Genomic DNA, 142,440 nt, shown 5'->3' on the forward strand with positions numbered 1-142,440 from the left:
ATTTAATGTGGAAATCCCCTCCATGCCCCTAGTGCTTTGAGTGAGTGGAAAGTAAGAAATCTTCAACAAAATTCTCAAAAAAAATCCAAAAAAAAATAACAATGAGATTTGAACTTGAGACCTCCTGGTGAGCAAGGGAATTTTGCACACCATAGCTCACCAACTACACTAGATAGTTTTTGTTAGAGAGATATGACATCCGATAATGCTTAAAGCCTTTAAAATACAAAACTTGCAAAAATAGAGTAAAACCCAAGGTAGCTCAATTCTAAATATATAAAATGCATGTTTTATTACCCCATATTTCACACATAAATGTGCTTATCACCCAGCATCAAGGAATTATGATAGTAGGGCTCAAGTTGCAGACCTAGAGGTCGTACAAGTGGCCAAGTCTATTAAAGATCTACATCGGGATAACTTCACGGAACAACAGGGCATGGGAAAGAGGCCTATGGTGCCCCAGGAGTTTAGAGAATCTGGTAAGGTTTCCAGAGGACCTTAACTTTGTCTAACACCAATTTAGTTCAGGAGGCCAGATGCAAGCTAGGATTCCCAGTCTTCCTGATCTACAGGTGCATCTCAACCAGTTAGGCCAATCCTCGATGTTTCCATCTGGAAGTTGGTCCTTACTATCGGAATTAAACTCCTCTATATGGATTGGGTAATTCTAAAACACCTTAGGTAATATGTACACCATGTTGTTGGGTACCTAGGCCTCCACTGATCCGAACATCATGTTGACGAATTCTCCCAAGTCTTTGCTAATTTCTGTTCTTAAGTCGGACACTTTGGGATCAACTTTTGAATTGACCACTTGCTTCACAGTAGGGTTAAGTTCTTCACCCTACCCCTAAGTGTCTGGGCAGTCCTTCATGACCGTTGGTGGTTCTGATATCTCATGTTGGGGTTCCAACTCTTCTTTGTCGATCTGCTGTATCGTAATGACCGACATTGGTGTACCTTCCTTCTTTTCCCTTTGTTTTTTGTGTGCATGGGAAGGTGATGATTATGACCCTTCTCTTCTGCATAGTGAATCATCTTTTTCTTCGTCTGAGAACGTAGCATACCACCCTGGTGTGTGAACCTCGTTAAATCTTTGTGTCGTACGGATCTATTGTCTCTTTATTATTCGTGTTTCTTGGTGTTTGATCTTACAAACTGGTAACAGAGCTCTAGGTTACTTTGATCCATGGCTTTAACAAAATACGATATTGATAGGTTTGATGGAAACATCAGTTTTAGTTTATGATAGGTTCGAATGATGGTTGTTCTCACGCAGCAGGGTTTGAAGAAAACCCTATTTGGGAAGGCGAAGAAATCTGTAACTATGTCCGATGATGATTGAAACGATTTGGATGATAAATCCCTTTCAGCTATTCAGTTGTGTCTTTCGAATGATGTTCTACAGGAAGTTCTCTCAGAGAAAATGACTGCAGAGTTATGGGTGAAGTTAGAGAACCTCTACCTCACCAAATCCCTCACCAGTAGGTTGAGATTGAAGTAACAACTGTACATCCTTCATATGGGTGAAAGTATTTCTATTAAATCCTACATATCTGAGTTCAATTCTATTGTTACTGATTTGAAAATGATAGATGTTAAAATAGACGATGAAGATTTGGCCCTATTATTGTTATGTTCTCTGCCTCCATCTTATAAGCATTTTAGGGATACCATGATTTATGGTAGAGAGACAATCTCTATTGAGGATGTCAAAACAAATTTGCAAAGTAAGCAGAAGATTGATTATGAGTTGACATCTACCAATAAATTTGATGGTGTTGGTTTGCTAGCTAGAGGGAGAACAAATGAAAGGGGTTCAGATGATGACAAAAAGAAGGCTAGATCAAAATCTAAGCACAAGAATTTAACTTGCAATTACTGTAAGAAAAATGGGCATATTAAATCTGAATGCTATAAACTTTTAAATAAGCAGAAGGCAGGTGGTGGTACTCAAAATCAACAGAAAAGAGATGATTCTGCAGAAGCTAGTATTGCTGAAGATGAGAGTGAGTCTGATATGCTTTTGGTGACTGATGGTAAAGTTAGATCACAAGATGAATGGATTCTTGACTCTGGTTGTTCCTACCATATGTGTCCCAATCGTGAATGGTTCTCCACATACGAATCAGTTCAAGGTGGAGTTGTGTTGATGAGAAATAATGCTTCTTGTAAGACTATTGGAATGGGAACGATCAATATCAAGATGTATGATGGTATTGTCAGAACCTTGTCTAATGTCAGGCGCGTCCCTGATTTGAAGAAGAATCTCATCAGTTTAGGCACTCTTGATTTAAATGGGTGGAAGTATACAACTGAAGGTGGAGTCATGAAGATTAGCAAGGGTGTTCTCTTATTGATGAAAGGAATCAAGGTTGGCAGTTTGTATGTGTTGCAGGGTACTACAGTCACTGGGTCTGTTATAGCAGCTTCATCATCTATGTATAAATCAGATGTCACAAATTTATGACATATGAGGTTAGGCCATATGAGTGAAAGAGGGATGGCATCATTAAGTAAAAGGGGCCTGTTGTGTGGTCAGAGTACAGGAGCAATGGAGTTCTATGAGCATTGTGTGTTTGGGAAGCGGAAAAGAGTTAGTTTCAGTACTGCTATTCATAGGACCAAGGGAACTTTAGACTACATTCATTCAGACCTATGGGGGCCCTCTAAGGTTGCTTCAAAGGGGGCTGGTGCAAGATACTTGCTTACTTTCATTGATGATTTATCTAGGAAGGTTTGGGTCTATTTCTTGAAGCACAAAAATGAAGTATTTGTCACTTTCAAACAGTGGAAGAATTTTCTTGAGAAGCAGACCGGGAAAAAAATTAAAAGGTTGAGAATGGGTAATGGCCTAGAGTTTTGTAAAGGTGACTTTAATGAGTTCTGCAAAAATGAAGGTATTGCAAGACACCATACAATTGTTAAAACACCCCAGCAGAATGGAGTGGCAGAGCGTATGAAAAGAGCCTTGTTAGAAAAGGTGAGGTGTATGTTATCAAATGCAGGATTGGGCAAGGAGTTCTGTGCAGAAGCAGTAAACACAACAACCTTGTTGGTGAATCGATCTCCTTGCACAGCTATTGAGTGCAAGAGTCCAGAAGAAGTTTGGTCAGGTAAACCTGCAGACTACTCAAATTTAAAAGTATTTAGATGTCCTACTTATACACATGTAAATGAAGGGAAGTTGGAATCTAGGGCTAAGAAATGCATTTTTCTTGGGTATGGATATGGAGTGAAAGGATACAGGTTGTGGTGTCCTGATCCAAAGTCTCTAAAATGTCTTATTAGCAGAGATGTTACTTTTGATGAATCTGCTATGTTGCATCCTAGGAAAGAAGCTCCTATTCATTGTGATGAAGGTCAAGAAAAATCTAGAGAGAAGGTGGAGTTTGAAATTGGTGGTTCATCTTCAAACAAAACACAATCTACTTTAGTCCAGCTGCCTACTTTTACTAAAGGAGATGATGCTCAAGAGAATCAAGAAAAAGAGCAGTACAACATTGCCAAGGATAGACCAAGGAGGAATATTAGACAACCACAAAAGTATAGGCATGCTGAATTTGTTGCTTATGCATTGTCTGTTGCAGATACAATTGAAAATAGTGAGCCTGCAACATATTCTGAAGCTGTTGCTTCAATTGATTCTACAAAATGGTTGATTACCATGAATGAGGAGATGGAATCTCTTCATAAAAATCAGACTTGGGAGCTTGTGAAGTCGAGAACAGGGAAAAATATTTTTGGTTGCAAATGGGTCTTCAAGAAGAAGGAATCTACCTCAGGTGTTGAAGACGCTAGGTACAAGGCACGTTTGGTTGCAAAGGGCTACAGTCAGGTACATGGAATTGATTTTAATGATGTTTTCTCACCTGTTGTTAAGCATAGTTCTATTCGTGTCCTACTTCCTTTAGTTGCTATGCATGATTTGGAGTTGGAGCAACTTGATGTGAAAACAACATTCTTGCATGGTGAACTAGAAGAACAGATTTGTATTCATCAACCTGAAGGTTTGTTATTGAAGGTAAGGAGGACCATGTATACTTGTTGAAGAAGTCCCTATATGGTTTGAAACAGTCTCCTAGACAGTGGTATAAAAGATTTGATTCAGTTATGGCAATTTGAGATGAAAGATTTGGGGGCAGCAAGGAAGATCCTTGGTATGGAGATCAAGAGGGATAGAAAAGCAGGGAAGCTGTGGCTATCTCAACAAAAGTACATTGAGAAGGTATTGAATCGTTTTGGCATGATAGATGCCAAACCTGTAACTACTCCTTTTGCATCTCATTTTAGACTTTCAACTGCTCTATCACCTAAGACAATTGAAGAGCTGGAGCACATGTCACATGTTCCAAACTCTAGTGCAGTTGGCTCCGTTATATATGCTATGGTTTGCACTCGTCCTGACATTTCACAAGCTGTCAGTGTGGTGAGCAGATATCTGTCATGTTCAGGTAAAACTCATTGGGAAGCAGTGAAGTGGATACTTAGGTACTTGAAAGGGACCTCTGGTGTCTGTTTGGAGTTTGGGAGGAATGGTGATAGTTTATCTGGTTATGTTGATTCAGATTATGCAGGTGATCTTGACAAGAGGAGGTCACTCACAGGCTATGTATTTACTCTTGGAAGAAGTACGGTTAGTTGGAAAGCCACTTTACAGGCTACAGTTGCATTATCTACTATTGAAGTAGAGTATATGGCAGTGACTGAGGCAATTAAAGAAGCTATTTGGCTTAGAGGTTTGTTGGGAGAACTCAGCATAGATCATGGGGTGAATGTTATCCATTGTGATAGCCAGAGTGCTATTCACTTGACTAAAGATCCAATGTATCATGAGAGGACAAAGCACATTGATGTTTGGTATCATTTCATAAAAGAGATAATTGCTCAAGGTAATATTCAAGTGTTGAAGATTGGTACTAAAGACAATCTAGCTGATATGTTGACTAACCCTTTATGTGTTGGTAAGTTCGAGCATTGCTTGAACTTGCTTGGTGTTTGTCCTATTTGAGTTCAGCCCTTTGGAGGGCTATTGGAGAAGATAAAGATATTAGCCATTTGTTTATCTGTTGGAGGAGAATTCAAGCCAAGGTGGAGATTTGTTAAGTTTGTCTCGAATTCTTGACCCGTTTTGAAGATTGACCCGATCCGATATATTTTGGTAGTGGCTTGAATGAGAAATTTTTTACGATCTGTGATGGAAGCAGAGGGATTGAGCCCATCACTGATCTCGTATAGGAGTGTGGGGGCTATGCCCCCGCGGTATGGTTCTATCGGATCGACCGCGACCCGATGGGTCGATCCGCGATTTAGAGTATATATAATGTATTGTTGCTTGTTGAGAAAGTCATTGTATTTTGGGGTTTTTCGAGCTAGGGTTTCAGGGCGAGTTTTTTCTCGCTGCTGCTAGGGTGTAATTTCTCTTATGCATAGTGAATCATCTTCTTCTTTGCCCGAGGACGTAGCACACCACCCTGGTGTGTGAACCTCATTAAATCTCTGTGTTGTACAGAACTATTGTCTCTTTATTATTCGTGTTTCTTGGTGTTTGATCTTACACCACCTTTTTCTTTGAGTTCTAGTCATGCCTTGTCCTTCATCGAAAGGGAATTTAGGATGCTTGGCCATACGCCATTGATGATTATGATCTACCTTTAGCTGTACCATTCATAATTATGGGCTTCTTGGTCATCCTCCATTTCTGATCTTGTGGGTTTGGAGATGGTCTCGAAGGGACCCTTTACCTAGAGAAAGCCTTAGGCGTTCCCTGACTGGGATCCGCTTCTTTTCTGGTTTTCTAAATTGGAAATGTCTCATTCTATCCTTTATTGATCTACATGCCTCTTCAACTTATCTCTGATAAGGCCAATGTTCAAGTTCCGAGTCACGCCCAAAGTCTAATCTCCTTTTCGTGTCTGGCCTTGGTTGGTTTCTTTTAGGGCTATGATGGGTTTCCTAGGCCAACGGAATGGGCCGTGGGGCCAACGTCCGACCATTTGCCCTTGGGGGTTGTCTTAGGACTTTGAAGGTCGACAGTCTACCCTTGGGTTGAATGAGAGGCCTCATCAATCAATCGTTTGCAATGGCTACAAACACTCCATTGGAACCTTTCTCTTGATTGTGAGCCTGAGCTTCCTGATCTTTCTTCTTGTTTTTGCATTTGCAGGTCTTTTAGATCTTTCAGTAGGACCAACGGCCCATTTGGTGGCCTCCTTTGTTTTTATACAACCCTTTTCCCTTGGTCATCTCTCAGATCGATCTTTGGCTTTGGACTTACCCTTGGAAGCCGTAACTCAACAACATCGCTCGATTTGGCTAAAGCTAGGTGAGAAGTGAGTGACCTCAAACTCGATCTTTCCCTTCTAGGGACCGCTTGTGGTCGTGACAGTAGGCCTGAGAGATCCGCATTCACCATATTGACCATAGGGAATGGGTTTTCATCAACCATCATCATGCCCTTATCATTTTCTGGGAACTTCAACCGACCATCATTTATAGCCTTTTGTATGGCATTACGTAAAGTGAGAGTCTGCATTATGCCATTTACAGTATCTCCTATCCTTGAGGTCAGCGGCTGGAGGTATTTGGTGTCCCTTAGCCAACTTAATATGTTTATCCCTTAACAGCTGATCAAAGATAACCTCAGCCTTGGATGTGTCAAACGAATATCTCACGTTTGATTCATAACTTCGTGGTTGAAAGGCTCTTTGCATGGTCATTCTGTCTTCGGGTTTGGTCAAGAATTTGCAAACATATGGTTTACCTTCTGCAATTTCGGCCAAGTCTATTTCACAGTCAATAGTATTATTTGGTTTTTGTTGGCCGGAACTCATGAGGCCAAATTATACGTTGCCCCTCTATACCTATTTGCAATGGAAGAATGCTTCTATTCTTCCTCTTTCAAAATTTGCTTCTAACAGTTAGCATGTGCCACTTGTTGACTAAGATCTGTGAACTCTTGGCCAACAAACCTCTTCCTTAACTCCAAAGATAGGTCGTTATCTTTGCAAACTCAGCCTCTTGAAGGTTGACAACATAATGGTGCTTTGCTACTTTAAATATGTTGACGAATTGATCAACAGATTCAGCATTTTCCTGGTACATCCTTGCTAAATCGGACATTGATATTGTGGGCTCGGTCCTGTAGAACTGAAGATGAAACTTATCTTCCATTTCCACCCAATTCTGTATGGAATTGACGAGTAAATTGCAATACCATAAAAAGGTTGCCTCGGTCAATGAGTTAGGGAATAAACTTAGCTTAATAAAATCACCTTCCCCTATAGTTTCACACTGGACAGTGAAACAAGCAATGTGTTCCACTATTGACATATTATCTTCTCCAGAGAACTTGGAGAATTCAGGTATCTTTAGGTTTCTCCCTATGTCGATCATACCCAGATACTCTGGCTATGGTTTACGATACACAGGTCTCATGACTGGCCAAAAAGTAGGGTTGATTTGGTCTTGAATTACTTTGACCAATTCTTCTTAGTCAACCATCATGTGGTTACCCTGGGCCATTAACTGTTTTGGAATAGCAAAAGCTGCGTTCCTTTGACCGTATTGCACTCAGTCATATGTGTTATTTTCTTGCCAACCTACCCCTTGAGGGCCTGGTATGTTTTGGCGAGAGATGGTTGGCCTATCCCCACTCCTGCTGCCTTGATGACCTTGGTAACTAGTCTGGCAGGGATAACCACCCATGGGCAGAGCATTTTCCCCTATTGCAACTGAGGTAGCAAGCACATACAAGGAACCACTCACTGGAATACTACTTGTTCCAAGGGTGGTCGTACTGGCTTGTGCATACCACGAGCTTTGCTAGTACATAGGGTTATTGTACGTTATCTGTGGTCATTGGCTAGTTCGTTCCCTTCCTAGATCACGGTTCCTGGTGCCCGAATCTGCTCACCAAACCCTGGAGGATTGCTAAAAGAAGCTATGTTGGCATTGGCTTGACTATTTAACCGGGTGTTTGGCACCAAAAGTGCCATCATCTGATCAAACTTGCAATCAAATGTGTTATTCACTTCCTGAGATACCCTTTGGTATATATCTTAGGCCATCGGCCATGATGCTGCTTGCATAGCGGTCTCTACCTGCCTAGTTACATCTTCAACCACCATTAATGGTTGGCCTGTAGAAGATTGTTTGACTTCTAGGTTTGGGCTAGACACTTCTGGGGTACTTGGTGTTTGTTGTCCCTCAGAGCTCTTGGAGTTGCCCCTAGTTTGCACCACCATGCTAATGAGGGTCCCACCGGGTGTGCCAAAAAGATGTTGGCACAAAATCCTTCCCTATGCAACGGTTAATTGACCATATCAGTGAGTGTGCGGGCATGCTAGAATCCTTCATGACTAGATTCAATTTTGAACCTGACTTTGCTCAAGCGACTTGGGCTCTCTTCTTGCCCTGATAGCTCCAGGGACTTTTAACGATCAAAACCTCTGAAGGATGAGAGAATAAACCGTGTTATATCCTTCGAAAAAGGGTTTTGAATACAAATCACTAGAGCCTAATGGATAAACTTTGTAGATTGAAAATTCAAAAGAAGTGAATGTAAGAGTACTATTCCATCTCGAATTCTAAATACTGGAAAGAAAAAACATAAAATGAAAAGACTTGCATTGTAGTTGAGTTGTGTTTGATTTGTTGTGTGTGTCCCCAACTTGGCCGGTTTTCTCTCCTTATGTACTTCAAGGGTTAACCGCTTCATTACTCATGTCACTTGCCCACTTCTCCCATGAAGTGGTACCTCCAATGTGTCATTGACACCTGTCCCATTAGTGTCCATTGTCATAGGCGCACTTTAACCGCCTTTGTGCGCTGACATTACATTATGTGGGTGATGGACCGATACAGTCAACCAACGTTCTCCTTTTATACCCAATATTGTCCCTACACACATCATTAGGTGCATGTTTTTGAATTTTGGTACCAACGCCAACCTAACCCCATGCTTGGGAGATGAAATTATACATTTAGATTGAGGGTTTAGGGTGATTTTAGATAGAGTGGGAGGACACTACATGAACCCCAACCGAAATTCCCCAATTTTGGTTAACCTAGTCTTGTAAAATTGGGGATTTGGTATATATTGTGACTCCATGTTAGTTAGTTCACTAATTACACTAAATTTAACCTAGGTGGAGCGTGTGAGAGTGATCTACTGATGAACCAACCCCATAAAAACTAAAACCCAACTTGTAAACCACCTAAGTAAGGAAAATGGGAGTTTTGAGCTAGGTTACACAATCCCCATAGAACTACACCCACCAATAGAGATTAAAAATGGTCCCACATGGCCTGAAGACCAAATTTGGGAAGATAAATAGCCGGTGAACCTAGTAGACATAAATTGGTTTTTCCACCCTTTCAATTTTATCAGCTGGTGAAGCATCCTAAACCTAATTTTATTCCCTTTTTATTTGACCATACCCTAGGGTCAACCCTCCCTATAATTAACTAATTTACTGAAAAACCATATATATCTTAGGAGTAGAACTAAGAGGTATCGGGACAACATGACATGAGGTCATTGGCTTTCCACTAACACTTGAGATTCAAGGTGAGGGGATTTTGTGTGACTTTTATGGAATGTTTATATCATGATGCACATGTGTATGATCATGCCATTTGCATATTATAAATCCATTCTTGAAGTGAATGTGCATGTTGCATAATGATATGAGTTGTGAAAGTGTGTGTGTGTATGTGTGTGTGACTGGGATGCAGGGTAGTCGAAGGTTGGGTTCTGGCACTGTTACACTCGTGCCCTGACCTGGTAAACTTTGGAATTTTTTGATAGATCTTAGACCGGAGATATAGAGTACCAATAGGTTTTGGCTTGTAGTAGCCCATTGCAAAAGGGGAAGGAATGATCACAATTGCTCGTGCATTTCATGCCTATCCAACTGGAGAGGATTCAGACCTTCTGACCCCAAGCGGTACGTGAATTCACACCTCCATGCATATAACTTAGGGAAACCCCCTATGAAGTGACCACAGCGGGACAACAAGTAGCCAAGGCACATCACTGCCTTGGCCATCAGAAGCACCTGGTCTGAATCCGATGACCCTGAATCTAGTGACCCTTTGTGCTACTTATTGGGTTCCGATGCCTATGGGCCCCTCCACACGCATCGCGGCCTGCTCCGACTACCTCCCTCACACCCTTCCCCATAACTTGTACACCCTATGAGTCTAATGAGGTTGACCCACGTGTCTCGAATGACGAATTAACTTACTTGAGTCGGACAAGTGCCCAGCCAAATAGACCTTAAGTCCTTCACTTACTACAAATAGGAGAAGTGAGAACTCACTTCTCACATGTCCAAAACGTGGGAGGGAGAGAAAAGAGAGGAGAAAAAAAGAAAGTGAAGAAGAAGAAGAAGAAGGAGAAGTGGGGGGGGGGAGCTTGATCTAGCTCCCGGCTTCGCATTTTGTTGTCTGATTATTGTCGAAGGTAGATACTAACCTCCCCTACCACCTCTTCTCTTCCATTTTTAGTTTTTCTTTTGAGTAAGGTTGGGAATCACCAGGTTGGACGGGTAAGCCTCGATCCCTATACTTCCCAAAAGTTGGGTGAGTGTGTATTGACTCCCCTATGTGTTTGCCGAGCTCAACCAAGCCAGGTGAGCTCCGACAACGCTTTTGACCAAATGTGAAGTTAGGGTTTCAACTGTTCGGTTGCCATATCTCCCAAACAGCTCGGTGGAATTGGGACTTCTTCGGCTTAGAAGAGAGGTAGGAAGACCCCCTACAAACTCCACAGATTAGATCCCGACAATTGGGGCCGAGCTAGAGAAGCCCCAAATGTGTTGGCACATTTCTGGGAATCCATCGAAAACAGCCACCGGAAACACCTGTGCAGGATCCGGTGGCATATTTTTGATAAAATCCAGGCCCTTAGGAACCCTCTGCCAAGACCATCGGAAACACGACTAATACTTTTGGTAGATTTTTTCTATTTCCGGTGACCTTCACTGTGCTATCAAATTTGATAGTGTTTGTACTACTTGGGGGCAACCCTTATGGGTTTCCTTCTGGTGTTTTAGACACCTGTTAACGTCCATCTACCTTTATACATATGACATAAATAAGCACGTACAACGAGACTGAACGTGAGTCGATATCCGATTGATATATACTTGAAACTTCACCTATCCAAGCTACAACTGAGGTGTGTGGTGGTTGACTTTAATTTTGGAGTGTTTAATATTGTTCACATGTGATAATTTTGGAGTGTTTAATATTTTAGAATTGTTCATATGTGATGGGAATTATGAATGCTTCTTTAATTGCTAAATGAATATGTGAATCTCATAACATGTTGCTATGTATTGAACTGTGTTATATTTGTGAAATTGTAAATTGGAAATATGTTGTGGATTGTGACAGGATCCTACATGGCCAAGGTGATTCCAATGCCGTGATCGCCGTGTGGATATTGCATTCATACATTGGGTGTGCATTAGATTTAGATGTATTATATTTTTTTATTTTTCACAAATGTATAATATGCATATTATTTGCGTTTAATACTCCAACTCTTAAAAAGCTATAAAATAAAACGGGCAAAGACAGTTAAATATAGGTTTTAAAAGTCGGGAACCCCTTGGATTAGACAAATTTACCTTTACTTTTCAATAAGACATTTTTATTACCGTCTTATCCTTATAATAAAGTGCATCAGTATCGGATCAGGGACCGATTTAGGATAATATCTCCAATCTGGTCAATACTGACCGATCCGAGTCTACCTGACCAGAAACTTAAAAACCTTAGAAATGACCTCTGAAAATGGTAATCGAAACTTCCTTGAGAGAAAAATAAACATTTAACATCAGACGATCTATTCAAAACACCAAAATGAACAACTGAATTCTATAACATTTCAAGAATCAATTACCCACTCACTCGAACAAGTAGAAAATAAATTTAAAATTGGATAAAAAAACAAAGAATAAGTCAAGTCACCCTCACCAGGGCTGCCAAAGCCTTTTGGCACCAGGCAAGGCTGGCTGCCCAGTTCAACATTAGGCCATATTAGGCCATGTTGTGTCTGTTGACATGGCCGGTATCTGGTTTATCTTGCATCAAGAAAGTTAAAATTAATCTTTGTTCGTCAACTTGCATTAGCTAGCCTAAGAGACATGATCAAACACCTTCAGCAGAATAAATACACCAGCAGAGAGAAGAATCATGGGGTGTATTTTCCAGTCATTACATATAAACTTTGATCACATACACTCTTGGCCATCAATGAGAACACCAGCGGAAATATTGAACCTGGGGATGGTGGAGCAATTAGAACCCTGCTTTCTGCTACAACTCTTTCACCCTAAAACAGCCAGCTCTCTTTAAATAATCAGATCGATTTGATTAGAGTCATGTGAAATATCTAATAGATAACCTCTGGATTGGCCACATGAAAATTTGACCATCGTAACTTATGCCCCCCCACCCCGGTTTACTTTGAGCATCCTCTTGTATTTACAATAGTTAATACTTCCCAAACTATTGACCTTTCTACCATCTTCAAAAACTTTATTCTGCCACATGGCTTAGACCTTTAGCCTACCCATGCAAATAAACATAGGCACTGCACTAGCTGCAATATGGCAGGAATGGTGCTGGTCAGTCAGCATATACTCAAAATGGCCATCTACCAACTTTTACCCTACCATAGACCAGGCATGCATATAACGTCAAACAGGTATGGTCCTCTTATCAGATAGTTTTCTGTCCATCGACCTCCCAGTGGATTGGCCGTTCTTTCGACCGATGTTTCTCACTTTCCTTGGGATAGCTCGCTGCATGATCCTGATGGGTATCCCACCAATATCAAAATCTTCCTTCAAGGACTTGGTTAAGAACCTAATATCTGTATCTGTAAGCTGTGTCTTTCCACTCAAGAAGGCAACAAAAGTAGGTGGCCGAGCCTTCACTTGTGTGAAGTACTTTATCTTGGGTTGTGCAGCTTCATCCTTCCATGAATGCCGTCTCATAACCTGCCCAACCGAAAAAAGTTACAGCAGAATCATTATATGTTGGAAAGAAAAAAATTGTGCAGGATTTACTTAAATGGATGGAGGAGGTATCACAAAATAAAAGAACAGAATTGCCTTTCAAACTTACCTTATGTAGCCAACGGTTAAGACATGCCGTTGACAATCTTAAGCACCATTTTTCATATGTACTGACAACCTGATTCATGACTGCTATACGACCCCTTCCCTCCAGAGCTGAAACAAAGACAACAGGTATACCCGTCACCTGCTAAAAAACTCATGTCAGTGCAAGCACGACTAGCTTATAATCAATAATAATACAGATTACAAAAAATCCCTTCTATCCTTAAAACTATTACATGTATGCATGACACTACAGAATGTTGGACTGATTAATGGAGTGAAAAAAAACAAGGGAAAACTGATAAATATAGAGAGGTGGATATAGTTTGATTCCCCTTGGACATTTGCAGAACTTGCATAGGAATTTTGTTTTGGTAAACACTTGCATAGGAAATTTAGATACAGCTTACAAGCAAACCAATGAGCAATATATTAAGCGAAATTGGATTGGAAACATTGAAGACTTAACATCAGTGTTGAATGGTAGAACTAGAAGCTCAACATTAGGACTTGCCAATCAATTTTGACAGAAAATAAACCAAACTAATAATTGAAGGTTAACACCCAAAAACCTAAGTAAATATAAAATTTCTAAATTACCTTTCAATCTGGAAATTACCATAATTATCCATGTCCAGGTAAGATATTGGTCAAGAAATTTGTTTCATTTAGTTGGAAAAAGCCGAAATACTTTGTTTCAGAGACTAGAATGAATTTGATCCAACAGATATTTTAGATTTAATTCTTTATTTTCGCACAATTGCTCTTTCCACTTGAAATGCAATTAGATGCTAAATAGGAATTCTTTGTACAAGTCCGCCTTAACAGTCCATCTTTAAGAGACTAAAATGGCTAAGATTTGCCCAAAACCCAATATTCCAGGGTTTATTTCATGGTTGCCTGTTGCTCGATTCTTGAGTATGTAAGACCTAAGAACTGATCAAACTCAAAGTTCTCTTCAACCAGACCTGAAGGAGAACCTGAAGCATGAATCTGTTTAAAGGTGGTACCTGGGCTGGGAATGATCAGAAGCAGAGAACAACAAAAATCCTCTTGTGAAGGTGAACCAGGAATCCACTCTCTCTCTCTCTCTCTCTCTCTCCCCTACAATGTTCTATGATTCATTCTTCTCCATCCTTGCTTGCTGAGAAAATCATTGTACGAACAATAAACCTGGAAGTATTAAGAATAAAGTGGAGGCAGAGAAGGAGATCTGCAAGCATCAAGATAAATATGAGGCATTATTTCCAAAGAGAAAGTACAGCTGAGGGCATGGTCAGAGGTCGATGCTCATCATACTTTTTTCTTTATAAGATCTATAATTTATACAATACGTGGGCCAGATTTGGATAGGTATTGAAATTAATTATACATATGTATCATATGCAAACAATAACAACAACAATCAGAACATTATCCCAATTAAATGGGGTCAGCTACATGGATCCAATATGGAAAAAAGAAAATAAAGAATCACAAAAGAGAGGTTAAAATGAAGAAAAAGCGAAATAAGAAAAGGTAAAGCAATAGTTTAAGACGCATCATGGAAACATTCCCTATAAGGGTCGACAACACGGGTCCTTGTCCTCCACAAAACTCTATCCATGGTCATACTAGAATCATGGTTTAAGAACTCGGCAAGATCTCGCTATTATCTCACTATTTGAAAATGGCGAGATGAGATGAGAGGCGATATATAAAATGTAAAATATCTCGGTCTTGACTCGACTCAAGACCAAATTGCATGGGGTATATACATAATTTCGACCGTCAACTCGACATAACTCAACATCTCTCGCTTATCTCGCCTGATGCGAAGAAAAAGTAAGCTTTTGGTGGTTTTTCTTGCCAAATTTCCTTTTCTTCCCAAGAACAGTTTTAAGTAAAAACAACTTCGCAAAACTATTTTTTATAGAAACATGGTCAATAGTTTGTGTTTATAGTGGAATAGCCTAGGGTGAAGGGTCCGAAGACTACTTACAAAGGGTACAAAGTCAAAGTACCATTTTGTATTTGATTTTTAAAACCGATGTTTCCACTGTGTTTCGAAGGCCTAAAATAGGGTCAATGGCAAGTTTCAGGGGCTACGAAGACCATATAGCCGCCGAGACCAATCATCGAGTCTACCGGGAAAAAATACAAGACCTCGATGAGATTTCTCTCTTTTGGTTTAGTGAGACAAAGGGCAAGATCAAGATCTTAAACCTTGACTAGAATCGAGCCCTAGCATATGCATATCTTTTCGTACCACTTAGTCAATAGTCATATGGTGACGGATCCCTTGAGGAGGAGATAAATTTGAACAAAGGTCACAAAGTGAGCCAAGACAGCTCTAACAAAATTACATGGATAAAATATTGACTCATCTCCCCACTAGCATAAATAACAGGGGGAAAAAAAAAAAAAAAAAACTGAACCTTCCTTTGGAGCCCACAGGTAACTTTCTCATGATTCACCTCCCAATCCATAGGCTTTATACTTAAGAGGGTGGGAGCTCCTCACCAGCATAAATAACAGGGAAAAAAAAAACTGAACCTTCCTTTGGAGGCCACAGGTAACTTTCTCATGATTCACCTCCCAATCCATAGGCTTTATACTTGAGAGGGTGGGAGGGGGAGAAATCACAACTCATTACGGTTGATTAGTTGAACCTAACAGCTAGACTGTTTAGATGCAGGCTGTTAAAGAATGGACCCTTTGTACCCTGGGGGTACAAAGGTCACATGTGGGGGTCGGTGGCATCACTTAGATGCCTCTCTTGACTCCAACGGTATTTGGCTTGCTATTAGAGTTAGGAGATTTGATTTTGACATGATTTTATTTCCTATTTTCCCTTGTTTACTAATTAGGATAGTTTCCTAGTTTCTAGTTTCCTTTTTATTGATTATAAATAAGAAAGCAACGGAGTCTTGATTCTTCTCCTCTTTTGGTGGTTGCTGGATGTTAAGGTTCGCATATATTTACATGGTATAGAGCCATAAATACCCAGTAATCTCCATCCATTTTTCTAGGTCTGTTTCTACAGCGAAGGATCAATCTCCCTATTGGTTGTAGCAACCTGTGCTGCCTAACTCCATTGTTTTGGCCGGGTTAGTGATGATATAAGGACAACCAGGCTTTTCTCTACTACTCCATGATTAGCATGCTGTTTCTCTGAGTTCGAGGCTCATTATCTGAGTTTATATGGTTGCTGCTCCTTCTGTTGGTTCTATCAGCTGCAAGGATTGAAGCTGCCACTACCTGCTACTCAACCTGCTGATGCTTCTAGCCATTTGAGGGCTGGTTCTTCTCACCCTAAGGAGGACTTGATCTCACTTGTATCTTACTCTGGAGGCCTTATCAAGTGCTACTAAGTTTCTCCTCGTAACCTGCGGCTGCTCTGTTTTTCTGGGTATTTTTCTGCCCCTAAATTTCATCCATAGTTTCTGCCTTGGTTCCTTGATCAGCCTAAGATTTTGGGGTTCCATTCCCCTCATCAGGTGCTTCATTTGAACCTGATATTACCTTTTTTTGTCTGAATTTTTGGACCCTAAAATCTCCTTTTATTGCTGCTGCAAGTGTGCCTCATTTGTGAATTTTCCCTGCTGCTACTATTGTGCTTACTACTGATCAGTGTCTCTTGCTTCTTTTTGGGGTTACTTATTGTCATTTTACTCTCACCTTATTTGGTTTGAGTCTCTTCTATACTTGCTGCTGTCATGGCTGAACAAAAGGCACCCATTGATCATGTTCAAAGTCCAGGTAACTACTATCATGCTTTCCGGAGTTACTAACTATCATGTGGGTCCAGGCAGTACAAGCCTATATTCATGCTAAGGGAATGGTTCAATACAATGATGATCCCCCAAAGTCGATACTAAGGATCTTTCTACTAAAAATGCTTATGATGACTGGATGCATGAGAACTCTGTTGTTAAAATATGGTTGTGGAACAGTACTGACCCTTCTATTGCTTCCAATGTCATGTTCCACACTCTTGCCAAAGGGGTTTGGGAAGATTTATGGGAGAGTTTCCCACAGGAGAAAATTCTCGTACCTATGATTTGTATGAAAAGATGTTCAACTTCAAGCAAGGTGAGACAAAACTCTTAATGAGTATTTTAGTGAGTATAAAGGCCATCTTCAAGAACTCCAGATACATCAGCCCCTTACAACTAACCTGGATCATTTAAAGCAACAACATGCTGAGTTCCACATCACAAAATTCTTGGCTGGACTTCACCCTAATTATCTCTGTTAAAGGTCAACTTCTTAATGGTGAGAAGGTGCCCTCTCTCAACGAGGTCTTCTCCCCTCTTCATCGCTTGGTTACTCCGTCTAAAGTTGACCTTTCTACTAAAAATAACTTTGCCTTTGTTGCTGGGAATGGTTCTAGAAAAGGCCATGGTACAGGGGGACAGCTAGTTGACAAGTCCTCTCATCAGTGCAGCTATTGTGGTAAGGCAAATCATACTGTGGAAACATGTTGGGAAAAACATGTTTAGCCGGAGTGGGCTAATGTGTTAGCCAATACTGTCACTACAAATTCTGAACGTGGTACTTCCGGAGACATCACCCTTGCATCTGCACCAGAAGCTTCTTCCACTAGTATTGTGTCTCGCGATGACTTTAATCAACTACTCAAGCTCTCCAACAGCTTGAGTTTGTCTCAGCCTCCACTGTCGCTGCTACTTTAGCCCACACACGTAATTCTGCCCTTCTTACCTTTACTTCTCTCACACCATGGATCATTGATTCCGGTGCTTCCTGCCATATGACGGGTATATCCTACTTGTTTTCTTCCATTTCTAAAGTTTATAATTCTTCTCCTATTATTCTTGCTGATGGTTCCTCTACTCAAGTGAGAGGTCATGGTGTGGTCTCTCCTGCCCCATCTGTGAATCTGTCCCCTGTTCTTTACATTCCTAAGTTACCCTCAAGTCTTCTACATGTCAGTCAACTTACTAAGTCTCTTAATAGTTCTCTGACATTTTTCCCATCTTATTGTGTCTTTTAGGACCTTCAGACCAGGAGGACGATCGGTGGAGGGCTTGAGCAGGCTGCCTTATATTATTTGGATGGCACCGATCCATCTACTGTTGCTGCTACAACTACTAGTGGATCTCCTCTTCACTGGCACCTTCGTCTTGGGTATCTCACTTTATTTAAACTTCAGTTGATGGTCCCCAGTTGTCGCTCTCTTTCTCGCATGGAGCGCGAGGCATGTGAACTTGCGAAGCATCATCGCTTCATGTTTCCTTCTCGTATTGTGACTCGTAGGTCTTCCTTATTCTCCTTAGTTTGTTCAGATATCTGGGGTCCCTGTCGGGCTAATAATAGATTAGGTTTTTCTTACTTTGTTAGTTTTGTTGATGACCATTCTCGCTTGACTTGGTTCTACTTGTTAAAGGATCGATCACAATTTCTTTCTGTGTTCAAAAAATTTATCATGAAATAAAAATCAGTTTGATGCTTCTATTAAGATTTTTCGGTCTGATAATGCACTTGAATATACTCAGCGAGAAATCTCTCAGTTCAATTTATCTAATGGCATGATTCATCGAACCAGTTGCTCAATGCTCATATACTAAATAAAAATGGAGTTTCTGGGTGGAAAAATACACTTGTTGGAAGTTGCTAGATCCATTATGATTCACATGGATGTTCCTAGGCAATTTTGGGGTGATCCAATTCTTACTGCCTGTTACCTTCAAAATCACATACCCTCGTCTGTATTGGATAATCATACCCCATTTTCCTTTTTATATCCCCATGCACATTTTGTTTAGTCTTCCTCCTAGCATTTTTGGTAGTGTTTTTTTGTTCATATTTTACAAACCCAGGTTGATAAATTATCTCCTCAGGATGTTAAATGTTTATTTCTTAGTTATTCTCAAACTCAAAAAGGGTATAAGTGTTATGACTCTATTACTCACCAACAACTCGTCAATGCTAATGTTACCTTCTTTGAAAGTACTGCTTATTATTCTATTTTTGTTTCATCCCTAACTTTGCCTACCACAACTAATGAACCACCTATTCTGGTTCCTGTATCTCTTGCCAATGAGAGACTACTCTTCCCCGATAAGTGTATCAACAGTGTCGAACAACTGTGCCGCCATCCTCCACTACCAGTCTTGCTCTGCCCACCAACCAGCCTGATCTTGGTACTGCAACTCCCTCTGACCAACCCATTGCCCTTCGGAAAGGTTTGTGATTTTGTACTTAGAAATCCTTGGCGGCCTATCCTATAGACAATTATGTGTCCATTTCTCATCTTCCATCTTTTTGTAATCTTGCTTTTTCCTTGTCTACTATGTTTCCTACGTCTCATCATAAGGCCTTGTCGCATCCTGGGTGAAAAGAAACTATGGAAATGGATGCACTGTTATCTCGTCAGTCATGGACTCATGTGAATTTACCTCCTGGTAAGAATCTTATGCATTGTTGATGGGTGTACACTATCAAGTTAATCTTAATGGTTCCATCGAGTGTCTTAAAGTGCAGTTGGTAGCCAAAGGATATACTCAAACCTATGGTGTGGGCTACTTTGAAACCTTCTCTTCGGTGCACGATTAAACTCCATTCATGTTCTTATATCTCTCGCTATCAATCTGGATTGGCCTCTCTATCGTATGGATATCAAAAAAGCTTTTCTTTATGGCAATCTTCAAAAAGAAGTTTATATGGAGCAACCTCCAGGGTATGTCACTCAGGGGGAGAATTATGGTAGAGTATGCAAACTTCACAAGGCCATCTATGGTTGAAGTAGTCACTACGTGCATGGTTTGGCAAATTTAGCTCTATTGTTCTTCGATATGGGTTCTCACATTCCTACTCAAATCACTCAGTGTTTGTTCGGCACCAAAAATCTAAAATTGTTGTTCTTGTTGTTTATGTGGACGATATCATTATATCCGGCAATGATGAAGTTGGTATTACTAAAGTTAAATCTTACCTTTATCAGTATTTCCAGACGAAGGACTTGGATCCCCTCTGGTATTTTCTTGGCATTGAAGTTTTTCGAAGTAAGAAAGTGATTAGCTTATCCCTAAGGAAATATATACTTGATTTTTTATTTGATACAGGGTTGTTGGCTTCTGAACCAGTAATACCCCTATGGATGCTCACCATAAGTTTGGGGCTACTGATGGTGAAGACTTCGAAGACAAACACCGGTATAGGAGATTAGTGGTATAACTCATTTACTTCACTATCACTAGACCAGACATATCATTTTGTTGGAGTGGTCAGTTAATACATGCAATCTCCAAAGAAGATACATTGGGAGACAGTTTTTTGTATCTTGAAGTTTTTGAAAAGAGCTCCAGGGAAGGGGCTCGTTTATCGTCCACATCAGAGTGTTAATTTGGGTGGCTTCTCTAATGCTGATTGGGTAGTGTTGATGGTGACAAGAGATCAACCACCGGATATTGCACAATTGTGGGTGGTAATCTTGTTACTTAGCGAAGTAAGAAACAACCTACTGTTGTGAGGTCCAGTGCAGAAGCTGAGTATCGAGCCATGGCTTATATTGCAACTGAATTGATGTGGTTAAAGTCATTATTTCATGAGTTGGGTTTTCCGATCACTCAACCTATGAAGATGTTTTGTGATAATTAGGGGGCTATCTATACTGCAAGTAATCCAGTGTCTCACGAGAAAACTAAGCATATTGAAGTGGATTGTCATTTTGTGCGATAAAGTTGATTATCATTCCGTTCATTGCTTCCGTTAACCAACTTAGTGTTGGTGTACGATGTCTTGTATTCCGTCACAGTTTAATCCAGGGAGTACTGATGCAGGCGCCTTGATAGGAAAGACGGTGGTCCCGCTATATATTTGAGGGCAGAGAAGTTCGAGTCCTATTTGGACTTAATTAATATTACTCATTATTGAAGATGAGGGATGCACCCAATAGGTGTGGGTTTGTACCTTTGATGAGGTACGGGGATGAAGACGTCGACAGGTTATCTTTACAAGAGGCTCGACAAAATTCAAGTCAAGGTGAAGATTGTTAGTGTACGATGTATTCCATCACAGTTTAATCCAGCAAGTACCGATGCAGGTGCCTCGACAGGCAAGACGGCGGTGGGGGTTGCAAGCGGGCAGGAGGCCCCCCTGCATAGCAAGAGTGTAGGGGGCGCAACCCCCGCAAATTTTTTTTATTTTAGGGTAGTTTTGTACTTCCCGGATTAGGGTTTTTCGCTATATATTTGTAGCGAGGGTTTCTTTCTCTGTAATGCAAGCAATACTGAGAGGTGTGAGGGATGAGCGCTATAACCCTATTCTCCATTGATAGTGAAGAAGGATCTCATCTCACTGAGGACGTAGGCAATCTTGCCGAACCTCGTAAATCTGTCCTTGCTTGTTCTTGTTTTTCCACTATCTTCTACATTGTTTTAGGGTTGCGTTTCTACAAATTGGTATCAGAGCCCTAGGTTTTCGTTTTCTGGGGTTTGCTATCATGATGACAGGGAAGGCATCGAATGTCAAGTATGATATCGAGCAGTTCAATGGGAAGAACAATTTTACCCTTTCGCGTCAAATGATGAAGGATCTTCTGATAAAACAGAGTTTGGCGAAAACGTTGTTGGGGAAGTTGAAGAAACCAGTAAAAACTTACTGATGAAGATTGGGAAGAGATGGAGAAAAAGGCGGTAAATGCTATTCGATTGAATCTTTCTAATGATGCCCTACAGTATGTAGTAGGTAATGAATCTACACCGCAGTAATGGGCGAAACTTGAAAGCATCTACATGACGAAGTCCTTAACAAACAAGTTGTTCGTGAAGAAGCAATTGTATTCTCTACAGATGGAGGAAGGTACGGATCTATTAGAATATCTTAACACGTTTTATCAGATCGTAAGTAAACTTACAAACCTGGAGGTTAAGATAAAAGACAAAGCGTTACCATTGCTATTGTCGCTCCCAGAATCGTATGATCACCTGGTAACGACTCTCTTGTATGGGAAAGAGACCCTTGAGATGGATGAAGTCACAGCTGCCCTCATGTCCAATTATACAAAGAAGAAGGCCAATAGTACGAAATCTCAAAGAGAAGGTCTATTCGGACGTGACAAGGAATAGGAAAGAGGGAGATCAAATCAGAAAGGATCTTGGAAGAGTAGATTGAAGTCAAAAGGGGCAAAGACAAAGGTCTCTTGTTACTATTGCAAGCAGGAAGGTAATCTGAAGAGAAAATGCTTGAAGAGGAAGATGGACTTGAAGAAGAAAGGTATAGATAAGGCATCTGAGGAAACTAGTGTGGTTGATTGTTCAGATAGAGATGGACTCTCTATATCATCAGGTAAGAATCAACCTTCTGATTCTTGGATTTTAGATTCTAGATGTTCATATCACATGTGTCCATATAAGGATTGGTTTAATACATATTAACCATATAATGGTGGGTCTGTCCTAATGGGGAATGATGCTGTGTGCAAAACCATTGGGTTAGGCACTATCAAATCGAGATGTTTGATGGGATAGTAAGAACTTTAGCAGATGTGAGATATGTACCAGAATTAAGGAAAACTTAGTATCTTTGGGGGCACTTGACTCAAATGGCTGCAAGTACATAGAAAAAGGTGGAGTTCTCAAAGTTATTAAGGGTGTCATAGTTGTTATAAGGGTACAAGTACAACTAACAAGAAACCTATACAGACTCATAAGGAGCACTGTTACAGGTGAAGCATCTGTGACTATAGATGCAGGATCTGATACAAACGATACTTATCTATGGCATATGTGGCTAGGGCATATGGGAGAAAGGGGATTGATGGAGCTTTATAAAAGGAAACTATTTAAGGGAGTGAAAACTTGCAAACTGAACTTCTGCAAGTATTGTGTTCGGGAAACAGTGCAAGGTTGGTTTCAAAACTGCAAAATATAAGAGTAAATGGTGCTTGATTATGTACACAATGATGTATGGGGTCCTTCAACAACAAAATCTAAAGGTGAGGTAGAATACTTCGTGACATTTGTTGATGATTACTCAAGGAAAGTCTAGATCCACTTCACGAAGCATAAAAGTGAGGTGTTCACTAAATTTAAGGAATGGAAGGCTAAGGTAGAAAGGAAGATAGAAAATAAAATTAAGTACTTGAGAACAAATAATGGAGGGGAGTACACGTACAAGTCGTTTCTAGAATTGTGCAAAGCTGAAGGGATTACACGTCACTTCATGGTTCTAAAGACACCCTGGAAAAATGGTGTAGTTGAAAGGATGAACATGACACTATTAGAAATAACTCAGAGTATGAGGCTCAATGCAGGGTTGAGCAAGAGATATTGGGTAGAAGTAGTGAATATGACATGTTTCCTCATCAACAGGTCTATCAAAAGCGATTGATTGTAAAATTCCTGAAGAGGTATGGACAGGAAAACATGTAGATTATTCTATTCTAAAAATATTTGGTTATCCAGCCTATGCTCATGTGGAGAGTCAGCAGAGTTCTAAGTTAGACTCAAAGTCTAAGCAGTGTATCTTTTTTGGTTTTGAGAAAGGAGTAAACGGATTCAAGTCGTGGGATCTAAGTTCACAGAAGGTTGTGGTTAGTAGGAACGTTGTGTTTGATGAGTCCCATATATTAAAGTCAAATTACAGTTCACAAGCAGTTGATGAAAATAAAGAAGGTTCTACTCTGCAGGTGGAGTTAGGTGAGTCAGGAACAAGCGAGAATGAGTCATCTAGAGACTTACCAGGACAATAGGAAATATTAGAAGTTCCATATACTGTGGCAAAGGGTAAAGGGAAGCGTACTCACAAAGCTCTTGTGAGATACGAGTTTAAAGACATGGTTGCCTATGCCCTCATTGTAGGTATAGATGATCCATCTTTCTACCATAATGCTTTGAGTAATGCATAACATGATAAATGGATGGCAGCTATGATAGAGGAAATGGAGTCTCTGCAAAAGAACAAAACTTGGGAGATTGTGGAAAAACCCAAGAGAATAAAAATCATTGGGGGTAAATGGGTCTTTCGTAAGAAAGAGGTAGTATCTGAGGAGCGTGAAAGGTATAAGGCCAGACTTGTAGCCAAGGGCTATGCACAGAAGGAGGGGATAGACTATAATGAAATATTCTCTCCAATGGTGAAACAAACTTCGATGGTACTACTTGCTTCGGTGGCCATGTATGATTTGGAGCTTGAACAGCTTGATGTGAAGATTGCATTTCTTCATGGTGACTTAGAGGAAAAGATATATATGGAGCAGCCTGAAGGTTTCAAAGTACAGGGAAAGGAAGATCATGTTTGTGTGCTTAAGAGATCGCTTTATGGTCTTAAACAATCTCTTAGGCAGTGGTACAAGCGATTTGATTCCCACATGATGAAGATTGGCAACGTAAGAAGTGAGTATGATAGTTATGTTTATTACAAAGTGTCAAGTGATAATTTCATTATTTTGTTGATGCTTTGTGTTGATGACATGTTCATTGCTGCAAAGAATAAACATGATAGTCTCTTTGAAGTCTTTGTTGAGTGTTGAATTTAAGATGAAGGATCTTGGTGCTGTTAAGAAGATCCTTGGCATAGAGATCCTTAGAGATAGAAATGCAGGTAAACTTTGGGTAACTCAAAAGAGGTATATTGAAAAAGTGCTAGAACGTTTCAACATGGAAAGGCTAAGCCGGTTAGCACTCCGTTAGCTAGCCATTTCAAGTTATCTGAAAGGAAATGCCCTACAACACATGAGGTGGAGCAGATGTCTCAGGTCCCCTATGCTAGTGCAGTTGGGAGTCTCATGTATGCTACAGTTTGTAGCAGGCCGGATTTGTCTCACGCAGTCAATGTTGGTAGCAGATACAAGAGTAATCCAGGAAAGGAGCATTGGAATGCAATTAAGTGGATCTTTAGATATTTGAGCAAGACTAAACATATAGGTGTTATGTTCAGTGGTAAAGGAAGTTCCACAGAATTGGCGGGTGATGTTGATTCTGACTATGCTGGTGATATAAACAGGAGGTCTACTAAAGGGTATGTATTTACATTGGCTGGTGGACCTATATCATGGAGGGCGATGCTTCAGTCTCTAGTTGCATTGTCCACTACAGAGGCAAAGTACATGGCGGCAGTTGAGGCTGTCAAGGAAAGAGTCTGGTTGGTTGGATTGGTTCGTGAGTTGGGGTTGGAGCAAGGAGGTACAGTGTTACATTGTGACACTCAGAGTGCTATACATCTTGCAAAAAATCAGGTGTTTCATGCAAGGACAAAGCATATTGATGTGAGATTTCACAAGACCAGGGAGCTCGTGTCAGAAGGCAGTATTCGCTTGAGAAAAATTTATACAGATCTCAATCCAATAGATATGCTTACCAAGCCAGTTACTACAGAGAAGTTCGAGTCCTGTTTGGAGTTGATTAATATTACTCATTATTGAAGATAAGGGACGCACCAAATAGGTGAGGGTTTGTAACTCTGACGAGGTACAGGGATGAAGACGTCGGTAGGTTATCTTTACAGGAAGCTCGACAGAATTCAAGTCAAGGTGGAGATTGTTGGTGTACGATGTCTTGTATTCCGTCACAGTTAAATCAAGGGAGTACTGGTACAAGCGCCTCGACAGGCAGGACGACGGTGGGGGTCGTAAGGGGGGCAACCCATGATATTTGGCTTGCTATTAGAGTTGGGAGATTTGATTTGATTTAATTTTATTTCCTATTTTCCCTTGTTTCCTAATTAGGATAGTTTCCTTTTGTCTTGTACTTTGTTGATTATAAACAAGAAAGCAAGGGTGATGCAGTTGGGTGAAGGAATTTTTGGTTACCTTTTTATGTTTGATTTACTTCTTATTTTATTTTATTTTAAAATAGCTTGGGAGTCAAGTTTTATGTGATTTGGATTCCATATTTGCTTCTGTTTTAGAATAGGGAAGTAGATAATTTCTAAGACTTTAACTAGAGTTTTGTACCCAATGATGGGAACAGATTTTTTAAGAATTGAATGAATGAATTTGATGGTTGAAACCATGGCTGCCGTGGGCTTCATGTTCATCCTTCTCCTTTCCTGATCTTCTTCCCTTCTCTCTCTTCTTTCTTCTTTCCTCTCTTTTTTCCTTGTTTCCCTGTTCTCTTTCTCTGTTTCTGTTCCAGGCAGCACTTGCAGCCAGTGAAGGTGGTTCGATCTCCTTCGATTCTGTAGCTTCCAGTCTGAAACTTGGGGCATAAGCATTCCTCCCTGGGGTGATTTAAACCCTAAGTTCCATCCCAAGCTCCTGCGAGTCAGTGGACAGCAAATCTGAAAACCAGAACTCAGATCTGAGTTCTCCACCAGGTTCAGGTCACAGGATTCTCCCCGAGGTTATTGCATCTTCTTCTGATCTGATATTGGTCGGTATCAAGTGCAATCTGACTATCGATCTCTCTCCTAAATTTTCGGTTCGATTGGATTCCTGTTGAATGAGTTCTATCCTTCGGAATCAGCCTAGTTCTCTCCTAGATCTGCACTCCATCGTGGGTTTCTAAGGTTGAAGAAGGCAAGTCTTATAAATTGCAAATAAGGATAGAATATTATAATTACATAACCACCCTTTATTTCTGAACTTTAGTTCCATTTATTCCCAAGCTTCTTTAATTCCATAACAGCTCATCCCATTTAAAGTTCTAACTCCAGTTGACCCACTACTTATGCCCTTCACTCTTAAGGGTAATTGTTCCTGCATTTACAAAATTGCCGTTCAAAAATTAATTTGAACTATCTATCACTCTTGTGGGCACACAAACATTCCGATTAGATCTGCATCAAAGGGAGACAGCTATTCACAACTCTCAGAACTAGCAGTCTCAATTCTTTTCTTCTTCTTTCTCTTTTGGTGGTTGCTGGGTGTTAGGTTTGCATACTGTTATGCAAGCCATTGTTATTATTTAAATAGAAAGATCATGCTTTGCATACTTCAGCTCATTCAATGCATACATTTCCCCCTCACAGACCGTACAATAGCAGGGGTCCCGTGCACTGGGTTGCTCTTTAATTTTTTTTGTCAAATAAATAGTTCATTACCAAAGAGAAGAAAAAAAACAATAGCCCCTAAGAAGGGGAGAGAGAAGCACAAAACTGAACACCCCCGACCCTCAAGAGGGGGGGAGGGGAGGCTAGAAGTAGAGGCAGGAAGCCCCCAGGATACAACAATATGCCTATTCCGTGGGGAGGCAATACAAGTAGAGCAAACAGCCAAAAGCATGACTTTAACTTCAAAGGAGATGGAATCTTATACCTGACGAAGAGGCCTCAAGTTGGAGGACAATTTCTTGAGATTACGGTCCATCCAAATATGGTTGAGAAGGTCAAAAGACATCAACCCAAAACTGTTCTCTTTGGAAGGGGAGAATTCTACGGTTCCAGGGTCAACATTTGCAAGAACCTTTAAAAAAGATAAAAATATAAAATTAAATAAGACCCTTAATCATCTATATAAATACCCCACTTTAGGCTCATTAAACAACAATTAATCTTATCTCTTGAGCATTATTATCGAAAGCCAAAAAGTGAGAAGGGTGATCATTACTTGAGTTTGGTCTTCGTGCATTCTCTTCAAAGAAGAACTCAAAAGTTTTAACGCAAGTCTTCCACATTGATTGGCATTCTATTGGAAGACATAAAGGTGCATTCTTATTTATTATTGCTTCATTGCATACTTGCATATCACGCATTGCACAAGATAATACTCAAACTTTCTATTCCTCTTGAATTCTTGTTTTTAGCCCAAGAGTTGGTTTAGCTTTAGGAGTGGGCTTGTTTACACAATTGTTCTAGACTGTACTCAGACAAGTGTGTAGGATCCTCTTATCCTTAAAAGATTGTCTAGGTCCCTCTCTACCTGTAAAGAGATTTGAAAGGTCACTCACTACCTATAAAGGAGATTTTGTAAAGGATCCTTTTATCCTCCAAAAATATTTGAAAAGTTCCCTCCCCACCTACTGTACTGAATGGGAAGAACTAGTAGAATACCTCTCAAGTGGAACTTGTGAGTGGACTAGACTCGAGCTGAATCGATCCACTATAAATCTTGATGTTGATTGTGATTGCTTTAAATTTTACATTCCTCACTTTTAATTACAATCACATCTAAGTTCTTCAAACGACTAGTGTAACCTATTCAAACCTCTAGGTTATTTCAATCATTAGTCATGGCGAGCCCCCCCCCCCCCCCCCCAACATCTTCCGCTCCCTTGCTATCAATTGTGTGGAATGCCTTGCAACCCATCGGTAGAAGGCCTCAAAGTAGGTCACAAGATTTGGGTTGTAGCTTCTTTGGGCCTTTTAAACTCCAAAGTGGCTTAGCACTTCATCCAATCTTGTGGCCCATTATCTCCTTGGAGCAAGCTCGTTTGGTTCAAAGGCCATATCCCTCGTCATAGTTTTACAGTTTTCTCATCCATCGTCAAATAATTGTCACCCTTTTTTGCTACCTATGTTGGAATGCTACGGAAGATATGGACCATCTCTTTTTTGCTTGCCCCCTTTCCTCTTCTGTTTGGAAAGGGATCCTAACAAAATGATGTCCAAAAAGTCTAAAGATCCTTCCTTTTCAAAAAGAATAAATTTGGGTGGGTATAACTTTTGTTAGTAAATCAATCTATAATGTAGTAGGTAAGCACGCTTTGGCGCTGCCATTACCCATATTTGGATGGAGCGTAATCTCAAGAAACGGTCCTCCAACTCTAAACTCTTCCAAGATTTGGGGCACCATCTCCTTTGACATAAAAAAACAAGTTATGTTTAGTCTCTTCTTGTTGTATCAATTCACCAAGGAATAAGCATATTGATGTGTCTTGGGGATTAGCTCCCTCCATTTTGCAACCTTCCTCCTGTATTCCTTGAGGATTGGGTTTTCTTTGTTAGCATTGTTGTTCTATATTGATTTTTTTTCCTTCTTCCACACTTTAGGGGCCCCTGTATCACCCTCCCCCCTTTTGGTAATGAATTTTTTATTCACAAATATTTGAATATGAACCCATGATAGATTTGAAATGTTAAAGAGTTCAGGCAGAAAAATTTAACACATCAATTTTTACAAATCTGATCCAATAATTAGTTCAGGTAATGAATTAGGTTAACAGTAAGACATGTATGCATGCAGGCATCATAGGAGATAGAAAGATGTCCATAAACAACTCCAAGATTAGGGATATACTCTTTCTAAATTCAATCCAAGATTATAGCAATAAAATATCTCAGCCATGGTACCGCAAAGATCTGAGTCATTAAGAAAAGTCTCAGTCAATAACTAACTACATCATTAATGAAGTTGAAAAGACAAAGTGGTGTTCATTGTCCAAAACGATGAATCTCAATAATTGATTTTATGCAGGAGACATAAATAAAAGTTGGTTTCATATTTAAAAGTATGAAAGGAGCTAACGTAGGCAGATAGACAGGCAATCAGTGTGCAAGGTCAAGAATTTTGGTACCAAACAAACCTGTGGTATAAGTGTTTGAATTTCTTCTGGAACAGCTTTTATGACCTTTTCATATAACTTGGAATTTTGTTTCCCCCTCAAAAGATCCATCTTATTCACAATCACAACCAAACCTCGACCTTCCTCGATTGCTTGCCTTGCTATAACTACTTCCGCATGCTTCATGCTACTCCTTGCTTTTGCAACCTAATGGGTTCACAACGTACCAAAAATTTCAGCCACAAAATATGTTGGAAATATGTTTGTGGAGCTGGATTTTCAAGCAAAACTTAATCAAGAAATGGGGAAATATGGATCAATTTAATAGGATTGTATCCTACTCGGTGTGCAACTGCAGAAAATGTGCAACTGTAGAAAATGAATAGAACAAAATCAAGAAAGATGAATAATCTTACATTTTGTAATAATGAAAATCTATGTTCAACTTAGCCTCCATTCACTTTGATGTAAAATGTGAGCAAGTAATAAAATATGAACATAAAATTTTATTACGACGTAAAGTTCTTGAGTGAGCTTAGTTCCAGGAAGTTTAGGTAAACGGAACCTTATAATCTAAATTTAGTTAAAATTATAATGTTTTGAGTGAACTTTAGTGGTTTTCAAACTGGAAAGGTCATTGAATTCTTCCATCTAGAATATGAAGTAAAAACTGTTTTGCTTGTTGCTATTGGTGTCAGTAGGACTGTAAAATAGAAGAGAAAAATAGAGAGAGAGAGAGAGAGAGAGAGAGAGAGAGTATTACGATTTATGCAAGGGAGTCCTAATTGTATGTTTGGGCCTGCCCACTTCTATTCTTTCTATAGAGCTCAAATCAGCTATTACAAGTCCTACTAGGAATAGGAATCCAAAATATAATAGAAAACTAGCACAGATTTACTAGCTTCTAACTTAGACACCAATCCTAGTTGAACTAGGACGATCCTAGTTGAACTAGGAAAACATCAAGGGAGAAGCCTCCGACTTGTGCAGGATTCCTCTTTTCACGACAGACTTCTAATAGTCCCCCTCAAGTTAGAGCCTATATGTTAATCATGCCCAGCTTGTTACAAATATAGTCCACTTTACCACTCCCCAAAGATTTAATGAAAACATCGGCAAGTTGTTCTCCTGTGCGAACATGACTTGTAGAAATAACTCCTTGTTGTAGCTCTCTCGAACAAAGTGATAGTCAACCTCAATATGTTTTGTCCTCTCATGGAACACTGGATTAGATGCAATATGGATTGCAACTTAGTCATCACAACATAACTGCATAGACGAAGTGCATTCAAACCCAAGTTTTGTCAACAACTGATTTATCCACATCAACTCATAGTTGACATGAGCTATGACATGATACTCAGACTCTACACTAGACCTAGCCAAGGTTCACGGTATCGGATTTCGACCCCTAGGTAGACCAAAATTTCGATCGAAACCTGGGAAATTTCGAGAATACCAGGGGATTTTTCCCAATATGGTGGAAACTTAGGTTTCGACCCCCAAACAGTGTTTTTTTTGTCTGATTTTTTGTGTACATCCTATTTTAAACATTTCTAACACATTCACATCATTAGTTTTATAAAAAATAAAATAAAAAAACACATAAAGTCTTACTTGTGTGGTGAACCAAAGGTTCGATAATCATTATGCTGACTTGTTGATTTAAATTCTAAAACTATACTACACAATGACTATATATAGTCTACAATCTACATCAAAGCATAAGACATGATCCAAATGATCCAAAATAAATAAAATTATTACATCATCAACAGTTATCTATCAACACTCAACAGTAGTGACTCAATAACTCAACATTCGAAAGTAGTGACTCAATTCCATGTAGAGCGTCTAGGCGGTTCCATCCCACGAGCTGCGTACCACTGTAGATGTCGTAGCCACTCCTTTGAATTAGAGACATATGCATCCCATGACATGTTCTGGGCCCAATTGCCTTGGTACTCTCTCACCGCTCTTCTATAAGATTCATCATCAACATTAGCTAGGTATATCAACTTAGGGAATGGGTTAATCACAATCATAGGTTGTGGATATGGCACAGAAGGTTGGGATGGATACCCAAAGATACTGTCAACAAAAAATGACCCACCACCTATAGAACCCTCCTGTTCGAATGAGGAAGAAGATTCACCATACTTAACCACTATCATATCCAACTGAACCGGTGCTCTCGTATGATGGTCCACCGGCATATACACCATACTATCCCGGATACCGATAATGTGATGCAGCTGATCCGGCACTCTCAAAGCCACTATCACCATGATGTACTGGACTAGAGCTCGAGTTAATGAATTTAGTGCATGCTAATGCCCAGATCCTCCACCCTGTCCCAAACTCATGGATTCCATTCTGGCAGACAAACTAGATATATCTGTATGTCGGTACTAATGTTAGCAACTTACTGTTTATATCCTAGGTTAATAATTGCATCAATTAATAACTTCAACACTCACCTTCGTGTTGATGATATTCTGTGCGGTTGGGTTTGACTCAATCCTCTCCATCTTCTCCACCACGATGTGAACTACATCTATGAGTTCAGTTCTCAAGCCAAGCCTATGCTTATATTGATACTTGGGGTTTAGGTAACAAGCTGAAAATACATAAGGTGAATATTGGGTAAGCAAAAGTATATGTCAGTATTAACAAGTTTAAGTAAGGTGAATAAAGTAAAAACTAACCAGCCTTATGTAGAGGATGCGTGAGCTGCCTCTCCCAGTGGTCCTTGATTATGGCAAGGAACTTCCTGTTACCCTTTCGGTACACTGCTTCCACCTCCATCTTCATCATTTCAATGGCTGCCCATATGATTGGTAAGGTGGGTTTCTATTATGAGTCAACCAACTTCAAGACGTTCACAATCGGATCTAATATCTTCACCACTTTCTTGAGATCCTCTCGAAATTTTTCACTAGAAATAGTGGCTTGGGCTGCTTTTCCTCCTTGAGAGTTAGATCCATCCCAATTAAACCACTCCTCAGAAGCAAACATGGATCTCAATCCAAACTTCTTCGTCTCAAAGCTCTTCAAGGTGACATAGTTCGTCGCAAACCTTGTCAATCCTGGCCTCACCAAGTCCCCACCACATTTTGTCCTTAACAACTTCAGAGCAAACCCATGGTTGTACAAATATGTGGTCACCTGCCNAAAAAAGGTCGAGTTCGAAGTCGGAGAAGCAGCAGAGAGAGAGATAGCAGCCAAAAAAAAAGAAAAAAGAAAAAAAGAACCGAGAAAAACAGAAGGAGAGAAGAAAGAAGAAGAAAAAGGATATGAGAGAGTCGACGAAGAAAAAGAACAGAAGAAGAAAAGAGAAAGCAAGAGAAAGAGGAGAACTCACGTACCTGGTTTGCAGGCTCCCATGAGTCGCAGTCGCAGTCATCTACTCCACCAGGCGAAGAAGAAAGGCTCAGTCGAAGTCTTCGTTGCAGTCACAGTCATCGTCTCCATCCCCCCTCTGTTGCGGCGGCGGTCGCTGGTTCTCCATCTCCGACGGGCAGAAACCTTCCCTCCTTTTGTTTTCCCCTCCTTTGTCGGTGAAACCCCAACCCTCTTATTTCTTGTTTCTTTTTAATCAAAATTCTTTGACTTGCCATAAATACCCCTCCTTTTCTCCTTTATTCCCCTTTTGTCCCATATATTTTTATTTCCAAATCAAACCCCTATCCCACACGTGATTGATATACCTTTTTGTGGTTTAGTTTGAACTTCAAAAAAAAAAAAAAAATTACCATTCTGCCCCTGCCCTTTAAGCATCCAGTTATTTACTATTTACCATTATTCTTTGAGTGCTATTTTGTTACTCATCACCATGGTAGCCAATAGTGAAGTTGTTCAACAGCTGAATTCCTATAAAGGAGAAACTGATACAAAATTTGATGCCCTCACTAACATGGTCACGTCCCTAAAAACAATGGTGGAATCTATGCAAGTTTCTATTGATCGTTTGGTGACAGCAGATAAAGGAAAGAGTCCCATTCAGTCTGGGGATTCTTCCAACACCACTCCACAGGATTTGCCAGTAACACCACCACCACCACCACATCATACACCACCACCACCACCACCTCCACCACCATATGGGACTGGTAGACATGATGATGGAGCAGAAAGAGCAGCCAAACTGGATGTCCTTGATTTTTATGGAGACAATAATCCAGAATTGTACCTTGACTGGATTCACAGTTTAGATACATTCTTCAGATGGTACGGGTTGACTGAGGCTCGAAAGATCCTATTTGCAGAGGCCAAACTGAAAGGCACGGCTCGAGTCTGGTGGATCAAGCAACAACAACAGAACCGAACCCGAGGCATTGGGTTGGTCACTACTTGGGCTGAAATGTATGAAGTCATGAATCGGCGATTCTTGCCTTCTGATTACAAGCAACGCATGCATCTCAGGTTTGCACAGTTGAAACAAGAGAATTTGACCTTTGAAGAGTATGTTGCTAGATTTTATTATTTGGCCACTCGTTCTGACTTTGAGTGGGATGAAGAAGTCTTAGTGGCCCAATTTCGCAATGGTCTGCACCCTCAACTTAGTGCTGCCCTTGCATCTAGTCGACTACCTACAATGGAAGATGCCGTACAAGTAGCATATCAGGTTGAGGAAAGTCTGAAACGCCCATACAACCGGAGAAATTTTGCAGATACTTTTTCTCGAGGTACTAGTTCCGTTTGGCAACAGTCTCCTACCCAAGAGAGGTCATCTAGCAAGCCACAGGCAAGTGCTACATCTATGGCTTCTTCACGACCTAGTCGGCCGTATTCTCCACCTCGACATGTTTCTGAAATGTCATCTTCACGGCCTACTCGCCCATATTCACCCCCTCGGCGTGGTTCAGATAAACCTTCTGATTCTTCAAAATTCACAGTTCGGTGCTACTCATGCAATGGATTTGGACATATCAGTGCCCAATGTCCCAGCCGTTTGGTTGCTTTTATTGATAAGGAATCTCCTCTGCCATATATTCCCGAAGAGCAACTTGGTTCTGACACAGTTGATTTAAGAGAAGAGCGTGCAACAGGTGAAGTCAATGACACTCTTAGTGACGATGACCAACATCCCTTTTATGTCATTCGTCATGTGTTGACCACTCAAAAGGCCACTGAAAATGAAGATTGGCGCCGCAGTAGTATTTTTCAGACTCGTGTGAAGTGCAATGATCAGTTGCTAACCTTGGTCATTGATGGAGGCAGTTGCACTAATGTTGTCTCTGAAGACGCTGTTCGTAAGCTGGGATTGAATACAGAACCACATCCTAATCCTTACAAGGTTGCTTGGGTGAACAACACTAATCTCAAAATCACAGATAAGTGCTTGGTCACATATTCTATTGGTGGATTTAAGGATACAGTCCAATGTGATGTCCTCCCTCTGAAGGTGTGCCATATCCTTCTTGGTCGACCTTGGTTGTTTGATAAGAAAGTACAGCATTGTGGCTATGCCAATACCTATGCCTTCAAGCATGCCAACAAGACTATGAAGTTTCATCCTGCCAAAGATCTCCCTGAAATTAAGCTCAAGAAGATGGTGGGATCATTCCTCATTCAGCGTATTCCTTCAGACGGTCTCCTCGGTCCTTTCCCTAACTCGACGGAGTCGAGTTCTTTTCAGAGGAGGAGAGTTGATGCAGATATGGCTGCCCTTTCTTGGTTGGACCAGCATGACCGGCTTTGGAAGCCAAGAGCCAAGAAGAACCGGTCCAGCCCAGGGTTTTGGTCCAACAATGGTTGGAAATAAAATTAGTAGTTTACCCAGTATTTTATTTCATGCTTTTAGTTTCCAAACTTAAACGTAGGAGTAGGATTTATTTCCTTGCTTTGGTTTCCTTTTATAATTGTTTCCTAGTTTAGGCTAGTTTCTATTCCAGTTAAGTTTCTAATTTCATGTTCCTATTTTCTATATATTGGTTGTAATCGACTGAAGATTTAGAGAGCAATTTGATTATTGAACGAATGTGTGAGTGTGATCTCCTTTTCCCCATCTCTACTCTGATTTCCCCTCCCTTCCCTAAGGGTTTTCCATCAAGAAGATTCACCATACTTAACCACTATCATATCCAACTGAACCGGTGCTCTCGTATGATGGTCCACCGGCATATACACCATACTATCCCGGATACCGATAATGTGATGCAGCTGATCCGGCACTCTCAAAGCCACTATCACCATGATGTACTGGACTAGAGCTCGAGTTAATGAATTTTAGTGCATGCTAATGCCCAGATCCTCCACCCTGTCCCAAACTCATGGATTCCATTCTGGCAGACAAACTAGATATATCTGTATGTCGGTACTAATGTTAGCAACTTACTGTTTATATCCTAGGTTAATAATTGCATCAATTAATAACTTCAACACTCACCTTCGTGTTGATGATATTCTGTGCGGTTGGGTTTGACTCAATCCTCTCCATCTTCTCCACCACGATGTGAACTACATCTGAGTTCAGTTCTCAAGCCAAGCCTATGCTTATATTGATACTTGGGGTTTAGGTAACAAGCTGAAAATACATAAGGTGAATATTGGGTAAGCAAAAGTATATGTCAGTATTAACAAGTTTAAGTAAGGTGAATAAAGTAAAAACTAACCAGCCTTATGTAGAGGATGCGTGAGCTGCCTCTCCCAGTGGTCCTTGATTATGGCAAGGAACTTCCTGTTACCCTTTCGGTACACTGCTTCCACCTCCATCTTCATCATTTCAATGGCTGCCCATATGATTGGTAAGGTGGGTTTCTATTATGAGTCAACCAACTTCAAGACGTTCACAATCGGATCTAATATCTTCACCACTTTCTTGAGATCCTCTCGAAATTTTTCACTAGAAATAGTGGCTTGGGCTGCTTTTCCTCCCTGAGAGTTAGATCCATCCCAATTAAACCACTCCTCAGAAGCAAACATGGATCTCAATCCAAACTTCTTCGTCTCAAAGCTCTTCAAGGTGACATAGTTCGTCGCAAACCTTGTCAATCCTGGCCTCACCAAGTCCCCACCACATTTTGTCCTTAACAACTTCAGAGCAAACCCATGGTTGTACAAATATGTGGTCACCTGCCTTGCTTTTTCTACCACACTTTTTGCAATCTTCAAACTTCCCATGTCTTTTAACATGAGATCTATACAATGGGTTGCAAAGGGAGTCCAAAATAGATGGTACCATTGATTGTTCATTAGCTTTTCCCAACTTTCTTGAAGTTTCTCCCATTATCAATGACAATCTGTACCACATTCTTGACCCCAACATCCTTTACCACCTCTTTCAAGAGGTTGTAGATGTATTTTGCATCTTTCTTCTCAGTGGATGCATCAATTGACTTTAGGAAGATTGTCCTTCCATCACAATTCACCATGAAATTGATGATGGACCGTCTAGTGGGTCCAATCCATCCATCACACATCACGATCACCCCATAATACTCCCCCATTGGTTTAAGATCCTCAATGTAATCTACCAACTCTTTCTTCTGCTTTGGCAAATATACATTGTACATCTCATAAGCTGTTGACCCCTTCAGACATGGACCAGCCCTACCAATCTCATTCAACATGTTTTGGCAATATGACCGTGTGGTCACATTGGCTGGAATGCTATTATAGAAAGTCCACTTGGAGAAAGCCATTCCCACTGCCTCCTTAACATTGGTCCACACCTGCTTCAATTTTAACTGTCTCGAGTCCTGCCTTCGATATAGTGCAGGATCAGATTGGAGAACCTCAACATTACGGTTACGAGGTGGTGGTGGGCATGGGGGTGGGGCTTGGTCCCTCACACTTTGGGACCTCCTCAATGGAACATATAGCTTTTTATGTCTCAACCTCCTCCACCTCCTCTGTGGCTCATGGTCTTCTTCAACCGCTCGAGATGAACCATCTCCCCTAGCCCTCTGTATCCGTCTTTCCTCATCAACATTAAGCTAGGCTCTGCTTGCTACAAAGGCCCTCCTCAATTGTTCAGCCTCTTATGCCGTTTGTACATCATCCAAGTCAGATTCCTCACTGTCATAATCTTGCTCCCCAACTCAAGCAATGACTCAAGACAAGCATCATGGTATTCAGCCCTAACTGTCCTCTTCTCCTTCCTCTTCTTCAACCCTCCTTTTAAATGCTCCAACATGCTCCTCTTGATCTCATTGGATACATTAGGGCACCCCAACACATTCCTGTCCCCACCAACAAGATGCCACTTTAATCTTGTGGCCCCACCAGACATGATTTTTTTTTCTGGCAATAATTACATTATGACTTCCTCTTATCAGCTGATAGAGGTGTCCCATGCAGCCATGCAATGTCCCCCCTCCATCAGTCTTTACGCAACACATAAATTCTTTCCATAAACAATGTTCCAACAAAAAAGACCAATTATAAACATATATCAATCCATTATGACTCATAAAAACAATTAAAGATAATTGTAAATTCCCAACAAAGCATTATATTTTTTTCTCTATTTAAAAATATTTTTAAAAATAATTATTTAATTAATAAATAATGAGTAATTAAGAAACATCACACTAGTTTATAAACATGATTGTAAATGCATGTCATACATTCAGTAAATTTCTTGAATTTTGAAACCATAATAGACAATTTTTCGTAATTATTTACATTTTTAAAATAATTTCATAATATATTTAATGAATTTTTTAAATTATATAAAAAAAAAAACCCTTAAACCATCAAGTTGTAGATCGGCTGATGGTGTTCAACATATATTAAGTTAAACACCAAAGACCCACTATTAACCCATTCTTTTTAAAAAATGTTGTAGGTAAATGCATTTTTAAAAGCAGAAAAGAAAAAAAAAAAGTTTGGCCACCGTGAATGCGTAGATCGGGTCCTCCTAAGCAACATATAAAAAAATTACATGATTCTACCCTATTTACTAACATATTATATAAAAAAAAAATGTTTTTTTGGGAAGCTTAGACTTACCTTTTTGGTCCAAGATGCCTTTCTTGTGTAAAGGAAGCACTAATCACCCTTAGATTCAAGTTTGGTAGTCAAAAAATAAAAATCTCCACTGTTTCTCCAAGTTTCCCACTCTTGGGAGAAAAAATTGCACAAGAGAAGGTTGAAATCTACTGAAACCAGTGAATGGATTCTGTTTGAAATAACTTAAATAAGACTTGGTTCAACCCAAATGGTTGAACCAGGTCGAAATTTCCCATGTTTCGGTCGAAACATGGGAAATATGGTTGAAACTTGTTGATATCTGGTCGAAACAGGGGATTTTTTAAAGTCACCAAAGGTTTCGTTTCGTTCTTGAACCATGGACCTAGCCACAACAGTCTGCTTCTTGCTCTTCCAAGACACAAGATTACCTTCTACAAGTGTACAGTACCCAGTAGTTGATCGCCTATCTTCAGCATCTTTAGATCTTTGCCGCGTCTTAAAACAAACTTTCTTGGTCTTAATTGCTGTTTCGACCTCCTCAACCCACCACCACATCTCTCTAGGGTCCTGGACACTACCCTTCGGTTCCCCCAGCACTTCTTTAGCAACCCTCTTAATACAGGTCATCATCTCGGTCCACATCACATTGGTGTCTCCCTCAATGTCCCACATTCCTTGTTTGATCACATTATCAGTAAATTTATTTAGGGTCACGCCTTTTAATTTCCACCACCTTATCTTACGGTACATAGGTTCCCTCCTCCCATGCTTTTGTGCACTGAGACATATATCCAATACTACCAGTCTATGTTGGGTGGTAAGACTCTCCCCAGGAATAACCTTACAATCCTTACACAATCTTCTATCAACCCTTCTTGTTAGGAAGAAACCAATATGACTGGTATGATTCCCGCTTTTGTAAGGAAGTGCTATTCCTGTACCATGCCATCTAAAATAAATTCAATTTAAAAAACCAGCACTAGTTTAATGTTTCCTCAAAGTTATACTAACCACCCCAAATTTTAATCTCCATATCTGAAAGTTGGGTCTCCAGAAAAAACTAAAGAAATCCTACGGAATATGATATTTGACCACACTTCAAAGTGATAATATTTATCATTCAGTGAAAGAAAATACAAAAAGATAAATCATATGATTTTGACAACATGTGAAATCCTCACTTCTTGCCTATTATTATTTATCATAAAGGCTGAAAATTCTAATTCGAAAAGGTGAGGGACAAAAGATACTCTGGTAGTTTTTAATTTGGGATTTTTGGCAGTATGGTTTAGTGGTCTAATCCCCCCCCCCTCTGCGGTTGGTCTCAGTTCTCAGGTTAAAACCTGGCCTGTTTTTATTGTTTCGCGTGATACTTCTCATGTTTTTCTGTTCATAACTAGTTTTTACTTCTTTTTATTGGTGTTAGTGACAAGGCAATCTGTTACTTATAAATGCCAGTCCTTAATGAATCAGCTTCCTTTATGACTTGGTTTCTATTTTTTTCAGAGTCTGAGTCTATCCAGCACAAGTCCATATAAGCATGTAAAGAGCGACAACCCTGGATGTGAATTTGATGAATAGAAATTGGCTTTGGCCATTTGGTTCCATGAGATTCGGAACATGTTCCTCTGTGAGATGCAGTAAGAGCCTGATGGGATTCCAAGCTAGGGTATGGTGCGATTCAAGACCTAAGGATCAGATGAGATTCCTGATTCATATCTTCTTTTCTTCCTCAACAATTGATCACAGTTATTTTCTGCTATTCCCTCGTTCCTGTGCATACCAGTTCCCGATGCTTCTTTGATCTACTGAGGTAATATCCTACTAGCTAATTAATGTTCAGATTTCACAATAGACTTCCTAGTTCTGCTGTCGTACTCAATGCCGTCCACCATTTCTAGTTCTGTTCTAATCTTCTCCTCTAGCTTCTGCAACCAGAATTCTAGAAACCACATTGATAGAAAAGTGGGATTCATCGTCTTCACCTTCAGATTCATTACTTCATTCATATTCCTCACCTTCTACCGCAAATTTACAGCCCACTCATCATCAAGTTGGGGTTCACAAAATAGCATCTCTGGGTTGGATTCGATGGCAGTAAGAATTGGCCCTGCCACACTTTGGACAGAACTTGGCGAAGTGCCCGACACAACCACAATGATAGCATGTTGTTCCCGGTGCCTCCTTTCCGACAATGGGAGCCTTACCCTTATCCGACATGACTTGTCGAGCTCGGGTAAAGTTATTGTTACGCCTAATAGGAGTGAACGGTTTCCTTCCTTCCATGGACTGGTTGTTGAAGCGACGCGGGGCTACCCTGATCAAGTCCCTTTGCATCTAAAGCCTTCGCAACACAATGGTCTAGGTTTTGAATGTCAACCACACCAATCCTGTCTCGAATATCAGGCCTCAAGCCCAATTTGAATCAGGATATAAGTTGATCATCACTCTCTTCAACACCGGTTCGCTGAACTAGTTGGTTAAATTTATTAATGTACTCCTCAACTGTCATGGTACCTTGCCGGATGGTGTTAAGTTGATCATGCACACGATGACGGTAACATGTAGGAAGAAATTTCTCCTTCAGAATGTCCCCCATATCATCCCAAGTCTGGGGATCCATACATCGTTGCATCAATCTATCTTTATGTGTACGCCACAAATCTTTAGCTCCTCCAGTGAGCTTTGTCGCAGCCAGTTGTGTCTTGCTTTCTTCTGATAAGCGATACCACTTGAAGTAGTCATCTAAGGTATGGAGCCAATCATAGAAAGCCATTGCATCGTGCCTTCAAAGGTGTATTCTTTCAGATACAGTTTCACCTTGAGTTTATCATCAGCTTGATGAGGGTTTATTTCGGTTTCTCCATATCCTTCATACAAATCATTATTGAACACACGTCTGGTTGGTTGTAGGGTAACTCTAGGCCTCTGAACACCAATGGCTGGAGTAACTTGCTATGGAGCTTGTTGAGCCTGATTTGCTTCTAGAGTATTCATCCTTACAGTGAGTTGTTGGATAGCAGCTAGGAGTGCTTCCAAGGATGTTAGGTCGGATCTTTCAGCTACAGCTCAGATGTTGGTGTACGATATCTTGTATTCCGTCACAGTTTAATCCAAGGAGTACTGGTGCAAGTGCCTCGAAAGGTAAGATGGCGGTCCCACTGTAACCCTATTCTCCACTGATAGAGAAGCAGGATCTCATCTCACTGACGACGTAGGCAATCTCGTTGAACCTCGTAAACCTGTGTGCATTGTTTGTTCTTGTTTTTCCATTATCTTCTGCACTGTTTTAGGGTTGCATTTCTACAAATTGGTATCAGAGCTCTAGGTTTCCGTTTTCAAGGGTTTACTATCATGATGGCAGGGAAGGGATCGAATGTCAAGTATGATATCAAGTAGTTCAATGGGAAGAACAATTTTACCCTTTGGCGTCAAACGATTAAGGATTTTCTGATACAACAGGGTTTGGCAAAAACGTTGTTGGGGAAGTGGAAGAAACCTACAAAACTTATTGATGAAGATTGGGAAGAGATTGAGGAAAAGGTGATAACTGCTATTCGATTAAATCTTGTGATGATGCCTTACAATATGTTGTGGGTATCGAATCTGTACTGCAGTTATGGGCGAAACTTGAAAGCATCTACATGACGAAGTCCTAAACGAACATATTTTTTATGAAAAAGCAATTGTATTCTCTACAGATGAAGGAAGGTACAGATTTATTAGAACATCTTAACACGTTCAATCAGATCGTAAATAAACTTGCAAACCTGGAGGTTAAGATCGAGGATGAAGACAAAGCACTATTGTTGCTATCGTCGCACCCAGAATCGTACAAGCATCTGGAAATGACTCTCTTATACGGGAAGGAGAACCTTGAGATGGATAAAGTCACGGCTACCCTCATATCAGTGATACAAGGAAAAAGGCCAGCAATACAAAATCTCAAGGTCTTTTCGGAGGTGACAAGGAACAAGAAAGAGAGATCAAATCCGAAGAGATCTGGGAAGAGTCGATCGAAATCAAAAGGGAAAAAGACAAAGGTCTCTTGTTAGTATTGCAAGAAGAAAGGTAATCTGAAGAGAGAGTGCTTGAAGAGGAAGGCAGACTTAAAGAAGAAAGGTGTAGATAAGGCATCTAAGGAAACTAGCGTGGCTGATAGTTTCAAAGATGATGGAGATGTGGCTGATAGTTCAGAGATGATGGAGATGTACTCTATATCATCAGGTAAGAATCAACCTTCTGATTCTTGGATTTTAGATTTTGGATGTTCATATCATATATGTCCACATAAGGATTGGTTTAATACAAATCAACCATATAATGGTGAGTCTATCCTAATGGGGAATGATGTTGTATGCAAGACCATTGGGATTGGCACTATCAAAATCAAGATGTTTGATGGGATAGTAAGAACTTTAGTAGATGTGAGACATGTACCAGAACTAAGGAAAAACTTAGTATCTTTGCGGGCGCTTGACTCAAATGGCTGCAAGTACATAAAAGAAGGTAGAGTTCTCAAAGTTATTAAGGGTGTTATGGCTGTAATGAAGGAACAACTAATATGAAACTTATACAGACTCATCATAGGGAGCACAGTTACAGGTGGAGCATCTGTAGGATCTGATACAGATGATACTTATCTGTGGCATATATGCCTAGGGCATATGGGAGAAAGAGGATTGATAAAGCTTCAAAAAATGAAACTATTGAAGGCAGTGAAAACTTGTAAACTGAACTTTTGCAAGTATTATGTTCAGGAAACAGCGCAAGGTTAGTTTCAAAACTGCAAAACATAAGAGTAAGGGGGGTGCTTGAAACTATTGAAGGCAGTGAAAACTTGTAAACTGAACTTTTGCAAGTATTATGTTCGGGAAACAGCGCAAGGTTAGTTTCAAAACTGCAAAACATAAGAGTAAGGGGGTGCTTGATTATATATATAATGATGTATGGGGTCCTTCAACAACCAAATCTGAAGGTGGGGCAGAATACTTCGTAACCTTTGTTGATGATTACTCAAGGAAAGTCTGGATCTACTTCATGAAGCATAAAAGTGAGGTGTTCACTAAATTTAAGGAATAGAAGGCTGAGGTAGAAAGAAAGACAGGAAAGAAAATTAAGTACTTGAGAACAGATAATGGAGGGGAGTACACGTACTAGCCGTTTCTAGAATTGTGCAAAGCTGAAGGGATTACACGTCACTTCACGGTTCCAAAGACACCATAGCAAAATGGTGTAACTGAAAGGATGAACAGGACACTTCTAGAAAGAACTCGGAGTATGAGGCTGAATGCCGGGTTGAGCAAGAGATTTTGAGCAGAAGTGAATATGGCATGTTTCCTCATCAACAGGTCTCCATCAAAGGCGATTGATTATGAAATCCAAAATAGGTATAGACAGGAAAACCTGTAGATTATTCTATTGTAAAAATATTTGGTTGTCCATCCTATGCTCATGTGGATAGTCAGCAACGTTCTAAGTTAGACTCAAAGTCTAAGCAGTGTATCTTTCTCGGTTTTGAGAAAGGCGTAAAGGGATTCAAGTTCAAAGAAGGTTGTGGTTAGGAGGAACGTTGTGTTTGATGAGTCCCATATGGTGAAGTCAAATTACAGTTCACAAGCAGTTGATGAAAATAAAAAAGGTTCTAATATGCAGGTGGAGTTGGGTGAGTCAGAAACAACAAGAGAGAATGAGTCATCCAGAGACTTAACCAGGATAACAGGAAACAATAGAAGTTCCCTATACTATAGCAAAGGGTAAAGGGAAGCGTACTCACAAAGCATCTATGAGATACGGGTTTGAGGACATGGTTGCCTATGCCCTCACTGTAGGTATAGGTGATCCATCTTCCTACCATGATGCTTTGAGTGATGAACAGCATGATAAATGGATGACAGTTATGATGGAGGAAATGGAGTCTCTACAGAAGAACAAGACTTGGGAGATTGTGGATTAATCCAAGGGAAGAAAAATCATTGGGTGTAAATGGGTCTTTCGTAAGAAAGAGGTAGCATCTGAGAAGGAGCGTGAAAGGTATTAGGCCAAACTTGTAGCCAAGGGCTATGCACAACAGGAGGGAATCGACTACAATGAAATATTCTCTAGTGGTGAAACACACTTCAATCCAGGTACTACTTGCTTTGGTGGCCATGTATGATTTAGAGCTTGAACAGCTTGATGTGAAGACTGCATCTCTTCATGGTGACTTGAAGGAACAAATTTACATTGAGCAGCCTGAAGGTTTTAAGGTGCAAAGAAAGGAAGATCATTCTTGTCTGCTTAAGAGATCGCTTTATGGTCTTAAGCAATCTCCTAGGCAGTGGTACAACAGCTTTGATTCCCACATGATGAAGATTGGTTGCACAAGAAGTGAGTATGATAGTTGTGTTCATTATAAAGTGTCAAGTGATAATTCCATTATTTTGTTGATACTTTATGTTGATGACATTCTCATTGCTGCAAAGAATAAAAATGATATAGTCTCCTTGAAGTCTTTGTTGAGTGTTTAATTTGAGATGAAGGATATTGGTAGTGCTAAGAAGATCATTGGCTTGGAAATCCTTAGAGATAGAAATGCAGGTAAACTTTGGGTTAACTCAGAAGAGGTATATTGAAAAGGTGCTAGAGCGTTTCAACATGAAAAAAGCTAAGCCAATTAGCACTCTGTTAGCTAGCCATTTCAAGTTATCTGAAAGGGAATGCCCTACAACACATGAGGAGGTGGAGCAGATGTCTCAAGTCCCCTATGCTAGCAGTTGGGAGTCTCGTGTATGCTCTAGTTTGTAGCAGGCCGGATTTGTCTCATGCACTCAGTGTTGTTAGCAGATACATGAGTAATCCAGAGAAGGAGCATTGGAATGCAATTAAGTGGATCTTCAGATATTTGAGTAAGACTAAAAATATATGTATTATGTTCAGTGGTAAAGGAAGCTACAAAGAATTGGCGGGTTATATTAATTCTGACTATGCTGGTGATTTAGACAGGAGGAGGTCTACTACAGGGTATGTATTTGCATTGGTTGGTGGACCTATATGATGGAGGGCGATGCTTCAGTCTACAGTTGCATTATCCACTACAGAGGCAGAGTACATGGCAGTTGAGGCTGCAAAGGAAGGAGTCTGGTTGGCTAGATTGGTTCGTGAGTTGGAGAATGTTTGACTTTTAAGTAACCAAATTAGGATGGGGTCTAACGATGGGAATTAAAACCCCAAAATATCAATGTAAGTGGATAGCTGGATTGAAAGATATGAGAATGCTTGACTTTTAAGTAACCAAATTAGGAAACTAGAAGAGGAGGCAGTAACAGAAGATCCAGCCAGTAGATGCGGACTAACTGCTGGTTGAGTGATGTAGATCCATACTTTGGTATAAGCTATCGCAGGAGTAAGCCCAGCCCAAAAGGCCCCAGTCGCCCCACTTAAATGTGGGTTTTAGTGATAATAAATAAGGGCCCATTGGGCCCATCAATTCTCACTTATTTAATTAAGTATTTAGTTAATTTAATAAGGCCCATCGATTGTACTCAGCCCAGTAGAGGCTCTTAATGCTAGTAGTTACTTACTCCATGTTGGACTTCTAGTCTAGTCCTAGTTGGAGTCCAACTCCTATGATGTAATGTCTAAACCTACTTGGAGTCTAACTCCTAGTTATGGTATAACTGCTATTTTGCCCTCTATATAGAGGAGCCTATATACTCTTACTTTTCAGATTTGAATAAAGAAAATTGCAGTCAATTGCTTAGAACAGCCGGGATAGTTGTGGGTGAAAAGTACGGGCCGAGATAGCCACTCCTCCCCACTTACTCTTTTATCTCTCTTCTTATTTTCTGAATTCGATTGTCTATTTCTGGTCACTGTTTGCTGCTATTATCAACTCCATAGAATTCAGACCTGTTCACCTTGGACTGTTAAGATCAACCAGCAAGAAGACTCCTCTTGATACGGATCCGGGTTCCAAAGCCTGAAGTTTGATCGCTTATGGGCCCACTCAGACACTCAATAAGTCATTAACAATAACCAGTGGCAGAATCCTAATTAAATTGAAGTTACAAAGGTGAATGACACTCTTGTAAATAACCAAATGTTCTATGGTGTTACTTGGTAGCTAAAGGAGAAGGACATAACAGGGGTTAGATTTATTAAGTATGGATAAATTAGGAAGGGACAAAAAAATAAGGGCAGCAAGTAAATAATAAAAGAAAAGAGGGCAATGATATGAGAATGAAAATAAAAGAAATGCTTTTATCACAAAAAGACAGACAAAAAAGACAACAGAATTTTAGCAAAGGGAGGAATAGACTAAACAATTTAAACCAATAAAGTAAGAAATCACGAACATGAACGAGGGTCATCTTCCTTCAGCCAAGGAACAGAGGTGGTAAAGCAGAAAATGTTTCGAACAGAAGATCTCGATCACTAGGGTAGCACTCGAGCTGAAAGTTCAGGTATGGAATCGCAATACCAGGCTGGTTATAAACCCAGCTTCAATAAGCCTCAACAGCCCAAATCAGAATAGAATCAAAACTGCAACTAGGTCTGGCAGTAGGGTTTAAATTTCATACCTGAAACTGCTTTCCGTTCTCACAGGGACAAGAGCTTTGAAAACCTTGATCGATTGGGAGGAACAGCAAGAGATGACGAAAATAGACTTTCAGAAGGGGAAGGTAGAACAAAGAAAAAGGAGGGAGAGAGCTACACAAGCCTCTCAGCAACCACGGTTCAAGCCCAAAAAACCTCAGTCAAATTTCAGTTCTTCACTAGTGTATTACATGGCTATAAAATGAAAATCAAAGCATAAAATTGGTAGTTTATTAAAATGGAAACTAACCTAATTGGCAATAAAAACTTCAATCTTACTCAAATAAAAATACTACCAAACTAATTTCTACCCAAAAAGGAAAACAAATAAGGAATCAAATCAAAAGATAATTTTCTAAATCCATCACCCTATTGCATCACCTCTCCCGGTCTTAAGAGAACTCAACTCCGTCGAGTTAGGTCATGCTCCCAAGATACCCTTGTAGCTCGCTCGCCGATGATGTGGCACATATCTCGAAGCAAATGACGGGAACGTAACTCCGTGAAGAGGGAGAGTAGGCTGACGTGTCATTGGAACAGGAGTCGGTCGACGACGTGACATGTCTGATAATGCGTGTGGCATCATTAAATACGTACGACCTCCTTGCTTTACCTTGATGGTTTTCCGTGCAACATCATAAAGAATACCTGCATGTCCTTGCCAAGGTCGCCCTAGAAGAATGTCACAGGCGCCATGGGGTGAACAAGCAATACATGGTATTGAAATGACCCAAACTGTAGATGTACTCAAACAACTGCAGTGACCTCTTCTCAAGCTGTGGGTCCAAAACCTTGCACGTGAATCTTCTTGAAAAGTTGTTTCTGTGGAAGGTTGTGTGCTCGAACAAATTCAGTAGAGATGAAGTTTTCTTCTACCCCGGTATCAACAACTGTATGAATATCAATAGGATCAGAACCATGCAGGAGAGTACCATTTTGTTTGAAGAGAGGAACCTTGTCAATTAGTCTGTTTGAAAAGGATGAAAGACTAGCGGAATAAGCTTCTATATCCTCATCATCATCGTTAATATCATCTTCATCGAGGGGATAAGGATATAAAGCAGGATCAACATCTCCACTCTTCTCTATCGGTTGCTTCTCTCCTGCATTCATAGAACGAGTCCTATTGGGACACTTGTTGGAGTAGTGACCCTTCTCGCCACAACTATGGCATCTGATGTTCTTCACCCCATCACTATCCTTGTTGAACTCTAACATTTTTTTTTCAACTCCGCGAGCTTCAAGTTTCTTTTCCTCCATACGTGGTGGAGGTCTATAAACTGAAGGAACCTTGTGCATACTCTTCCAATCATAGTTTTTAAGGCGCTGCTAAGGCGTCGCCTTACTAGCGCCTTGGCGCTGATGCGGTCTAGAAATGGTAAGACAGTGCTCCGCCTTGCATGAAGTGGCGCCTTATGGGTTTTTTTTTTTTTAACACATTTTAAATTTACTTGATGAAGATTCCAAATATAGATTTTTTATTGGTAGGTGTATGGTTTTGTTAACACTTGAGATGTATGGGACCAGCCTTACTCCACCAAAAATAACCAAAACAATCAAAACAAAAACACGATTCACAAATAGGGTTTGGATTTTGTCAAGGGTTTTAAGAAAGGGCTTTGTGAAGGAATCAAGAAACAAGGAAGAACCACTAATCCAGGTGACCATTTTGCTCCGGCAGCGGTGAGCTTCATTCTTCTTTAACAGGAGTAGAAATATAGTGGATGACCTTAGGGCTTAGGCACTCATTTTGGCATCATAGAGGTAAGTATAGTAAATACTTGTATTTTTTTATGTCTTCTTTTCTTTATATTTATAATTTTGTTTCATAATTATGTATTTATATTATATATTAATATGTTATGATGATTGATGATTGATGAAGATGAACTTAGTTTATTCACTTTATTGATTTGTTTTCTTGATGAATATCTTACATTGGGATGAATATGAACCTTTAATATTTATTTAACAAATGAGTAATAGGATTCAACTAGGATTTGAGCTAAATAGATTGGTTTTATAAAAATATTACACAGGAACGCTTTAGTCAATAAGGCAACGCTTTACGCCCGCCTTATCGCTAAGGCGCTCCGAAAGACCCTCAAACGCCTCTGTCGCCTTACCGCCTTAAAAACTATGCTTCCAATAAATAGACTTTTCTTCAGCTATCTTGGCATGAGTTGCGGCCACATCAACTAACCTAAAATCGGTGTTAGTCAATTCAAGTTGGATCTCAGTACTTAGTCCACTAATGTATCACATCATTCGTTGCTGATATGTTTCCTGAAGTCGACACCTTGAAGACAGTTTTGGAATTTGAGGGTGTAGGTATCCACATCCTTGTTGCCTTGTTACAAGTTAAGCAATTTATGGAACATTACCTTCTTATAATTAAGAGGAACAAATTTCTCAGTTAGGATCTGCTTCATGACCTCCCAATCAGGTCCAAGTCTTCTGACAAACCTTGCATGCAGTACATCATCCAACCATGAACATGCATACCCAATAAACTTGGTGAGGATGAGTTCACACTTCTTCTCATTCAGAAAAGATTTACAAGCAAAAATCCTCTCAACTTTGGTAAGCCAGTTTAGAAATTCTTCAGGTCCCTTTTCAACACTGAACTCTAGAACCTCAACTTTGATGCCATAATCCCTATCAGAAAATTTCCTTGTAATATCCAAGGGGATAATGGGATTAAGTTGCTACCTATGAGGTGTGTCCTCGATCCGTAAGATATTGAACTGAGGACGTAGTGTAGAGGATCCTTCTTCAGCTCGCTTGTCGGACCTCTTCTTAAAAGCAGTCATCTCTTCCATAAACTTGTCAAACTTAGCTTCAGTCCTCTCAAGCCTAGCATCAGTATTTTGTTGACCCTTAGCTAATTCACGATACAATTTTTGTAGCTCAGCATTGGTGACAAGACCTGACATGGTTAGGAAATTGCAGAAAAATTTGCTCTGATACCACTTGATGCGGATCCGGATTTCAAAGACTGAAGTCAGATCGCTTATGGGCCCAGTCAGACACTCAATAAGTTATTAACAATAACCAGTGGCAGAATTATAATTAAATTGAAGTTATAAAGGTGAATGGCACTCTTGTAAATAACCAAATGTTCTATGGTGTTACTTGGTAGCTAAAGGAGGACATAATAGGGATTAGATTTATTACGTATGGATAAATTAGGAAGAAACAAAAAAATAAGGTCAGCAAGTAAATAATAAAAGAAAGGAGGGCAATGATATGAGAATGAAAATAAAAGAAATACTTCAACACAAAAAGACAGACAAAAAAGACAAAACAGAATTTTAGCAAAAGGAGGAATAGACTAAACAATTTAAGCCAATAAAATAAGAAATCACGGAGGAAACATGAAGGAGGGTTATCTTCTTCCTTCAGCCAAGGAACAGAGATGGTGAAGCAAAAAATGTTTTGAACAGAAGATCTTGATCACCAGGGCAGCACTCGAGATGAAAGTTCAGGTATGGAATCGCAATAGCAAGCTGGTTATAAACCCAGCTTCAATAAGCCTCAACAGCCCAAATCAGAATAGATTCAACACCTGCAACTGGGTCTGGCAGTAGGGTTTAAATTTCATACCCGAAACTGGTTTCGGTTCACAGGGACAAGAGATTCCGAAAACCTTGATCAATTGGGAGGAACAGCAAGAGATGAGGAAAATAGACTTTCAGAAAGGGGAAGATAGAAGAAAGAAAGAGGGAGAGAGCTACTCACGCCTCTTGGCAGCCATGGTTCAAGCCCAAAAAACCTCGGTCAAATTTCAATTCTTCAAATCTGAGTTCTTCACTAGTGTATTACATGGCTATAAAAAGAAAATCAAAGCATAAAATTGGCAGTCTATTAAAATGGAAACTAACCTAATTGGTAATAAAAAATTCAATCATACTCAAATAAAAATACTACCAAACTAATTTCTACCCAAAAAGGAAAGCGAATAAGGAATCAAATCAAAATATAATTTTCTAAACCCATCGTCCAACTACATCACCTCTCTTGAAACCAATTGATTCCCTCTACTGCCCACACCTGAGGTCTGAACTGCAAGACCTTTTGAGGGTCTGTTCTACACCACAAGTGGACCACTCGATCCACCTTGGAAGCTCATCTGAGGCTGCCAGCTGCTGGACCTGCGATTCTTGGAGTTCTTCTCTCTCCTAGGTCTGAAATCAAGAACTAGAGTATCTCACAAACCAGCCGTCAGAAGTCTTTGATATATGGGGGTTTTTGTAGCCTTATTGGGACCTATCATCGATAAGAAGGACAGATCATTCTGAGCTCCCCAGCCCCAGCCGCAGGTCTCTCTCTATACCCTACGCAAGTAATTTTCTCTCTCCTCTTGTTTTGGTTGTTTTACTTTGTCTTTGTGGGGTTTATTTCTGGTTTTGTTCCTTTTGTCCTCCTTGTTCCAATTTTGATTGTTTCAAGTCAGTTTGAGTCTTGTTTGGGGTGTAAACTATTAGGGATAGTTCACTTGTAACCTACTTCTACATTAAGTGGTATCAGAGCTATGGCTAAAGAAAGCTCCAAACAAATTTCACTGAAGGATGTGATGAAATCCCTCCAAGCATTGACTGCAAGGATAGATGTTATTGACCAACAAATGGTAGAACTGAAAAGGACTAATGCTGCTCAGTCCAACACAGTCAACAACACTAATGCTATGCCAAAAGGGTTCACATTTCAAGCTCGAAGGAACATACTACCTCGGGGTGAAGAGTTTGATGAGTATGAAGGTAATCAATTTCACCATGATGACAGACACAAGGTGAAATTGGAACTGAAGGAGTATAATAGAAATCACGATCCCCTCTACTTCCATGATTGGCTGAACTCCTTTGTTGACTACTTCTGATGGTACCATATGTCTAACGGAAGAAAGGCCCAACTAGCTATCACTATGCTGACAGGTGGTGCTAAGGATTGTTGGAAAGCTGAAGAAGTTAAACTCATGCGCAGACATAGAGAGCCTCGCAATTAGGAAGAACTCAAACTCATACTCAGTGAGAGATATCTGCCTCCCACATACCGACACTGTCTCTATTATATGCTCAACACTCTCCGACAAGGTACCATGACTGTAGAAGAGTATATTAATAAATTCAACGTTTTACTTTCACAAACAGGTGCATATCATAAAGACGAAGAATTGCTTATATCTCGATTCAAGTTGGGATTACGACATGATATTCGTGATAAAATTGGTGTGATAGAATTGCCATCCTTGAATGCATGCATCAAAAAATCTCTAGAAGCTGAAGATCTGATCAAGTCAACCCCTAAAAAGTTCAATCAGTCTACTAATGTTAAAAGGCCATTTGCACCAAATAAACCTAACGGATTTCCAACCCGAGCGCCACACTCTACGTAGGATAAGGGTAAGAGTCTTACGGGTGGCAGAGAGTCAGGATCCTTGACATGTTATGGCTGTGGGGGAACTGGACATGTTGCAAAATTATGCCCTCAGTGTGAAAGATCCAACTCCATCATCAATGCCATTGAGTCCAACCCAGATATGCAAATATATGAACCACAGGATGATGATTGGGCTGTAAATGTTTCCGTTGAAGGAATGGAAGATGAATATGGAGATGACTATGCACCAAGTGATGATGACCCATATAATTCCATCAATGTAGTGGCAAAAATCCTAGAGGTTGAAGCAAAAGGAGAAGACTGGATAAGGCACAATATATTCTACACTTTGATGTCTAGTGGGCCTCACAAAGCTCAGGTAATTGTGGACAGTGGGAGTTGTGTGAACGTAGTATCTCAAACTTTCGTAGTTGAAGGGAAGCTTAAGATTTGAACCCCATCCACAACCATACAAAGTATCACTACTAGACAACAACATGTCAGTAACTCAACGTTGTTCTCTACCACTGAAGGTTTCAGATTATGAAGAAAATGTATGGTGTGATGTCATTCCCATGGTTCTCACTGATGTGCTACTTGGAAGAGCCAAGGCCTTGGCTCTATGATAACAATGTTCTAGTTGGAGGTACTAAGAACCAATGCTTCTTCGATCATAAAGGCAAGTCATTCACTCTAAATCCCCTCAACATATCACAAGTGAAAGAAAAGTTAAGGGCTGCCCAAATACGAAGACAACACGTCTTGAAGAACTTTGAAAAGGCCTCTTCCAATGGAACCACTGAGCAAAAGAAACAACTTTGCAAGGCCAACACTAGCAAGAAACATCAATTGCACACGAAGCTGTGTGTGCTGCCCCACAGAGAGTTCGTGGTTACTAGTGAAGAAACCGGACTGATATTGGCACTTGTTACTAAAGCAGCTGAACTGGTAAAAGAGGTAACACGTCCACCACAAATCAAAGAGTTACATACTGATTTTTCAGATTTGGTGCCTGATGAACTACCACCTATGAGGGATATACAACAAGCAATTGATCTAGTGCCTGGTTCAGTACTTCCAAATCTGCCCACTTATCTTCTCAGCCCCACAGAACATGCCGAGCTCAAGAGACAAGTGGATGATCTGTTACACAAAGGCTTTCTAGTAGAGAGCATGAGTCCATGGGTCGTACCAGCCCTACTGACACCAAAGAATGACGGATCATGGCATATGTGCATTGACAACCATGCCATCAATAAAATCACGGTAAAGTGTGGATTTCCTATTCCTCGTTTGGATGATATGTTAGCCATATTGACAGGAGCCACTATATTTTCAAAGATTGATCTACGTAGTGGGTATCATCAAATTCGAATCTGTCCTAGAGATGAATGGAAGACAGTCTTCAAAACAAAAGAAGGGTTGTATGAATGGAAGGTCATGCCCCTTGGCCTTACCAATGCACCTAGTACCTTTATGAGAGTGATGACTTATGTGTTGCACCCCTTTATTGGCAAGTTCCTTGCAGTATACTTTGATGATATATTAATTTACAGAAAGGCACAAAATGAGCACCTTGAACACTTAACGCGTGTTATGAGAATGCTACGAGAAAAGAAGCCCCATATCAACTTGAAGAAGTGTTTTTTCATGCCGTAAGTGTTCAAGGTGCTAACATGAAAAAACACTTAGCATTCTATGAGAATGCTATGAGCATGAAAAAACACTTAGCATTCTCATTCTTGCAAGTATGAGATTCACTAATGGCCTATCACTAAAATCAAGTTCTTTACGGCATTCCATCCTCAAACAGACAGTCAGACGGAGGTAATAAATAGAAGCCTTGGCAATTTGCTCCGTTGCCTGGTTCGTGACTATGAGAAGACAGGGCCATCTATTCTTGACATAGCAGAGTTTGCATATAATAGCTTTGTCAACCGCACCACCGGTCGTACTCCATTTGAAATCGTTCTGGGACTGCAGCCACAACAACCAGTTGTCATGGTACCATTGCCACCTCATGCCCGTGTTAGTGTTGAAGCCGATGAGTTCCTTTAAAATATCACAAAGGTACACGCTGATGTTCGTCGCCGCAAAGCTGTTAGCAATGATGGGTATCAAGCAAATGCTAACCATCACCGACGTTATGTGGAATTTCAACCGGGTGATATGGTAATGGTTTGAATTCCACCTAAGAGATTCCCTCCTGGTACCGTGCACAAGCTCCATCCTCGGAATATGGATCCATACAAGGTCTTGAAGCGTATTGGTCCCAATGCTTACATGCTGGAATTACCTCCTACTCTGAAGATCAACAATGTCTTCAATGTGGCTGATCTTACACTCTATGTGGAACATCAATCTGATGAAGGAGATACAGAGCATGCACTAAAGCTTCCTCAGTTTGTAACCCCCACAGATGATATAATTGAAGATGTTATTGGCAACAAATTCACTACTGTTCGTGGTGGTAAGGGCTACTATTCGTTCCTCGTCAAGTGGAAACAACGACCTCAACAAGATTGCACTTGGATCCACGCCGATGACTTCCAACGTCTTGATACAGATCTCTATGAACGTTACATATCCTTCATCCATTCATCGGAGACGAATGATTCTAAGAAGGGGGGAGCTGATGTAGATCCATACTTTGGGCTAGGCTATCACAGGAGTAAGCCCATCGCAAAAGGCCCCAATCACCCCACTTAAATGTGGATTTTAGTGATAATAAATAAGGGCCCAATGGCCCATCGATTCTCACTTATTTAATTAAGTTTTTAGTTCATTTAATAAGGCCCATTAGGCCCATCGATTGTACTCAGCCCAATAGAGGCTCTTAGTTAAAGCTATTAGTTAGAGGCTCTTAGTTAATGCTATTAGTCACTTACTCCATGTTGGAGTTCTAGTCTAGTCCTAGTTGGAGTCCAACTCTTATGATGTAATATCTAAACCTACTTGGAATCTAACTCCTAATTATGGTATGACTACTATTCTGCCCTCTATATATAGAGGAGCCTATGTACCCTTATTTCTCAAATTTGAATAAAGAAAATTACAGTCAATTGCTTAGAACAGTCGGGATAGCTGTTGGTGAGAAGCCCGGGCCGAGATAGCCACTCCTCCCCACTTGCCCTTTTATCTCTCTTCTTATTTTCTGAATTCGATTGTCTATTTCTGGTCACTGTTTGCTGCTATTATCAACTCCAGAGAATTCACACCTGTTCATCTTGGACCGTTAAGATCGACCAGCAAGAAGACTCCTCTCTTGAAGCCAATCGATTCCCTCTACTGCCCACACCTGAGGTCTGATCTGCAAGACCTTTTGAGGGTCTGTTCTACACAAGTGGACCACTCGATCCACCTTGGAAGCTCATCTGAGGCTGCTAGCTGCTGAACCTGCGATTCTTGGAGTTCTCTCTCCTAGGTCTGAAATCAAGAACTGGAGTATCTCACAAACCAGCCATCAGAAGTCTCTGATATTTGGGGGTTTTTGTACCCTTACTGGGACCTATCATCGATCAGAAGGACAGCTCCTTCTGAGCTCCCCAGCCCCAGCCGCAGGTCTCTCTCTGTACCCTGCACAGGTCATTTTCTCTCTCCTCTTGTTTGGGTTGTTTTGCTTTGTATTTGTGGGGTTTATTTCTGGTTTTGTTCCTTGTATCCTCCTTGTTCTAATGTTGATTGTTTCAAGTCAGTTTGTGTCTTGTTTGGGGTGTAAACTGTTAGTGGTAGTTTACTTGTAACCTACTTCTACATTATCGAGTCTCTCTCATAGGCTGGCCAGCAAACCCCCAAAAGGGTTGGCTGATCAGATCCTTGGATGGGAAGATTTAGCACTCGATCGGTTCTTCCAAACCCAATCTTCTTCTGCTGAATTTGATTCTGGCCAGGGATGTGTTGTCACTGTTTCTTCAATCAGATTAGAAGAGACGAGAAAGGAGATGGGATAGCTGTGGGGGATGGCTATCGCAGCCTTGGGTCTCAACAACAGCTATCTCAGCTGTTGAGGAATTCTTTCTCAGAACTTGGAGCAAATTTGCTGCAATTATTATTCATTCAGTTGTGTTAAGAACTTACAGCCGTGCCTCTTTTATAGAGGGTCTAACTCCCACTCAAAATAAGAAAAGACGTAGTAGACTCCAACTTAGCTCAGGACTTAAGAATGCTAATTAGCTAACAACTCAAACTTGGAGTGGGACCCAAGTAAAACTGTAAAATAAATACTCCAACATGGAGTGGGACTCAAGTAAGACAATAGAACAAACTCTAACTAGGAGGACCAGCCCATCAGTAGGCTGGTTCGACCCATCCAGACCAGATCTCGAGTGCAGCTGGGTGGTTGGTTTGATCCTTGGGCTGAGCCCTTCTTCCTCCTTCGATAGGTAAGGTCAAATCTGCTGTTGTTGCTGGACTGATCTACATCAAGAACGGAAGCCAAATACAACACAAATTGGGTTACCCCATCAAAAGGAGAAGAGGGGGGGGGGGGGGAGATAATACATAGGGGAGACCCCAAAACACAATAGTGAGCTTGTTCCTTAAGGTGTCACGGATAGTGCGATGGCGGAGGCAACCAAGTTTGGAGCTCACACCAAAGTAGATGGCTTTCCAAATCATATAAAAAGAACGAAAACTGGAAGTCCATCCACGAAGATTGCGCTCCATCTAGATATGGTTTATAGTAGAGCAGAAGGTGAGTTTCCCAATAGAATCACAAATGGAGGATCCACCATAAGTCATGTCAACCCAACCCCATTCTCTACTCAAGGGAAGACTCTTCTACGAGACGGCCAGCAGTTACTAATGACCCTCTTCCAAGCAGAGAAGGGGCATGAGAAGAAAAGATGATCGGTATCTTTAGTACCATTCCAGCAATAAGATAAGGAACTGGAATGTGCCAGTAGATGAGGAAAGACTGCGTAGGAGGCAATTAGATATAGCTCTCCAAGCAATGAAGCTATGACGAGGGATATGCCCTTTAAACTAGATGATGTTGTGCCAAGGGACAAGAGGGTCTTCTGAGTGAATGAAATCCCAAGCTGAGACCGAGCTAAACAAACCGTGGCAGAAGGGAGCCAAAGGATCTTGTCTTCTCTTCCCCGATGGCTAGGGGGAAGGGGAGAAAGGGAAGACGAGAAAACCGCAAGGGGGTGGGGTGGGGTGGGGTGGGGTGGGGTGGAGGGGGGAGACAAAACACAATGAGAGATGATAGAGGCAATAGAGGAAGATCTACTCAAACCGGAAGAGTATATAGATCGTGGAGTGATCAAGGAAAGGAGGATACCCAATGGATGCTAAGGATCCAACTAGAGGGAGGTTGACGAGCCATTACCAATGATATAGGAAATAGCACCAAGAGCAATCGATCTAATGCTAAGAATATTGCGCCAAATTCAAGTTGAATCCAAAGCGGGGGGAGGCAGTCCAAAGGGAATCATTTTTAGGGGTGAGAAGTAGACCCAAGAGACCCAGATACTGTTGTGCTTGGAAACAATCTTCCAGATGAGACTAAGAATGCCAAAAATATTAACTTCTTTGATTTTTCTCAATCCCAGGCCACCTTCTGATTTGGGAAGGCAAACTTTATCCCAACTCATAGGGTGGAGGAACTTAATGGAATCAACTTCTTTCCAGAGGAAGGAACAGAGGAGGATTTCAATAGATTTGGAGGTGGCAACAAGGAGGACAAAAATGCCAAACCAGTAAAGGTACATAGATTGAAGCACATATCTGATAAGAACTAGGCGACCAATGTAAGAGAGAAGCTTTCCTTTCCAAAGCTGAAGCCTTTTTACGCATAAGGTCAAGCATGGGAGTGTATTGACAACAAAAGTCAGGAGGAGATGAGGGGCAAACCTAGATATTTGACAGGAAGGGAGCCAAGGGTGAAACCAGAGAGCGCAAGGAGCTAAGCTTGACAGTTTCTCTATAAGTCCAAATTTTGATTGCTATCTTTTGGAATTATCTGATTTCTAAAACTAAGTTTTTAGCTCTGTTTATTGGTTTTTGTTAGCTCCTTAGGCTGTGTATGGCAATGTTTCTGTTTCAAATTTGTATTTCTATTAGAAATACTTGTTGTGTTTTTGTTAATTTGGAATACTTCTATACAAAAAATGTAGTACAGTAAAACTGGAAAAAATTTAGTATTTCCACCACTAAACAATAAAAAGAAACACGAATGGAATGCAAATTAATAAAAGTGGTGCTGGTGGCAGTGGAAGAGGTGGAGGTGGTTGTGGTGATAATGGTGGTGATGATGGGGATGAGGACGAGGAGGTGGTGGTGGTGGCAGTGGCGGTGGCGGTGGCTGTGGAAGGGCGCAGCGAAAGAGGTCGTGGTGATGATGATGGTGGGGGAGATGGGGGTCAGGCTGAGGTGGTGGTGATGATGTGGGTGAGGATGTGGTGGTGATGATGTGGGTGAGGAAGTGGTGGTGGTGGAGGTGGTGATGTCGCGGTGGTGGTGATGATGATGAGGGTGAGAAGGAAGAGGATGAGGTGGGGGTTATATGTTGGGTCTTTTTGTTGAGCAATTTTGTTTCTGTTTTTAAAAAACCAATTTCAATCTGTTTCTGAAAACACCAAGAAATGTGTTCTATTTCACCAGGTTCATTCCAAAAAAATAAAAATTAAAAACAGACTGGATGTCTCAAACATGTTTTGCTCCAAATGTGTTCCAAAAAAGAACAAAAAACACCAGAAATGTTATTTTATTTTATTTTTAAACGTGGCCATACAGACCCTTAATCTCTATCTGCTTCATACTCAGGTTTAATTTTTCAATTCCTGCTTTGAGTTTCTATTTTCTGACTGGGTTTTGGTAACATGTTATTTTTATAGACACATGTCTTAAAGAAAGCCATCAGAATTCTCTAAAAAATTTGCTGGTTTTTTTAAACCTATATATACCCATCATGGTTCGAGATTTCGGTCAAGATGGCCAAATTTCGGTTTCGTTAAGAATCAAAATGAAATGCATGTCGACTCAGTAGAAATGCAATGCTTTGGCCGAAATTTCGGTATCGTTTTGGCAGGTTGGTATTATTTTGGCGAACGTTACCTAACTTGTAATATAAATTTCGAACCATTTTCAGTGATTTATTCAGTTTCAACCTTAAAAGGTAAAAAGCCTAGAAAACCCTGGATTTCATATTATCGGTCGAATCACCTACATTTCTTGGTGGAACAAGGTGTTTGGGACTATTACAACGCATTGCATCAATGATTTACTAGATTTGAGAAAGATTCCAATTTAGAGGTATACCCTTCTCCATTACCCATTGAGTATGAGGGTCAACCACATAGTGGGTCATCCTTGTTGGATAACATCTTCTCATACCCGGCCCCCAAGCATACATGCTGTCTCCGTTATGGTGGCTCCCTGTATAGATCTCCACTGCACAGTGATCTATACCTTAGTTAGGTTACCTCTAGCATATTGATGGTACCACTTATACACATGCTGGAGGATTTCGAGCATTTTTTCCGACAGTATGATATGGCCATCATTGTGATACAATTGGAGGAACGGTTGCGTTGGCACTAACAATCTGCTAGTGGTCTTAATCCTCCCCAGAACACAATGTGGAACTAGGATGGGCAGAGGGGTCCAATATGTAACACGTAGTTTGTACTATGTCAGTGTGTAACATGTACATGTAATGTTATTGATAATTAGAAAAAGCTAACCAATATTACTTTTCTCATTCCAAATGTATATGTTGGTTGCTTCAATTAATTTCAGTGCATTCTAGTGCTATATTATGTGTAAAATAAGTTATATTGCAGAAAAGAAACAGAAGGGTACATCAAACACTAGCCACCTAAGGTCCAAAGCCAAAATACAATTTTTGGGTGCAATATTTTACAATTTAAATTTAAAAATAATATTTGGAGATGCTTAATTAGGGTTCCCCTGAAGTATTCGGCCAAAATATGGTCATTTGACCACTGAAATGGCCAACCGAAATATTCAGCCAAAATATAAAGGGTTTCACCGTTTCAGTCTTTTTTTTTTTTTTTTTCTTTTTCGGATGAATAAATAATATATTAACAACAAAAAAGAGAATCAAGAGACCATAAGGGAAGGGGAGGGAGAGGGGAAGGGAGCTACAAAGCTGGAGCAACTAGGGGAGGGGATCAAAATGGAAGAGGGCAATCCCGAGGAGACAACAATAGTTTCAGTCTTAATTTTGTTAAGGGGATCAAAATGGAAGAGGGCAATCCCCAGGAGAATACAATAGTTTCAGTCTTAATTTAGTTAAGGGGATCAAAATGGAAGACGGCAATCCCCAGGAGACAACAATAGTTTCAGTTTTAATTTAGTTAAGGTTTCCCTGGAGTTTCAAGCCAAAATATGGCTAATTGACCACTGAAATGGCCAACCGAAATGTTCAGCAGAAATATACACGATTTTATCCAAACAATATGGTTGAAATTGAAATATCGAATTATGATACTCAGTAAGCCTACTCTACCAGAAAATAAAGCCCAACCAACTTGTCCCTGTTCAGATATAGCAAATATGCAATTCTGGTCCTATTCCCCAATCCCTGCAATTATGGAATTTCCTTTGGGCTTCTAAACCCTAAATCTTTAGGTGACCTAGGACCCCATTAAGCCCGTGCAGCCACTCCAAGTTTTTCCTCATATATTTAAGAAAGTGAAACCTTATTGTTGTTACTTCTATTGAAGGTTTTATGCAGTGACCAACTTCTTACCTTGGGCCTAATATCAATTTGTTAGCCTCTTCTCGAGGCAATCTCACATAGTGTAGGAGAACTTTCACGCAGGCTATGTTCCCTGTTTGTTAAGGCTTCTGAAAGTCAGATTTTAGATAGGCCTTCCCTTCTCTGAACTTTCATTCATCATGGGTTCTACAAAGTTTAAATGCACACATGGGTATCATGAGGGTTTTTTGGTAAAGGTACTAAAACCCTATAGAGGTTTGTGAACCCTAGGATAGAGTGGTGAACTTCACCACCTAGTGAAGGAAAACTTTGTCCAAAATAAAATAATATTGAAGGCTCCAATTTTTTAGAAAATATCATGCAAGATGAACAATACAACAAAACACACACCTCCTCTGCGTCAAGAACCAAAGCAACCACATGAGCCCGAATAAGACTTTTTCTTGATTGCATAATGCTCAAGGAGCCAGGTCCATTCTCACGCTTTGTCCTTTGTAACCAACCTGCAGTGTCAACCTGAAAAACCCCAGCCCAACCATATTGCACAGAATGTAAGAAGTTTCAAATATTTTAATGCTGATTATGATTTACTAATCCATAGGAAAAAATAAGAAGAGAAAAGTTCCAACAAATTATTAGACCAGAGTACAAATGATGCATATTTTCAGCAGAGAGAAGAGTAAGTTCCCGGCAGTTTGGTTTGGTTTGGTTTGGTTGGGTCCACCTGGTTCAAACCAACGCATGCAGTTCAGGGATGGTTCAAACCTGGTTCTTCTAGAGACCAGGAGTCATGGGAAGCAATTAGGAGTCTTCTATACAGCTTGCTGTTCCAGATTTCCAGGAACCTTATCTTTAAACAAGTTGTGGGCTTGAAATAGAGTTAATCACTCTTTTATTTTACCGTTATTTAGATGTACAGTCTGGCTAGGTATGTCCATTCCCCTTTTTTTTTTTTTTGGGGGGGGGGGGTGAATAATAAATTCACTACCAAGAGGAAAGAAACAAGGAGAAATATATACAGCCCAAGGGGGGAAAAAACCCACAGAAAAAAACATTAAAACCTATAAGGGGGCAACAGGGTCCAATTGGGGGGGGGGAGGGGGAAGACCACAATGAGCATGTTCCTTCGGGAATCACAAACAGGCCTAAGAGGGAGACAATGGAGCTTAATGCTAACATCAAAGAAAATGGCCTTCCAAATCTTATCAAAAGATCGAGAATTGGAGGTCCATCTTTGAAAATTGCGCTTCATCCAAAGGTGATTGATTGTCACACAAAAGGCAAACTTCTCAGCCGAATCATAGAAAGAGGATCCACCAAAGGTCATATCCATCCAAATCCATTCCCTAGAGAGGGGCAGCGGGGATCTCTTGCCAAGCCAACACCAAGAACGGATTTTTTTTCCAAAACGAGGAGAAAAAGGGGCAAGAGAAGAAAAGGTGATCAAAGTCCTCACAACCATTGCAACAGAGGCAACAAGAGAAAAAGTCACAGGGATGTGATAGAAGCGGAGGAAGGAGAGGGTTGGAAGGCAATAGAAAAGAGCTCTCCAAGCAGTAAAGCTATGCCTGGGGATGTGACCTTTAAACCAAACAATGTTGTGCCAGAGAACAAGGGGATGAGGAGAGCGGATAAAGTTCTAACAGGAGGAAGAGGAGAAGGAACCCGATAGAGAAGGGGACCAAAGGATTTCATCAAGAGGGCCAGGCTTGGAGGAGGGTAGGGGGGAGAGATTTCCATAAGGAAACAAGGAGAGTGGAGGGAAGAGGGGGGGGGGCCAAGAGCCATTGGAGACGATGGAAGCAACTAGAGAGGATTTAGGAAGACCCGAGGAGTTTACAGCTCTGGCGCCAATGATAAAAAGGAGGGCATCAGAGGGGTGTGCCAATTATCTAGCCAGAGGGAAGTGGAGAGACCATCAGAGATGGAGGACTGAATAGCTCTAAGGGCAGAAGGCCTGAGGTTAAGGGAAGAGTAGACCCAGGAGACCTAGATACTTTTCTGCTTGGATACAATTTTCCAGATAAGCTTAAGGGTAACAGCTGAGTTGACATATGAGATTCTTCTGAGAACGAGGCCACCCCTCAATCTTAGGGCAGCAAATAGATGCCCAACTAATGGGATGGAGGAAGTAGGAAGAGCAAGTCCCTTTCTAGAGCGAGTATCACATGAGGGATTCCACTTTACTGATGGTAGAAATAGGAAGTTTGAACACATCAGCCCAATAGATGTAACAAGATTGAAGGACGGATCTGATAAGCTCAAGGCGACCGGTGTAGGAAAGGAGCTTACCTTTCCAGAGTTGAAGCCTTTTACGAATGAGACCAAACATAGGCGTGCAATGGGTGGGGAGATAGCTGGGAGGAAATAAGAGGCAACCCAAGGTATCTGACTGGGAGAGAACACAATGAGAACCCTGCGGAAAGAAGGAGAGAGGATTTGAGTTCATCAGCCACTCCAAAGAGAAAGAGATGGGATTCAGGAGATTTGTACGAAGACCTAAGAGGGATTTGAAGAGCTGGAGAGAGGAGAAGATAGATTAGATTGAGCAGGGATCAGCTTTGGAGAAAATCATCAGATCAAAAGCAAAGGCATTTTGATGCGGGCCACAAGAGCGGTACCAAATCGAGGCAAACTCTGAATACTAGATATGACCCCCAAAAAAAGGGGTCAAGGTCGGCCAGTGAGACAATGGGGGATAAGCTTCATCATCGAGAGGGAAACAACCCGGATCACCAACTAGCCAATGATCCAATCAGAGGAATAATCGGAACTATGGCATCAAACTTATTAATAGAAATCATAGTTGTCAAGGCATCGCCTAGGCGACGATTAAGCGTCCAGGCAGATTGCCTGGGGCCTAGGCGACAGTCGCCTTATTGCACTGCATGCCGCCTTGTGTTTTAACACTTATTTATGCCAAATATCATTTAAGTAAATGCTTCATTTACTTAAGATATTATTCATAAATAAGCAAATACCCCTTATTTGAATCCAATAAAAATAGTTTAAAAATAAAATTCCAAAAGGATAAAAAGTCAATCACCCAGTCCAAGAAAAAAAACTGGAATTTGGTTATAGGGGCAATTTTCAACTTTTAAATGCTGGAGTTTTTCTCAGTTATGAAAATTTTATAAATTCTATCATGTTAAAACATTGCTAAAAACCAAGAGTCCAGTAAAATAATTTTTTGTTTTGATATCCATAAAATTATTTTCATTCAGGCGATTTTAACAGCATTCGCGCACTTAAAAATAAGTTTGACCGGAACATAACCTTGTCATTACAACTCAGATTTAAGTAATCTTAGACTTGTTGGAAAGCTGATTTTATATTATAACTGATACAAAAAGTCTGATGTAAGAATAATATCATTTGACCAGTCAAACTTATTATAGAATTAGAGCATTTCTCTAAATTTTGATTTTTTATAACTTAATATGACTTAATTTTAATTTTTTATGATTTAATATGGATAAATGTTGATTTTTAATGACTTGATGTTACTTAATCTTGATTTTTTATTATACAAGGTATATATAGCTTACTAAATAATGTTAGAAAATAGGAAAAATAAAAAATAACAATTGGTCGCCTTGTTCGCCTTGTTCGCCTCAAGGCTTACGCCTTCTCGCCTAAGCGCTTAGACAACCCTCCACCGCCTTGGTTTCGTGACAACTATGATAGCAATATCTATTAGAAACAAAATTTCTAGCATTTGATGCCTGTTTGTGAAGTAAATAAAATATACATTTCCCCTCGACTCCATATCCAAATAAATAAGTCCTATAGGATCGGTGGATTCCTTGTCAAATCCCTCTACATTTATTAAAAAAATTTGCTGAGAGTGATCAAATGGTATAGTTCATTGGGTGTTGAAGGGAGGGCCCCAATTGGTAGAAAAGAAAACCCACTACCTTTGGGTTATCTTGCGCTTGGAAGAAGTAGAAAAAGGAATAAATAAAATGATAGTTTGATCCTTCGTCCTGTACTAAATAGGAGAGAAAATAGAATATCTTCGTCTTTACAAAAGTAAAAAAGAGAGAAAATGAAAGAAATGAGATGGGAAAAATGGGCGATCAATAGAAAAAATAATAAAATAAAGAGTAAAGAATACCTCTTTGATTTCAGGTCCTTTTTCTATTCCCTCAACCGGGCCTGGTCAATACCTAGAGGACGACAGGTGGGTGAGGTTTTAGAGCTTTGCATTTGAGGAGGAAGGAGAAGAGTTGGGATTCGGTTTGAATGGATATGGAAAGAACTTCAAGAGCAAGAGAGAAAAAGGAAGGGGGAGAGAGGGCAACCTTGGTGAATGCCACCAAAAGCGAAGAAGAAAACCGGCAGGGGACCCATTGACTAAAGCCGAGAGATGAGGGGAGGAAATGCAGGAGTGAATCCAGTTAATGAAAACTGGAGGGAAGGACATTTCATGAAGCACTTTGCAAATGAAGTCCCATCTAAGGGAATTGAAAGCTTTATGAATGTCAATTTTAAGGAGGGCAGTCGAGGAATAGGACTTCCTATCAAAACCTCGAACAAGTTCTTGGCAGAAGATTATGTTATTAGCTATGATTCTACCTTTAAAAAGGGCAGATTGGTTGGGACTAACAAGGGAGTCCACAACCAGCTGAATCATGTTCGCAAGGATTCTGGCTATGAACTTGTAGAGAAAGTTGCAAAAGGAGATGGGCCTAAAATCTGGCATGGATGAGGCCCCATCCTTCTTGGGGATATGACAAGTGAATGTGTGATTGATCCACTGATTTGGGCCGGATTAAAGAAGAAACTTCGCACAACATTGAGAGGATAATGCTTACCAATATCCCAGCAATGGGACAAGAATCCTATACTGAACCCACCTAGGCCAAGGGCTTTGCTATTTTTATAGAAGAGGATAGCAGAGATCTCATCATCCAAAGGGATAGCATAGAGGGAGGGAATCAGAGAGGGAGGGATGAATTTATTGAGGAGGCCTGAGGAAAAGCAAGGGGGCTGAAGAGGGGGGAGGGTTGAATAAAGAGGCAATGTAGGAGGAAGCCTCAGATTTGATAGCTTCAGCGGAGCTAGGAGTGGTGCCATCATTGGCAACAAGAGAAGGGATGGAGTTGAAGTTATTCCTAGCTTTGAGGGATCTATGGAAGTAAACCAAATTGGAACCACCTAGCTCAAGCCATTTTATACAAGGTTTTTGCTTCAGAAGCTTTCTTCTTAGGCCAAGAGAGAGGTTAGTTCAGCAGAGATGGTCTGCTCCTCAAGAGCTAGAGAAGGGTTGAGGAGGTCATTTTGCAGCCTTGCCTGGACAAAAGCCAATTTATCGAGACAGGAAGTGACATTCAAGGAGATGTTGCCAAAGGTGTTGGCATTCCAGAGCTTGAGAGCAACTTTAACTTTCCTTAACCTTCTAAAGAAGGCAATAAGGGGGAGGAGAAGGCACGAACTGGGATGGCCCAGGCCTCCTTGACAAGGGGGAGGAAACCAGAATGATGGCTCCACATATCAAATAACTTGAAATGTTTAGGCCCAAACAAGACATGAGGATGGATGAGAAAGGAGATGGGGGAATGGTCGGAAATGCCCGGGAGACCAAAGGTGGCATGGGAGGAGGGAAAATTGGTAAGCCACGCTTCATTGACAAGGATTATATCAAACTTGCAAGCAACTCTTTAGATCTAGTTCTCCTATTATGCCAGGTGACCTTAGAACCTGACCACCTGAGGTCATTCATGTTGATGGACTCAAGACAATCATTGAAGGCTACAACTGTCGTGAGATCTATGGGGAACCACCATGCTTCTTATGAGAGGATCAGACATTAAAATCTCCTCCCAACCCCCAAGGAAGGGAGCCTGAAAGAGGGGCAATGCCAAGGAGATCGTCCCATAGAGCAATTCTATCGGCTAAAGCATAGACCACAGGAGAAGGATTGAGCGAGATCGGAAATATGGAGATGGGTGCATTGGGAAGATGAGAATATAGAGTTGACAAGAAGCTTGGCTGGATTCCAAAGAACCCAGATCCTACCAAGAGGGGAGAATTGATAATTGGAAATGAGATTCCAAGATGAGGCAATGGAGGATGCAATCTGAGAAGCTTTGGGCTCGGGAACTCTAGTTTCCAAGAGGCAGACGAGAACAAACTTCCAAGATTTAAGGTAGGAACGGAGCTCACCTTGCTTTGCCATGGAGTTGAGACCCCGGATGTTCCAAATGGACCAAATCATTTAGTGATTTGGGGATGGAGGAGCGATGGCTCTGAGGAGCTGGCAGGAGAGTCAAATCGGCAGGAGGATTTCACTTTATTCTTGTTGCAGCGACAGTATTCGAGGACAGTGGGAGACCGAGTGCTGGGGAGAGCCGATACGTGGACAGGATAGACAACAGAGGCAAGGAATCAGCCTTCTTTTTCTTGGCAGCAAGCATGGAAAGGGCTTTGTCAGAAGGGAGAGGGAGAGGGGCCCTAGTCATTCTTCTTGCTCTTATTCTTCTTAGAGAGCTTCAAGAGGGGTTGGTGGGAGGAGGCACCAATCACAGCTATCGAACAAGAATTAGGAGGAGAGGCAACATCTTTAGCAATGGGGGCAGCAATCAGAAAATCATGAGTGGAAGCCTCAGAAGCACAGGAGGTAGACCGGCAGAGAGAGCAGCATAGGTGCAAGGGGAAGCCTTGCAGGACAGAGCAGTCGGGCAGCCAAGATGGGCAGCAAGCAGGGACCATTGGTGAGGGGAAGCCTCACTAGAGACGGGGATGCTGGAGGAGAGAATGCCCAAGGTGCAAGGGGAAGCCTCGCAGTTGATCGCCATCGAACAGGGGCAGCAAGCAGGGACCGTTGGTAAGGGGAAGCCTCCCAAAGACAGGGGGATGCTGGAGGAGAAAACGCCCAAGGAGCGAGGGAAGCCTCATAGCAGAAGTCCAAGGTGCAAGGGGAAGCCTCGTAGTTGATTGCCACCGAGCAGGAATTCGAGCAAATGGAGAGGTGGGCTAAACCACAGAGAATAAGGCCAACAGAGGAGGAGAGATGATCTAAGGTAAGAAGGGTAGCCTCGTACCCAGATCTGCCAGGCAGCGGCGTCGAAGCCAAGACAAGAAGAGAAGCCTCTAGAGGGATCAAAGGAGCAGACGAATGACCACGGTCGGGGTAATCAGGTAAATTAAGGAGAGGTAACCAGGTTCTAAGCAGGCAGGCGGGCGGGCGGGCGTGCGAGTGGGACGGGTAGGGAGGATGGGATGTTTCGGATATGGATTGGGAAGTGGAATTAAGTGAAGGAACTGGACCAGAAAAGGAATTAAAGGGATGGGCATAGACCTGAGTGGATAAGGGGAAATGGGCCTAGGCTGAAGGGAGGAAAGGAGCAAGGGTGGGAGGAATGAGTTGGGCTTGGTTAAGAAAGGGGCTCGACAAAAGAGGGCCCAAGGGAGCAGATGCAAGAGGAGGGCAGGCAGGAGATTTAGAAGCAATATGGATAGCGTGAGAAGAGGGAAAAGGAAGTAGAGGAGAAGGGGATGCACCCAAAATGGAGGTGGGAGGCGATGGGGTAGGGGACAAGGAGAGGGACGAAAGCTGGCTTGGAGAGGAGGCATCAAACCTCAAATAGGGGAAGGCTTCAGAGGTACAGGACGGGAAAGGATCTTCCATCTGAGAAAGGGGGAACCTAAGACATGGAAGGGGTTCTGACTGATGAAGAAATCTCGCAAAACCGAGGGTCCAAGCGAGGAACCAAGGGAAACGGAGGAGTCTTCTGCCTGAGGAGAAGAGGCGACCAATTGAGGTCGGCGGGATGGTTTCCGACTTAGACGAAGACCCCGGCTAGGGTTTCGTGAAACAGGGAGAGGGACGTGAGGAGGGGGTAAATGGAGCAGCCGTGGGCCCCCATATAGCAGCAGACCCAGGTTTGAAAATTGTTTCAGAAGAAGGGATAGGCATGTGATCTTCATGAGGAAGAAGGGAACAATTAGCTTTACTATGGCCAAAGACCTTGCATGCAAGGCAGATCTGAGGGAACCAGTCATAACAAATTTGTTGGATTAGGATATGCCCTTTATCATCCATAACAATTACAGAAGAGGGAGGGATTTCATTGGCAGAAACTTCAATGCAAATTCGAGCATAGGACAACCTTTGTTTTTTCCTAGTTCTGGCATCCGAATAAAGAGTGGTACCAATGAGGGAGCCAATGATGCTGAGACCTAGGTTCACACCAGAAATGTAGAGGGAGATTTGAGAGGGCAACCCACAGAGGGATAGTATGGAGATCCACTTGTTGGAGGGTTGAGAAGTGATTCCATTGACGGAGGATGAAAGGTTTTTTCCCTATATGCCAAGGACCAAGCTCAAGCACAAAGTATAAGTCTTGTTCAAGGGAGAAGATGAAAAGGAAAATACAATTTTCTAGCAGGTATGTGACGGAGGTTCCCTTAATTTTTCCACTGTTTGGAGAGGGAGTTCTTAACTTCATGCAAGGGAGGTCTGCTGCCAAGGAAGTGGCCCACAATGCAAAGCTGCCATCTAGCAATTTCAGGGGGCAAGGATGGAGGAGGGACAAAGCCCCACCTACTGATTATCAACATAAGTAGGAGGAACGAAATGCAGGGAAAGGTGCTCGGAGGAGGGAGAGGAGGGGAAGAGGAAGACGAAGGGCTGGGGGGTGGATGGGAAAGGGAGAGCAGAGGAGGGATGAGAGTCAGCAACGGGGGGAAGGAGAGGAGGGAAGAGGAGTTCCGGTGGGAGAGCCCACCAGAGGGGCAGGTGGCATGGGATGCTCAGAGGTTCAGGTTAGAGGGGAGGGCATGGGATGCTCGGAGTTCTTTTTCACTCTAGTCCATTCCTTTTTAATTCAGTTTCCTTATCAAGTTAGGTTGATTGGACAGATTACGATAGTTCCAAACAAGCCTGCTCATGAGGGAAGTTGCGTATTCTGTTTGGGTCTTATTCAAAAGAGTTTAAGTCATCTTAGAACTCCTCCAAATAGGCTGGTCAATGAAAGGAAATGAGTAATATTTTTTTTTTCTTCTTTTTTCAGTTTTATAAATATTTGAAAGGTTAACATCAAAATTTCATCAATCGATTTTTGGCTACAGCCTTTCAATTCTGTAGTGATTTAGAATGTTTCAGCTGTGGTGATTCAGCATGTACTTGGTGGTGATGCAAGGTAGTATTTTAGGTGGTGATTCCTGAAATACATTTTATCTTCTTTATTCTTCTTATCTTGTTCATCTGTCAAATCAGGTCATTCTATCATTCTACTTCCAGAAGATATTTTACTTTAGTTTCAGTTTCAGTTCAGTTTTAACGCCCCCAAATTTCCTAACAATTCCAAGAGTCCTAGTATACTGCTACTTAAAATCTCCCAATCTGACAATTGAATGAATAATGGAAATTGATTGAATGAACCCCCCCCCCCAATCATGTCCTAGTCCTTCATGCCTGCCCTTACCCGGCTCTGGTGGCCGCTGCCACTGGAACCCTGACCTCCACCCTCCCTGCCTCAGGTACCTTCCTCCTACCCCTCTCCCTGCTGCTAATACCTCACCACTCCTTCCTTCCTCCGCCTCCTCTCACCCCTCCACCTCTCCCTCACCTTCTCTCTCTGATTCAAAACAGTGGACCTCCCTCTTCCGGCCAGCCCCCCATCACCCTTACTCTGATGGACTCTCCCTGCACTTTATCCCTCCTTCCATCGTCAACAACACCAAAGTTGGGCTCTGCCCTCCTGGCTTTCTATCCTCTTAAGATCTCTAAGTGGCAAAATTGCATTGTCGGTCATTTTCTGGGTAGCTAACCACCTTTTTCTGTTGTGGAATCTTCCCTCAACAATCAATGGAGACAGTGTGGTACCTTGTCCATTTTTCTGCTGGATAATGGGGTATTCCTCTTCAAATTTTCTGATGAAAATGACAAAGTCTGTGCTCTTGAAGGTGGTCCTTGGCAAGTGGGGAAGAGACCCATTTTCCTCCAGCAATGGGACCAATACACTCAGCTAAGCAAATTTGACTTCTGCTCCATCCCTCTGTGGATTTCTCTTCCCAATTTGCCGTTCATGTGCAAGGTATTTGGGCATCATACTAAATTGTGCTCCTTTAAAACCCAAATGCAAACCACCCATGCAGCCTTGGACCAAGATTCAGCTACTCCGGCTTCAACCTCTGGTCCACGTCAACGGCTTAACCAAAACCGATTTGACCACCTTCACTCCCCTGACTCCTGTATGGAAGAAGTTAGCCCTCTTGGCTCTCCCTTTGCAACTCAGAGATCTCTACCAGCCTCTTGCTGGTCGGCTGGCGACATCCCCTAGACCTCCTGTCACCTCCACCTCTCTCCCCATCATATCCATCGTTCGAACTCTAATCCTCCTCTTCAAAGCAACCCTCCTCTTCTACCCCTGCCTTCCCACTTAAGACCTCTCCACTTACCTTTAGGCCTGGCCCACCATATTCCCCCTTCTGGCCTTCTCTTATCCAAACCTAGCCCCTCCACCTCTGTCCCAACCCAAACCTCTACCGGCCCAAACCATTCCATATATCACCCCGATTCAACCCCCCCACTCTCTCCATACCCTTCAGTTTTTTCCCGGGTCCCCAACCCTGTTTGTTGTCCTCTCCACGTATCGGGTGGCTCTTCCTGACCTGAGAACACTGTCCCTTCCCTCTCTGTCACTTCGTCCCTGCTGGCTCCACCTACAGATGCTCCCCCCCCCTCTGTCATTGGTGTCACCAACGGCTCCTCTGACACTGAATTTATCAGTGACATCTCCTATGCTCCTCTGGAGGAGATTATCTGCCCCTTCATCTTTGCATTTTACCTCTCAGGCTCCACCTGTAGACGGTCATACTTCAACGAAGATAGACCCCATCTCTACCTCCTCTGTCGACGGTAGCCATCCTGATACTCTGAAGAATGGCCCTCGGCCTTCTTCCACAGTGCTGGCTCCCCCCTTGGAGGGTCCACCTGCGGAATTCCTTCATCTGCTGGCCACTCAACACCATCCCAAGTCTATCAACCCCCTACTCACTCCTTCCTCCTTGAAGAAGATCACAACTCTCCACTCATTGGCCTCTCAATGCCACCAGGATTCTCCTCAGGCCCCCTGAAGCTCGCTCTCCCACTATTGCTGAAGACAAAAGACGTCACAATGGTCATGTCTCGCTCAATGAGGATGAGCCTTCAATGCCCATCTCCCGCTAGTCCAAATGATCTAGACTATCTGGAATGCTTGTGGTTTGAATTCCTTGGCCAAGCAAGCTGAGGTTAACTCTCAAATCAAATCTTTCCATGCCGCCTGATGTAGTCTCCTCGAAACCAAAGTCCCAGACTCCCAGATGCCAATGCTGCTCTTATTGCTGCCTCTATCACCCCTTTCTGGTCCTTCCTTTCTAACTATCTCCACTGCCCCAGTGGTCGCATTTGGAGTCTATGAGACCACTATATGCTTGGTATCTCTCCTTCGTTTTCCTCCTCCCAATGCATTCATCTTTCTATCTCTGACTCTACCAACTCCTCCTCAGTTTTCTCAGCCATTTATGGTCTCAATTGAGCATCCGACAGGATATCCCTTTGGAATGATCTTCTCCCTTGCCCCTCAAATTGGATCCCTCCCTTGGGCCCTAGGGGTGTTTCCAAGTGGTTAGGATGGTCCATGAGAAGATGGGAGGTTCTCCCATTGATTCCTCTTTGGTTGATGCTTTCAATGAATGTCTTGAGGACATTTGTGTCAATGATTTGCGCTGGTCAGGTTGTAATCTTACTTGGCATAATAAGAGAAGTGGAGCCAACAGAATTGGCTGCAAGCTTGACCGTGTGCTGGTCAATGATCATTGGTTAGACTCCTTACCCTCCTCCCATGCCACCTTTGATCTCCCTGGTATTTCTGACCACAGTTCCATCTCCATTATTGTCCAACCTTACATCTCCTTTGGCCCCAAGCCTTTCAAATTCTTCACCATGTGGTCCATCCATTAGGGCTTTCTTCCGCTTGTCCATTGCGAGTGGAATAAACCGGTCTAATCCTTCTCCTCCCTCCTTATTGCTTTCCCCAAAAAGCTTGAAAATGTTAGATTTGCCCTGAAGGCCTGGAATTTCTCCACCTTTGGCAACACTTCCTCTAGTGTATCCTCTTGTAGAGACTCTCTTGCTTCCATCCAATCCAGGCTTCAGGCCGATCCCCTTAATCTTTCCTTTCTGATGAGGAGCAATCTTTTTTTTTTTCCTAAAGCTTCCTCAATCTTGATTTTTCCAAAGTAACATACTTCATATAACCTAATTCTATTAAAAATCCATGTTTCTAAATTCTTCACTGCCATTAATATTAGGTCCTGCAATGAAACATGAATTTTATGAAGTGACATCAAGTTGTTGGGAACTTTAGTCACTCGAGTTTTGGTCAAAGCGAGTCATAAGTGCTAGTCATGTGGGTCCTTCAAGAGTTTTATATAGTCTACTTCGTACTTGAAAAAGAGTCCCACAATCACTATTAAGTCTGACCTACCGGCATATCCATGCTCCCGTCTCTTGCTGTCTCTGCTGGAATGCAAGAGATTCCTTCACCACTGCTGGCCATCCAGAAGGAATCCCCTCCCCCTGAGTAGAGAACAGATTTGGATGGATAAGACCTTTGCTGGCTCCTCTATTAGTGACACGCTCGAAGACTTGCCTTCAGCGCATCCATCTCCCACTTTTGGCTGGAATGAAATCTTCAAAGATGGACTTCCAAATCTCATACTTTTGACATGATATGGAAATCCATCTACTTTGACTTCCCTCCCAAGCTTGCCTCTTTGCGTTGCAAACCAGTTAGCGACTCCCCAAGGAACAGGCTCATTATTGTCTACTAGGGCTTCCCCCTTCATTTTATCCCCACCCCCTCTGCTTTACCTTAGTGGCTAGATACTTTTTTTACTGCTTGCCAGCCTTGCCCCTCCAAGGTTTTGGTTCTATTTGTATTTTTGCCGATGGTAGCCCTTGGGTGATCTTTCTCCCCCTCTCCCCCCCCCCTTATATATTCTTCTTCTCTTGGTAATGATTTATTTATTCATCCAAAAAAAAAAATCTTCACAAAGTTTTCAGTTTAAATAGCATCTATTTTATTAGCAATACAGAGATGTATAGCTGTAACCTTCCTACAGCTGATTGGTCAAAGTGCATCAAAATTTCAGCTTTATTAGCAGACAGAGATGTATAGCTGTAACCCTTCCTACAGTTGAGTGGTCAAAGTGCACCAAAATTTCTCTCTTTTCATCCCATCATACAATTCTCCACTCTCTCTCATCTTTCTTATCCTCAGCAAATCTATTTTCTACCTTTTCCTTCTTCAGTCAAGTGCCCTATATTCTGCTTCAGTCACTACATTTTTAAGTTCTCTCTTAGCATATTACACCTTTCCTCTACCCTAATTCATTGCAATAAAATTTTCTTTAAGAGAATCCTTAAATGAATTCAAGTCATTTGTTGCCAGATTTAAAACTTCGAAAAATAAGAGGGAGAAGAATCTCTACATGGAAAATAAGTGGGACGGTAAAGTTTAAAACTAACAGGGTCTTCAAACCTTTAGCCATCTGTTAAATTTTGGGATTATTCAAGTACAATCAATATGGGACAGAAGGAATACATACATGCACACAAGCATTTGTATTTTCAAACATATATCTGCATAGATGAGGAAATGTCTTCCACAGCATCATTTTAGGCTCACTTCCCCAATTGACCATAAAACATGCATGTTCAAATAAAATATGGAAAACAATACCCTCAGACTATAAGATAATTCATAAAGCATAACAAATCTAAAACTCACCAAATATATAGTCCTTTCTTGAAATTGAAAATGAGCTCTAACTGAGTCTCTTGTCAAGCCAGCTTCTGGCCCAGTCAGAACACGATTTTGTTGTAATAGTGCATTCAGCAGTGTTGACTTTCCAACATTGGGTCGTCCTACAATTGCCAACTGCAAAGGTAACTTAGAGTCCTTGCCCACAGAGGAGATATTGTCCTGATTTTCTTTCTCAAGGAAAAGAAGAGGAGGGAAAAATCAGAGCCCAAGGATCAATCAACAATTCTAGCAGTATGTATCTCAAGATTTTCTTTAAGATCTACCAGGAAAACAAAGCATATATAACTATAGGTTTTCTGAGAAAGAGAATAGTGATTACACGGATGAACCACAACAAATTATTCATTTACCTTTACACTTATCCAACAGACAGAAACATAACAAAGGGATTGTCTAATTGTTGCTGAACAAAAAAGACAAAGGGAAAAAAACGAAGAGATTGATATAAAAACATTAAGGGAACTCACAACTTAATTACTGCAGTTGCCATCCTACTATTGTTCCAACTACACATAGTAAAGTACCTAGTTGTTGTGTTAGATCCTAATTCATGCTTGTTGTGAAAAGATAAAAAAATCAGATTCAACCAGAGTATTAAGTAGGAGAAGAGAATGAGAAGTGAATAGCTATCCATTTGGAAGAAAAGAGATAGAATACCCTATCGGTAGCACTACCTTTTATTTCTAACAATATAATAGACTCAATTACAAGAAACACCCCGCAACTTAAGCGTATTTAAACAATGGTTCAAGATCTCGGCGAAATTAGCATTTTTCAGTTTTTTTTTTTTTTTTTTTTTTTTTTTAACCAAAACAAACTGAGGAGCGAAATGGGAAACAAGCATGGTCTTGGTCAATATTTCGGAATTTCACCGATATTTCAGTGCCTTTTATGTCACTTCAGCAAAATGACACATTCTAATTACTATTTAAGCCCATGTCTCGCGAGATGGGGTCGAAATTTCGACCTCAGCTCGCTGGGTTTCGCTAGTTTCGCCTCTCTCTTTACCTGCAGAAGCTCAAATTCGTCTCCAACTTCAAATTTTGGCCACATCATCACCTCAAGGACAAGGACCACACTAGAATAAAGTCAATACGCCTACAGAATAAGTTATGAGTTAATTAATCAATATTATCTTTAATCAAGTCATAGGTTCATTATTTACTTGTTCTACTACCATACTCAGTCTAGTATTAGTAAAACAATGTGAAGAATAGGCAATATTACATCAAGTTGAGAACCAATGGTTTGAGAATGATTTGAATTGTCATAATGATAGAGGTCTTTCTTATTTATACGAAGATTGAAATCAAACTATTAAGTTTGTCTCAAATTCTTGCCTCGTTTTGAAGAATGACCCGCTCCAACATATTTTGGTGGTGACCTGAATGGAAAGTTTGTGAGATTTGTGCCGCTGCGGTACGGTTCGACCAGATGGATCAACCCGTGACTTGGAGGAGTATATAATGTACTATCGTTTTGTTGAGCAAGTCATTGTAATTTGGGGGGTTTTCGAACTAAGGTTTCTAAGCGAGTTTTCTTGCCGTTATTTGAGTGAAACATCTTCTTCTTCGCCCGAGGACGTAGCATACCACATCAGTGTGTGAATCTCGTTAAATCTCTATGTTGTGCGGATCTGTGTTTGTTTATTTTCGTATTTGTAGGTGTTTGCTATAACACAAATAAATAAGGAAAGAAGAGTAACAATGACTAAAGCATCCCTATCTACAAGACTTACTATGGCAATTAGTAACTAACCAAGGTAAATAGTAAACTAACTACGGTCATCTCAACAATCCCCCTCAAATTGGTGCAAATATATCGTACATACCCAACTTGGAGACAAGAGGGCAAGAAGCCTTACAAAGAACAACAACATATCAGCTAACTGATTCTCAATACTAACAAAGAGTATGCAAATCGTCCATTGTACGAGCTTCTCTTTGATGAAGTGTCTATCAATCTCAATAGGCTTGGTCCTATCATACTGCGCAGGGTTGTGAACAATACTGATGGCTGACTTGTAATCACTGTACAGTCACATAGGGCCTTCAACAACTCTAAGATCACACAAGAGGCTCTTAAGCCATATCAGCTTACAAATCCCTTGGCCCATTGCACGATACTCGGGCTTCAGTGCTGGAACGAGACACCACAGATTGTTTCTTGCTACGCCAAGTAACGAGATTATCTCCAAGGAAAGAACAATACCTAGATGTAGAACTCTGATCATCAATAGATCAGCCCAGTCAACATCAATAAAGGCTTAGATCTTCAAGTGCTTCTTATTAAAAAAGAGAATACCCTTCCAAAGAGCGGATTTCAAGTACCGTAAAATCTGATACGCAACGTCAAGATGAGATGCCTTGGGGTCATAAAGGAAGCGGCTAACAATTCCCACAGGGTATGCAATATCAGGCCTAGTGTGGGATAAATAAATCAATCAGCCAACGAGTCTCTGACACTGTTCTTTATCAACCGATTCACCCACTACACTGCTCAACTGATGATAACCTCCATAGGGGCATCCGCAGACTTGCACCCAAGCACTCATGTCTCATTAAGGAGATCCAAAATATACTTCCTCTGGGAAATGAAGATACTTCGGTTGGATCTAGCAACTTTTTCTTTTTTGAGTGAATAAATAATTTCATAAACAGGAAGAGAGAATATACAAAGGAGAGGGGGTGAGCCAAAAGGATCAGACCTCATGGGAGGCAGCACAACAAAGGGCCAGAAAGTCCAACTAAGAGAAGGGATACATCAAGGGGTGCAGATGATAGACAAAGAAAGGCCCTAAGATCCAAAGGAAATACTGGAGAGGCCCTAGATCCTAAATCTTGAACTTTGCTACTAGTAAGGTCTTAAGATTGGAAATCCCCTCATTATTGTTTCCAGTAATTACTATATCGTCAACATAGATGATTAAAGCAGTAACCTGGTCAGCCAAAGTAGTAGAATCAAGCAAACCAAAGCATGAAATACAGGCTCTGACATGCTGTGACCCTCTGTGACCCCAATGCCCCTCCCCCCCCTCCGATGGCCCTTACCGAGTCGAGAATCAGAGATTTAGAGAGTGATTTGATTTGTCAGTAATGACAGAGGTCTTATTATAAGAAGATTACAATAAATCAACTAAGGGAAGTACGATAACGCTGACTAAACGTCCCTATCTAAAAGATTTACTACGGTAAATAGTAAATAGTAAATAATAAAACTTAACCCAGGTAAGAATAAAACTAACTACGGCCATCTCAACATTCACATAATTAGTTTAATAGAAAAAACACCTAAAGCCATACTTGTGGTGTTGATCAAATTTTGCTAATATATGTTGAGTTGTTAATGAAAACTATACTACATAAGTACATATATGTTCCTAACTAAAAATTTGAACTACATTATTAAAAGCTTAAAACAAACAAAACATAATGTAAAGGATCCAAAATAAATAATAGCATTACATAATTGTGAGTTATCTCTCAAGTCTCAAAACTTAACACTCAACACCTCCTTTGGGGAAGATGGGATTTACCATTTTTGTCCAAGCTCCCTTCCTTAGGTAGATTTGCTATGAATATGCAAGATCCAAGCTTAAAATGAAGATTTAATGGCACAAGGGCAAAATCTTGAGTGTTTTCCCAAGTTTTCCACTTCATAGAGAAGAAATAGGGGTAGAGGGTCGAAATTTTGAAATAAGAAGGCTTGGTTTCCCATTTAAAAAGGTTTTTATAAAGGTTGACCCATTGCCACTTGAAAATTCCCACATTTCGACCAAAATGTGGGAGTTATGGTCAATACTGGTTGAAACTAGTGACTTTTATAAGTCACATGGTATTTGGTATTGGAGTCCTGGGATACCGTAGAAATGTGGGAAATTTCTACGGTATCGGTGGAATCCTTGAACCATGCTTTCCTAATTTGTCGTCATTTGCCTGTTTCCCTTCTTGTTTTCTTCGTTGGAATGGATTAAAGGATACTAATCACTTATTCTTTGAGTGTCCTTTCTCTACCTCCATCTGGAAGCATGACCTTGCCAAATGTTCGCTTTGTAGGAGAAGACCCCTCCCCCCTCCAGAAAGAATGGATTTGGATTGCTTATGCTGGTAGGTCTATCTGTGATATTGCTAGGAAGCTTGCCTTTGCCACTACCATCAATCACATTTGGATGGAACGCAATCTTCATAGATGGACTTCCAACTCTAGATCCTTCAATAAGATTTGGAATGCCATCTACTTTGATGTCTCCTCCAAACTCAACTTCACCCCCTCACAGCTCGGTTATCGATTCCCCAAGGAATAGGCTTATTATTGTGTCCTTAGGATTGCCTCTATCTATCTTGACTTCCCCACCCCCTCTTGCCCTCTAAGGTCGTTTCCCCTTGCTCTCGGCCTATTTGACCTTGTATATCCCCCCCCCTTTTGTTCTTTCATTGTTATTATATTTTATTATTCACCCAAAAAAAATGTTAGCTAGATCTAAACTACAGGCAAGAAACTCAAGTAATAGCATCTCATTAAAAATTGAGTCATTTTACTCTCCTGTACCATTCACATAGGTATTTAAGTCCACCAGATTGAATCCTTCAACAGAAAGGTCTTACCACTTAAATTATGAAGCATGTAGCCCTCAAGCAGAGGCCTAAGAGCCTCATAGAGTTCTGCCATGCCCAATCCAGTCTCAGCAGATATCGGGATAGGGTCACCGTATCCTAATTTGTAGGCTTCCCCAGCTGCTGCAGTGAGAAACCCAACGTGATCATCAAAGGACTCAGATTTGTTCATCACTAAAATAGTACTGATTCTAGATGCATGCTTGCGCAGCCACTTTCCAACCTCAGAATCTAGTGGTTGTAGCCCATCTCTGTAGGGAAATATTTGACAGAAGTAAGATAGTGCAAAAAGTAATAATGGCAAACATAAAACTAAAATCCACAACAGGCCTATCAGCACACACTTTTCCATGGGATGAAATAAACAAAATACAAAATTCAGGGCCATTGCATGTTTAACAATAGCTGATAAATCTAACCTCACATCTATTAAGAAGATTGCAAACTGAGACCTCGCGAGCACATTTGCTGTCATTTCTGCAGTTCTGTCAAGAATACTTCCTGAAGATGCTGCCATTTCTAAGCCAGCCGAATCCAATACCTTGAACCGCAAATCACCCAGTTTTGCAATGCCTTCACGTATGTCCCTTGTAACATGGTCATCAGGAGTGTCGTACACAAGAGCCTCTCTCCTCCGGATAAAACTAGATTACCCAAAAAATAAAGGAACTAAATCTATACAGCTCTTTTTTATGGATGGATAAATCTATACGGTCAAGCACACCATTCCAAACAAGACAAAAGATAACATAGCCAATTTACCGGTTAAAAAGTGCCGACTTGCCTACATTTGGACGCCCAACAAGTATTACCGTTGGAAGCAGCTCTGCATCAACTTTGCTGAACTCCACAACTGATTTTTTGCGAATACCCTTGGCTTTTTCTGCTTTAATAGCACCAGCCTTATCTGCAGAAAACCATGGCATGAAAAAAGCATGTAAAATATTTCTTACTAGATCAGAAAAAGAGATCAACTGATTTTTTGTGACCACACGTAGTTAGGTGAAGGGAAGTTATGAGATTAGTGCTAAGATATATAGGTAGCTGTAGATAAGGATCATATGATTGCTGAGCAAGGATTAAAGTATCGGTATCGGTCGCCGTATCGGTTGGCTAAATTTAAGATATGTATCGGAGGGTATCATATCGTATCAGAGATATACTAAGATATGTTAAAGATCAAGGATTAAAGAATCGGTATCGTTCGTTGTATCAGCCGGTTAAATTTAAGATATGTATTGGAGGGGTATTGTATCATATCAGAGATACTTTAAACCATGTTGCTGAGAGCCTCACTCATTTTACCTGCCAGATGGGGAGACTGAAAATGCCTATAATCTGTTGGCTATTATATACAGATGAAATCGTTATAGGTTTTTATAAAGATAGAATAGTATACGCAGGTGGTTCTGAAGGATAAGTTTACACTTCGCAGTGGATCACATTACAAATTTCTTTCAGTGATTTTTTCTTCCTAAGAGGTTAATGAAAGGAAACTATTGGAAGTCTGCAACAGGGACATGAGAGTAGCTACTACTGAATAGGTGGGCACTAAACCTAGATAATTTGCAGCATAAGGGAAGACACCCTGCAACAGGTGTTACTTTTTCTTATGAGAAAAGCCCGGCAGCCTACCTGACGCAGGCAAAGGATTGGAAACTCCTATTATGCCACTTATGGGCTCAAGGGTATTCAAAGAAGAAAATCCCAAAACAGATGCATAATCGAAAAAACATAAGATATAATGAAAGGGGAGCAGGAAAGAAAAAATACCAAGGTAGAAACCCAATCCAGCAATAAGAAGACCAAGTGATTAAGCTGCATGATGCAGAAACTAAGTTCCTGTGACAGTATCTGAGAAGAACAGCCAGCCATTGCAACCAATCTTTGTCATGACAACCGATTCCTATTCCTCTTCAGATTCAGATTCTGAGTGAAGATTCCAGATCACAACAGGAATCTTATCTTATCAGCTTATATAGTCAACTATCTAATTCATGGGGTCTTTTAGCAGCTTACTTTTTTTTTTTTGGTTGTAATTGTTACCATTAGCTAATCTGGATTAGGTCATTTAACTCAGTCCTGTGTTCTTTATTATTTAAAATTGCATAGTCGGTTTAGACCACTTCCTCAGCCGGTCAATTGAAGAGGTTGAGTCGGGTTTTTATTTATTTTTTTCCCAATCTGATCGGGCTTGTAATTCCTTATCCTCTCCCCTTTCCCTTGAAGAAATAAGAGAGATTATATTGGTGATTTTAGAGCTCCAGGACCCGATGGGTTTCAGGCAGTATTCTTCCACAGATTCTTGGACTTGATTTACCCTGAAATTAATTCTTTTGTCAGACTTCTCCCTATCTGGCTCCCTCCTACCAGGCATCAACCACACCTTTGTTTGCCTTATCCCAAAAAAGGACAGTGCTTCTCTGGTAAGTAAGTTCAGACCCATCAGTCTTTGTAATATCACCAACAAGATCCTAGCCAAGATTCTTGCCTCCAAACTTAAAGTGCACCTCAGAAATTTTATTTCTCCTTGCCAAGCCTCTTTTGTTGGGAATATGTTCACACTCCTATATGTGTTTTGGTAATAACAAACAAACATGTAGCCATAACTTGATTGATAAGTGTGAATAGCATAAGAAAATATCTCAAGCTACACATACTTGGAGACCTCAAGTCAAGAACTCAAGGAACAAGATATGGAGATACAACTAAGAAGCTTAAGAAGATGGAATCCTAAGAATGGAGTGCCAAGTGAAGATGAAGACTCCAAAGCGTCAAGACAAGACGAAGACTTCTAGGATAGAATTGCACTTCATATTGTATCTTGTACTCTTTCTATATATATATATATATATATATATATGTGCACACACTTCATGCATCGCATATCATCACACTAGAATGACATTAGGACATTCCTTGACCAAGTATGGAAGTCCATAGGTGGTGTAGAACATAGTTAGAAATATACGTTCTGTGTTATTCTGTGAAAAACACTATAACCAAACTCAAGTGCATTTTGGGAAACCTTAGAGTTGGTATTAGGAGATGAACCCTTCATGGAAGTTGTAGGAAATCGAGTCATGATTCCAACACAACTTGAATCGGATCAATACGATGTTAGACCGAAAAGTTATGGCCGAAATATTGGCGACTGGTCAGTATGACAATTGTCTGTCATAATTCAGACAAAGATGTAGGCGGTCGACCGGCTGGAATCCCTGGTCGACCGGACCTATCTGAGGCCATAGCCAGTCGACTGGCTGAAAGTCCCAGTCAACCGGCACCTACCTAGAACACTTCTAACGGCTAGTTTTTTAACTCCAACGGCTCTTTCTCATTGACCGGCTATTGATGGCAATCGACCGGTGGACCCAGAATATGACTGTTAGAGCCTGATTTCCTACCTAAAATGCTCTCCTAATGTCACCTATAAATACCTAAGATGCTCTTAATTAAATAACAATTAAGTTTGAGCACTAAGAGCATTATTGTGAGCATTCAAAGTCAAAAAGTCATCCTATCTTACTTGAGCAACTTGGTCTTTCACATTTCATAGAAAAGCTCAAGTCCCCATCAAATCTGCCACAATTCTCACTGTGCAAGTCAAAGCTACAAAGAAGACTTATAAGGTGCGTCATTTAAATATCATATTCATCATTCGCACCACACCAGAGGTAGCCCTCTTATTCCACTATCTTCTTTATTGTTTTTACATTATTTCTTAGACTCTACGTAGGATTTGTGTAAGGATCATCTTATCCTTTAAAAGAGAAAGGTGTCTCTCTACCTTGAAGGAGATTGTAATAGGTGTCTCTCTACCTGCAAAGGAGATTTTGTAAGGATTCTCTTATCCGTAAAAATAATGTAAAAGGTTTCTTCCCTACCTACTGTATTGAAAGGAAAAGCTAGTGGAATACCTTACAAGAGAATCTTGTAGGGAGTGGACTAGACTCAGGTTGAGTCGAACCACTATAAATCTTGGTCTTGTGTGATTGTGAATTTTACTTTATTGCGCATATTTTGCTTTGCAATCACATTTGGGATATTATTTCGAAAAAGATTTAAATTTCCATTAGCATAACCTATTCATCCCCCCTCTAGGTTATTTCAGCTTTCGCCCCTGGAAGAAAAATCACTGACAATATTGTGATAGCTCAAAAAAAATTCCATTTCATTCGGCACAAGAAAGGAAAGTCTGGCTTTGTGGCTATTAAACTGGATATGGCCAAGGCCTATGACAAACTGAAATGGAAATACTTGTTGGCCATCTTTGATTTCGGATTTTGACCAACTTGAGGACAGCTCATCAGAACTTTAATCTCTTTCCCATCTTTCTCTATTAAACTGAATGGATCTGCTTTCAATTTCCTCGAGGCTTCTAGAGGGATCAGACAAGGCTGTACACTAAGCCGTTTTCTCTTCATTGTTGCCATGGAAGGTTTGTCCCATTTTCTCTCCACTTACAAAGATCTTAACTTGTTCAAAGGAAATAAGGTATCCAGGTACGCCCCTGAAATATCTCATTTGTTCTTTGTTGATGATACCTTCATTTTCTGAAAGCTACATCGGAACACCTCGCCACTATAAGTGCATTCTTGACCTCTTTGCTGACCTCTCAGGTTTATCCGTTTATTTCTCTAAATGCTGGCTTGCCTTTAGCTCTAATGTCTCTTCTGATATTAAGAATGCATTATATAGAACAATTGGCATTAATGAAATGAACAGGGACTCCTCTTACCTGGGAACTAATCTATTCCACCCTATAACTAAATCCCACCTTTAGAGATGTGATGCAAAGGGTGGAAAGAAAACTAGGACTCCGGAAACCTAACCTTCTCTCCTATGCAGGCAGATCTGTGCTTGTTAAATCAGCACTTTCTTCAATTCCATCCTACCTAATGACCTGCTTTGCTGTTCCAAAAGTAATCTGCAGGAAATTAGACTCAATTTATCTCCACTTCTGGAATGGAGATTCTGCCAATCAAAAAAGAATTCACCTTATTGGATGGAAGAAAAATTGTCAACCTAAGAGTCAAGGTGGCCTCGGGATCCGTGATTTGGAACTCAAAATAATGCTTTTCTCATTAAGCTCGGCTGGCATCTTCTCAACAATGACCAATGTCGGTTTTTTATTTAAAAAAAAAAAAAAAACTCTAAATCAAAACACGTAATAGTTGTAATAATTTCTTATGGAATATCCATAAATACACAGTCTAACAATATCTTTCTTGTAACCTATTATGCTCCTCTACCCCCCCCCCCCCGCAATCCATCTTAAAAAAAAACATTTTTATGGTGAGAAATCAATGGGACACAGGTTTACTTAATTCTGTTCTTCCTGTTACAGTCTCTACTTACATTCTCCAAATCCCTATATCCCTTGAACCTGATCGATGGTGGTGCCATCTTTCAGAGGGGTCTCTCATAACTAAAATTGCTGCAAAATTTCTGAAGACTAATTTACTAACTCTAATGGATGCTCTAACAGGTGTCCTTGCTTGTCTCCTTGCTCTCAATGGTGGCAATATTTTTGGAAACTCAAAATCCACCCCAAATTTAAGATGTCCTTTTGTAGATTAGCACATGAAGGAATCCCCTCTAAAGGCATCCTACATAAATGGGTGGACATAGACCCTAACTGTGATTTGGTCACTATGAATAGGAGAACATTTGGCATGTTTTTCTTACATGCGATTTCTCAAGAAGAATCTGGGCTGCGGGCCCACTGGGGCTAAGACCTGAGTGTTTGCATTTTTCTTCTTTTCCCAACTTGATCATGTATTTTTTTAATTCCAATAATATCTTGAAAAATAATTTGGTTTCTTTCTTCAATACTTTTATTATTACTTATTACTTCACATGGAAGCATAGGAATCTGGCCACTCTCGGGTCACAAAACCCAAATCCTCACACCACTATGAATCAGATGAATTACCAGCTTGCTTATGGCACAGGTCATAAGCCGTGTGCCCCACAGTTGAATGCTATTGAACCGAAATTTGCTAATAGAACTGAGATACCTTGTTTTACTAACAATGTGCTTATTATAAATGCTGTCTCCAACAAATCTCATAATATATCAGAATGGGCTACTGCCCTATTCTCAAAAAATAGATGCTTCTTACTCCTTGCTAACTACATGATGACAGGAGAGGTTATTGAAGCAGCAGCAAGGGGATTTTTCCATGGGATAGAAGAAGCGAACAAGCATGGATAGGAAGTTCACAAGATTTGGTGCAATATGGCTGAGCTTGAACCTTTGATGACGTCCACCAACTTTCTGAATTGGCCTTGGACCACCATCCTTCTCCATTTTAAACTAGAGAATCTTTTGTTCATACCAGACTTTTGTGTAAAAAATGATAACTGATGGAGGGCCGGTAGGGGTAGGGAAAAAATCCCTGAGAGGGGTCTCAAAGTTGCAGGGTAGAGGGAGAAATCGCACTAAGAAGGGGGAGAGAAAGGAGAATCACTCACACATGCCCGCAGGCTCCACAAATACTCAAAATCAATTCATCTTTTCAATCTCCCTTTGTCAATCGATTACAAGCATATAAATAGGATATTGAAAACCTTTGACAGGGAAAGAAATCCTAAAAGGAAACTAATTCAAAAGTAAAAGAAATCCTAATCCAACTCTAACTATGTCCTACGTATGCAACTTCTCAAAAATAAACTAAAGATACTAGTCTCCTAAATAAAATAAACTACTAAAATCCTACTAGACTAATGACTCAATATGGATCCGGTTCATCTCTCGTTGGATACCCAGATGGGTATGGATCGCTCCATGGGTGCGTATCTACATCATTTCCTCCGATGTTGAGAAATACTTGTCCACGAGTTTTATAGAACGGAAGAATCAACACCAATCGATCAGCATCCATCCTTTCATGCATGAAATCACCATCAAAACCAAGTTCGAATAATATGAAATCCACAACGCGAAGTTCATTGGTGAAGTAGTGACTCGGGATAATAAAATCGATCGGTTCACTGAAGAGATCAACTGATTTAAAATTTTCCACAAGTTGATCTTCAACTTCCAACAGTGTCATCTCATCTTCTACCACCGGTGATTCATCTTTTGGTTCGTCTACCTGTTGTTCAACGGTTGAGATCATATAGTTGAAGGTAGAGTGTGCTATGGATTTGATTTCCGTGTAATGTCGTTGAGCCTCATCGAGCTTCTCTATTATCAATTGCATTTGTTGACAGATATCCAATAAAAGATCCAAATCCATCGGTCAGCTTTGCTTCTCTTTTTTTTTTCTTTTTTTCTTTTTTTCTTTTTTTTTTTTTTTTTTTTTTTTTTTTTTTGTTTTCAATCTTGGTAGAATCGAAACAAAGAATGGGGAAGGAAAGAAAAGAGATGGAGGGAAAGGAATGGGGATCCTTCGGCTCTGATACCAATTGATGGAGGACCGGTAGAGGTAGGGAAGAAATCTCTGAGAGGGGTCTTAGAGTTGCAGGGGAGACGGAGAAATTGCACTAAGAAGGGGGTGAGAAAGGAGAATCACTCACACATGCCAACAGGCTCCACAAATACTCAAACTCAATTCATCTTTTCAATCTCCCTTTCTCAATCGATTACAATCATATAAATAGGAAATCAAAGAACTCTAACATGAAAAGAAATCCTAAAAGGAAACTGACTCAAAAGGAAAAGAAATTCTAAACCAACTCTAACTATGTCTTACGTATGCAACTTCTCAAAAATAAACTAAAGATATTAGTCTCCTACATAAAATAAATTACTAAAATCCTACTAGACTAAGGACTCAATTCTGTTCTTCTGATCAAACTTGTAGCCTTCAAGGCTATGGTTGGGAAAATCCTGACAAAGGAAACTGACTTTCTACTCCAAACTCTGAACTATATGTAACTTCTCTCTTTTTTTTCTAATAAAAAAAAATAACAATAATAATTTAATCAAACCTTATTGGATTTAGTGGAGTAGCTATAAATACATGTAAAGCCTTCAGGCCATCCCCACAATTTGAAAAATAAAGCAATTCAATTTTTCTGAAAGTGGAGCTGTGGAATCAGTAGATACCTCTGTGGATTCAGTGTTGTTACCATGTGGATTCCGCGTAAGGTTAGGTGGATTCCTAGCATGTTACAATCCTCTTTCTATCTATTCTTCAATCTATCTCCAATCAGAGTTTATAGCACAGATCTGAAAACTTCTACACCCTACCAATAAGCTACTCCGTTAATCTTCCAATTCTGTTTTTCTTGTTCGCTTCTGCTATATCCTGTCAGATTGACTTCAGTTTTGATTCAATAACTCTCTAAATTAAATCTCTCTTAAGCTCTTTTTTGAATCTCTGAATCTATTACTCGCTATCACTTCTGTTCTAGTAATTAATTTTAGTTTCTGCTGCTACTTATCAGACCTGTTTCAATCTGTTAACATGCTGTCAGATAGCTTCCAAAATTTCTTATTCCTTTCTGAGTTTCTGCTTTGATTACTGGTTCTTCTGGTCAATTACTTCAAGCTGTTCTTGCTTTCTGTCTCGTAGTGATACTAGGACTCCCTAGAAAACTACTGTTTTATACAAGAATTTAATCAAACTTTGCAGACCTGTTCTCTCAGTTACAATAACCCATCAACTGAAGTTTCATGCCATTTTGATTTGATTTGCTGAAGTTATTAAATCATCTCACTTCGTGGTACATTCCCATATCCTGCAATCCTATAGTTATTAATATTCTATTCCTCTGTTATAATTATTTATCTAGAAGTCTAGACCACAAAACTGCAACCTGGATATTGCAAGAAAAAGTCACGACTTTATCTAAGCAAATTCAAATCAATCCATTGACAAAATCCACTAAAATATGCTGGTTAAAATGATATTTATAAGTGTTTATGTAGCTGCATGAATTTGATTTTTGAGTCTAACTAGAATTCCCATAACAACTATGAAATAGACTCTTTAATAATACTCTTTTTTCTTACCCACCCCCTACCCTTTTCAATAAGCATAATAGCTGATGTAGATCTCAGCCAAAAGAAAGAAGAGAAAGATCTCATGCAGTTTGGGTTGGTCTGATTCAACCTTGAACCAGTTTTCTGGTTGGAACAAACCCTGTCGTTCAGTTTCTGGCTCAAATCTGGCCCTGTGGTCACTGTTTGCAGTTACTGTTCATGCCAATTCTGTTTTGAGTTTTTTTCTTTTATTTTATAATTTTTTTGTTTTTTGCAGCCAGGTTGGATGAGTCAATAAGTCGAACACGTTCGGTCTGTTTTTTGAGCAAGAATCAGAGTTACCTTACCTTCATCATGATACGGACCTGCTGCTAAAAACAGACTCTAGAAATGGTTTTTGCTAGGATGAATGCAACTTCTATGTATTTCCCATCACATTTTCACAGGGAATGTACTCCTCCTTCATATTCAATCTTTTAACGATGCTAGCCAATTCATATCCAGGGAATAAGGGGAGCACTTAGATCGATCTGAATACAGATTTCCGCAAAACAACCTCACATAGCCAGGGGTTTGGAATTCCACCAGGTATAGAAATGGAACCTAACCATGCAAGTCATTTAATTATATCTTCTAAATCATCCACGATCATAGTTGTCACGGCGCCAAGGCGAACCAAAGCGGTGGAGGGTTGTTTAAGCGCTTAGGCGAGAAGGCGCACGCCTTGAGGCGAACAAGGCGACCAATTGTTATATTTTATTTTCCCCATTTTCTAACATTATTTAGTAAGCTATATATACCTTGTATCATAAAAAATCAAGATTAAGCAACATCAAGTCATTAAAAATCAACATTTAGCCATATTAAATCATAAAAAATTAACAATAAGTCATATTAAGTTATAAAAAATCAAAATTTAGAGAAATGCTCTGGTTCTATAATAAGTTAGACTAGTCAAATGATATTATTTTTACATGAGACTTTTTGTATCAATTATAATATAAAACCAGCTTTCCAACAAGTCTAAGATTATTTAAATCTGAGTTGTAATGACAAAGTTATGCTCCGGTCAAACTTATTTTTAAGTGTGCAAATGTTGTTAAAATCGCCTGAATGAAAATAATTTTATGGATATCAAAAAAAAAAATTTATTTTACTGGACTTTTGGTTTTTAGCAATGCTTTAACATGATAGAATTTATAAAATTTTCATAATTGAGAAAAACTCCAGCATTTAAAAGTTGAAAATCGCCCCTATAACCAAAATCCAGTTTTTCTTCTTGGACTGGGTGGTTGACTTTTTATCCTTTTAGAATTTGATTTTTAAACTATTTTTATTGGATTCAAATAGGGAGTATTTGTTTATTTATGAATAATATCTTAAGTAAATGAGCATTTACTTAAATGATATTTGGCACAAATAAGTGCTAAAACACAAGGCGGCATGCAGTGCAATAAGGCGATTGTCGCCTAGGCCCCAAGCAAACCGCCTGGACGCCTAGTCGTCGCCTAGGCGACGCCTTGACAACTATGTCCACGATAACAATCCATCCTTTTCCCCAAAGGGAGATTTCAGTCTGTTGGGAAGAGGGGCTATGACTATGAGTTGAGCTAGACCTGTAATCAAAGGCTTTCAAGATAACCTTACCACCTTTGTTTGGTGGAAGCCAAACGAATAGCGAATCTATTGGACAAAGGGGAGGAATCTTACCCATGACTTCGTATAACGATAACAAACAGCATTTTTTCAAGATATCCTTCACAGCAAGCTTTTGAACTCCCTATAGCAAATCGACCATGGGTCGTGTCAGGTGCCGTATTGAGAAGCTCCATTGATATGACATGCAATTTTTTCCATTCATTACCCTTCAGAATCAGTTGTGGTCTTACAAACTTTAACAATGTCCTATCAGAGCCTTACTTCATCCAAATGTGTCAAAGATCCTAGCGGCACTTAAAACCCAAGTATTCTACCGCTGAATTAGCAACCCAAAGAATTATAGTGTGTGCTGGTAGCAGCAGAAACGAAATTCTCCCTTGCGTGTCTATCTCCAAGTTTTCCCCTTCCCCTCTTCCCATGCAGTCACTCCTACTTCTAGTCATACCTCTAGACCCGAACCAGAAAGATATTTCCTTAAGCTTAGCAAGAAGACGCTCTTGACGAAACCTTTACTACAAAAGAAAGGTAAAAGTCCCAAAATTAAAACTAAATAGGTTACTGCTTAAAAGACCCTGGTAAGCGGGGGTTAATTATCTTAGGAACCACTGACCAAGATGGGGTACTGAGGGGTAGGAGGAATTGCCATATGTTAATAGCAAAACTAAGGTAGAATGCTCGAGTGATCAATGAGACCACACGAGCCTTTATTTATGATAAGCAAAAAAAGAGAAAAATTACAAGTCCCCCCAACCCTATCAGCCGCCCCTTATTAATTAGGGACGGTGGAAGGCGGAAATGTAGGAGGAATGCCCGTACGGCATCGTAAATTACATATTTAAACACTCCCCCTCAAGTTGGTGCATAGATATCACACATGCCCGACTTGACTAAACAAGGATGAAAGAGCTTTCCCACTAACCCTTAGTGAAAACATCAGCTATAGTGAAAACATCAGCTAACTGATCACTGGACTTCACAAAAGAAACAAATCAAACCAGCATCCAACTTCTCTTTGATGAAGTGTTTGTCGATCTCCACATGTCTGGTATGGTCATGTTGTCTAGTTATGAGCAATACTGATAGCAGTCTTGTTATCACAGTAGAGCATCATGAGGAGATAAACAGGTCAATCAATATCATCCAATAAAGTGCATAACCACAACAACTCACAAATCCCTTGTGTCATGGCACGAAACTCTACAACACTGGATCTAGCCACCACATTCTACTTCTTGTTGTGCCAAGTGATAAAATTCCTATCCAAAAAGGTACAATAACCAGAGATGGATTTTCTATCAGGTGATCCATCCCAATCAGCATTGTACAGGCTTCAACTCTGAGATGATTATGAGGAGATAAAAATGATCTCTTTTCCTAGGGCAAACTTCAAGTATCTCAAGATACATAGAACTGCATCCATATGGAAGGAATAGAGATCATGCATAAACTGACTCACCAAACTTACAGCCACCATATCAAGCCGAGTATAGGAGAGAGAGATCAATTTGTCTACCAACCGTTGGTAACGCCCTTTGTCAACAGGTTCACCCTCCTTTTCCTTGAGTTGGGTACTAGCTTCCATAGGACTATAAGAAGGATGATAGCCCAATAAACCAATCTCTAACAGTAGATCAAGGATGTACTTACTCTGGGACAGAAAGATGCCTTTCGAAGATCGAGCAACTTCAATCCCAAGAAAGTATTTTAGTTTTCCAAGATCCTTTATTTCAAACTCTCGACCAAAAAAGTCCTTGAGGCGACCAATCTCAACACTTTCATTCTCTGTCACCACAATGTCATCCTCATAGACAATGGGAATAACAATTCTATCACCAAACCTTTTTATGAACAATGTGTGCTCATCATTACACTGTTTATAACCCAAAAAAGTCAGGGCCTTGTGAAATCTTCCAAACCATGCTCTAGGTGCCTGCTTCAACCCATAGAGAACACGCTTCAACCCACAAACCTTGCCTTGAGTTCCCTTACTAGAGAATCCTAGTGGAATATCCATATACACTTCCTCATCGAGCTCTCCATGGAGGAAAGCATTATTTACATCAAGTTATTGGAGATCCAATCTCAGGTTCACAACACATGAGAGCAACACTCGCACAAAAGTCAGTTTGCCAACCGGTGCAAATGTCTTTTGGTAGTCAATTCCATATATCTGAGTGAACCCTTTAGCCATAAGCCTTGCTTTGTACTTGTCCACAGTGTCATCTATCTTCTGTTTCACCACAGATATCCACTTACAACCGACTGGTATTTACCCAGGAGGAAGAGTCAAAAGTTCCCATGTAGTATTCTTTTTTAGAGCATCCATTTCTTCCACCATTGCTTTCAATTTTCCATCTGTAAAAGCTTCCTGCCAAATCTGACGAACATTAACAGAAGAAAGAGAAGACACAAAAGCATGATAGGAGGGAGAAAGAGAATAATAAGAAACAACATGGGATATAAGGTGTTGAGTATAAGTTTTAGCACCTTTCCTAAGAGCAATAGGTTGGTCAGAAGAAGAAATTATGCCTGATGAAGTGCTACGATCAGTAGGCTCTGGATTCAGGGCAGACAAAGGGATGTGCAAAGGTGTTGCAGTGGTGGTGCCGTGGTGGTGGTCTGAAGTTGCTTATTTTTTGTGTAGCCCCCTACGATAAACCTGGAGAGTTGAATCATCAATCTGTCTTTGAAACTCACCAATAGTTCTCTGAAATGGAGTCATCTCCCCCTGAGCTAGAGCTATAGTCTTTGTCCCACCCTAATTCTCTTTCTAAACCTGAGGACCTTCAAAGGAGGATGGTGGATACACTGGTGGAGCAAAAAGATTCCGAGTCACCTCTTCACTACCAATACCACTCCCCCTGAAGAGGTTGAGAGGAGTAGTAACCAATGGATTCATGAAACACAACATCCATGGCTACCATAGTACATCAAATAGGAGGATGGTAACACTTGTATTCTTTCTATGTAGTAGAATACCCTAGAAAGATAAACTTAATACTGTGAGGATCCAATTTCCCTGGTGAGTGATGATCCCTAACATAACAAGCACACCTAAAAATCCTTAGAGCAACCAAAAGGGATGAATTTCCTTGAAGAAAATCAACAGGAGCCCGGATCTAGAACACGAGTAGGCATATGATTGGTCAAGTAAGTAGTAATGAGGGCAGCATCACTACAGTACTGAGATGGAACTTGTCTAGCAAACATCGTGGCTCGAGCAATATCTAACACATGCATGTTCTTGCATTCGACTACCCCATTTTGAGCTGAAGTACCAACACAGCTTGTCTGATGAAGAATCCCATAGTCAGCAAGGTACTTTTAAAGCTGACCCTCCATGTACTCTATGCCATCATCACTCCGTACAATCTTCAGAGTAGTGTTGAACTATGGCTGAATCATTTATGGAATCATTGAAAACAACAGAAAACCTCACTTTTGTGCTGCATCATGTACACCAATGTAGTTCGAGGGTGACAATTAATGAAAGACATAATCATTGGCCAGAAATATATGTCTGACGAGACGGACCGCACACATTAGAATGAACCAAATGGAAAATTGAACTTTTTTATTTATAGAAAAATAATTGGAACGAGTCTGTTTAGCCAGAGTACAAGCTTTACGAAAAAAAAAAAAAAAAATCATTCCTAGTACATTGCTTAACTAATTACAGAAATAAAATAGATGAAAGTCCCAAGTGGTGGGTTCCTAAATGACAGTGCCATTGTTGTAAATTAGATGAAGCAAATGATAGCTGATGAGTAGTAGAAACTACAGATGTAGGGCGACAACCATCATCAAGAAAACAGAGACCACTAGACACCTTACCACATCCAAACGTCATCCCCATTACCAGATCCTGAAAAATGCAGTGGGAATGAGAAAAATCTACTTTACAATTTAGGTCCTTAATAAGGCTACTAATGGATAGCAGGTAAGCAGAAAAATTAGGGATATGTAATATTGAAGATAAAATGATAGAGGAAAAACACTTAATAGAAACCTTTCCAGAGACGGAGGATGGGGTGCCATCTGCTACCCTTATTTTATCTCTGCTTCAATGGGTGAATACTGGTGAAATAAGCTTGAAGAACCGATCATATGATCAATGCCAACGAAGTCAATGATCCAGGGACTAGAGAATAACGATACATGTAGACCACCAAACAAGATACCTGAATGAGCAAAGTTGGAACCAGAAGGGGCTGAATTGGTAGGAGCTGATGAATTAGAAGCGTTTAGTATGGGCTTAAAAGCCTAGACTTCCTCCTATGAGAGGCCTATATCAATTGTAGGTGGTGTGTCAATAGACTCAGCTTGATTGGCTTTGGTTTTAAAACGACCACGAGCACACTTCGCCTCAATATCAGTTGGTTTTCCATAAAGTTTCCAACATGTGGCTTGGTATAGTAGGGCTTGTTGCAGTGTTCACATTTAACAACTTCCTTGGTGATATCACCATTATGAGTTGCTCCCTCTGAAGTAATAGTGGAACCAGTCTGTAGGGCTGATTTTTCAGTAGTAGGAGGATGAAGCATAAAGTTACGACGACACTCCTTCGTATGAACCAGAGCAAAAGATTGTTCCAAAGTAGGGAAGGGCGATCTACTAAGTACCTGGACTTGAATTTTATAATACTTAACATTCAAACCAGCCAAGAAATCATACACATTGATTTTGTCCACATGCTTACTATAGGCAGCAATGTCTGAAGCACTGGTATGTTGGTAGTCTGCAAATTGATCAAACTTATACCATAGACTTCTACGTTCAACATAATACTTAGACACAGAGAGTTCCTGCTGAGTAGTTGTACAAACATTTTTATGAAGATCAAACACCTGAGCATTCCCTAATGGTCCATAGGTTTCCTTGATAGCAGACCAGATCTGACAAGTAGTATCCAACAACAACAAACCTCCATTAATAGACTGATGCATAGAGTTAAGAAAAAAAGACATTACCAGGGAGTCATTGGTGATGCATCAATCCTAAGTGGGGTACCCTCTTCAGAAGGTTTTTGTAATTTGCCTGTGATGTGTCCAGTAAGTCCTCTACCAGCAATAGTCAGATAAGTGGATTTGGACCAAATGAGGTAATTAGTTCCCTCCAATTCCACAGAGCTAGCACCAAAAGGCATGTATTCATTACGACCTTTCCCATCAGGTATTGAGGTTGCAGTAGCCACTTCAGACTTGGTGGCACAAGGAGAAATCAACAAGAGAAAGTTCAAATCTTCAAAACCAGTTGTCAGAAACAGCTCAAACTTAGATTGAGTTGCCCTGTAAGGGTAAGGAAGCACTCCAAAAATTATCTGATTCTGATAAAGAACTGGTGAGATGGGTCAATTAGGGTTTTAAGAGAATCCTAATTTTGAAGAAGATGAGAGATCACGCACACAACCTTGGCAGATAGGGCCACAAGTAAGGTCGATATCCTCTATAGGGGTAAGGAGGGTCTCCTCCAAATATCAGTTGATTCTGAGGAAGGGAGCCCGAAAATCGATGTCGTCAGGTTTTTTTCCAAAACCTTAATTTTTTGAAAATCGTAGATGGGTAGGGTCTTCAATCCTGCAAGTAATAATAATTACTTTTTATAGGTGCAATGATCTTCAAGAGGAGGTTTGATCTTAACATTAGAAAGAATCAAACCCTAAGAAGGGAAAAATCAAAAATCACAAGGTAGCGAAAAATACTCCAATTACTAATTTGCAAGGTTTTAGAGTTTTTACCATGAAGGTAAGATGGAGGACAGCAACTAGATTCATAAGAATCACCTCATTAGTGCTGCCTTGTGAGGGATCTAGAGAGACAAAGGAAGAGAGAAGAAAGTGGAGGATGGGTTTGATGGAGGCTTGCGATATAGAGAGGGAAGAGAGGGAGGCTAAAAACCTTGATCAGACGCTCTGATGCAATGTTAAGAACAAAACTAGGGTAAAATGCTTGAGTGATCAATGAGACCACACAAGCCTTTATTTATAATAAAATAAAGAACATAATTGCAAGTATGCCCCCTTTAGCCGCCCCTCATTAATTAGGGGCCGATGGAGTGGGGAAAGCCAGGAACGCCCCTATGGCACCCTTAGTTGCATATTTCAACACCATACCTCCACAGAAACCAAAAATCTAGCAATTCTTAGCATTCCCCTTCACCCCAAGACCAACATTGTTAATGAAAGCAAGTCTTGAAGGTCAGAAATGAAAGTCCAGTGGTCCCCAATTGGATGTTGTTCGATGGCTCAACAAGGGGGAACCCAGGACCCACCAGGGTTGCCTTCGAATCAAGAAAGTTCCGCGGAGTTCATAGTTGCATAAAAGGAGTCAAAGTAATGGATGCAGTACATCAAGGCACTTCTTCAACGGTACCAGTGCGCCCGGCCGATTGGCCCATGAATTTTTCAGCTTAGTTATGGCATGCACTTGACTCAAAATCTTCATCCCAAGCATCATAAAAACCAAAACTCTATATGGCAGTTGCCGCTTTGAAGCCTACAAATGGTGCAAACAGAGGGATTAGAACCCTAACCTAGGTTGGGCATAGGAGCACCTTGTGTTTGCTAGGATAAAGCTTTTCCACCGCATGGGCCTTCTGTAGTAAACCCCCTATGTGTGATCGTCTGTCGTCGTGGACCCCGATCATTCAAGAGACAATGGGTGATGCAGAGATCAATAACAGAGAACCACAGTAAGAGGGCTAGGAGAAAGCAGGCAAAGGAAGCCAAAAAGCCAAAGATTGACATAAAGGAATATATCTTATAAATGTTCTTTATTAATTACAATTTCCTACTCAAATTATGTTATCTTTTCAGTTCATGATCAGTTTAGGCCTTTCCTTTTTTCGAGTCTAAGTCAGTCTAGCACTATTTTATATAATTTTGTAAAGGGCTAGCGCCCTACCCACGAATTTGGTATTAAGAAGAAGCTTTTTCAGCTCAACAGTCTAAGGATTTCAAACTTCTTGCTTGGGTGGATTCTCAGGTAGCTCAGTGGATTCTGATTCTTTTTTTTTTTTTTTTTTTTTTTTCTTTGGTAAAAATTCAGCAAATGCTTCCGATGGATTCTAGTTCCCAACAGGTGGATTCCTGGTTATCATTATTCCTTTTTCCATCAATCAAGTTTCTGAACTTCTCATTTCTATCCTGCATAAGTTTACTTTCCTAACTATGTTCTCAGTAAAATTATCATTCTGTCAGAAGTTCTTATTCGTTATCTTCAGAATTCAACTCAATAAGTTAGTGGTAAGTTTTGTTTCATTATTAGTTTTCAAATTCAATCTACACTGTCAAATTCTAGCTACCCATCTCACTAGAATTTCTCAAAATCTCTTTACTCAAATTGATTTCTAACAAATCAAAACTTGAACCACCCCGAAACCCTAACGAAAGAAACCAAGAGAACAAACCTACCGAAGCCGTCACTTTGAAGCAGCCTGGCCATGAGGCTGGGCTACTCCCCCTCCTCCTCTCTCCTCCCCCTTCGCCTTCTCCCTCTCTCCTCTTCTCTTCTCCCTCCCTCCTCCACCTTTCTTCCTTTGCATCTTCCCTTTCCCTCTCCCTTCCCCTTCTTCCTCTTCTTTTGCTCTCTCCATCTCCCCTCTTTCCCTTCTTCTTCTCTCTCCCTCTCCCTTCTTCCTCCTCCACTCCCTTTCTGTTCTACTTCTCCCTTGTTCCTAGTGCCGGCTAACTAGATTGGTGTTGAGACTGCTGCAACCGCTTCGCCCTGCCTCCCCGCCGGATGCCTGCCCTACTTGGTCAACAGTCGCTTTGGTGTTGGACCCTTTAGGGCTTGCTGCTTCACAGTCGCTATCCCGCCAGGCCAGCTACCCTTTTGGACATGAGGCCTGTTGTCCGTTGGTCATCTGCCCTGCAGATGCCAGGCTCGTTTGGTTCGCCGTCGGCCCTCTATTCGCCGGATCTGCCTCTCCGTTGGCCACTAGCTAGGCCTAGTGCTCTTTTAGAAGCCACTCCTGCCAAGCATGTCTTCCCGTTGGTCATCAAACCCTCAACGTTTCCAACCCTACCAGATGCCAGGCTCGTTTGGTCTGTCCACCTGCTTGCCTCGTTGGCCTCCACCCTCACTGCCTACTAGCCCTGTTGGGTCTGTCGGCAACCAAATTTCAGTCCTCATCCCGATTGGCAGCAGCCTCTTCGACACCAACCTGTTGGGCCTCTCTCGACCGGCAACCACAAGGCTGGCACCCCTTTGCCTTGGTGGCCCCCTTTGGTAGGCCAGTCGCCCACTTGGAAGTGGCCCTCCGCAAGGTCAAGCTCTGCCGTGGCTGCCTCTTTGCCGGCAGTGCTTCTTCGTGTTGGCAGCTAAGAACTGTAATATTGAGATTAGATTGTTAGGGTTTGTGGTTATCTTCCCAGTTTTGACGGATTTGCACTTCTCCTCTCTTTAGGCTTCTGGTCCGGGTTGTAGGCGCTTTTTTTTTTGCCACGTGGGCCTTGGATGTCGCACTTTATGGGCTTTGTTTGTTTCCCTTATTAGGGTTGTAATTTCCCCTTTGGAGCTATATTGTCCTTCCCCTTCTTTTGATGCATTTACTATTCACCCAAAAAAATTTGATTTCTACAAAATCTAACTAACTAGTAGTTCTGAATCTTCTAATGGTTTAAAAATAGATTTGTCGAATTCCTATTTCAACTCTGGTTTCTGGAAACCTCAGTGTTCTCAGTTCCACACAATTTATTACTGTTATACTGCTACAATTGATTACTGTTATACTGCTACAACTAATTTCCTATTGCACTTTTCAATCTGGGCATTATTTTTTGAAATTTTGGAACATCCTGAATCTGCCATAGATTATCGGTTTTGAGTTGGTCTCCCCCCAGTAAGATTCCTCGATAGCTAATCTTATACTTTTATATCTTGTTCTGTAATTGAACAGTGCATTCGACCAGAAAGAATGGCCATATCTGACTTTTTGATCTGTTGTTATAAAATTTCTCTTGAACCTGGTTTATTTTCCTTCACTGCAATTCTCGTTTTGCTGGGAATTCTGATCCCTAATCCAATCAATAGCAAACTCCAATATGTACATAATCCCTTTCCCCCTAAAAATCAGAAATCTTATCTGTGTAAACTCAGAATGAAACTCTTAATCAAATTAGACTTCCTAAAACAAAATCCTATAAAAAATCAACACTCCATTAGTAGATAGAATATTTCTTTATTGATACAGCTCATAATTGCAAGACCGTTGTCTTGTTGGAATCAACTCAACAACCTTTCAAAAGGAACCAATATATCAAGCAAAACTAGTTAAGTCTTGAAACTCCAAGAAAGTAATGGAACAACTCAAATTCCGGTAATACAATGTCCCCAGTCACAAAAAACTAATCCAATACCCGATGGAGATCATATAAATGCTCCTACATTAATCTCACATGATCAAGAAAAAATGGTCCACGAGTTTTAAGCTTCTGAAGAATCAACTTTGCAGGAACCAGTGTACTCTTCAATCTGGTCAGGACTACAAACATTTCAAGAAACATAGGAACAGGGTGAAAATTTTCTGCCATCTACAGTGAAGGAAACACCCAAAATCTAAGTGTCAAATTACTCCCCCCCCCCCCCCCCCCCAAAAAAAAAAAAATATAAAGCCAATAATTCCCTCCCATTGTTCTCCAATGCCCATTCTGGTGAAGGGAAACTCGGTCCAAGGAACAAAGTCAGAAAACTTAGTTCTTTTTTTCAAAGAATTGTTGCGGAAACACAAACTCTAATGTCTCCTTATATTCAATTGTATATTCATGTCTTCAAGAGTTTTAAAAATGGATGCATTTCCTCCGTAAGAGGTCTGCTCTTAAATCGAAGGAACTGGTTCTTCAATAGGTCCTTTGTAGCTTCTTTAGGTTCACCATCTTGATCTTCTTCTTTATTAACACATAGCAAATGAGATGCCAATGGAGGGACTGAATCTTCTTGCACTGGTCCTTTTAGTGGAGTAATTCTATCTTCTCTCCCTTTTTTATGACTTAAATATGCATACAAGGAAACAAGTGTTCAGCCTTAGGCAAACCTCGAAGAATAATACATTTACATCCATTGAAGAACTAATAACGACGACATGTTGAAAAAAAAAATATATATATATATATCCCTTGTTTGACTAAAAAAGACATCGAACTTAGTCCTCCGCCCTTCCCCCATGATCACCTAAGCCTTCCGGCGTGCTCTGGCCACCATAGCTGCCCTCACTGGTGAGGCGCCGTCACCTCATTTATCGCCCTCTCCCTCCCCTTCCCCTCCCCCCCTTTCCTCTTCCAACCATGCAAACCCTCCTCCTGCAGGTGGCCTGGAACTCTCATTTCTGACCTACTCTTCCCCCCTCCGCTGAAGGCCTATCCCTCCATTTTGTGCCTCGTTCCACAATTGGAGAATCACTTGTTGCCAAGTGTTCTAATGGTCTGCTTGATGTTGAAGCCTTCCTCTGGAACAACTCCTTAGTAGGCCATTTCCTGGGCAGTCATCCTCCCTTTCACTTGGTTAAGCTTTCCCTGATGAAGCAATGGAGACCTGTCGGTACTGTGGAAACATTCCTGATGGATCACGGCTTCTTTATTTTCAAGTTCTCTGAAGAACATGATAAAAATCGCATTTTAGAAGGAGGGCCTTGGTGAGTCGGAATAAAACCTATCTTCCTTGGCATCAGCAATTACTGCTCAATAGAGTTGACTTCTCCACCATCCCGCTTTGGGTTTCTTTTCCTGGCCTCCCTTTACACTTCTGGTGCATCGACAGCCTAAGCTCCATTAGTTCTGTCAAGGGTAAACCCCTGTATTCCAATGCCAGAACAAAACGGAAGGATCATCTGGCTTTTGCCAGAGTCTGCATAGAAGTATCTGCTGCAGATGTTCTTCACTCAGCTATATCTGTTCAAGAGGGAGAGGATTTCTGAATCCTGCAGGCAGTTCAGTATTGAATGGAGACCTCCCCAATGTCTTGCTTGTAAGGTTAGTAGACCACTAGGGATCTTTTTTCTGAACTACAACATAGAAGTAGAAACTTAAACAAATCCAAGTGTACAGTAGAAACCCATACCAAATATTATTTTGACAAAGATGAGCCACATTTTATGTTTTAACTGCATCAGGAAGTGAGTCCCTTTGGCGGGGGCAGTGAATTATGGAATTTACTACTACATGCAGTTATCTGCGGTCTTTGAAGGCAAAGAATCATTCAAAAACAATCATCAAGTTTTTCCCAAGAATACCTACTGTTATTATCAAGTATTGAACCACAAGGATTTAGATTGGGAAGAAGTTGCTGGGGTACATAGGAATGGCTTTACTTCCAGCTGGGTTTTTTTATATTTAAATGATATCTTTTAAGTTCTTGTGGTTCTTTCATATTGCAGTCATTGTATTAGGCTTCACAGTTTTTTTTTTTTTTTTTCTTTTTTTTCCCCCTTTTTTTTTGGGGGGGGGGGTGGGAGTGGGAATATAGATACCAAAAAAAAAAAAAACTTTAAAGCAGGAATCACTGATTCAAAGCAAAAACGTTCAACCCAAAAGAAAAAAAGATTCAAAGCAACATTGGACTCTAAACTTATCGAAACAGAGGTTCAGGAGAAGCTAAATACAGAATCAGTTGCCACATACCATCAACCAAATAGGAAGACGAGGACCATCCACGAAATATTAGAACAGAGTGTCTCCCCTTCCAAGGATTTGCTTCCTCTCCAACCAATTCAGAGATTCCATAAGGCTGTTTCTGAGGCAAAACCCAGTATAATGATCCAGAGAAGAAAGGTAGCCTGTGTGGCACTAATCTCCTCCCATTGACACCGTAGATAATGCCCTTTAACCTGTGCATCCTTGAAACTTTTCCTTCCTTGATGGGATTGAAATGCTCTAACTGCTGGTTTGATACTTTATGAGACGTGCTGAAGGGTTGAAAGGCAGGATGATTTATTGACGAGATAAAAGATGAGAATACTCAAATTGGGTTCGTAGAGGTTTGGTAGTATAGCTTTTTAGCTAGAAATATTCCAATATTCAGGCATTTCACTTGATAAATCCTGTGGGTATTGCACATACACAATCAAAGTTTGAGTTCGGAGAAGTGGTCAGAAAAGAGATATGCATGAATTAGGGTTGACAACAAGTAAAGCTTTGAAAAGAGTAAGGCTTTTCTTAGTCTGACTTTTTCTTTGCTGGTAGGCTAGCTAGAGAATGATGCCTAGAGATTGCCACTTACGGTGGGAAGATCATCAGAGAGAGGGAGAGCGGGAGAAGAAGAAGAATGCAATATGTTAACGGGAGATGGGTTTCCACAGTAAACCTGTGAAGAACACGGGAGGCCCCGTTTGTTTAGAGGAGAGCGAAGGAGAAGAAGAAGGGAGGGTGGGATATATGTTGGGAAAATGGGACCCACATGTTGGTGTGGTTTTGGAACCGGATGAGGAGCCCGGATCAGGTCCTTGTACAAGGACACAACCTGCTGTCCTTATACGTTAATTAGGCAACGTGGCAGTTCAGGCAAAACAAAACCATTTTTTTTTTTTTTTGATAAGTGAGCATAACAAAACTTGTTGCAGCGAAGTAACTGCTGCCTGCGTTGCAATCTGTGGAATGGAATCTTGGGGGTAGGGATAGAAAATTCCACCCTAGGAAAGTGCTTTGAAACCCGCCCCAACATACACATTTTGTATTTTTTTATTTTGCCTCCTTTTTCCTCCTCTCTTTTGTCTTCTCCGGGAGATGGGGCCCAAGGGGTTGCAGCAACAGGTGATCACCACCCCTCTTGCTCCCACCCTCCCTCTTCTCCGCTCCTCCGTCCCGCTAGCTCCATATCCAACCTGCCCTCCTGCCCTCATGCCCCCTTCACCCCATCCTCTGCAACTTAAAGTCTCGGTTCTTCCCTGCAACCTTGCTTCTGAACCTGCCCCACTCTACTACGTTTCCACACATCCGATCCCACCACTACAAATCCCGTTCTCACCACCCCAACCCACTTTGTTCTTCCATCACTCAATATTCCTCCCCAACCCCTCCACTTGTTGCAATCCCACTCCCCCACCCCTTCTCTTTTCTACATTGTCCCTCTCACTCTCTCTCTCTCTCTCTCTCTCTCTCTCTTCTGCAACCCTTTCTTCACCATCTTGTCCTTGTTCGCCACCCTACCATGCTCTACTCTGGTGTTGTTGTTGTTGCTGAAAAAAATTGTGAGGAATCTCTTACACATAGGTCCATATAGAGGTGGGGGGAGAGTGTCCTTCAAAGGAGGGGTGCTAATGGTCATTGGAGCCATTGGAACGATGGGAATTGTTGTTGCGCTTGGACAATGGTGGAGGATTGCAGTGATATGAACATGTCCTCCATTGAGTCTTTCATGTCCCATTCTATGGCTCCATTGCAACGATGTAAACCCACCTCTCTCTCGCCCTTCCTCTTCTCCGCCCCTCCCTCCAGCCAACTCCACGTTCATCCTGCACCCTTCACTTGGCCCATTGCCCTATTTGCAATAAGAAAACCGAACAAAGAAGATGAGAGAAGAAGAATGGGTGGGATCCTCGAGGAATAAAAAAAGAGTGGAGAGATGGATTGATTGAGTAAAGAAGTAAAGGAAGAGAATTAAAGAGAGAGAGAGAGAGAGAGAGAGAGAAGAAGAAGAAGAAGAAGAAGAAGGTGTATTGGGAAAAAAGGTTGTTAGTGTCTTCTCTACCGCACGTCGGATAATAAAGTACAGGGGCGGCAAGTTGTGTCCTTGTACAAGGACATGATCCAGACTCATGGCTTTGATGGGTGGGAATATTGTGATAAAGTAAAAATACAAATTAGGGAAATTTACATCCACTTCCCCTTACATTTGCCCTTATTATGTTCATCCCCTTCACATTTCATTTATTACAAATAAATCCATCAAACCTAACACCGTGAGTGAGGTGTTAATTTTTTAAATGAATATGATTTTTTTACCCTTATTATATATCTTGAAGTAAAACATCCTAAATCTATAGATCTTTTTACCCTTATTACATCTCTAAACCTAAAATCCTTAAATCCCCAAATCCTATTCTTTCATGTCCGACGAAGCGGAAGAGGAGAGAATATTCCGACGAAGGTGTTCTGTGAATGTGATTGGTTATTACAATCTGTTCTATTACAATTCAATTTTTTTTTTATAAGAACCTCTTCTTCTCTTCTAGAGTTTATGAACTAACTATTTTAAATTAGTTCTCTCTTTAGTTTGAGATATAGTTCAAGGGATTTGCAGAGAAAGTTGGATTTTGATTTTTGAGTATGTCTTTTTTTATTATGATTCAAAGGAACTTTTATTAGCTTCTTTTACAGACCCAAACGAAACTAGCTGGGATTTCTATTGGTTTGAGAGATTTTTCAGAGGAAGGGGAAGTGAAGATGAAGAGAGGAAAGTTAGATACTTTCTATGGTCAATTTTTCCTCACCGAGGACGTCTCTTGTCAGATTGCTTAGGATTTTGGAGCGTCATGTACCGCCCTCCTCCTCCTCCTCCTCCTCCTCCTCCTCCTCTCTCTCTCTCTCTCTCTCTCCTCCTCTCTCTCTCCTCCTCTCTCTCTCTCTCTCTCTCTCTCTCAACACAAGAGGCAACTATCTCTGATTTCCAGTGGGATTGCTCCCTCAACGCAGGCATTCCAGTGGTTGTTCCGTTCTCATCGTCAACATCAAAATATGCAACCCGGGACCTTAAGGTTAAAATGGAAGAGGGATGGGTTGAGGTAAAGGAACCAATACTACCACGTCACCTTTTCCCTTTTTTGTAAGTAGAGGTAAAGGGATCAATTTTTATTACTTTTCAGATTCCAAGATCAAGGATTCAGTACCATGCAACAAGTACTATGCAACAATCACATGACCCCAATCCGATTGGAAGGTGATGTGAGTTTTTTATTCTCTGGTTGCTATTTGGATCTACTGGTAATTGTACTACCATTGATACTGTCAAGTTGAGATTCGGAAGTACTTCAATATCATGAAGTGGTGGAGGGTTTTGCTAAGAACCGCCGACAGATTCTCTCTGCAATTACTCCTAAACTGTTGTGTCTGATGTTTCAAATCTTCTTCTTCTTCATCTTCTTCATACACTATTGTTAAACGAAAAGCAAACGGGTATTAGGGATTACTTCAACGTAGTTTTCCTTGCACCGGAATGGATCGGGTTGCACCACGTGTCGATCTGCGCGAACAACGATGAACAAAAGCTTATGATGATCTTTCTAGTCAATATTCCACCATCAAAATCCAAGGATTGCAATGGAGATCCTTGGAGACATACACTCTCAATTGGGAGAGACTGAAGAGAATAGGGAGAGAGAGAGCTTTAGAGATTAGATCAAAACCCTAACTAGCTTTGTGGTCAAAACTCTCTTATTTATAGAGAATTGGCTTGCTAGGGTTCCCAATCCTAGCGAGCCTATGATTACCCCAAATGGGCAACCCATGAAGGAATCGGGTCGAAATCTAGTCCGACCCATATTATTTAACATCTCTCATTCGCCCACGCAAGGCGGACATACTCAATTGTCCATTCTAGAAGTCTCTCTACTATAGGTGTCTCATCATACAGGAAATGGAACATGCGACCTAACGAGATAATATGAATGTAGGATTGCTATATCAAGCTTCTATCTAACCAACATAGCACATCACTAACAAATAATTTGGGGTACCCTAAACAATCCAATTACACCATGTTTAGCACTCTTGATCCCTCATGATGAGTAGTGCTGACCTTAAAACATGCAATGTACTTATGACTACATCGAAACATAAATACAACAAGTCGTCCGGGCAATAAACCACAAAACAAGGGTGCAATTCGAATAGTTTTCCCTAAGCCCACATGTCAATCTGACGATTCCCAACTATTTTCCTAATCGTGTTCCGTTGGACCGCATCATCCATGATCCTAAGGGGCACGTCAAAGTAGCGTCATTTGGCGTCCTCTTCATGACATGGTCTCAGGTAGAGGGTATTCATAGGATCAACTCAATTTGATCCAAGTGGCTCACACAGTGACAAAGAAGGGATCCATTTAGTCACTCTCACAAACAGTCATAATAAAACACCTACAGTATGAAATGTATACTATAGTGCAACTTCCACTAAGGTGGGCATGTCACTCATAAAATAAAAAGAACACCATACAAGTCTGGGTTCAGTTGCACCTTCAAGTGCCTAACCTAAGTGAATCAGCCCAGTCACCCCCATGGCGTCTGCCTAAGTTCTCACACTTGGCTATAAGTAGGCAACTACATTGAGATGTAGGATCTCTATGTTCGACCATAGAAATGTCTCATCTTAGCTCTAACTAAGGCGCCACTTAGATAAAAAGTTGTTTGTTCATCTCGCTCGCTATCCTTAAGCGCCAAGGTGAATTTTGGCTCATCTTACTCGTTGTTTCTAAGCACCAAGGTGAATCACCTGTGTGATTGGGTCGATTCAAGTTTGGTGACATATTTACAAAATAAAATGTGTACACACATAAATCACTCTAAAGAATTATATGTCTCATATATAAATCAAATGGTGATAACAATAATGTCTAAAGAAAATGTCAGACTCAAAATATAAATCATCCACGTCTAAATCCTATATTCTTAACATGAATAAGGAAAATGTCCCGAGCAATAAGCTTAGTCAATGGATCAACCACCATGCTACTCGTGAAGATATGCTTCAAGACAACTTCCCCTTGCACAACCATTTCCCGAATGTAGTGATATCTGATGTCTATATGTTTAGCTTTCCCATGAAACTTGGGGTCCTTAGTGAATGCCAAAGCTGTTGTACTATCATAGTGTACAAACACCACATCTCCTGGATGAGCGGTAATGCCAAGGCACTGTAGGAATCTCTTCACCCAACCTACCTCCTGAACGGCCGTCGAGCATGCAATGTACTCAAACTCCGTCATGGATAGGGCAATGCATGTCTGCTTTTTACTACTCCAAGATACAACCCCACCTCCTAAGACAAATGCATATCTCGAAGTAGATTTGCACTCATCTCTATCATTGGCCCAGTTGGCATCACTGTAGCCTCTCAATCTCAAATCCAAACCACTATAGGTGTGGGTAAGATTAGTGGTCCCAAAAAGGTAGTAAAAGATTTTTTCACTACCTGCCAACTACGAAGCATATATCTGGACACGAACACATCATCATGTACATCAGATTTCCTATCGCTGCTGCATAGGGTAATTTGGACATTTGATTCTTCTCTTCATCTGTCTTAAGGCACTGGTCAAGGCTCAAAACATATGTCTTGTTCATGGGAGTGTCAATGGGTTTAGACTTTTCCATGTGGAATTGTTCAAGGATCTTATTTATATACGTCTCTTGAGACAAACTAAGAATATTCCTAGAGTGATTCCTAATAATCTTGATGCGTAACACAAATTTGGCTTCACCCATGTCCTTCTTCTCAAAAGTAGAGGACAACCACTCTTTAGTGGCGACAATCATCTCCATGCCATTCCCAGCCAATAGAATATCGCCAACATATAAGGATAGAAGAAAGAAACTTCCCTTGGACCATTTTACATACACACAGTGGTCCTCTTCAATCATTTCAAAATCAATAGAGGTAATGGCATGATGAAATCTAAAGTACCACTGCTTAGACGATTTTTTAAGGCCATATATAAAACGTTTGAGACGGCAGACTTTGTGCTCTTATCCTTTGGCCTTAAAACCCACTAGTCGATCCATAAAGATCTCCTCATCTAGTTCTCCATTGAGAAATATGGTTTTAACATCCATCTGAAAGAGCTTCAAATTCAATTTTGCGAAAATGGCTAGAATGTGGCGAATTGAGGCAATTCTCACCACTGGGGAGAAAGTCTCACATAGTCTACACCCTCCTTTTGGGTATAGCCCTTCGCCACAAGGTGAGCCTTGTACTTATTAATTGAACCATCTGCCTTGCGTTTAACCATTAAAACTCGTTTGTTTCCAATGGTCTTATGCCCAGGAGGTAGGTTAACTAACTCCCATACCTGGTTCTTACTCATAGAACTTAGTTCATCCTCTATATCAGTTTGCCACTTATCCTTAGCAGGTGAGGAGAGTGCCTCTTGCAAAGAAGCAGGATCATCCTCAGCCTTTGGAATACAAATAAGAGCTTCCCCTTCAATCTCAAAATGACGATAGAGAATATTCCCACGAGTGCTCCTATGTGTAAGGGAATCCTGATGATCATCTAGTGGTACTCTCCCACTAAGCTGATGATCAGTCTTACTTTCTTTGGCGATTACAGGATGAGTTAATTTCCCACCCTCACCAAGAATAGGTGAGACATTTTCCTCATCCTCTATCTCAAAGAGGTCGAGATCCCTATTGGGGTCACCAATGCTAGGAAAATATGTCTTAATAAAGTCGATATCTCATGACTCTATCTCGGTCATTCCTTCGTCAAGTTGTTCATCGTACATAACGTGACCCTTCGAACTGTCGGAATATCTTATAAACATGTGTTTCCTAGCTCTAGGGCCAAGCTTCCCAAACTTATGGGAGGTGCTATGAACATAACTTGTTGATCCCGATGTCACATATGCCCTAAATTTGGCTTTACACCTTTCCATAACTCATAGGGGTTCGAAGGAACTGACTGTGAAGGCATTCTGTTAAGGATGTAGGCAGTAGTCAGGAGAGCATCCCCCCAGAAAGATATCGGAAGGTTGGCTTGCACCATTGATGAGCACATTTATGTGTGAAATCTAGGGTAGTAAAACATGCATTTTACATATTTAGAATGGAGCTACCCTGGGTTTTACTCTCTTTTTGCAGGTTTTATATTTTCAAGGCCTTAAGGACTATCGGACGCTATATCTTCAATTTTACACGTAAAGAGGTCCTATTTCTTTCCATGGTTGCGAAGAGGACGAAATTCTGAGCAAGATGGACGTGTTCAATTAAAAGTACACATTCGTTTGGTCACCCGTACAAATGATTATTCTTTTTCGGGTCAGAAAAAGAATAATGGATCAGAACTGAACCGAGATGCAGAACCAGCCCGTTTGCAATTGTCCCAGAGGTACAAGGAATACTCCAAATGCCAACAAGGATCGATGGACCACATCCTTAAGTGATTAAAGATTTGTTTTTGGTAACAAAAACTACCTAGCTTAGTTGGTGAGCTATGGTGTACAAAATTCCCTTGCTCACCAAGAGGTCTCAAGTTCGAATCTCATGGTTGTGTTTTTTCGAGATTTGTTGAAGATTTCCTGCTTTTCACTCACTTAAAGCACTAAGGGCATGGAGGGGATTTCCACATCAAATTAGAAGCAAGCAAAATCGTGGAAGGGTTCTTGCACAAGAGAAGAAAAAAAAAAGGAAAGGAAAATCGTGGAAGCAAGAAGAGAAGAAAAAAAAAAGGAAAGAAAAAAAGGGGAGAAATAGAGATTGTCCAAATCTTCTCTCTCCTCCACATCATCACCAAAGATTGTCCAAATCACACAAAGGAAGAAAAAAATCGTCCCTAGGAGAGAGAAAAAAGAAGAAAAATAAATTAGAAAAAAAAAGGAAAGAAAATAAGCAAAAAATTATAGGAAATTTTTCAAAATTTATTTCTCTCTTCTCTCTCCTCCATCTTAGCACTTTTGGACTCAAAAGATCTCACAATCAATTGTGGGTTTCTCTCTTTTAGGAAAGAGAAAATTGTTACCCTACCTCTCCATTCCCTATAAATACAACTCATGTAAGAGGAGGAGACACAATTCATTCTTCTTCTAGTTTTTTTTAGTTGCTCTCTCTCTTCCTCTTTCTCTCTTTAGTTCTAGTTCTTCTCTATTTTTGCTTTAATCACTTTTGTAATAGTTTTTTTTATTTCAATTAATGCAAGCACTCTTTTATTCTTATTCAGCCTTTTTATGTTTATGATTTATGCAATTGAGTTGTAATTTTTTAAGTTATAGTTCTAGGCTTAGATCTAGGTGACAAGATCACGAGCCGTGGAGCAATTGTTTTTCAAGTTCAAGCATTGACTCAAGTAAGTAGGCTCCTTCAGTAGTCTTCTCTCCCCCCTCTCATTCCCTCTTCTGACTACCATTTCTTTCTTAATTTAGGATTTATATTTTCAGTCGTTACATTATTGCTATTCCTTTCCCCCAAGGTTCATGGCTAGTGTATGTGTTGGCTTTGCCCCTCCTAGCCATAGAACCATCAATTTATTGTTTTTATTTTAATTGTCTCCCTTTCCCTAAAGCCAAGTAGAGTAACCCTTGTAAGAGTGACTCTCTGGTCAAGTAGGGAAGCTCATATTATGATGCATCCCTCGGGCTAAGTAGAGAAACCTACTTGTGAGTCTCTCTCTAGCTTTATTCCCTTTCTTTTACTTTATTTTTATTTCAACATTTTTTTCCTTTATTTATTTATTTATTTTAATTGCTTGGGTTGTTTATTTTCAGTTATTTATTTATTTAATTTTAATTGCGTAGCTTGCGTCTTTAAATTCTTAGATGACGAATGGTTAGGACGTTATTTTTAGGACGGTAATTAGAATTAGATCACAACCATTAATCAGTTCACTTTCGCATTATTAAAAGAAATAAAAAATAAAGTGGCTGCTCTCCCTGTGTTCGACCCGTAGCTACACTGATCCGTACGCTTGCGGTTACATTTTAAATCTCAAACAAGTTTTTGGCGCCGTTGCCGGGGAGACAGTTCCATGTTATTTTTCACTTTCTTTTGGTAAATCGGAGTGCTTTGTTTGCTTTGTTTTATATTTTTTCTTTTCTTTTATTGAATTCCTGAGAAGAACAACTTGCAATAATAGTTGTATCAGTGGAGGTCGCCATGCCTCACAGTATGATAAAGACAGGTTTCACCTTGTAGCAGTACCTCAGGAATTGACCTGAGCAACCCCGGATCCCTGCCGGTGAGCTCCCAAAAAAGCAAAAAAAAAAATAAATAAATAAATAAAAAAATCAAAAAAATCATCAAAAAAAAAAGTTTTGCTATCCATTCTTTTGTGCTTGTCTTACTTTAGTTGTGGGTAGTTTTTCTGTTGCATGAGTGTTAAGTGGGTACGTAATACTAAGAATCGGTTAGAAAGAAGAGATCCAACAAGTAGTGACCCTATACGTTTGCTCTCTTTAAAACCCTTCAATATGGGAGACCAACAGCAAAACCCTTCACCTAAATCTCTGAAAGATAGGTTCTACCCTGCTAGAACAGCCCAACCTTCCTGTATAGTTCTACCACAAGCCCAGGGCAATAATTTTGAACTCAAATCTCAATACATCACTATGTTGCCCCACTTCCATGGGTTGACCTCTGAGGATGCATACCTATTTCTAAGGGAATTTGAAGAGGTATGTGTTCTAATTAAGATCCAACAGCTTTCTGATGATGCTGTTAAGCTTAGGTTTATCACTTTTGCATTGAAAGACCAAGCTAAGAAGTGGTTGTATGGATTACCCACAAATTCCATAACCTCATGGGAACAGTTCACAGTTGTCTTCCTTAAGAAGTTTTTCCCAACTCACAAGACCAATAAGCTTAGAAGTGATATCCTTCAGTTTAGGCAAAAGCCTAGTGAGTCATTTTCCAAACTTATGGAGAGATTCAAGGATCTACTCCAAGAATGCCCTCACCATGGCCTAGACCTATGGCATTTATGTCAAATAATTTATGAGGGTATTGATTACCCAACTAAACAAATGATAGAGTCTATGTGCCCTGAGGGATTCACATCCTTTACAGATGAAGGAAAAGCATGAGAATTTTTACTTGACTTAGCTGACAAAACCCGTGAGTGGGAATCAACCCAAGAGAGTGAAAGAACCATAGGAGGAAAAGGATATTTTGTGGATGGGATAGTAGCCAAGGAAGCCCATTTGGATAGCCTAATCAAGAGGATTGAGGCTATTGTTCCTAGAGAGCCATCATCAGTCAATTTGGTTAAGATTTGTGCTTGGTGCCAGTCCCCTGGACATGTCATAGAAGAATGCCCTAACACCTCTGGGGGCACTTCTAATGATAGTGTTAATGCCTTATACCAGAATAATCCATATAATAACACATACAATCCAGGATGGAGAAATCACCCAAATTTCTCTTGGAATCAGGGCAACCAAGCAGGACCTTCCAATTTCTATAATCAAGGTCAACCTGGACCCCAAAGGCCTCCCTTTGTACAACAATCTTTTTCTCAAAATACTTTTCCTAGGTCAAATGTAGGACCTCAGGCGAGTTTTCCTAGGGCCCCTCTTCTATCATCTTATCAGCAACCCCCTGGGTTTACTAACACTGGAGAGGCAAGTAGAATAAGTGACTTGGAAAAAAATATGGCCCTCCTCATGACAAGCCATCAAAATCTTACAAGAGAACTTACCCAAGTTGTCTCAATTATGCGTGAGAGGGAGAAGGGAACTTTACCCAGTCAACCAGAGCCTAACCCCAGGCATCATCAACCTGTTAGTTCACAAGGACCAACTAATGCACCACTGAATATAGTACAAGGTCAGACTCAACAAGGGCCCTCTAACCAATGTAATGTTGTTTATGCCCTTAGGAGTGGTAGAGAGTACCTACAGAGCGTGCCTAAATCTTTCTCATCTATTACTCCTGTTAACTCTTCTTCAGTTGAGGACACAAATGTGCCTCTTGTTCCAGGTTCGTCTGATGAACCTAAAGATTTTTCTGAAACTAAAGATGATTTGGTTGAGGAAACCAAAAATGATTCTTCTGAACAGGGACAAATCCCTAACAGTCCTTATGTTCATCCTGTCCCATTTCCTAATCGCTTGGTAAACAAAAAGAAGACTGCTTCCATGGACAAAATTTTAGAAGTCTTCAAAAAGGTAGAAGTGAAAATCCCTCTTTTGGATGCCATATCCCAGATCCCCGCCTATGCAAAGGTACTGAAAGATTTGTGTACTCACAAACGTATCACTAGTGTGCCCAAAAAGGCGTTCTTGGCAGGTAACATTAGTTCCATAATTACTCAGCCTATAGCAGCCAAGTATAAGGATCTAGGGAGCCCTACCATATCTTGTGTCATAGGCAACACCTATATTGAGCATGCCTTACTTGACCTTGGCGCAAGTGTGAATCTTTTACCTTACCATGTGTACAAGCAACTAGGATTGGGAGAATTGAAAGCCACTGGAACTACTCTTCAGTTGGCAGATAGGTTTGTTAAGATTCCTAAAGGGATGGTTGAGGATGTCTTACTAAAGGTGGGGGAATTTATTTTCCCTGTTGATTTCATTGTGTTAGATACTAAGCCCTTCTCAACCAAGGATGAGATCCCAATAATTCTAGGAAGACCATTCTTGGCTACCAGTAATGCATTAATCAATTGCCGGAATGGTTTCCTAAGATTATCTTTTGGTAACCAAACTGTTGAGTTTAACATGTTTAGGATTGGCAAGCAACCACATATGGAAGAAGAGATCAATATGCTTGAGGATTTTCTGGATTTTTCTGATGATTTAGTTACCAACTTTGATATTGATTTTGATTCAGAATTCCAAGAGTGTATGGATGAGTTGGATGATGATAGTGAAAATTTCTTTTCTGAAGTCTTGAGTCTTCACACACTTGTGGAGCCCTTAGGACCCCTTTCCAATTCCATTCCCAAACCTTCCATAGTTGAGCCCCCTAAGCTAGATCTTAAGGAGTTGCCATCTAATTTGAGATATGCTTTCCTAGTGCCTGACCAGACTCTTCCTGTAATAATTTCTTCAAATTTGACTTCTAGCCAGGAAGAGGAGTTACTTAAAGTGTTAAAAGATAATAAGGAAGCCCTAGGTTGGACCATGGCTGATATCAAGGGTATAAGCCCTTCTATTGTGCAACATCATAGACATCTTATGGAGGATTCCAAACCATCCACGGAACCCCAAAGAAGAGCTAACCCAGTGGTGATGGAAGCTATTAAGAAAGAGATCCTAAAGTGCTTGGATCATGGAATAATTTATCCTATTTCTGACAGCCAATGGGTAAGCCTAGTTCACGTAGTGCCTAAGAAGTATGGTGTGACTGTAGTTCCTAATGCCAATAATGAGTTGATCCCTACCCGTGTCCAAACAGGATGGCGTGTGTGCATTGACTACAGGAAGTTAAATGCGGCAACCTGGAAGGACCACTTCCCATTGCCATTCATTGACCAGATGTTAGAGAGGTTAGCTGGACATGAATACTATTGCTTTCTTGATGGATATTCCGGCTATAACCAAATCCCAATTGCTTTAGAGGACCAACATAAGACCACTTTTACATGCCCATATGGAACATTTGCTTACAGGCGTATGCCCTTTGGGCTTTGCAATGCCCCTGCTACGTTCCAACGATGCATGATGAGCATTTTTTCTGACATGGTCGAAAAATTCTTAGAAGTATTTATGGATGACTTTTCAATTCATGGGAATTCCTATTCTGAATGTCTTCATCATCTTTCCCTAGTTTTGAAAAGGTGCATATCTAAGAATTTGGTTTTGAATTGGGAGAAATGCCATTTTATGGTTAAATCTGGTATTGTTTTAGGCCATGTAATATCCAAGGAGGGAATTAAGGTAGATAGAGCCAAAGTGGATTTAATTGATAATTTACCACCTCCTCAATCTGTTAAGGATGTTCGGTCCTTTCTAGGGCATGCAGGCTTCTACAGAAGGTTTATTAAGAACTTTAGTCATTTAGCCCGACCTCTCACCTCATTACTTGCCAAAGATCAAACTTTTGAGCTTTCTAAAGAGTGCCTAGAATCCTTCAAACAACTTAAGAAGGAGTTGACCAATGCACCCATTGTTCAACCACCTGTTTGGACTGAACCTTTTGAATTGATGTGTGATGCTTCAGATTTTGCCATAGGAGCAGTTTTAGGTCAAAGGATTAATAAGTTACCCACTGTCATTTACTATGCTAGTAGGACCTTAAATGATGCACAACTCAATTATACAACCACTGAAAAAGAATTTTTAGCTGTTGTGTTTGCATTAGAAAAGTTTCAGTCTTACTTAGTTGGCTCACATGTGGTGGTGTATACTGATCATTCTGCCCTCAGATACCTAGTTCAGAAGAAGGATGCCAAAGCCCGTCTCATTAGGTGGGTTTTACTTTTGCAAGAGTTTGATTTAGAAATTGGGGATAAGAAAGGAGTTGAAAACCTAGTTGCAGACCATTTATCCCGGCTTCCCAATTCCTTGACTGTTGATTCTCCAGTCAACGAAAACTTTCTAGATGAACAATTATTTACAATGTCCAGTGAACCATGGTTTGCTGACATTGTCAACTTCTTAGTTTCAGGTGTGACTCTGGATCACTGGTCCACCCAAGATAAGTATAGGTTTCATTCCCAAGTTAAGCACTTTTTCTGGGATGATCCTTATTTGTTTAAGATATGTCCAGATCAGATTATCCGACGATGTGTTCCTGATCATGAGCAACATTCCATTCTCTCTTTTTGTCATGATCATGCATGTGGTGGACACTTTGGACCTAAGAAGACTGCCGCAAAGGTTCTCCAATGCGGATTTTATTGGCCCACTCTTTTTAGAGATGCTTTTGATTTTTGCAAGGCTTGCCCTGCCTGCCAGTCTTTTGGCCGTATCAATAAAAGGAACATGATGCCCCTCAACCCTATTTTGGTAGTTGAGATCTTTGATGTTTGGGGCATCGATTTTATGGGACCATTCCCTAATTCCTTTGGGAATTTGTACATACTTTTGGCCGTTGATTATGTTTCTAAATGGATAGAGGCCATACCTTGTAAATCTAATGACCACAAAGTGGTGGTCCAGTTTCTCAAAGAGAACATTTTTTCCCGCTTTGGTGCACCACGTGCAATAATTAGTGATAGGGGTACTCATTTTTGTAATCGGCCTTTTGAGGCCCTAATGAAAAAGTATGGGATCACCCATAAGTTATCTACCCCTTATCACCCCCAAACTAGTGGCCAAGTGGAGGTGTCTAATAGGCAGATCAAACAAATCTTGGAGAAAACTGTTAATCCCAATCGTAAGGATTGGTCCCTTAGGCTCATTGATGCCTTGTGGGCCCATCGGACTGCATTCAAGACCGACCTTGGTCAGTCTCCCTACCGTTTGGTGTATGAAAAAGCTTGTCACTTACCAGTTGAGTTGGAGCATAAGGCCTTTTGGGCCATTAAGAAGCTTAACTTTGATTTGTCTGATGCGGGAATTCATCGTAGGCTCCAACTATCTGAGTTGGAGGAACTTAGGAATGAAGCCTATGAAAGTTCTAGAATTTACAAGGAAAAGACCAAAGCTTTCCATGATAAACACATTCTGCGTAAATCTTTTGCAATTGGTGATAAGGTCTTATTGTACAACTCTCGATTGCATCTTTTTCCTGGTAAGCTTAGATCCCGATGGGATGGCCCATTTATTGTTCATAATGTATATCCCCATGGGGCTGTGGAGATTTTGAATCCAGGAACAGGGGTAATTTCGAAGGTTAATGGTCAGCGTTTGAAACCGTTCCTCGAGTTTCCTACTACTAGTAGTGAAGAGGTCATGGATCTCCATGAACCTCTTTACACTGATGACTAATTTTTAATCAGGTATGACCCCCTTGCATTGTCTTTGCTTTTAATTTTTTCCATGCATTGAGGACATTGCATGACTTAAGTGTGGGGGAGGGAAACCAGTTTTTGTTTTTTTCTTTCACTTTGTTTTGTTTGTTTTTCTTTTTATTTTTGAGCTTGCTAAGGATGAAGTCCTACTTTGGCTTTTAGCTAATGATCAGACCATTCGGATGCTTGATGTATGAAAATAAAAGTTTTGACAAAGGTACCCATTTTGAACGTATAAAACCCTGTTGAGAAGAAAGAAACAAGCATGTGTCTTGAGATGGGACTTTCTTTTGAAAAATAAGAGACCCCTGTTTTATGGTGATGGACCATATGTAAGTCTGTGGGTTCCTTGTACTTTTGATTTGGAGTTGAGACCTTCTTTTTAATTTGGCATGGGTTGACAAATGCACAATTTTAAATGAAATGTGAAATGTGGTATAAAGAAGAATAAGAGTTGATTCCCTTGGAACTAGACAGGGCATTGCGCCTCAGGAAGCGTGGTGTCTTGATCTAAATTCCTTGGGAGGAAACTTTTGAAGTAACTCTAGCATCACTGCCTTTGTGGACATATGCAAAAAGCGAAGCTACATAGTAACTTGGGTGTCTGGTGTTTGCTCCACCATGTCATTCAGGCCAAAAGTAGTGGAGTAGAATAGAGTTTATTAAGCAGAAAAAAAAAGAGAAAAAAAATGTGCAAATGTCATTATTGCTTGGTAACATGTTTGGTCAAAAACACTCCAACGCCTTAGTCATTGGTTCCCTATTTCTTCACAAGTGGTTTTGCCTTAAGATAAGGATGTTTTGGAAGAGATGAGGTGAGTTCCAAATTAAGAAATATGCTAGTGCCTGGAATTGATAAAGGGTAATAAAAGTTCAAGTGTGGGGGTCCCTTGTAAGAGAAATTATCTTTGCTCCGGATCGGTATGAGCCTTATCTTTAGCCAAAGTTGGGATTTGTTTATTCTGAATTTTGGGTGTATATTCACTGCAAACACCCACGAGACACAACTCGTCCACTAGGGGTGACCTAGGGGTTTAAAGGCTTGTTGCACATGCTAAGTGCAACCGTGATTCCTACGAAAGTGAGTTAGGTTTTTTTGTCTTTATTCTTTTTCTTTTTATTTTGCTCGAGGACTAGCAAAGTCTAAGTGTGGGGGAATTCTGATGAGCACATTTATGTGTGAAATCTAGGGTAGTAAAACATGCATTTTACATATTTAGAATGGAGCTACCTTGGGTTTTATTCTCTTTTTGCAGGTTTTGTATTTTCAAGGCCTTAAGGATTATCGGGCACTATATCTTCAATTTTACACGTAAAGAGGTCCTATTTCTTTTCATGGTTGCGAAGAGGACGAAATTCTGAGCAAGATGGACGTGTTCAATTAAAAGTACACATTCGTTTGGTCACCCGTACAAATGATTATTCTTTTCGGGTCAGAAAAAGAATAATGGATCAGAACTGAACCGAGATGTAGAACCAGCCCGTTTGTAATTGTCCCAGAGGTACAAGGAATACTCCAAATACCAACAAGGATCGATGGACCACATCTTTAAGTGATTAAAGATTTGTTTTTGGTAACAACAACTACCTACTGTAGTTGGTGAGCTATGGTGTACAAAATTCCCTTGCTCACCAAGAGGTCTCAAGTTCGAATCTCATGGTTGTTTTTTTTTAGAGAATTTTGTTGAAGATTTCCTATTTTTCACTCACTTAAAGCACTAAGGGCATGGAGGGGATTTCCACATCAAATTAGAAGCAAGGAAAATCGTGAAGCAAGAAGAAAAGAGAAAAAAAGGGGAGAACCAAAGATTGTCCAAATCTTCTCTCTCCTCCACATCATCACCAAATATTGTCCAAATCACACAAAGAAGAAGAAAATCGTCCCTAGGAGAGAGAAAAAGAAGAAAAATAAATTAGGAAAAAAAAAAAAGGAAAGAAAATAAGCAAAAAAAAATTTATAGGAAATTTATTTCTCTCTTCTCTCTCCTCCACCTTAGCACTTTTGGACTCAAAAGATCTCACAATCAATTGTGGGTTTCTCCCTTTTAGGAAAGAGAAAATTGTTACTCTACCTCCTCATTCCCTATAAATACAATTCATGTAAGAGGAGGGGAGACAATTCATTCTTCTTCTAGTTTTCTTTAGTTGCTCTCTCTCTTCCTCTTTCTCTCTTTAGTTTTAGTTCTTCTCTATTTTTGCTTTAATCACTTTTGTTATAGTTTTTTTTTTATGTCAATTAATGCAAGCACTCTTTTATTTTTATTCAGTTCTTTTTATGTTTATGATTTATGCAATTGAGTTGTAATTTTTTAAGTTATAGTTCTAGGCTTAGATCTAGGTGACAAGATCACGAGCCTTGAAGCAATTTTTTTTTCAAGTTCAAGCATTGATTCAAGTAAGTAGGCTCCTTCAGTAGTCTTCTCTCCCCCCTCTCATTCCCTCTTCTGACTACCCTTTCTTTCTTAATTTAGGATTTTTATTTTCAGTCGTTACATTATTGCTATCCCTTTCCCCCAAGGTTCATGGCTAGTGTATGTGTTGGCTTTGCCCCTCCTAGCCATAGAACCATCAATTTATTACTTTTATTTTAATTGTCTCCCTTTCCCTAAAGCCAAGTAGAGTAACCCTTGTAAGAGTGACTCTCTGGTCAAGTAGGGAAGCTCATATTATGATGCATCCCTCGGGCTAAGTAGAGAAACCTACTTGTGAGTCTCTCTCTAGTTTTACCCCCTTTCTTTTACTTTATTTTTATTTCAGCATTTTTTTCCTTTATTTATTTAAATTTTTTTTAATTGCGTGGATTGTTTATTTTCAGTTATTTATTTATTTAATTTTAATTGCGTGGCTTGCGTCTTTAAATTCTTAGATGACGAATGGTTAGGACGTTATTTTAGATACATATGTTTAGGACGGTAATTAGAATTAGATCACAACCATTAATCAGTTCACTTTCGCATTATTAAAAGAAATAAAAAATAAAGTGGCTGTTCTCCCTGTGTTCGACCTGTAGCTACACTGATCCGTACGCTTGCGGTTACATTTTAAATCTCAAACAAGTTTTTGTGGTAATTCAAAAAATACCCTCATTGTAAGGAGGAGGGGGGGGGGTGAATGCCTCTTGGTGAATGACTAATTTCTTTTGGTATATTATTAGTGAATAGACTGATGTGAGTGAAGAGAAAAAAGATCTAATTGAGCAATTAGGGGTAGAAAATAAAGATGGGTATGGTTCTTGAATTGGAACTTTATCAAAAATTTATTGGGATACAATTTGAAGTGTCTTAAAATTTGAGTGATTCTTATTTAACCTTGGTATGGTCTGGTCGATGCGATTGTGTGACCAATATGAATTTACGGGACTAGTTAGGATGACTATCTGGAAATTCATCGTTAAAATAATAATAATAATAATAATATGTGAGTTTTTTTTTGCAATTACAAATGGCAAGCAAGTTTGGTTTTGAGTAAGCCTAGGCGGCTGTGTGTGTACTAATTCCATAAGACCAAGATACAAAATGGGGCAGTTCACCTCACTAGGTCAAAAGGAAGAATAGAAGTTTGGTTTTGAGTAAGCCTAGTCTCTTCTTCTTCTCTTTTAAAGTTGAGATGGATTGACTCAAACCCAATTGTGGAATTTGAAAGGTAAAAATAAACTCTACATTGAAAACTAATGGTAAGGAACTCTATAAACTCCTAACAATAAATAAATCTTCTTTGGAAGCATGCGTAGTAATTCTAGTCCTGCATAATCCATAATCAATTATCACTAGTAGAAAAAGTTGTGAGAAGACAAACTGCTTTGGAGCTGGAGAGGTCTTTGAAGTAAGGGATTTTCTTATTGATACCCCTAAATGTGTGAAATGATTTATAATTTTATTTTTTTAATAATTTTAACATAATATATTTATTTTTTTCAATGAAGGGAAATAAAATTATTCCACATGTATAAACTTTCGAATTATTTTTGAAAAGTCTTTTTATACTCCTACTTTATCGAACTTTTAGAAATGAGACAAGAGTAAGATATTAGATTCTAAATACACCTATTGAGATTGTGCATGTGAGGAATTGGGCCTTTCCGATTTTTGTGTTAACTCTGACTCTTCTTTGATTGTGAAGCTGGTTACCCAAAGATCCTGTAATTTGTGGAGTTGTTGATATTGATTTCAAGAAGTTATCAACCTCTGCGATTCTCTAAGAGCCCACATCTCGTTTTCATTTCGGGAAAGCAATTGAGCAGTGGATTGGTTAGCTAATTTTACTTGTGAGTCTACAATAAATTTGATTTTCTATGGTCATGATCCTTTTTCTGGTGATCTTAGTTGCATCATTCGAGATGACAAAGTTGGTTTACGAGTCTTTAGAATGTAATAGTTATTTTATAAGTGTTTTCTTTTGGGTTTTTGAGAGTGATAGAGTGACTTGTCTCTCGGGTAAGGTGAGTTATGTCTTTCTTGTCTTTTTATTATCAGTTTCATTTTTAATAAAATTTTAGGGACTATCTCAAGTCCCATATAATATTCAGGATATATATATATATATATATATATCATTTCAAAAATATCTCCCATTATGTTTTTGCATTCTTGACTCTTCATAGTCAATATGTGCGTGTAAATTTGTCATTTATTTAAGGAAGTGCTTAAATGATAAATTTACACACACATATTGACGATGAAGAGTCAAGAGTGCAAAGACATAATGGGAGATATTTTTGGAAGGTTCAGAAACCCCATAGGGTTCATCGCCAAAATAATTGAAATTTCAAATAGGATCCTACACCCCTTTGGAAATTTTAGAGGCTACATTATGATAATGCACATTTTGGTCCCTTTTGGACTGAAGACTGATTTTTATTGGTAGAATTGGATTGGAGACTAACTCCTACCTAAGAAAAAAGAGTGGGAAATTGTGAATCTATGAGATCCCGGCTGTCCCCTCTCTAATGGAATATTAATTGCAGTTAGGTGTGTTGTGCACAAAATTTATGGAATAAAAGTGTGACGAGAAAATAGCAACTCTTTTGGAATTAATGTCTAGTCCTAGGTGTAAGGTGCACAAAATGCCCTTCTCATTGTTCAATGTCCAATTGATGATGGGTACGATAATTAATGATAAGGTTATTTGGTGATATGACGCCATGATGGCAATTTGGGGATATGGTGCCAGGACGGAAATTTGGCAATATGATGCCATGGAGGTGATTAACCTATATGACATCATGGTGGCAATTTGGTTAATGTTGTAGTGACTGATTACTTTAGCTGAAAATTGATAGTCAGCTTATTCTTCAAAGCATCATTAATGACTCGAAACACAAATTTAAATGTACTGATCATTTATGGCTAACCAACTTGTTTAGTATTTGATACTTCCAATAACTCATTGTGCAATCACAATCTACTATGGTCCCCAAGCTCCTTAGAGTTTTCTTGACGATCAATTTCCCTTCCATGCTCTTTTAGATGATCATGCTTTCTTAACTCATTTTTTTCACCAATCTTAGCCAATGACTTTGGGCAAAAAATTTTAATTCCTAATTCAGAGAAAAATTCACAGCCATCCCATATGCAATATGAAATTTTCTTATCCATTCAAATAAAAAAACAAGAAACATTAAGAAACATCGCTTTCTCATCATCTTCTAATTCATCATAACTTATTTTCAACTTTTCTTGCATTGTTTTATTTGGAATTTTGGCCAACTTCTTCACTGTGTCTTTCCATGTTGATTCTGCTTTAGGACATAAATATGAACCTATATCATTGTTTTTAACATATCTTTTGAGAGATCAAAATAGTTTTTTGGACATTGGTCCATTTTGAAGCATGTTTGCTAAAAAGTTTAAGAGAATGATTTGATCTATTTCATTGGAGGTGATTTGCCTATATGACATCATGGTGGCTGCTGCTACAGAACTTCTCTAATTACGATAATTACTTCAAGAGTTAGATGCTTCCCTTTCTCAGCCATCGATTATCCAATGCGACAATGTTGGAGCAACGTAACTTATTGCTAACTTGGTCTTTCATTCTCGATCCAAACATATCGAGATTGATTTTTACTTGATACGTGACATGGTTGCTACCAAACAGCACGAGGTTCGCTATATTTCAAATATGGATCAAATTGCTGATATCCTCACAAAGGGACTTTCTGATTTAGGATTTCATGGCTCGAAAGACAAGCTCACAGTTGGTTCACCCCGTTGATCTTGAGAGGGGGGCTGATAAGGATTAACCATCATAGACTGCCTTCATATATTAACGTCCCTTATGTAACCACCATATACCTAACTGTAACTAATGACACCACGTGACAGTACTAGTTTGTTAAGATTCTTTCTTGGAGTCTTGGTAACCCATATAATATAAATGTGTCCATGTTATCATTTCACATTATTAAGGAAATATCATTCTTACAAAACACAAAACCTTTCAATCTCTTTTTTATCCAAAGTCAAAAAGGGTCAGTCACAATCACTCGCGTTCAACTTCTTTGAAATCAAAGGAACCTTAAAGACTTTATGGGATGATTAGCCAGAGAAAAACCAGAAATCTCAATAGTCGTCGGTGTGCCATATGAACAATGGACAGAATTTAGTTCATATGTGTGATCAGAGACAAAGGTAAATCCAATTATTAGTTTAGAATCCTTAAAGTGAAAAATCCCGGTTTCAGCTTTTTCGCCCATTCTAGAAGGATTGATTCTTGCATTTGAGGTTACTAACAGGGAAAAAAAAAAAAAAAAATCTTGTTTTGGGGGACTTAATATTAGAGGTGTCAATCTTAAGTCCGCATCAGTTAGATTGATTGAGTCCAATCGTTTAAAGGCTGGTCTGGTCTACATTGATTATTAAACGTGTCATGCTTAGGTCTGGCTTGTTTATAAACAGGTAATATACGGTGCAAAGAGTAAGATTGATGGGTTTCCTACTGGCTTGACCCATTTACAAGTCCGACTCGACTTGACATATTTAACTCGATTGTTTATATATATATTTTGATTTTTTTGGATAGAATAAGATATATATATATATATTGATATTTTTTTTTATCAATAATTGAATGTAATTATGTATAATACATTTTTCTAAATTATTGATTATTTAGTAAAATATATTAAAATTTTTTAAATCTAAAATAATTAAAGACTGCTTAAGTTTTTTTTTTTTGGATACATTACCTTGTTTAAGACCTGATTATAACTCGATTAGCCTTATTAGGAGAAGTTCAGTTAAAGCCCAGAACTTGATCGAATCCATCACAAGACTAACAGATTCTGACTCATTCCTTAAATAGACAGATCACGATGTAAGAATATAGGCCTACCAGGCATTCTAGACCTGAATAAAACCAAACCAACCAATTGACAGCTATACTTAATATAAAATATTAAACCACTCAACTTATATAGTTGTCGGTGCGTTCTTTTCTTCTGTCATCACGAGTACATTTGGGTTAGTAGATTCTACTCCCTCATCCCTTATCCCCACCTTGAATCCATGATACATGTTATGATTCTGTCAGTTCAGAATCGGTTCAATTTCTCTATTCTTATGACAGTTCACATTGAGTGGATTTGAAGTGTGGGTCCTGTACGGATACCAGGACATCCAAACCCTATAAAAAGGGTCCAACTCTCAGTGGGTTTCACCAAAAGCTTTCTTGCCCTCTTCAAGGACCTTACACAGTTACACTAGTACTTCACTAAAACCTTCAAAAAGCACCACCCCAGAGCCACCTTTCCATTCTCTAATAATGGAGGTTTGGCATATCCTCTTCCCTCTCTTTCTTGGCGCAGCCCTAAAGTTCTTCTTCTTTGATCACAAGAAGAAAGCCAAGAAAACCAGCAAGCTCCCTCTCCCACCAGGCCCTCCTTCAAGATTGCCCTTCCTTGGCAACATCTTTCTGTTCCGTAAAATACTTTCTGATATCATCATAAGACCAAAGGACAATAGACGCCAAGACTCAGAAGGAATCAACAATTGAGGGGAGAGCTAGCGAGCTAGGATCATGAAGGCTGACTCCAAAAAACTGAGTATGTCCCATTTTTTGACATGGAAGTCATTTTTCTTATTTGTGGAACTATTGGTTCCTCATTCTCTGCTAAAGGTAGTGGGTAAAAGTATGGACGACAACCGGTTGGGCCTAGCTGGGTCTCACCTTAGTTTTGACTTGCATCGTGATCGTCCATTTACATAATTTGGCTGGTTTGGTTGGCTTTTGGACATTAATCAGACTTCTACTACTCCATGGGCATGTCAGGCTTTTTATGTAAATAAAAGAACAGAACAGATCCGTGGGAAATCTAAGAACACTTCTTGCTTCATCTGTGGAAAAGATGGACATTTTACTAAAAACTGTCCTAACAGCCGCAAGAAGGATAAGGTGCTCCACATGCTTGCATCTCTTCATCATGATGATCTCCAAGATGCTGATCTTGAATCTCTGTACTCTTTAGATGCAGAGCCTACTGACCTCTCCCTTTTTGCCATTGACTACCCTGATGAGGTTAATCCCCAGTACCTCACAGACTCAGACCCAGAGTCTTCTTTTTCCGAGTCCGAGGAATCAGATCCCCTCTACCAGGTTATCCCTTTCCTTTCCAAACAACAAAGTCAAACCCCTCTTCCCTGTCAGTCTATCACCTTACCCCATGCTGCAGTAACCTTAATTCCTGAACCATACGCTAAACCAGTTCGTCTGATAGCCTTTCTTGATACAGGTGCCGCAACAACCATCTTATCCCCCAAAGTCCTTCCAAACCATTTCTCGAAACCTCAAGACCCTCCTTTACCATTTTTAGCAGCTAATGGTGAAACCTTCTACATCACCTTAGTTACTAAAAGACCCATTAAAATCCAACTTCTTCCAACCCTTTCTTTCACCCATGTCATGTTAGGATCCCACTGCCCTGGAAAAGACCTTATCATAGGTTTTGATGTCCTTAGTCACCTTCCCCTTAAATGGACACCCCATGGCCTTGTGTATAAACAACAACTTCTCCCCTGGTCCCCTTTTTCTAATATATTTTTTGCAGGTACAGGCCCTACTCTGTTTGCTGAATTTAAAGGAAAACTTCTGCAAACTTCCTGTGCAGCTTCTCACACTGAGTTCTTGACCAAATGTACTCATCCTCTCTGGCAGAATTCAAAGTTCTTCATCTCCTTACCTTTTAAGAAGAATGAAGACGTCAATCCAACAAAATCCAGTCATCCTGGAATGCCTCCAGAACATTTGGCCCTTGCCATACAAGAACTTCATCAGCTTCAATCTCAAGGACTGTTAGAATCAACTGTGTCTCCATGGGCATGTCAGGCTTTTTATGTAAATAAAAGAACAGAACAGATCCGTGGAAAAATGAGAATGGTGATTAATTATCGGCCTCTGAACTTCTTTCTGGCTAACGATAAGTTTCCATTGCCAACTCGCCCGGCTTTGTTACTTCAATTGGCCTCAGCAACTGTCTTCTCCAAGTTTGACCTTAAAGTAGGTTTTTGGCAACTTGGGATTCTTCTTGAAGATAGACCTAAAACAGCCTTTTGTATCCCTGGTCATCACCTACAGTGGACAGTTATGCCATTTGGATTAAAGACAGCCCCATCAATATTCCAGCGTGCCATGATGCAGATCTTTGCTCCTATCCAAGATCGTGCCCTAATTTATATTGATGACATTCTTCTGTTTTCATCTACACAGGACGAACATCTCTGTCTTCTCCAACAATTCCATCAGATAGTTCAAGACTATGGAATCATGCTTTCTCCGACAAAAATGCAAATTGGTGTGCCTACCATTGATTTTCTTGGCGTCACTATTACCAACGGAACATATGAACTCCAACCCCATATTGCTACCTCTCTACAGCAATTTCCTGAAGGTCCTCTGACAAAAACTCAGGTCCAACAATTCCTTGGTATAGTCAACTATATGACTGAGTTTCTTCCTCAGCAAATCCGACACACATCTCTGCTTCATCAACTCTTAAGAAAGCAAGCTCCTCCTTGGTCTTCTGAACATTCAGCAGCTATTCAAGCTCTGAAACAACTATCTACAAGACTCCCCTGTTTACAGATTCCTTCTGATGGACGTCGTATTCTCCAGACTGATGCTAGTGATACTCACTGGGGTGCAGTTCTCCTTGAAGAAACCTCTGATTCTACAAGAACTGTCTGTGGTTACAAGAGTGGCTCATTCAAACCCTCTGAAGCTCATTATCATTCAACGTTTAAAGAAATTCTTGCAGTCAGAAGAGGTATTGAAAAGTTCCAGTTTCATCTCATTGGACACAGATTCCTGATTGAACTGGATATGTCAAGTTTCCCTCGAATGCTTGAATTCCGACAGCGACAGCTTCCGAATGATCAACTGTTGCGATGGGCTCAATGGTTCTCTAAATGGTCCTTTGATATCAAACACATCAAAGGAAAAGAAAATGTTTTGGCAGATTTCCTTTCTCGACCCAACTCTACCTTTTCTGTCATCCCAATCCTTTACCCTTTAACCCCAGGAGCTTCATCTTCCTCCTCCTCAACTTCACCACCGCCTCAACCCAACCATAACCTTTGTTGTGCTATACCTCCCCATCTTCCTCCTGAAATCCTTTATACCCTTACTTACAAAGCCATCATAACCTACAGTAAGCATACAGCTATTCAGCTGTTCCAAATTGCCCTTCGACAAGAAGGACTGTTTCTTGCTGGTTCCACATTTCACCCAGAATTTCCCTACCTCACCATCTTCACTTTTAACTCTATCCATGACCTCCAAGAATTCCCTATTATCTTTAAATGCATCTTCTGGCATTTATGTACAGCCTACACCATTGCCTTATGCTTTCCTCTCCAATCTATCCAATTAATGTGTATGCACTGGTGCGACCCTATACATCCACACCGTCCTAACCACCCTATTTTCCAATTTCTCCAACTCTTTGCTCCTATGGAAACCTGGTTCACCCTTTTCATAGACCTCCTTCCTGAAACCGATTCCCCTGATATACCGATGCACTATACCACTATCCTCTTCCATAGACCTCCAGCTATCCTCCAAATCACTGACCCTCCATTTACTCTACATCCCTGCCATTACATCCACTACACAACGGATTATCATGTGTATGGAACAAAGCCCTATGCTCTCTTTATCAGTCGACGAAAGTATCGATCAGAGTGGCGTCACTTTCTCCATTCAATGTGCCGAGCCAATGACATTCAACCCCATCAAGTCCCAGCTCCTCTTCTTCAAACTGTTGATTCAGCTTGGGAACTCCATCAAAATGGCCGACTGATCTGTCCTCGCATTATTCCTCTCATGGATGCCTATGATGATTGGCTCATTGATACAGCAGCATTCTATCCATATAATAGTTCTTCAGATCCGGATACTGATTAAGTATGCATTACGTCTGTACTAAGAGTATGTCTGAATTGCGTATGTATTGTAGGTCTAATCCGTATGTCTGTATTGAGTATGTATTGAGTATGTATTGAATGTCTGTATTGAGTATGTGCTGAGATACGTATGCCGACACTTCCGACATACGGTCCCACAACCATGTGAAGTCCATGTGAAGTCCATGTGGGGTATACCCCACTGTCTATTGTACTTCTTGGCTATTTAAAGCCCCCCCTTAATAGATTTGGGCAGAGCCCGGTTTGTTTAATGACTTACACCCTGAGATCCCTGAGATAAGAATGGTATCAGAGCCTACTCCCTTCCCCTCCTCCGGCTAAGGTCCGTCTTCCGGCGGCTGACCTCTCTCGGTTTGAACCTCTGCTAGTTAAAGGGATGTTCTAGGCCACGCCCTATTGCAGGTTACTTCGTGGTTTCGGTTTTCTGGTGACAGAGAAAGAACCCTTTGAGCGATGGGTCTTCAGGCCAAGGAGTGGCCGTCTTTTACCCTGTAACGGCTCGGGTTGATCTGTCTCTAAGAACTTGAACCCCGGGGGTCCTGATCGGCCTCGACTAGGCATCTTTTTAACTATTTGAGTTTCGTCGGTAGGTTGTGCTGCTTGGACCCTGGACCTACAGCCCCTGTTCGTTTTTCTTTGGTATGTCTCTTTCCCGACGATCTACCTCTTCTCGAAGCTCTGCTTCTTCTTCTTCTTCGTCTTCCCGCTCTTCTTCTTTTTCTTCTATAGATTCCCTCTATGAGTTTGATTATCTTCCCGATGATCAACTCATTCCTACGACTCCATCCCCTCTGTTAAATCCTTATACCGTCTTTCCAAAGAAGAAATCCTCTTCTACCTGGAAGACTCTTATTGCCCCATGAACCAAAACTCCACCTCTGAAGGAGTTAGTTCAAGCCTCCCGATGTGATCAGTATCACATCACTGCCACCGATAAAGAACAACTGTTTACCCTGGAGATCCCGACGACCCTTATTCCTCAGTGGAAAACTCAGGGTTATACTCATCTCCATTTTGGTGCGATTAAATTCGCCCTTTCTTTTCATGGCAGAAAAGGTTTACCCATAGCCTCTCGGATCGCCCTTCTTGACAGTTGCTTTTGTCGGTATGAACATGCTGTGATTGCCACTGTTCAGACTACCCTGAATGCCGGTACTATATTTCTTACTTTTTACCCCAACTTTAACATCACCTTAGCAGATCCTCATCTTCCCTCTGCTTTGAAGTTCCAGATTCAAATTTCTGGTACTCCCCAGATCTCTACGGCTTTTGCAGGAACCCTTCACTACCAGATGGCCTATCGGTTACAGAACCATGCTTATGACCTCACTACTGGTCATCATGAGGATGCTCTCTTCCTCTCTGTAGACTCCGACCACGTTCCTAGCCTTACTCATGTGCCTAGACAATTGCCCCGAGATGATCTCCTTCGTCTCTTACCTTCTTCTTGGGTTACGGCTTATGAATAGTCTATGGCCACAGGACACCCTGCACCCATCGAACCTCTTCAATCTACGGATCCTCAATTTGTCACTCACCCTTCTGGTGAGGTTGAAATCCGGTTTCCTCCTCCACAGCCATTACCCTCTCCCTTTCCAACCCAGTTTACAGGAATGATTCAAGAAAAGATTCCTGTCAAATCTTTTGATGCTCAAGGCAACCCTGTTTACTACTTCTCTGATCCGGTCACTGGTCATAAGTATTTTAACCTTTGTGATTGTGATGACTGTCTCCAAGACTCTGATGATGAAACCTATTCTTCCCGTCTTCCACGAACGACTTCCCATAATATTCTCCGGGAACGATATGCGTCAGGAAACCCTACCGTTGGCCCCTTGAGTACTGAAGCCCGTTATCCCTTTATGGTTAAATACGGTGCTCCTCCCCCGGAACCTCCTTACGTTCCTCCTCCTATTCCGGTTTGTAAACCTTCCCCATCCATTCAAACCCCTCCACCTATAGTCCCTCCGTGCTGCATGTATACTCCAGGATCTTCTTCTTCTGCTCCTCTGCAGAATTTCCCTGGTCCTACTGATTATGGTCCTGATTCTCATGGTGTACGTCATGTATGGAAAATTAAACCTCCAATCCTCCCCTCTGGACAATCTAAAGAAGTCTCTCAGGCTGAAGCAGCTTTAAATTGGCAAAATGAGAATGCCATTGTCCAAAATCAGTACCTTGAACGTATCCTTGCTTCTACGCAACACACCCATGGTACTGTTGGCCGGCATACTCAGTTGCTGCAATCTTTGAAAGCTGAAATGAATCAAGTGCATGCTGAACTTGCTGGTATTGCTTCCTCTACTGCTGACACAGCTCAGGTCTTTGCCCTTATTGGACAAAAAGAGAAACACCTCAGGTTCCTTGAGGCTCAATTACACAGTCTCCAACAGGCTCCACCTCAAACAGCAACAACCAGTCGACAGCAACCTCTCCCATTGACAGTTCCTAGTCTGTCTCCTCAAGATCCATTTGCCATGTACACTATCCCGGCTCCTCCGGTAGTTGCTTCTCCGAGATCCTTCCCACTTGAAGAATTAAAAGCACTACAGCGTCAGCAACGAAATTTGGAACAGCTGAATAGCTGTATGCTTACTGTAGGTTATGATGGCTTTGTAAGTAAGGGTATGAAGGATTTCAGGAGGAAGATGGGGAGGTATAGCATAACAAAGGTTATGGTTGGGTTGAGGCGGTGGTGAAGTTGAGGAGGAGGAAGATGAAGCTCCTGGGGTTAAAGGGTAAAGGATTGGGATGACAGAAAAGGTAGAGTTGGGTCGAGAAAGGAAATCTGCCAAAACATTTTCTTTTCCTTTGATGTGTTTGATATCAAAGGACCATTTAGAGAACCATTGAGCCCATCGCAACAGTTGATCATTCGGAAGCTGTCGCTGTCGGAATTCAAGCATTCGAGGGAAACTTGACATATCCAGTTCAATCAGGAATCTGTGTCCAATGAGATGAAACTGAAACTTTTCAATACCTCTTCTGACTGCAAGAATTTCTTTAAACGTTGAATGATAATGAGCTTCAGAGGGTTTGAATGAGCCACTCTTGTAACCACAGACAGTTCTTGTAGAATCAGAGGTTTCTTCAAGGAGAACTGCACCCCAGTGAGTATCACTACTGGGGTGCACCATTTATCTTCTAGTTTTTATATTGATCCTTACTTTTTACTTAGAATTAGTCTTCGATATTAGAAAATTTAATATGTTTATTAAATCATCAATAATTTAAGAAAGAATATACATTTAATTACATTCAATAATTGATAAAAATATCAATATATAATTTATAAACGGTCATGCTAGTAGGTTGAGTTGATTTGGGCTTCTAAACAGCCTGGAAATTGTTGGGCATACCCCTTGCACTGAGAACGACCAATTATAAACAAGCAGGGACACGTTTATTAATTGGGCCGGGCTCTGTCGGCTTTACATGGGTGGGCTCGGTCAAGCTTCTAAATTGAATAAGAAGCTAGGTAAAATTAAATATTTTTTTAATTAATGTGGATGATAAATTCGATTCTATTTTAATGTTTGAAAAAAGTTCGGTAGATTATTCTATTCTAAATTGAATAAGAAGCTAGGTAATCACTCTAGCAAACAAGTGTTTTTTCGTCAGTGAGAAGTAACAAGTTGGTCCAAACACCTAAAATATGACATAAACTTAAGGCTAAGAGAACGCTACCTTGTTGGCTGTGTGCCAGCATGAGAGAGCATCTTCGGCGCCCTACAACATAGGGACGGAGCAATCTTTCTCACCTATTGTATCTGGGCGTTTCCTGCGCTAGTAGGGTAGTATTTTGTTTCCCTAAGCTCAAATATGAAGTTGAATTAAAATTGATAAGAAACCAAATACGTAATCGAATAAAAACTGATAACATACCAAACCAAGGTTACTAAAATATGTTCCTATTCTCGGTTTGATTCAATTTTAATTCCTATATTTTATTTTAAACCAAACCAAACAATAGAAACCAAAACAATTGACAGTCTTTTCCCCACTCTTCCTCGCCAACTCCATCTCTCCCTTCCAACTGACATCTTCCTCTCCCAACCTAGTCCATCGTAACTCCTATCCTTTGTAACTCCCTACCCCACCCCTAAATCTGAAGTTCTTAAACAACTAGTACCAGCCAGAGTAGGACTGGTATCCATCGCTGCAAGACTGCCCTGCCCATAGCAAACTCGAACTTTCAGTTTGGTTTGTTCGTAGATTCACATGTGGCTAATTCCAGCTTTGGTATCTCCGCTTTACTTGGAGACCTACTTTCGAAGGAGATAGGATCTGCTGCTCGTATGATCACCTGATCGTACAAATCAACATCTAACACCTGTCCTTCTTTTTTCCATCACAAGAATAAAAAGGGGTATATTGAGAAACAAAAAGGATAAATTTTGGATGTTGACTAATACGACTAGGTGAACATATGAGCAGTTGATCCATACATCTTTCAAAGTCAACTTTGTTGCGTTCTTCTATTCGCATATGGCTTAAGCACAGCTTGAGAGAGAGAGAGAGAGAGAGAGAGAGAGAGAGAGAGAGAGAGAGAGTAATAAACGAAATTAATGAATAGATTTCTAAAGATGCCTTAGGGATTTGATCCATGTCAATTCAATTTGCAGTTGATGTTTCTCCGCGCATCCGTGTTCTCCATTTTCTTTCTCTTTATTTCAAACTAAAGACGGGGTAAATTACAAATTGACCAATAATTGCAACTCAAAAGTGAAGCTACCCAAAAATACAAATTTGGTAGATTTAACTTGTTTCTTTCTATAATTATGTTTGGCCATTGTGTTAGTGTGGGATCAAATATGAGAGGTATATAAGCGTCTAACTAGGGGTAGAGTGGTCTTTTTTCCACCACTGTGTCTGAGCGGAGGGGTGTACGATCAAGTACTGATCTTTTTTCCATATCTATAATAGATGGAGAGTGGATCATTTACTCGTTCGAACGGATGATTTACGTTGGTCTTTCTGTCAATATTTTAACTAGTTACTCTTATCTTTTTAATATTTTTATTTCCCCTATTCACTGTGCGGATTTTGAAATTATTTTATTTTTTAATCATTTTTTATCTCTCCAACTCGTGGAGAATTTGAAATTACTTTCTGTTTTTAATTCTTTTTTTTTTTTTTTTCTCCTCTATTTGTGACGAGTTTGGAATTGGGTAATAAACCAATTCAAATTGTCTTCCATATTTCCTTTTCTCTCCCTCTTTGCTTTTTTCTTCAGTTATGAGAGCGAAATAGTCGGCAACATGCATAGAGAAGAGAGAGAAGGGAAGTCCATACTTTTGCTCCTAACACAATAGAGGTGGAAGAGGAACAAACAAAGAAAACATTGACAAAGAATAAAGAAAGAGAGAAAGATTGAAGAAGAATAATCAATTCAAACGTTGAAGATTATAGTAAAATTAGTTAACTAAAGGGGTAAGGAAATTGGATACTTATCAAATATTATAGTAAAATGATTTCCTTGTCCAAAAAACTGAATCTTACTGTCTATTGTCTTTCGGTTTTGTGATGATGTTGTTTCTGCTCTTGGGTCTTTAAGGTTTCTTTTGGAGGATGTCCCTGAGGCCCAGCTTAAGCCGCTATTCTGTGTATATTTTTCTTCGTGTCTTTTATTATTATTGTTTTTATTAATTCTGATTTGGCAATAATTGATATTCATTCGAAAAATAAGTAGATCAAATGATTAAGATACAAAGATTGGACATAGGGGTGTCAATCCCAAGCTTGCATTGGTTGGATTGATTAGGTTTGAGTGTATAAAGACCGGCCTCACCTTCACTGATTATTAAACGTGTCAGGTCTAAACCCGGTCTGTTTATAAATAGGTGATACACGGTGCAAAGGGTAGGCCCGATGGACCTCCTAATTGGCCCGGCCCATTTACAAGCCCAAGTCGGAACGACACTTTTAACGGACCATTTATATGTATATTTTGATTTTTGGGGGATAGAATAAGGTATATTTTGATTGTAATTAAATGTAATCTCTTTTTAAAATTGTTGATGATTGAAAAAAATTGATTAAAATAACTTAAATCTAAGAAAAGTAAAGACAATTTAAGGTCTGTTTAACTCTTTATTGGTATACTATCCCGTTTAAGGCTCGATTAACTTGATTAGGAGAAGCCCGATTAAATCTCGAAATCTGACTGAATCCGACCCGAGACCAACCTAAGACCAACTCATTCTTTAAATAGATAGATCATGGTTCACGGACATAGCCTGTCCAGCCCATAGTTAACAAATTCGGATTCGGGAATTATTCGGACGGAGAATTATTCGGAATAATTCTGATGATTAATTGAAGGATTCGGTCAAAAAAGCGGTCAAAAAAGCTTATTGGGTTTTTTTTTTTTTTAAATTTTTTTTTATTGTTTTTTTTTTAAATAATGTTTAAATAAACAGAATAATTCGGTTTAATTCGGATTCGGTCCGAATTATTCGCGATTTATATTCAGTTTTGAAAAAGTCGCGAATTTTAAAGAATTTTATTTTTAATTCGGATTCGGTCCAAATTTTTGATAAAATTCGGAAAAATTCGGTTCGGCCGAATAATTCGCGAATTATTCGGCCGAATTGATAACTCTGGTCCAGCCTAACCTTGACACCCTTAATTGGACAATTTAATTAACTTAAATGATCATAATAACCTTAATTAGTCAAACAAGCTCCATTTGGTTTCAATTTTTTTGTCCCTACTGCTACCAAAATATAGCCGTCAAGTCAGACATAATATGAAACGTTGTTCCCGCACGGTTCTCACATTTATCTTTTGAGTCTCACATGAACAACTCAGAAACTACAAGTTCCCTTCGAACCCCCAATCATTGCATTTTCAAGTGAATCCTCTTGATAAAAGCAACCCTTATGAGTCAATATGACAGTCGCATTCAAACAAAGGTGAATAATCGGCCCATTAAGAAAAACAAAAGTGTGAAAACAGTGAAAATGAAACTAAATTAATTAGAAAATTTTAGTTTCGATTCGATTTCGATTTCAATTTCATATCCATTTATTGTTGGGTTGATTATGATCTTAGCTTATTTAAATTTTATTTAACATATAGAGTTTTATAAAATTATTGGGAAAAAATGGGGTTTTTATGTGTTTTGGGTTTATATTGATTTCTTATCAGTTTGGACTTGATTTCAGTTTAATTTTGAGTTCTTTTGGTTTTCGATGCAATTTGGTTAGACTTTGGGATTATAATACCCAATTGGAACCGAGTCAAATAAGAAATCAATTCTGCCGTACCATTTCAGTTTGACTCAATTGGTTTATCTGGTTCAATCGGTATTTTGACACCTCACTATTGCTTAAACAACAACAATCTAGCATTATGCCAACTGTATGGGGTTGGCTATATGGATCCACAATTTAGTTTAAAAAAAAAATAAAAAAGGCCTAAAGATACCTGAAATAAACTAGTTTCTTTTTTTCAAAATTTTACATATATCTCTCCTTAAAATTGACTTAATTATATCCACTATAATTATGAATGGGGGCAATCCAAATCAAAGATCACCCACCTTGTATTCACTACCATTTCTGGTGTTGATGCACTTGGTGCTGACTTCCAAGTCATCAAGCTTCTTGGTCTTTCCCCAACTGTGAAACGTGTGATGATGTATCTAATAAGGATGATTCAAGTCATCATTCTGATTCTGGCCACGTTAGCTGTGTAACAAACTCTGTTAGATGACACATCTCATTTTGTTATTTAGTTAGATTGTTACAAATGGCTGTTAGGTATTTAGATTGTTATAGATGGCTCTTTATAATTATAGCTTAAAATTCTATCTATAAAAACTTCTGAGGACATATCTCACTTTCATATGAGAAACATTTCATATTCTTAGTCTCATCTGAATCTTCTCATGGTATTAGAGCTTCCAAGAGAGAATTCTCACGCAAGAGACAATGGAGGTCATCTTCACTTTGATCGGTCTTTCTGCTTACTTCAAAGGAAATTACAGATCTGATCTGTGTAGATCGATCCTCAAAGGAAAACATCTTACTGTTCTTTGATTCAAAGTCTGTTCTTAAATTTTAAGTTCAATTCTGTTCTTTTTCTTATTGTCTTACTTTTCTTACTGTTCTTTGATTCAAAGAATGTTCTTGGATCTTAAGTTCAATTCTGTCATTTTCTTGAATTGTTTGATCGAACTGCTTCAAGAAATCATGTCTGCTAGTTCCAGTAGTTCCATTTCATCACGGTACCATTATCCTTGCAACCTCAATGTTGCAAATTTTGTTTCATTGAAACTTACTCAGAGTAATTTCCTTCTTTGGGAAACTTAGATGTTGTCTCTGATAGAGAGTCAGGATCTTCTTGGTTTCATTAATGATGATTCTCGTATGCCAGCTCGAGAATCCCTAAATTCAGATGGAAAGCAAATTCTAAATCCAGATTTCATATTCTGGACTCGAACTGACAGGCTTGTCAAAGCTTGGATAACCGGAACTCTATCTGAGGAGATTCTTGGTTTAGCTATCGGAGTGAAGACCTCTGGTGAACTGTGGAATGTGTTATCCACAGCCTTCTCTCAAGTTTCAGAAGCTAGAGAATTTGAACTTCTTTCTAAGCTTCACTTCCTGAAAAAGAAGGATACCACACTATTAACAGATCATCTTGTAGAGTTCAAGAACATCTGTGATCAACTCAATGTGATCGGGAAACCAGTAACAGATCAGAAGAAAGTCTTCTCCCTACTTATAAATCTTGGATCAACCTATGAAACATTTGCCACAACGATGCTAAAGCCACCGGTTCCTTGGTATGCTGATCTTATTCCTCTGCTGCAGAGTCATGAGCTACGTAATTAGAATCATCAAAATGAATCTGTTAATCCTCGTATGGCTTTCTATGGTGAAAGAACCAAGAAGAATCAAAAGAAAGGGTACTTTTCCTCACGAGGACGTGGCTTTGTTCAGTCTAGTCAGTGACAGCCACAAGAGAACAATGGTTCCAAAAACAGAGGAAATACAATTGTTCCTCAATCACAACACAAAGATCAACTCCACCAGAACAACACTTCTTCATCACAACCTGTGTTTCAACAACAACAGAGCGATGGAAATAAGAATATGCAGAATAAATATGCTGGATATCCTATTAAATGCCAGATTTGTCACAAATTAGGACATGGTGCACTCAAGTGCTGGAGCCGATTTGACAATAGTTTTCAAGCTCCAGATGTTTCACAAGCCTTGGCAGCAATGCATCTCTCTGATTCACAGGACAATGCCTAGTTTCCAGATACAAGAGCTACAACTCACATCACCGATAATGCAGATAATCTCAATAATATTACTCCCTATGATGGTTCCCATTCTGTTATGATTGGTAATGGAACCCACTTGCTTATTTCACATGTTGGTGATTAATCGGTTGCCTTCACCGATCCTTCAAATGAATACACCTTTACATTTGTTGTATGATAAGATTCTTGACTACAGTGCCCTACGAGTTTTTGGTACTCAGTGCTTTCCATACTTGAGGGGCTATGCCACCAATAAATTTGATCCTCGTTTTTTACCATGTATCTTCTTGGGTTATAGTGATAGGCATAAAGGATATCGATGCCTGCATTACTCCACTGGTCGTGTCTATATCTCGAGGCATGTTGTATTCAATGAAAATATTTTTCCTCTTTGCAGGCCTGTGCATTTAGCCTCTTCGCAATCTGAACCAGTTGATGCAGATTTTTGTGCCTTTGAGAGATGGATACAACCACAGGTTGCGCTTCACCAGCAGCCCCATGATATCTTACTAGGGTCTTCCCAATCGACTGATTCACCTAGAATTGGGCCATGATTTGATTCTCAATCTGATCCATCTCCTTTGCCTTTAGTTTCAACGTCTATACCTGCTATAGTTTCAATTTCTATACCTGCTACCCATGTGGATGATTCCTTTGTTCCATCTCCCTCATTTGTACCTGCTACCCTTGTGGATGATTCCTCTGTTCCATCTTACCTGTGCCTTTTGCTCCTTCCTATGGACACCTCTCCTTCCTTGTCCACTTCTCTGTCCACATCCACAAGGTCCCCTTCTTCTATATCTCCACAACCTATTGGGCTGCCCATTGAGGGGTCTCATTCTATGGTCACTCAAAGTAAGGCTGAGACTGTGAAACCCAATCCTAAGTATGCACTCACCTCTCTTACTGTTCCCACAGAACCTACTTCTACTAAGGCTGCTCTTAGTCATAATGGTTGGCGTGCAACTATGCTTGATGAAATGGATGCTTTGGCCCATAACAAGACCTGGACTTTGGTTCCCTAAACCGCTGAAATGAATATTGTTGGTTGTCAGTGGATTTATAAGACAAAGCTTCGGGTTGATGGATCGTTGGAGCATCTTAAGGCCAGGCTTGTTGCAAAGGGGTTCAATCAAAGAGAGGGTACTGATTTTCTTGAGAGTTTCAACCTAGTAATTAAGCCTGGATCAATACACCTCGTGCTCACTATTGCCACTGTTCGGTGCTGGTCTATATGTCAACTTGACGTTAAAAAAGCTTTTCTTCATGGGTATCTCATGACCCCGGGTTACATGAGTCAACCTTTTTGGTTTTTTGATCAAAATCATGCTCATGCTGTTTGTCAACTTCAGCGAGCTTTTTATGGTCTTAAGCAAGCACCTCGTGCATGGTTTAATCGCTTTAGTGGATTTCTTCTTCAATATGGTTTTTTTTTTTTTTTGCAGCAATTTCGATCCCTCTTTGTTTGTTTATCGTCATCATTGTCGATTGCTGATTCTTCTCCTCTATGTTGATCTTAACAGGAAACGACAATGGTCTGTTGCATAACTTTATCTCCACCTTGAGTGATACATTTACAATGAAGGATTTAGTTCTCCTTCATTATTTTCTTGGTATAGAAGTGCTTCACACAAAGGATGGGTTGTTTCTTTCTCAGTCTAAGTATGCAGCCGATATTCTTCGATATTCTCACTTGACTGCACTTAAACCTTTATCCACTCCAATGGGTCAGTCTATTGTTGCTGGTTCTGATTCCTCTCTGTTTTCAGATGTTACTCTTTATCGTACCTTGGTGGGTTCACTTCAATACCTTACCATGACCCGACTTGATCTATCCTTTGCTGTCAATAGTGTATGTCAACATATGCATTCCCCAAATACTGCTTATTTCAAAATGGTGAAGAGGATTCTTCGTTATGTTAGTGGTACTTTGGATTTTGGTATGCGCATCCTTCGAAATAGTTCTCTTTAGCTGTTTGCATTTACTGATTTGGATTGGGCGGGGTGTCCTCTTACCTGTCGGTCTACGACTGGTTTCTGCACTTTCCTTGGGTCAAATTGCATCTCTTTGAGTGCCAAAAAGTAGCCTATCGTAGCGCGGTCAAGCACAGAGGCAGAATACCGAGCTATGGCATCTACGACTGCTGAATTGACTTGGCTCTCTTTTCTTCTCCATGATCTTGGTGTTATCCAACCTCGGTCGACTACCTTATTTTGTGATAATATCAGTGCTTTGCATCTCACTATCAATCCCATTCTCCATGCGCGGACGTAGCACATTGAAATTGATTATTATTTTATGCGTGAGAAGGTGGCTCTTGGATCCTTGGTTACTCGTTTTGTCCCCTCCAAACATCAGCTTGCCAATATGTTTACCAAATCGTTACCTTGGCGGGAGTTTTCTGCTATTTATATCAAACTGGGTCTGTCTCTAGACCGACGACCAGTTTACGGGGGGATAATAAGGATGACTAAATTCATCATTCTGATTCTGGCCACGTTAGCTTTGTAACAAACTTTGTTAGATGATACATCTCATTTTGTTAGTTAGTTAGATTGTTACAAATGGCTATTAGGTAGTTAGATTGTTACAGATGGTTCTTTATAATTGTAATTTAAAATTCTATATATAAAAACTTCTGAGGACATATCTCACTTTCATGTGAGAAACCTTTCATATTCTTAGTCTCGTCTGAATCTTCTCAGTATCATCTAGGTTGCTATGGTGGTGGAAGTGTCCTTCGTGTTGCCAAAGACCTAACTGAGAATAATAAGTTGCTCGTGTCCTTGTTGTTTGCTCAGAGTTAAACTCTGTGAGTTGCTTCAAGGGACCTACTGAGACTGACTTCTACACCCTACTTGGGCAGGCAATCTTTGTAGATGGCGCTGCAGCTTTAGTAGTTGGTGCAGACCCTGACATGTCAGTTGAGTGCCCATTGTTCCAACTCTTCTCTGCAGGTACTCGAATTCTCCCAGACTCAGATGATATGGTTGAAGGTCACTTGCGTCAAACGGGTCTTTCAATCAGCTTATCCAAAGATGTAGCCAAAACTATTTTTAGGAACATTGGAAAATGCTTGGAAGAAGCATTCAAAAAGGTTGGTATTAATGATTGGAACTCCATTTTTTTGGTGTCTCACCCTGGTGGGCCAGCAATTTTAGACTTAATTGAAGTAACCATTGGTCTGAAAGGGGAGAAACTGAAGGCTTCAAGGAAAGTATTGAGCGAATATGGTAATATGTCGAGCCCCACTGTGATGTTCATTTTAGATGAGATGAGAAATAAGTCTATTAAGGAAGGGAAAGCCACAACAGGAGAAGGGTTTGATTGGGGTGTGCTATTAGGGTTTGGACCAGGTCTAACTATGGAGACAATTGTCTTGCGTAGCATTGGTACAGTTTGATTCAAGCTTTCTGATCTTACCAATTTGCTTTGATTTTTTTTTTTAATTATTATTATTATTATGGGGAAAGCCCATTTATGTGTTAATTGATATGATATTTGGTATTTATTATTCAGTTAAGGCCCAGGGCTCTCATTCCCAAGTTTTGATTTTTGTATTTGTTAAGCTTCATTTAATAAAATACTATCTTAAATTTATTGAAAAGGCTAATGAGGATGTTGGGACTGTACATGGCCCAAGGCCGGATGTTATTAAGGATCGCTTGCATTCAAAAGAACTATGCTTGGCAAGTTCATTTGTAGATGCCCATGTCAAGAGAATCACCCAAATTCCTACATATGGGTGAATGTGTACCCACTTGAGATGCCTTAGCAACCCGATCTTCTTCATTTGGAGCTGGTACATCATGCAGAGAGTTGTTTTCAACCTTGTTATTTGGTTTTTGTTGCTGTCTGATGGCTTGTTTCAAGTAGCTACTTTTGTCACTATGACAAACAGTATTTCTTTTGTTCATAGCAATAAAATACAAGGTTGCTTCTATTGGAATTGGAATAGTCAAGTCTGACGGTGAACTGAAAGTATTGAAATCAGATGAGATACATACTATAAGCTGACGACAGAAGGGAGCAGACAAAATTGACAAAGGGAGAAGTGAACGTCTAAGAGTTATTTGACAAGCGATATGGATCTGGGTATGGTTCTAATTGAATCTCCATTATTATAAATTGTTTGCATTCATTGATCCATCATAATGATCCTTAATATTTTCTATCAATGAATTGAAAGTCTCTAACATAGTTGTTGGTCAACAGAATTTAAGGAAAACATCTAGATTTTAGAAGGCTATGTTTGGTGCAACAATAAGGTTGTTTCATATGATCAGATGATCATGAACTTGAGTCAAGAAATAACCTCTCTACAAAGTAAGGGTGGACGCTTATATTATGATCCTTTCCAAACCTCACAATGATGGAAGCATTATACACTTGGTATGCCCTTTGAATGGATTTCTGAAAATTCTGGTTTGTATGTGTGAAATTGGGTGTAGTGGCAAGTGAGTTGGCTTTTGCTGGCTCAGTTTCCTCGTTTACCAACTGCTAGTATGGTGAATTAAATTAGAGAAGTCAAAATGGAGAGGCAATTAAGTTGCTTTATACCCTCAGGAATCAGAACAGAATTACATAGACAGTAGGTTTGATGGTTTTTTTTCACTTAGACGTAGTGATTATAGTAAACTAATGATGGAATGGGATGGTCTTGCATGTTGTTGTTGGTGTATGATGTCTTGTATTTTGTCACAATTTAATCCGGGAAGTGCTGATGCAGTACCTCAATAGACAGGACGGCGGTCCCACTATCGTTTTAGGGTTGCGTTTTTACAGTTGTGGGGTTTTAATTTTCAATTCCCGTTGAGATAGACTATATTATGTAGGATGCAGGGGTTAGGAGAGGGGAGTAGGGTAATTTAGAGATTTAGAATTAATATGGGATAAAGAGAGGTGAAAGTTTGTTATTTGGTGGAGGGGGGGGGGGAACTTAGTAAGTAGGAGAGTTCGAGTAAATATTAAGTAAATAAGAGGGAGGACTGAATTTTTCTGTGGCCTCGTTGATTGAAAGCATACATAGAGAGATATATGGAAAGAGAGGAGGAGGAGGAGGAGGAGGAGGAGGAGGGGTTCACATCT

At 40.3% G+C, this 142,440-nt stretch overlaps 1 protein-coding gene and 1 non-coding gene across 7 annotated transcripts; both read right to left on the minus strand.

The window, feature by feature from the left end:
* Positions 1-11,878: 11,878 nt before the first annotated feature.
* Positions 11,879-102,483, minus strand: LOC122087211 (GTPase Der). Of its 6 annotated transcripts, none has more exons than XM_042656259.1 (10): positions 101,736-102,474; positions 80,287-80,431; positions 79,944-80,168; positions 79,516-79,775; positions 74,876-75,078; positions 61,482-61,607; positions 29,549-29,734; positions 27,343-27,489; positions 13,147-13,284; positions 11,879-13,019 (listed from the first exon to the last, which is right to left on the minus strand). In XM_042656259.1, exons 1-10 carry the CDS (start codon positions 101,947-101,949, stop codon positions 12,717-12,719), a joined length of 1,947 nt encoding a protein of 648 aa, XP_042512193.1. In that variant the 5' UTR covers positions 101,950-102,474; the 3' UTR covers positions 11,879-12,716. The 6 variants fall into 6 exon arrangements, 3 of the variants coding, with proteins under 3 accessions (XP_042512193.1, XP_042512195.1, XP_042512194.1); XR_006142701.1 differs by lacking the exon at positions 11,879-13,019 and adding an exon at positions 14,153-14,315 and having other exon boundaries at positions 13,150-13,284; positions 101,736-102,482; XR_006142702.1 differs by lacking the exon at positions 11,879-13,019 and adding an exon at positions 14,153-14,315 and having other exon boundaries at positions 13,170-13,287; positions 101,736-102,483.
* A 9,129-nt stretch (positions 102,484-111,612) lies between these two features.
* On the minus strand, positions 111,613-111,719 carry LOC122087819. Its single transcript, XR_006142884.1, has one exon. It is a non-coding gene; the product is annotated as a small nucleolar RNA R71 (small nucleolar RNA).
* Between the last annotated feature and the right edge of the window lie 30,721 nt (positions 111,720-142,440).

Source organism: Macadamia integrifolia, chromosome 8 (assembly GCF_013358625.1).
Source record: "Macadamia integrifolia cultivar HAES 741 chromosome 8, SCU_Mint_v3, whole genome shotgun sequence".
NCBI lineage: Eukaryota > Viridiplantae > Streptophyta > Magnoliopsida > Proteales > Proteaceae > Macadamia > Macadamia integrifolia.

What these genes read in the sequence shown, in the direction of transcription:
- LOC122087211 (XM_042656259.1), bottom strand. Translation starts at nt 101,949, where the DNA reads ATGCACAGGTTAAAGGGCATTATCTACGGTGTCAATGGGAGGAGATTA. An exon ending in CATGCTTCATAATTTAAGTG is followed by an intron (nt 75,079 to 79,515) that starts GTAAGACCTTTC and finishes TCCTTGAGAAAG; the next exon opens with AAAATCAGGACAATATCTCC. An exon ending in TGGTTCTTGACGCAGAGGAG is followed by an intron (nt 29,735 to 61,481) that starts GTGTGTGTTTTG and finishes TGAACCCATTAG; the next exon opens with GTTGCAAAAGCAAGGAGTAG.